Genomic DNA, 139047 nt, shown 5'->3' with positions numbered 1-139047 from the left:
GTGCCCATTGCTCCTTGGCCTGTCCCTGGGCACCACTGAGCAGAGTCTGGCCCCAGCCTGTTGCCTCCCACCCTGTAGCTATTGATCCATTGATCTGCCAAACCTCCATTCCCAGTGCTTCAGGGCACAGTGGCCTTGGCATTCTGGGGTCAGCCAGGAGCTGGGGAGCACTGCTGGAGCAGGGGATTAGGACAGATCAAGGACACAGCACAGTTATCCTCCACATCACCAGCTTCTGCATGTCCTCTGGGATGTGGCAGGGCAGCAAAGTGAGTTTTGCATCTGAAAATTACATTCCCTTCCCCCCCCAATTAATTATCAGTGGCACTGCTGAAGACATCATTCTGTGAAAGCAGTGTGCTGCCTGGTGCCACTCTCTAAGCTGGTTTGACACAGGATTTACAACACTCTGAAACCTTCAGCCCTGGAGGTGACACCCAGGCAGCACAGCTCACAACCAAGATTTCTCCCTCAAGAGATCTAAGCCTCTGGGGCTCTGAGCAACCTGCTCTCGTGTGAGGTGTCCCTGCCCATGGCAGGGGGGTTGGAACTGGATGATCTTTGAGGTCCCTTCCAACCCTGACACTTCTGTGATTAGAGCCAAAAGTCACAGGGAGGTAAAATCTGGCACTGAGCAGAGAGCAAACAGTGATCCTGGTCTCACACAGAGCTAAGCTGGTTGGCAAATTCTGCTCTTTGCAGGCAGGGATGAACTTCTCCCTCTGAGTCTAAGCTGTCTGCTGTGGCAGAGACCAGACCAGGAGCCATCCTTGTACTTCCTTTGAGCAGCTAAAAAGTTTTCCATCTAAAGGGCTCTGGTTGTTTCATCACCAATTGCAGCTGGCAAGTATCTCGAAGTACAGATAAATCTTCTTTTCCTACTCAAACTCCACATTAAAGGGATGAGCAGCTCCCTGGCCCACTGGTTTTTCACCTCAGTACACAAAAAGCCTCCCAGTGTTTGGGGTCTTGGCTCCCTCCAGCCCCAGGTTGCAGCCAGGCTGCTTGCAGGCAGCACACACTGCTTCAGCTGCTGTGAGCTGGCTTTAAACCACATGAAGGAAGCAATTCTTTACTGGGAGGCTGGTGAGACCCTGGCCCAGGTTGCCCAGAGGTGGGAGATGCCTGAAACCATTGCAGATGAGGTGGTTTCAGGCTCTGAGCAACCTGCTCCTCCTGCAGATGTCCCTGCTGACTGCAGGGGGCTGGACTGGAGGACCTTTGAAGGTCCCTTCCAACCCAAACTATTCTGAGGCTGTGGTGCCAGGAGACTCTGCCATGCTGGCTACAAGAAGTTAACTGCACACAGCAGCCCACAGCTGCTGCTGCTCGAGGGATGATCAGCTTCCAATCCACACACCACCAAGAACAGCTCCAGAACAGCTCCAGAGTGATGAACAACAACTCCCCAGGGACAAAGCAAAGGCTCCTCAAGCCCAGCAGCACAGCAGGCACTGGCTGGTGCCTGAGGAACCAGCACAAGAGGAGGCAAATGTGCAGAAGCCCTTCCTTGGGGCACAGCCAAACATACTGAACACAACCCAGCTCCCAGCCAGGAGGAGTTTGGTCTAAAGAAGGTAACACAACCCCCCTGAGAGTATCATTGACTTGGTTTATTTTGCACATCAGGCTTATAAATTACTCCCCTCAGGAGAAGATCTGCTGTGAAAGTGACCAGAGGAGGGGTAGCAGGCAGGCTGACTGATGAAGTGATTGTTCACAACCAAGTGCTCACAACTGGCCATGGGAGGAGGAGGGAAGCCACAACCAGACTCTGGAGTGGGCATTTCAAGGTCACCTCAAAGCAGGGTCTCAGCAGATGGAGGGCTCCAAACCACTCTCTACAGCAATACAATTCCTACAACAGACACAAAGCAGACATTAAATGGAGCTGCCTGCAAGGGGCCACAGCAGCCAACAGCTCAGGCAGGCTTCAAAAGCCTCCAGTGTCCAGGGCAGGAGTCCTGCTGGGCCCTTTGAGAGCAATCCCAAGCCAGCACAGAAGCAGCCTCCTTCTCTGTTCCTCTTTCCAGGTGATCCAAGCACAATGACACAGCAGAGCTCTTGCTTCAAAACACTGAGCACACACTGGGGACTCAGCAATGGATCCATGCTCCAGGCCAGACCATTTTAAGTAAAGAGAACCCTGACTAGGTCATTAGCAATAGGAAGTACCTGAAGGGGCTACAAGAAAGTCAAGAAGGGACTTTCTACATGGGCTGGGAGTGATAGGACAAGAGGGAATGGATTGAAGCTTTGAGCTGGGAGATTGAGACTGGAGATGAGGAAGAAATTTCTTGAGACTGAAGCTGAGGGTGAGGAGACACTGGAACAGGTTGCCCAGGGATGTCCCCTCCCTGGAGGTGTGCAAGGCCAGGCTGGATGAGGCCTTGAGCAAGCTGGACTGGTGGGAGGTGTCCCTGCCCACGGCAGGGGGTTGGAACTGGATGATCTTGAAGGTCCCTTCAAACCCAACCCATTTTGGATGTGATAAACAGAGTCTCCACCATGGCAAATCCCATCAACAAGAAAGAAACTCTGCGTTTCTTAGGCATAGTGGGATTTTGGAGACTGCACATTCCTGGATACAGTCAGATTGTGAAACCTCTCTATGATGTGACTCGAAAGAGAAACAGTTTCCAATGGGGTCCTGAGCAACAAGCAGCCTTTGACCAGCTCAAGCGAGAGGTAGTCCAAGCGATGGGTCTGGGACCTGTCCGAACTGGTCCAGACATTAAGAACATTCTGTACACGGCCACCAGTGACAATGGTCCAACCTGGTGCTTATGGCAAAGAGCTCCAGGGGAGACACGAGGACGTCCTCTTGGTTTCTGGGGTCGTGGCTACAGAGGCTCAGAGGCAAACTACACTCCAACAGAGAAAGAGATTTTAGCTGCTTATGAAGGAGTGAAAGCTGCTTCTGAAGTGATTGGAACTGAGTCACAACTTCTTCTAGCTCCTAGATTGCCAGTTCTGAATTGGATGTTCAAAGGCAAAGGTTCTTCACCACATCATGCAACAGATGCTACCTGGTCTAAGTGGATGGCTCTGATAACACAGAGAGCTCGAATGGGAAATCTCGAAAGGCCTGGTTTGGTGGAGGTGATCACAAACTGGCCAGAAGGCACAAGCTGTGCAAAACCTCCAGAGGAGAGAGTAGCTCGTGCTGAGGAAGCTCCTCCTTACAGTGATCTGTCTGATGATGAAAAGAGATATGCTTTGTTCACAGACGGTTCCTGTCGTCTTGTTGGGAACAAGCGGAGATGGAAATCTGCAGTGTGGAGCCCAACGCGCAGAGTTGCAGAAGCGAGAGATGGAGAAGGAGAATCCAGTCAATGTGCAGAGGTAAAAGCTGTCCAGCTAGCTCTTAACATAGCTGAACGTGAGAGATGGCCAAAGCTTTATCTCTACACCGACTCGTGGATGGTAGCCAATGCCTTGTGGGGTTGGCTGAAAGACTGGAAGAAGAATGGCTGGCAGAGCAAAGGAAAGCCAATCTGGGCTGCAGATCTGTGGCAAGACATTGCTGCTCGCATTGAGAGAATCCCAGTGAAAGTGAGACACATTGATGCTCACATTCCTAAGAGCAAAGCTACTGAGGAACAACAACACAACCATCAGGCAGATCTAGCTGCAAGAGTTTCCCAGGTGGACACAAACTCTGATCCTGATCCTGATCTTGACTGGAAACACAGACGTGAGCTGTTCTTAGCTCGGTGGGCCCATGACTCGTCAGGACATCAAGGCAGAGATGCAACCTACCGATGGGCTCGTGACAGATCCATTGACATTTCCATGGATGCTATCACACAAGTCATCCATGACTGTGACATTTGTGCTGCTATTAAGCAGGCAAAGCGGATCAAGCCCTTGTGGTACGGTGACCGATGGTCCAAGTACAAGTATGGTGAAGCCTGGCAGATTGACTCCATCACTCTACCTCGTTCTCCATCTGGTAAGCAGTATGTGCTGACTATGGTAGAGGCAAGCACTGGATGGCTGGAAACTTATCCAGTTCCTCATGCAACTGCACGTAACACCATTCTTGGCCTGGAGAGACAAATCCTGTGGAGACACGGAACTCCAGAGAGGATTGAGTCAGACAATGGAACTCACTTCAAGAACAATCTTGTAAAAAACTGGGCCAAAGAGCACGGCATTGAGTGGATATTCCACATTCCCTACTATGCACCAGCTGCAGGAAAGATCGAACGCTACAATGGTTTGCTGAAAACCACTCTCAAAGCCATGGGGGGTGGATCTTTGAAAAACTGGGAGAAACATTTAGCACAAGCAACCTGGTTGGTGAATAGTAGAGGTTCAGTGAATCGAGCTGGACCTGCCCAATCAGATTTGTTGCGAAAGGAGGAAGGTGATAGAGTTCCTGTTATCAGAGAAAAGAATCTGTTAGGCAAAACTGTTTGGGTATTTTCTCCTTCAGGAGAGGCCAAACCTGTCCGAGGGGTGGTTTCTGCTGAAGGTCCTGGTCACACCTATTGGGTGATGCAAGAAAATGGTGAAATTCAGTGTATTCCACAAAGAAATCTAACTTTGGCTGAGAGAGGTTAAATTCAGAGTGTTGCACAGATACAGCATCGCGCCCAAGAGGAGAGTCCATGAGATCTACGGTGCACGAACCCTGAGAGCCCTGAGTCACCTGAGAGTCCCTGTTCCTTCCTTCGCTCCATCTGCGAGGAAACAAGCTGTTTGCTGTTTTTCCTGTGATTTGACTCTTTTGAATCATCTACATCTGAGATAGCCGGAATGGACTATGGTCTTTATTCACCTATTGTTGTAGGTATTATTTTAAATTAGATAAATGGTAGTAGCAGTCAATGGAATTGTTTAGAAGGGGTGGACTGTGATGGTTTGAAACTGTCTTTTTAATTTTTCCTTGCAAAGTTCAGAACAGAGAAAGTGAAAGAATGTAAATAAGTCACTATTGGGTGTAAGAAAGCAAAATAACGATTGTTCTAAACACTTCCATTGGATAGATAGAAATGTTTAAGAACTATTACCCAAAACAAAGTAGGCACTCTGCACATTCTGCGTTCGGCAGTGGGGGCAGTTGCTGGGCTGTCTGGCTGCTGTTTCTTCTTCTCTTCTGGCTGAAGATAACACGTACTGACCTTGGCAGCTAAGTTAACAACTTTCTGCTTAACTAACTCTGCTTCTCTGTCCAGGGGGGTCTGGGGGGAAGCTCCTGGGAGAGAGAGAGGCCCCTTTGGGAGGGTCCCCTTGGGGGGAAGCAAAGGGAGATCGGTTGTGCTTTTCTGTTGATTGTATATATTTGTGAATGTTGTGAATTTTGTATATTTGTACATATTCATTGCATTTCATCTGCTTGTAAATACAGCTTTTCATTTGCTTCCAGACTGGGCTAGCCTGGTTATTGTCGGTGGGGGGGAATTTCAGCTCACACCGACACAGGTTACATTCAACCTGAGAAGGTTAAGGCAGAGTGCCAGCAGCACCTGCAGGGTTGGCAGGAGGTTGGAACTGGATGATCTTCAAGGTTCCTTCCAACTCAAGCATCCTCTAGGAATCTAGGAAGTGGCCTCAAGCTGCACAGGGGAGGTTAAGGTTGGCCATGAGGAACAATTTCTTCCCAAAAGGGTTGTCCAGGCCTGACTCAGGCTGCTCAGGGCAGTGGTGGAGTCCCCATCCCTGGGGGGGTTTTCCAAGCTGTGGAGATGTGGTGCTGAGGCCCATGGCTTAGTGGTGCTCTGGCAGTGCTGGGGTAATGATGATGATCTGAAAGGTGTCTCCCAATCAAAACAACTCTCTGCTTCTATGATTTAATTGCCTCTGCAGGCCTTGAGAGCTCTCCCACTGCCTTGTCTCTAAGCATTTGCAGTCACTCAGGATGCTGCAGGTGCAGCTGACTGCATGCAAAGTGTCTTTCACTCCTTGGTTGCAGGATGGATCCATGTGACACCTTTTGCAAATGGGGATGGATGGCACTGTGCCATTGCTTAACCTGCAACAAGAGTCCCTGCAAAGAGAGGCCTGGAGGAGTGCAGGCTCTGTGCTGACTCTGACCTCCAGGCTCACTGACTTCCCCATCAAATCCTCTTGCTTCAAGGCAGGTCTCTTACTTGAGCAACATTTCAATGTTCTGGTCAGAAGAAAAAAGTTTTGAGCTGCATTTAAGATTCCTCTGGACCTTTTCCCATCAGCATCCTTTAATACAAGCAAGAAGCTGCCTACCTCCCTTCCACCTCAGGCAAGGAACTTGGGAAGTTCTGCTTCTTACAGAAAGTCATTTGGTGGCCCACAGAAGGCATCCCCTGAGTGCTGCTCCAGCTTTGGGGCTGGTCAGTCTAAGATTCATCTCTCAAAGACAGTGGAAAAAAGGAGAAAAAAAAAGTCTTGAGAATGCCAAATTCCCAATGAATTTGTGGTACACAGTAACCACAACCAGCTCTGAACATCCAGCTTCCCTTTACTAACATTCACAAGGAACACAAAGGAGCCTGAACCTGTCCAGTCATGAGCTTGGAGCCATCCTGCTTGGGAAGAGAAGGCAACAGATCTCTTCAAAAGCTCCAAATTACCACAAAAAAAAAAAAAAAAACTTGATTTCAGTCCTCAAGCACCACATCACATTGTGAAAAATCCACTGCTTGAAAAATAACCATTTGAGAGATGTTCTTAGTAACAGTTCATCCTCCTGGCACTCTGTGAAGCCTCTCATTAAAAATATTCACTTAAAAAAATTCCAAACAATCCAACTGAGCAGTTCTGGTTTGAACCAAGGATAGGATTGTGTCCTGGACAAACAGGACACAAACACTGACCTTAGGAAGACTTTTGACACTGTCTCCCATGACATCCTAGTGAGCAAGCTCAGGAAGTGTGGGATGGAAGAGCAGAGAGTGAGAGGGATTAGGAACTGGTTACAAGATAGAGTTCAAAGAGTGGTGATCAATGGTGCCAGGTCCAGCTGGAGAGCTGTAACCAGTGGAGTCCCCCAGGGATCAGTGCTGGGTCCAGTGCTGTTCCAACATCTTCATCAATGACATTGATGAGGGGACAGACAGACAGACAGACAGAGTCTGCTCGGCAAATTTGCTGATGATACCAAACTGGGAGGCTTGGCTGAGACACCTGAAGGCTGTGAGGCCATTCAGAGGCTTGGACAGACTGAGAGCTGGGCACAGAGGAACCAACTGAGGCTCAACAAGGACAAGGGCAGAGTCCTGCAGCTGGGCAGGAAGAATAAACTGCAGCAGGACAGGTTGGGAGGGGATCTGCTGGAGAGCAGCCCCAAGGAGAGGGACCTGGGAGTGCTGGTGGACAAGAAGTTCTGCATGGGACAGCAATGTGCCCTGGGGGCCAAGAGGCCAATGGGATCCTGGGGTGCATTCAGAGTGTGGCCAGCAGATCCAGGGAGGTTCTCCTCCCCCTCTGCTCTGCCCTGCTGAGACCTCACCTGGAATATTGCCTCCAGTTCAGGGCTCCCCACTTCAAGAGGGACAGGGATCTTCTAGAGAAAGTTCAAGGGAGGGCTGCAAGGATGCTGAAGGGACTGGAGCACTGCCTGGTGAGGAGAGGCTGAGAGCCCTGGGGCTGCTTAGACTGGAGAGGAGAAGGCTGAGAGGGGATTTAATAAATGTTTATAAGTATCTGAGGGCTGGGGGTCAAGAGGGAGGGGACAGGGACAGGCTCTGCTCAGTTGCACTCTGTGATAGGACAAGGGGCAATGGATGGAAACCACAGCACAGGAGGTTCCATCTCAACATGAGGAGAATTTTTTCACTGTGAGGGTCACAGAGCCCTGGAGCAGGCTGCCCAGAGAGGTTGTGGAGTCTCCTCTAGAGACTTCCAAGAGCCATCTGGATGCATTCCTGTGCGACCTGTGCTGGACTCTATGGTCCTGCTCTGGCGGGGGGGGGGTGTGGACTGGAAGATCTCCAGAGGTCCTTTCCAACCCCTACCATCCTGTGACACATCAACTGTGACAGGAGTGCAAAGCCAGGAGATGCACAAACAGAACTTACCATTAGAGGGAAGCTTAATCTTCAGTTTTATACTTGCCACCGACGTAGGGAACATACTGAAGGATCAGCTTCCAGTCTGTGAACCATATCAAACCAGTAACACCTACCCCACCCCATGTGACGAGGGTGGGAGTCCTGAGGAAGAGACACACAGGAGCAGGTAAACACCAGGCACAGGCCACTCTGCAAGGCCTGGCAAACGCTCATGGCTAAAGGCACTCAAGAAGGTCATTTCAGTCCAGAGAAAAAGCTTGGCAGAAGCCTTGAACGAACCTCACATGCAGAGGGGTGTCCCAGGGAGGGCATTTTACAGGAAAAGGCTGACATGCTTTTATTTAACCAGGGAATTACCACGTTAGCAAAAGCCACACTTATCTGCTGAACGATTCAACTGCTCGGATGCTGGCCTGCAGAACTCTCCCTTACACGACCCTGCCGAGCAGCACCCGCTGGCGCTGTGACAAATATTTAAGCTCCGAAACGCTCTGAAGACAGCTCGAACAATCCGGAGGCCAAATCCAGCGCAGCAAAGCACCGCCAAGCAAATCAACCAACACAGCCCTCCCCTCCCAGCCGCTCGGCCACAGCCCTACCGCTGCTCCGCACCGGCGGGGCCGGCCCCGGCGCGGTCACGGATGGCACACGGAACACACAGCCGGGGAACAACGCTGAGGAGAACGGAAAGGGCTGGGGAAGGCCTTTAGGCTCCTTCAGTGCCGCGGCCCGCCCCGCACACCCAAGGCCCGCGGTGAAGGATCCCGGTAGTCGAACGGGCAGCCCCGGGCCGTGCCTCACCAGTTCTGGAGGAGCTGGACATAGCGCGGCCCCAGCAGCTTATTCAGCATCGCTCTGCCAGCGCCGCTCAAAGTCACCCCCGCTGCGCGCCGCCGCTCGAGGACCCCGCGGGCCGCGCGTGCGCGGGGCAGGGCTGCCCCAGGCGCTGCCTGTCCCGTGGCGCTGCCCGTCCCGCGGCGCTGCCTCTGCAGCGGTTCCCGTTCCCCCACGCGGGAGAGGGGACACAGCCCCGAGGGGACGGAGTGTCCCACAAGGGAGAGGGGACACAGCTCTGAGGGGATGGAGTGATCCACATGGAAGGGGGGACACAGGGAAGAGTGAACACAGCACCGAAGAGACGGAGTGTCCCACGCGGGAGAGGGGACACGGCCCCGAGGGCAGGGAGTGTCCCACACGGAGAGGGGACATGGACTTCGAGGGCATGGATTGTCCCCACGCAGGCCATGGGGCACGGACCCCAACGGGGCTGGCAATGTCCTTGCTCTCAGCTGGGTCAGTCTACCGCTCCATGCTGGAGCCAAGTGTCCCTTCCCAGGCAGCTTTCGCAGTGTCCACCAGTGCCCTGCCCGCCCTGCCCGGGGTTTCAAGTCAGGTTTTTCAGCAGCCCTCGATCCGCCAACACTTCCCCAGAGCTCCCCAGGCTCTGCTCCAAGCCAGCTCAGCCTCTTGGGAACCTGCATAAGGTCCTGGGGACGCCTGAGCCCGCAGCGATCGTCTGCCCCAGCCCTGGGGCTGCGCTGCCAGCGCCTCACGCAGAATCACACAGCATGGCAGGGGGCGGAAGGGACCTCTGGAGATCATCCAGTCCAACCCTCCTGCCAAGGCAGGGGTACCTAGAGAAGGTCACACAGGAACACATCCAGGTGGAGTTTGAAGGCCTCCAGAGATGCAGACTCCACCACCTCTCTGGGCAGCCTGCTCCTGGGCTCCACCACCCTTCAGTTGCAGAAGTTCCTCCTCATGTTCAGATGCAGCTTCTGATGGTCAGGTCTGTGTCTGTCACCCCTTGTCCTGAGCCTCAGGGCTGCCAGCACTCCCCTGCAGGACCTGTGCCCAGCAGCCACCCCAGCAGCTGTCACCTCTGCTGGTTGCTGAGAGCCAGCACTCAAAAGAGCAGAATTCCAGTTCCTGCTTTTCCTCACCAGGACACAGAAGACCATGGTGTGACTGACTCAAGAGCACATTTCCCTCTGTTCCAGTGTCTCGCTGCCCAGGTGCCAGCAGGGTCAGCTGGGTACTGAACCATGAGGGTTCTGGGTTCCTTCCTTTGAGCTGTTTCCCTGCTGCCCATGCTCCAGCTGGCACATGAAGGATGCAGGCAGGAGAGCCTGGTCTGCTCCTGCAGGAGTCAGAGCCTCTGCCACAGCCTCCATGGTACTGAGGGTATGGAGAGGCAAGAGAGCCTGGTGAACAGGAGCCAGATGGGGCTTGAATTCCTTAATGTCTGTGGTATCTTCATGAGTGGTCTGGATGAGGGCATCACAGGATCCTCAGTCAGCTGGCAGATGACACCAAACTGGGAGGGAATCTTCATCTGCTTGAGAGTAGAGAGGTTCTACAGAAGGATCTGGCCAGGCTGGATCCATGGCTGAGGTCAATGGGATGAGGTTCAACAAGGCCAAGGGCTGGGTCCTGCACCTGGGTCACAACAACCCCAGGAAGGCTCCAGGCTGGGGCAGAGTGGCTGGAAACTGCCCAGCAGAAAAGAACCTGGGGGTGCTGGGTGACAGCAGTGCCCAAGGGGGCAAGAAGGGCAGCAGCAGCCTGGCCTGGAGCAGCAATGGTGTGGGCAGCAGGAGCAGGGCAGGGATGGTGTCCCTGGATGGGCACTGGGGAGGCTCCACCTTAGATCCTGGGCTCAGTTTTGTGCTCTCACTCCCAGAAGGACATTGAGAGTCTGAAGCAGGACAGAGAAGGGCAACAAAGCTGGGGAAGGGTCTGGGGAACAGGGCTGGGGAGGAGCAGCTGAGGGAGCTGGGGGTGTTTGGTGTGGAGGAGGCTGAGGGAGACCTCACTGCTCTACAGCTCCTGAGAGGAGGCTGTGGGGGTTGGGCTTCTCTGCCCAGGATCAGGTGATAGGAGAGGAACTGGCCTGAAATTGTGCCAGGGGAGGGTTAGGTTGGACACAAGGAACAATTTCTTCCCCAAAAAGGTTGTCAAGGTCTGTCCCAGGCTGCCCAGGGCAGTGGTGGAGTCACCTTCCCTGGAGGGGTTTCAAGCCATGGAGATGTGGTGCTGAGGGCCATGGTTTAGCGGTGCCCTGGCAGTGCTGGGTTAAGGGTTGGACTAGATGATCTTAAAGGGCCTCTTCCAACCTAAACAATTCCATGATGCGCTGATTCCCTGGAGTTGTGCACACACAGGAGAGTCTCAGCTTTCACTGAGCAGTGAAAGTTTCCTAGATGCCAAAAAACATCAACAACAATAGCAAAATAACCCAAAATTTAAAAGATGATGGAGTCACTCCTGCTGATCTCCAGAGAAGCCTTGGGGCTGGGAAGGCCACACCTCTGCTATGAGGCCAGGCTGGGAGAGTTGGGGCTGTTCAGCCTGGAGAGGAGAAGGCTCCAGGGAGACCTCAGAGCAGCCTTCCAGTACCTGAAGGGGCTCCAGGAGAGCTGGGGAGGGACTTTGGACAAGGGCTGGAAGTGCCAGGATGAGGACAATGGCTTTGAGCTGGGAGAGGGGAGACTGAGAGTGGAGATGAGGAAGAAATTGTTGAGAGTGAGGGTGGGGAGAGACTGGCACAGGTTGCCCAGGGAGGCTGTGGCTGTCCCCTCCCTGGAGGTGTTCAAGGCCAGGCTGGATGAGGCCCTGAGCAAGCTGGGCTGGGGGGAGGTGTCCCTGCCCATGGCAGGGGCCTGGAACTGGATGGTCTTGAAGGTCCCTTCCAAGCCAAACCATTCTGTGACTCTATGACTTGTTCCAAACTCTGAAGCTCTGAATCTTTGTGGCCCAAGTGTTGATGCAGTTACAAATTGAGAGCTGCTCCAGCCGAGGAGTAATCAATGCTGAAGTTTTTCCTCCTCCACTTCTCTCCTCCTTCCAACCCAACCCAACCCAATCCAACCCAACCCAATCCAACCAAATCCAATCCAACCCAACCTAGTCCAATCCTACTGAACCCAATCCAATCCAACACAATCCAACCCAACCCTACCCAGTCCAATCCAACCCAACCCAACCTAGTCCAATCCTACTGAACCCAGCTCAATCCAATCCAATCCAACCCAACCCAACTCACCCCAATCCAATCCACTCCAATCCAATCCAATCCAACCCAACTCACCCCAATCCAATCCAATCCAATCCAATCCAATCCAATCCAACCCAATCCAATCCAACCAAATCCAATGCAACCCAACCCAACCCAACCAAACCCAACCCAACCCAACCCAACTTATGGATTTAGCAAACCCTTTGACTTACAATGGCAGGCTCACAACATCTGCAAGACAGAGATGAGGGAGGTGAGGGGATGGGACGGGAGGGTGGGAGGAGACTCAACCCCCCCCAAACCCCACAAAACCAACCCCCAAGAAAGTGCTATTGTTATAAAATGTCACATTTATTGCTACATTACTGTTATATACAGGACAGTTCTCAAAATCTACCTTTTAAAAAAGTTAGGATTATTTAAAAATTCCAAATAATCCAGCCAGCTGTTTTTGTCTCTTTTTTTTTTGTTTGTTTTTCTTTTTTTTTTGACACTTGTATAAAATTATTTTAAAAAAAGGAAAAAAACAAAACAAAACCAAAACCACAATAATTCCATTATCTTGAGGCACTCAGAAACACAATTTTTTTTTTTTATATCCCACAACTGTGATTCAGTTCAAAGGACAACTCAGTTCCCCCTCCCCCCCACTCCCAAATATTTTTTTTAATTTTTAAATTTTTTTTGTTTTTTCTTTTTTTCTTTCTTTTTGTTTTTCTTTGTTTTTTCTTTCTTTTTGTTTTTTTCTTTCTTTTTTCCCTTTATTTCTTTTTTTTTCTTTTTAAATTTTTTTTAAAATGTATTTTATTTTTTATTTATTTTTTTGTTGTTGTTTGCTTTTTTTTGCTGGGCTAGGCATATATATATATATATTTACTATATATATAGTTCAAAACTATAATGTGTATCTGATTTAAGAAGAGAAGGATTTCAGCCACTTTTTAAGTACATCTTGGATTTACAGGTAGGCAGCATAAACATCCAAAAAAAAAAAAAAAAAAAAAAAAGCAAGGGCCAGGGATGGGGTTTAAAGGCCAAAAAAAAAAAAACCCCAATCACCCCCAACTCCCACTCCCACCCCAAGAAAAACCCCAACAAAACCTTTCTATGGGGTTGAAAAATAAACCAAAGTCTGCAGGCATCTCCCCTCTGCTCTCCCCCTCCCCCATTCCCACCCCAATCCTACAAAAATAGATTGAAAGAGACCCCCCCCCCCAGTAATGCTTTGTGCCCCCCCCAGCTGGAGCTCTCTGCTGGAAATGAGTCATTGCCCACAGCCTGCTTGGGGTCACCCCTGCTCCGCTTCTGTGGGTGCCTCTTTCTCCTCTCCTCTCTCCCAGGGGCTTAACCACGGCTGGCAGGAGGGCAAAGGCTCCCTGCAGCTCCCCAGCAAGGCCTCACGTTGCAGGGTTTGCCCCCAGGGCTGGTGAGTTTCAAGGGGGTTGGGAAGATGTCTCACAGGGATGGAGGTGTCCCCAGCTTGCTGCTGCAGGAGCTGCCAGGGGAGCTCCATGGCTGCCCCCAGCACCCAGCACAGCCCGGGCTGGAGCACAAAGCCTTTGGCTCTCCTGCACTGCTGCCCACAAGGTGGAACTAGGCCTTGAGTCTTAGTCCCTCTCCTTCCCACGGGGTGGGGGCTTGGCTGGACCAGGGTGGGTACTGCAAGACCTGAGGAGCAAGAGGCAGAGAACCTCCACTGTGGAGGAGGGCTGCCCCTTGGCCCTGAGGGTGTATGCAGGATGGAGCCAGGAGGATGGGCAGAGACCACCTCCACGGGAGCCCTGCAGACAAAGGCACTGCAGCTGCTGGCTCTCCAAAGGGGTAAACTGCCCTCAACATCAAACCAGGACCCCCCCATGCCTGCCAGCAGGGCAGGGAGAGAGATCTGTGCCACACAACTGAGCTGCAGCAGCCACCTCCCAAACCCTCCCTCCTCTGCCCCAGCAGACAGGCAGTGGGTGGCACAGTTCTGCCCTGGGAGGAAACCCACGGTGGCTGGGCATGAAGGAAAGAGCCCAGAGGTGCTGGCTGGAGGCACTGCACAGTGCAGGAGGAAGGAAAAGACACTCTGAAGCTTGAGGAGGTTGAAGGAAGACCAGCCAAGCCAAGCCAAGCCTGAGAGCAGTCCAGAGGGGCAGGCAGCAAGGAGCTGGGACACAGCTTCTCCATTCAGGGGCACTGGGGGAGATGGTGCAAGATGAAGGATGCTGGCAGGGAGCCACCAAGCATCGAGCAGAAGGCACAGGAGGGTAAAGGGTGAATGGAGGAGCCCTAGGACAGGCCTTGCCCTCTCCAGTTCAGTGCTCAGCACCTGCAGCATGAGTTGGAAAGGCTGTTCCAGTGGTCTCAGCCCTTGCCTACCCCCCAGCTCCACGGCACAGGTCTCAAAATGCTTTTGGAGCTGCTGGAAGTGAAGCTGGACCCTGAGGGCAGCAGGGAGCAGGAACTCAGCAGCCATGAACAAGAGCAGAGGGAATGGGCTGGGCTGGGATCTGGAGAGCCCTGGGGAGAGGGGAGGGGGTTGCATAGGATTCAAGAGGGCAAAGACCTTGTGCAAGCTGTGGTATGGAGAACAGGTCTTGGCTATTGCTGGTGTCAAGCAGGAAGAGGGGAACCCAGCGGCCAGGGCTTGCTCCAGCTCAGCCAGCACTGCACCTCGGGGTGAGCACTTGGCCTGGCCCAGCTCCAGAACCACCTTGGCTTCATTCACCTCCTTTCTAAAACTCCAGCCAGGGGCTCACCAAAGCTGGAGCTGGTCCAGAGCCACCAGCACAAACACAGCAGGGAGGGCCTGGCACAGGCTCCACTGGCACTGACCTCAACGGCCCCCCCAGGGCAGAAGAGCTCAGGATATGAGGGGAGGGGATTGGGGGTGTCAAAAGCCTCCTGCTTCTCAAGGCACCCCCCAGCTGCTAAGATGGAGGATGAGCTGCAAGGTCCCAAGGCCCAAAGGCTCTGCTGGCTTCAGTGGGTACAAGGGTGAGACACAAAAGACCTTTGAGAGCAGCTTCTGCAGCCAACCTGAAGTTGCAGACTTCTGGGGAAGTCCCAGCCTGGCTCTGTCCCCTTGCTGCTCAACCACAGCCAGGCACCTCTAGGAAACCAGCTCAGCACATGGGCTGGGGGACAAAGCTGCTCACAGGTCGCAGCTGGGCAGGTTTCACATCACACTTCTGCAAATCTCTGCTGGGAAGAGCAAAACCCTAACAGCAAAGCAGCCAAGTCCCTGCTCCTGGAGTGGTGGTGCACAAAGTGACCAGCAGCAAGGTGACCCTGGTGCATGGATTTGCTCCCCACAGCCAGATGTGGGATCCTGGGGTGTCCACCTAACTCCACTGCCCTGATTCCTGCCTCCCCTGGCTCCCAGCCAGAGCTCAGTGCAGGCAGGAGGGGCACAGAGTGGGATGCAGATGTCCCAGGTCCTGTCTCTCCCACCCACAGCCCCCACAGGATACCACCAGTGCAAACTGTGAAAGCAGGGGAGCAGAGGAGCTGCTTGCAAAGAGCTGGAGCTGAACTGGAGCCAGGCACTTGCTGGGCTGTGAGGTCTGACTGGCAGCTCAGACGCAGGAGAGTGACTGCCAAGGCAGGGCTGAGCTGGAATTCTGCTGCCCAGGGTTGGGAGCAGGAGCAGGCAGCCACCAGCTCCCCTCCATGCAGCAAGGTGCTGGAGAGGCTGCAGCTGTTTTGCTCTGGGGCAGGTGAAGAGGGAGAAGAACCAAAAAGCTGCAAGTTTTCACTGTTAATAATTTCAGACACTCTCCAGCACCTGGCAGCCTGCAGCAGCTCTGGGCAGGATATGCAGGGGGCTGCTGAGGGGGAGGAAAGAGGAGAGGGGTCCCAGGGGCTGGGGGGCCTGAGGACTGCACCCCTACTACACAACAAATCTCCCATGGCAGCTGTCCCCACGGGACCTCAGCTCTGCTGCTCAGCTGTGATGCAGCTCAGCTGGAAGAGAGAACTCTGAACATGCAGCAAGCAGGAGGCAGCCTCTGCCCTGAGCTGCTGAAGGAAGATTTGGGGGGGAACTCTATGGCCCCCAGCGATGAGGGACATGCAGCCCAGGAGAACCCACACGTGCCAGGCTGAGAGAGGAAGCAGAGAACTGAAGGGCAGCCTGCAGCATGCCACCCATCTGTGACACCTCTCTGCACGACCACAGGAACAGGGACAGGCAGAGAAGTTTGGGGACAGAAGTGCTCTGGAAGATCCCAAAGCTAAATGGCAGCAGAGATGTGGGCTGGGGAGGGCGCAGCCCCCAGGACACCTGGAGATGAGTTTCACTGCCAGGCTGCTCTTGCAGGGGGCACTTTGGGGGCAGCCCCTGGCAGTGCTCCATGCTGGAAAAGGCTCTTTCCCTGGCAGGCTGCAGACACCACACTCACCCCGAGCCCAAGGCAGGGGCAAGCCAAAGTCATTTTCCCTGCTGCACTCTGCAGTTGCCCTCTCCACAGAGATGCCACCAAGGCTGTGTGGGGCTGGCACACAAAACACTCTGTGCCATCCAGGCACAGCACTCCCAGCTCCTGACACTGCACCTGCCTTGGCTGGAGGAGCCAAGACTTTCTCCAAACCCTGCCACTGGGAGTTCATGTCCCAGGAGCTTCAGCCAAGGAGGTTTTGCAGTCAAGGCAACAGCACCAAAACCACCGAGATGCAGCTGGAAAGCCTCATCTCTGCCTGGTGCTTGATGCTTTGGGGGTGATGGGAAAGGCTCTTTCTCACTAGGGGTCCCCCTGGGCTGCAGAACATCAGCCAGGACTTGGGAGGGCATTGGAGGAGTTCAGCAAAATTTTTGAGCAAAGAAATCTTCTCCACTTTCCAGTTTTGTTGTTTCTGGGTTTTTCTTCACTACCATCTCTTTTTCTGCCCCTGACTGCCACCTCATAGTCCTGTTGCAAAACCAGAGTGCTGGGGAAGCACTTCTTAGTTCATTTGTATGGTTTCAAGCTTGCCAGGGCTGGGACATTGCTCCATCCACCCACACTTTCCCACTCAGCGTCCTGGGGCAGTGGCACTGAGCCAGCAGAACACCCTGGGCAGCAAATGCCCAGCCTTGGCACTGACCCGAGGCAGGGCAGAAGCAGCAGCCTCTTGCAGGCTGCAAAAAGCAGCTGATGAGCTCCCAGTTCCTGCCCTGGGGCATGAGCTGGGGTTGCCAGAGCATCCAGCCCTGGCTGTGGGCTGCAGAGGGGCACTGCCCCCTCCCTGTGTGTTTTGCCACCCTCAGACTGAACTTGCTGCAGCTTCTGCAGAGCAATGCAGCCTGGCAGGATGCTTCAGGAAGACGAAGCTGCTGCTGCAAGGAAGGCTCCAGAGGTCAGGGCTGTCACACCAGGCAGAGGGGAGCCACATCCATCTCAGGCTGCTCAGTGCTGAAGCAGGCAGAGGAAACCAGAGGAGGGCAGAGTGGGGTACCCTGAGCAGCTAATTAGGCTGGAAGATGGCTGTGGGCACAGGCGAGGAGAAGACTTCCTGGGCTGCAGGGACCACAGCCACTGCCCTTTCCCAGCCCTCTCTGGGAACAGAGCTGGAAGCTGCTGTGCTCTCAGGTCTCACTCCACAGAAGTGATGGTGGCAGCAGTGGCGATGTGGGCAGGAAACGGCAGGAGCACCCAAAAGCCTCAGAGCTGTGCTTGGAGCCTGCAGAGCCCTGGGGCAGTGCTGGTGCCAAGGGCAGCAGGGAGAGGACTCATTCTGCTCCATGGCTCCTCTCTGAGATGCCAGAGGGGCTGAGCCCATGGTACCCAGCTGTAGGTAGGAGATGGGCAACCTCCTGAGCACTTCCAGATGGTTTTGTTGGAGCACAAAGGAGCACCAGGAGGTGATGCCAAAACCTGGGGCATGCTAGAAAGTGCCACAGGACCTGATGCTGGTGGCCAGTCCTTCCCTGTCCTGTGCCAAAGCAAGGCAGCTTCCCCAGGAGCACAGGCCAGAGGAGCAGAGAGAGCTGGACCCTGATGCTGGGGGGTCCTACACACTCACTGCCCCCATGGTCCCCCCAAGCCAGCACTCGTGTCCCATCGACTGCTCTCCTGGCTGGGCACTGCCAGGCAGATCTGGGCAGTGCCCAGCCCCAGTCCAAGAGCTTTACAGCCACTGCTGATTTGGGCTTTCACATGCCCCTGAGAGCTGACATCATCTGCCTGCAGAGCTGGGCAGAAGTGGGCACAGAATGTTTCAGGAGGGGAAGGAGAGGGAAAAAACAAGAACAAAATCCTGCTGGATGCTCTTCCATTGCCAGCTCTGGAGCCAGCTCTGCCACAGCTCAGTATTGCCCAGCACCTCTTTGCTTGCTTCCACACCTCTGGGGCACCCTGTGATGGGGCTGCTGGGGTCTTCCTCCTGCTGGAAGTGGTCTGGAGTAGCACTGGGAAGCACTCAGAGTGAAGGGATCCTTGGCCCAGCTTGGCTGCTGGAGCCCCTCATGCAGGACGGGTGCTCACTGCTCCCCTGCTTGGCAGCATGGAGCCCACATGCAGGTGCCAGTGGCTGCTCTGTGTCCCAGGGCTTGCCTCCAAGGATGCTCTGGAGAGATGACAGTGCGTGAAGCCGGGATGTGAAACCCTGTCCCCAGGCCTGCAGCAGCTTGCCCCTTGGTGGTGGTGGCTCCAGCGCGGAGAGGCTGCATGGAGCTGGGATCCTGCCTCTGGTGCTGGCTTGCTGAGGCTGAAGCAAGCACACGTTGGGTGGCTGCTCCCCTTCCTGCCACCACTGTCCATGGGTCCATCTACTGCTGCCTTGGCTCTGTCCACCTCTGCCTCTTCCCAGCCCTCCAGCTTTGTTCAGTTCCTCTTTGTTCAGTGCTGCCCTGGAAGCTCCTCCGGCAGCAGGCGCCGGGGTCGGACGCGTGGGCAAGAGGCACTTCCCTGTGCCCTGGGCCTTCCTCTGCCATCCACATGGCTGCTTTGTCACCACAGGAGCACCACAGTCCTCTTCCACTCCCCAAGGCCTGCTCTCTCCCATCACAGCCGTGGGGCACCTCCTCTCCCAGGCAGGACTGCAGGCTCTGGGGGAGGTGCAGCAGTAATGCAAATCTGCAGAGCCCCCGGATGGACCTTGGGCACCTCCCGGGAGGGAGCAGGAGCAGCTCTGAGGGACACTGCTGCTGCTGCAACTTTGCTGTTTGACTTCCTTTTCCCAAATCAGAAGTGGCCAAAGCAAAGAGCTGGTGAATTCAGCACAGGAGTTGAGTGTTTTGTTTTTTTTTTTACAATGGAAAGTACAAGCCAGGTGAGGAAGGAGCTCTCCTCCCTGTGGCTACATTCGCTTTTTAGTGGCTTTCTGAGCCCAATCTGAGAATTCCTCTCTTTATATCCAGTCTCTCTTAATACAATTTTAATATTCTGGTTGATCCTAAAGATGCAACAACTTTTAACTAGAGAAACAGCAGCAGAAAAAAGCATTGGGGTGGGGGAAGGAAGGAGAGGAGAGGGGAGGGGTACAAGACATTTTTTGTGTTTTTGTTTCTTTTTTATACAAAAAAAAAAAGAAAAAAATTTCCTTTTTGTCACTTACAAAACATATGCAAAAGAAGCTAAAAAACCCCCCCAAAACAACCCCAAAATAAACCCAAAAGGCATTTTGCTATTTGTTCTACATTAAAAAAAAAATCTCATAACTAACGTTCCTCTTTTTTTTTTTTTGTCTGGTTTTTTTCTTTTAGCTTTTTTAAAAAAAAAAAAAAAGGAAAAAAAAAACCCAAAGAAATATCTCAAGCTTAGGCACAATTTTTGCTGCTGGCTGCTTGTGAACAAGCCAAGAGAACACTCCCACCCCCCTAACTGAGTGATATGTATTGACTGTTCTGCACTTTATACTTAAGGCAATTTTTTTTCTTTTCTTTCTTTCTTTCTTTCTTTTCTTTTTTTTTTTTTGACCAGAAAAAAAAAAAAAAGGTTTTCTGTTGTTTTCTTTTTTTTTTTTTTGACTGCTTTCCACCCCCTTACGTCACGCCAGGATCTGTCCACCTTGTGTCAGTATTTTGCAGGACTACAGTTTATGGTTCCAGAAGCTTGCAGGTCACACCCAGGTTTTTTTTTTTTTTTTCTTCCTACAGATCTCTGTGTCCAGAGGAACAAAAAGATCTATTAAAAAACAAAAACAAAACCAAAAAGACTGAAGTGAGAGAAATTTAAATGAGAATGAAACTACTTCTTGTGGGCAGCTGCTGGGAGTGCTGCTGGGACTTGAAAAGCTGGAGGTGAGCTGGCACTGAGTGCTGCCAGCCCTGCCCCAGCCCTGTCACAGAATCACAGAATTGTCAGGGCTGGAAGGGACCTCAAGGATCAGCCAGTTCCAACCTCCCTGCCATGGGCAGGGACACTTTCCACTAGATCAGGTTGCTCAGAGCCACATCCAGCCTGGCCTTAAAAATTTCCGGGGATGAGACTTCCACCACCTCTTTGGGCAACCTGTGCCAGGGTCTTACCACCCTCATGGGGAAGAACTTCTTCTGTCTTAGGCTGATCCCCAGCAGTGTGGGCAGCAGGGGCAGGGAGGGAATTCTGCCCCTCTGCTGTGCTCTGCTCAGACCCCCCCCTGCAGTGCTGGGGCAGCTCTGGAGCCCTCAGCACAGCACAGACAGGGACCTGGTGCAGCAGGGCCAGAGGAGGCCACAGCAATGCTGGCAGGGCTGGAAGCCCTCTGCTGGGAGCCAGGCTGAGAGAGTTGGGCTTGGGCAGCCTGCAGAGGAGAAGGCTCCAGGGAGACCTTCTGGTGGCCTTGCAGTGCTTCAAGGGCTGAGCAGAAAGCTGGGGACAGACTTTGGAGCAGGGCCTGTTGGGACAGGACGAGGGAGGATGGTTTGGAACTGCAAGAGGGAGATTGAGAGTGGAGAGAAGGAAGAAATGTTTGACCCTGAGGGTGCTGAGAGCCTGTCCCAGGTTGCCCAGAGAGATGGGAGCTGCCCCATGGCTGGCACCACTGCAGGTCAGGTTGTTTGGGGCTGTGAGCTACCTGCTGTGGTTGGGGATGTCCCTGCTGGCTGCAGGGGTTGGACTGGATGAGCTTGGAAGGTCTCTTCCAACCCAAATCAGTTGCTGATTTAGTTCCAGTCCCTGAACTGAGACAGGAGACCATCCCTGCCTGAGTGGCTGGTGTGGAGGAGCTGCTGAGGATTGGCTCAGCCATGGTGTCCTTGGGGGAATTTTGTCTTCTGAGCATTTCTTTGCATTTCTGGCTCCTCCCGTAAGGGCACCAGGCAGAGGAGCCACTGGTTTCCAGCAGCCAGCTGGGGCAGGGAGGTGCAGAGCACCCTCCCTCTCGGCTCCAGGGCTGTGGGGCAGAGCTTTGGGTGTCCATGGATGAGCAAACTGTGTGGAGATGCTAGTCATTTACTGCAGGTCAATTAAACAGGTAAAGTAAATGAAGAAGGAGGTTGGCTGGTGCCAAAGGAGAGGTGCTGAGCAGCCAGAGCAGCAGTGGGGCTGGACCCGCAGCAGGGTGCTGGGAGAACAGGGTTGGGGATGGTACCTTTACATGTGTCCAACAGGGTTGTGGCCATCTCCTAGACCAGGATGTGAAGCTGAAAGTGTCATCTGGGGATCTCCTACCACTCCAGACACTTTCTCTTCTTCCCGACGCTTCAAGCAGGCTGCTTTAGGGTTCAGGTTGCGCTCTGGGCCAAAAACAGCAAGGGAAGGAGGGAGGGGGGAGAAGCAACCTCAGTCTGGGCAACAGTGGCAGCGTCCCAGAGTGACAGAGAGTGAGGACAGAGGCTGAGGACAGACAGAGACCATGCGAGGAGACAACCTGAGTGCAAGCTGCCCTTTGCAGTGGCTGTGGGAAGGTGGCTGGAGCCCTTCTGGAGCCGAGCCAAGGGAAACGCAGAGCCCCCAGCTGAGCACTGACTTTTCCAAAGCTGCTCCAATGGGATCAAGCTGCCCAATTCCCATTAAAGCATGAGGGCAGACTCACAAGAGAGCAGCCTCAAATCCACCCCGGGGCCAAGGCTTTGGCAAGCTCAGCTGCACCCAGGGCTGGCGACGCAGCCGCAGAAGCTGGCGGTGCAAGCAGGAGACGCAGCCGGGGATGGGGAGGGGGAGAGGGTGGAGGATGCAGAGAGACGTAGAGAGGGGTGGGGGAGAGGAAGGCCCCGAAATGCACCTGCCAGCTGGTACCATACCTCGTACTTGCTGCTCCAGGCCCAGAATGACCTGCACTGCTTGCTGCAGGATGATCAGTTTGGTCTGTGCTTTGTCCGTTTTTAAGTGCATCTGGCACATGCGTCCCAGCTCTTTAAAGGCCTCGTTAATGTCCCGCACGCGCACCCTCTCCCTGGCGTTATTGGCCATCCTCCTCTCCCGGTCCCTCAGATCTTTGTCCTCCAGTGACAAGGCCTCGTCTGTACTGCTGGGTTCATAGTACCACAGGGGTTAGTCAGGAGGGGGGGGTTGGCAGGGAGCTGTGTGTGTGTGGGGGTGGCTATCAGGTTGCCGTGCTGGGAGTGCTGCTGCTGCTGTCCGCTGCCAAGGGCTCCAACGAAAGCCAATCGCCTTGGGGTGCTGCCTGCTGAGCGGCCACGGGAAAAGGTGATGCCAGCATGGGGCTGGAAGGTGCTGCCAGGGATGGGGGTGGGCAGTGTGGATGCAGGATTCGTTCCCCGCCCTGCACACACCGACCCCCTCTCTGCAAAAATTTGCCTTTCTCTTCGTTTTCGGATGAAAATTTAAAGTTCAGCCATTGGTTGAGACTGGAGGTGAGGAAGAGATTCTTGAGAGTGAGGGTGGGGAGAGACTGGCACAGGTTGCCCAGGGAGGCTGTGGATGCCTCCGCCCTGGAGGTGGTTCAAGGCCAGGCTGGATGAGGCCTTGAGCAAGCTGGGCTGGTGGGAGGTGTCCCTGCCCATGGCAGGGGGTTGGAGCTGGACAGGCTTTAAGGTCCCTTCCAGCCCAACCCAGTCTGTGAATCTATGAAGCTATGAAAACCATCAGATTCATCCTCCCAGGAAAGACCTTTTGGCAGAAATCAAACTCCTCTTTGTAGGATTTCCTTCCAAAATCCCATCTGCAGCAAACCCCTCTCAGGGAGGGCTTTCTGGCAGCCTGGCCCAGCCACCCTGTTAGGGGCGGGGGCAGCACAGGTGGCATGAGCCAAGCACCCTGGCTGCTGCTGAGGGTCAGTTCGTATGCAGACACTGAATCCAGGTCTTAGAGCACAGCCACAAGAGCTCTGGAAGTTGGGGGGAATTTTCTTTTCCAAGCACAGTCAGGAGCTTTGGGAGAACCTCCATTGCTGGCAGCACCACAGGGGTGCCCAAAACAGGCAGGGAGAGGGGAAAGGCAGAGTTGTGCTGGCAGCATCTGAAACCGTGGCCTTGCCCGCAGCCCATCCCCTCCAAACCCAATTTAGGCTCCAGACGACCTTCTCCCCCAGAGCAAAAGTTCTTGCAGGAAAGACACCTATCTGAGGAGGGTCCTCAGGTGAGACCTGGCACTGGGACAGACTGTGGCCTTCAGCTCCAGGGGAGCCACGCAGGGAGAAGCCTTCACCGAAGAGGGGTCGCAGAGTCAGAGCCTTCCTGGGTGTGCTGGAGGAGTCTGGAGGGATTCCAGATGGTGCCCAACAGCATGGAAGGGGAGCAAGGGCTCCTCAGGTCTGTGTGGGACAGAGGGCTGCCCACTGTCCCTGCCTGCATCCTCTCCTCACTGCCTTGTCCCTGCTCGTGTCTCCTCACTGCCCCAGCTGGCACTGCCACCTTCTCTCCATGTGCCCAGGATGGACATGGGGCGTGCAACCACCCCAGCAGGAGCCCAGCTGGTTCCAATGCAGGTCAGCAGCTGTTGGTTCCTGGCTGGTGGCTCCCTGCAGCAAGGCCACATCTCCAGCAGCACCTTGCATGCTACATCTGGGCAGGAGGGAGACATTTCCCTGCCACCAGCAAGTGCTGCTGCTGCTGGTGGTTTGCTCATCCACATGGGGTCCTCCAGGTTCTAAAGACATGCAGTGCCTTGGCTGCCTTGTGCCCTGCTCAGAGCAGACACTGACCTGCCTGCCTGGCCCCTCACAACCCCTCTCAGTCTTCTCCTTTCTCTCTCTGCTGACAGCAGTGGGAGGATCCTGGCAGCCGCAGCTGGGCACGTGGGCACCTGATGGCCCCACTCCCACCGCAGCCCCCCAGTAGGGGAGGTAGAGTTTGGCTTCTCTCCTGCAGAGCAGCCCAAAGGCCAAACCCCTCAGCGGTGGACTCCCTGGCTGCCTGCACTCACTCCTGCTGCCAGCAGCTCGCTGGGGGCTGTGTTCCAGAAGGCTTTAAAAAGGGACAAGCGTGGGAGACCAAAGTGACCACAGTGCCAACTCTGCCTACAGCCCCTGTGCCCCTCCCCCAGCCCCTCGGCTCCTGCCTCCAGCCGCAAGCAGCAAGTACAAGGTAGAGAGTGGGACCACCGAGAGGTGACGGCTGGGGACTGTCTGTAGGAGATTGGAAAGAACAGAACCAAAAAAAAAAGAAAAAAAAAAAAAGAAAAAAACCAAAACAAAAACCTTGAAATAATAATAATAATAATTAAAAAAAATTAAAAAGGAAGGGGAAATTAAAAAAGAGACAGGAAAAAAATATACAATGTTATGAAAGGCAAAAAATTACAAACTGAAGAGAGGCACAAAGGACTCCAACATCAATGCAACAGCAGAGGCCAGCAGAGAGGAGCAGAGCCAGGCACAAACCACCGATGAGTTACAACAGCCTCTGCAGAGAGAAAGGGGTTAACCTGCCAGGCACCCCTGCAGAGAGAAAGGGATTAATCTGCCAGGCACTGGCCAGGGCAGCAGCAGGAGCATGCACTGGGGGATGCAGGAGCAAAGCAGCAAAGCCTCCGGAGTGGGAAGCCAAGCCCTGCGCCTCCCTTCCACCAGGACTCGAACCCTGGGGCCAGCACAGGTGGCTGAGATGGGCACACACCAGTGTGGGAAGGGATGCCCAGGTGATGGGGAGAGCCTACAGGTGCCCACCTGCAGCTCCAGGCTCTGCTAGAGATGCACAGCACTCCCACCTTGCAGCTGAGTTGGCACCAGCAGCAAGGGCAGGGCACCAGCAGCAAGGGCAGCTCAGCTCAGTGTCTCCATCCTGACGGCACTTTCATGCCTCTGGCAATGCCCAGGGGTTTTCCAGCTGTCTGCAAACCCAGGGGTGCAGTGGTGGGGACAGCACAGAGCCCTGTGCCAGGTGGGCAGAGAGGACAGGGCATCACTCGCTGCTGCAGCTGTGGGCAGAGGCAGGCTGAGTGATGGGAGCAGCCCTGGCAGAGGTGGCAGAGCTGGGCCTCCTGCGGGAGGTTTGCTGGTTTGGGTTGGTTTTATTCATTTTGCTCACAGGCTCACAGGATGTTAGGGGTTGGAAGGGACCTCCGAAGATCGTCGAGTCCAGAGCAGGGCCACAGAATCCAGCACAGGTTGCTGAGCAAAGCAGGGACGGCGCAGGTGCCCCCTCGGGGAGCAGCATGCAGCAGACGCAGTGGCAGTGGGGGACCAGAGAGAGAACAGCAGGGATGCAAAAAAGAGGGAGGGGGTGGGGGAGGGGAAAAAAAAAAACCAAACAAAAAGGAAACAAAACAAAACAAACCAAACCCAAAACAAAACAAACAGAAAAAAACAAACCAAACCGAAAAAAAAAAAAGGACATCACCAGCCTGGGGAACCCAAGGCTGGAGGGGAAGAAGAGAAGACAGTGCGAGGCACCACAGCACAACGGCACAGGAGACAGACAGACAGACAGCCCCGTGCCGACCAGGTACGTCAAATCATCACCACTCCGGGCCCCTGACTGACCTCGGACTTGTTGCTCCAGGTTCAGTATGACTGATACGGCCTGGTGGAGGATTAGCAGTTTGGTCTGCGGTTTTTCGCTGTTTAGGTGCAGCTGGCACATGCGTCCGAGCTCTTTAAAGGCCTCGTTGATGTCCCGGACCCGCAGGCGCTCGCGGGCATTATTGGCGACCCTCCTCTCTCTCTCTCTCTCGGCTTTTTGCTCTGGGGGAAGAAGATCGTCCTCCTCATCCTCATCTTGACTAATGGTTTAAAATAAGAACGAGACAGGGACATTCCTCGCGTGCACTCTCAGCACTGGGCAACTCACAGACAAAGCAACACAGGTTCACCACCACCCCCCCTGCCTGTGCCCCCCGCTGGGACGGTGCCAGTCCAGTGCCAGCCTGGTGCCAGCCCAGTGCCAGTCCAGTGGCAGCCAGGTGGCAGCCTGGTGCCAGCCTAATGCCAGTCCAGTGGCAGCCAGGTGGCAGTCTGGTGCCAGCCCAATGCCAGCCCAGTGCCAGCCAGGTGCCAGCTCGATGCCAGCCCAATGCCAGCCAGGTGCCAGCCCGGTGCCCGGCATGCAGACGCTGGGGGCACGCAGGGACACTGTAGAGAAGAGGTTAAGGATCTTCTTCTGCCTTGGTCTTGTGTTTGGTTTGGTTGTAAAGAGCAAAGGAAGAAAGCACAACAATGCGACTCAGGCCTGAGCTGGCTGCCCAGGTGTGTCCCAGGACGGCTCAGAGAAGGTGTGGGGCCAGCTCTGGTGTCCCAGGCTGGTGTTTAGGAAGTCACAGCCCTCTGGCTCTGGGGCAGGAGCAGGGCTGGTGCTGCCCCTCTGGGCACCATCACCCTGGCGAGGTCCCCGAGCCGGTGGCAAGGTTGCAGACAAGGACTCTACCTGATCCACTGCCACAGATTTGGGTGGGTAACAGAGGATACAGGATTCCAGAGCACAGTGGAGATGACCCAGAGAAGGGAGGAGGTCAAAACCTTCCCTGCTCCCACCAAGGGCAGCTGAGATCTTGGTCCTCTCCATGCACAGCCACAAGCAACACCGCAGGGGTCTGTGCCCTTAACATGCCACAAACGAGGGCGCAGCTCAAGTGAGTATGGTGCAAGCCCTCTGCTTTATGGGCATGGGCAAGCCCTGTGGCCACGGGCACAGGAGCCAGCAGGAGGGGGGCAGTGACTGTTCCCCAGCACTGCCAGCCGAGGAGAAGCAGCATGAGGGAGCCCAGGCTGTGCCACCTGGGTGTGAGGACACAGAAGGTTTCCACGGTGGGCAGGGGCTGGGGGTCTGTGCTGCAGGATGATCCCCAGGCCACACTGGGCTGAGCCCAGTGCCTGGTGGGTCCCCACAGCTGTGCCCCAGCCCCAAAGGCCCTCAGCTGGTAATGGAGTAAGTGAAGGGAGAGACCTGTTCAAAGAGCACCTTGTTCTGTTCCGGGAGGGCTTCAGCTCCTTCTTTTCCTCCTCTGAGTTATCTGCCACTGATGTGTTCTCCTCATCCTCCTTCTCTTCCCTCTTGATTTCGCTGGTGCCCGAGGAGACACTGCTTCTGCCCAGCCCCCCAGACAAGCCTGCTGAGGAAGCAGAGCCACACAAGGAGGTTGGAGTGGTCTGGACCATGTGGAGGGCTTGGGGGTCCATCACCACCAGCATGCAGCATCCTGGACTCATCCTGCACTGCTGGTCCACAGCAGGAGCTGCAGGGGTGCTGGCTCTGCCCCACCACTGCTCCCTGCTTTTCTCCCCCCAACTCCCAGACCCTCCAGAACCAGAGCCAGAATCAGAACCTGAGCCCAAGCTCCCTGAGCAGAGCAGGGCCTGTGGGCTCTGTGCACCCACAGCTAGCAGGAGGGGCAGGATCAGGCAAGTCAAGCCTCTGGAAAAGGCTGAGGGCATGAAGTGCACCACAGATGCCCTGCAAGGGCACCCATCACCCCTCCAGGCTGCTGCTGCTGCTCAGGGCTGGAGCTAAGGGGTGCCCTGGGTCCCCCCAAGCTGCCTTACCGCTGTATGTGTCCTGCTGCCTGCTGAGGTCAGGGAGTGAGCTGGGCTGGGACGGAAGTGAGACGTGGTTGTGGAGCATGCTGGGGTTGCTGGACAGCCCATCTTCGGGGTGACCTCCTCCCACCTACAGCAGAACAAGCAGAGCAAGCCTTGAGGAGGGGAAGTGTCACAGCTGGTGGCATGAGGACAGCACCCTGAGCACAGCCATTTGCCTTTCCTCACGTGCTTCCCCCCACCCACAGTGTGGGCATGCAGGAGGGGAGAGCCACCCTGCTCCAGCACCAGCTCTGCTCTGGGGACAGTGGTGGGGACATGGCTGAAAGCAGCTCTGTGCCATGAACATCAGCTGGACCAAGCAGAAAGCCCCAGCAGTGCCCCCTCACCATGGAAAAGCCTCTCCCTGCTGGCAAGGCTGGCACACTGGAGAGGACACCCTGCCTGGGCTGCATCAGGCACCAACACTTCTGCCACCTCCCCAGTGCCACCAGAGGAAGGCACATCCCAGCTGCGTGACCTTCACTCTGAAGGGCCTGGATGCCAGGGAGCCCTTCTGAGCCTGCACCCTAAAGACTGGGCAGAGACCTGGCTGCACAGAGCCAGCCCTGCAGCTGGTAGCAGCTGGCAGCAGAGTACACACAGAACTCCTGATGTGGCAGCAGGGTCTGGGGAAGGGAAGCACCGCTGGATCTCTAGAGACAGGAGATGCAGGCAACCAGCTCTGCCAAGGACATGCTTCTGTGACCGGCCTCAGGACAAGGAGGGACCCTGGTGACCCACCTGGAGCCTGAGCACCCACCAGTACCCTCTGTGTGCCATGGATGTGGTGCCTGCCCCAGGGGTTTGGAGCAGAGAAGTCCTGGTGATACCCTGCACCAGATCCCTCCTCTCCTCCCTGCATCCCCTGGGAACAGCTTGTAGCTGTGTTGAGGGATTTCCATCCATGTTGCAGGGAAAGAAGAACAGCTTCCAGCACCTCTGCCTGTCCCAGGAAGGGCAAGGAGTGAGCTGTGCCTGAGAGCCATCACTGAGCTGAGGATTCAACCCCCTGCACCTCACCAGGTCAAAGCTGTTGGCAGCTGACCCAAGCTGGACACTCCAGGCTACCCTCACACCAGAGGTAAAGTCCCTCTGGATAAAGGACCTGGACCTGCTGGAGAGGCTCCAAAGGAGGCCATGAAGATGATCAGAGGGCTGGAGAACCTCTGCTATGGGGACAGGCTGGGAAAGTTGGGGCTGTTCAGCCTGGAGAAGAGAAGACTCCAGGCAGACCTTAGAGCTGCATTTGAGTATCTGCAGGGAACCTCCAGGCAGGCTGGGGAGGGACTGTTCAGAAGGGGCTGTGGGGGTAGGCCAAGGGGCAGTGGTTTGAAACGGAGCAGAGCAGACTTAGGTTGGACGTCAGGAGGAAGTTCTACAGAGTGAGGGTGAGGAGACATTGGGACAGGCTGCCCAGGGGGGTGGTTGAGGCTCCAACCCTGGAGACATTCAAGGTCAGCCTTGCTGTGTCCCTGTGCAGCCTGCTCTGCCTGGAGGTGTCTCTGCAGGGGGGTTGCACAAGATGCCCTTGGAGGGTTCCTTCCAACCTGATGCATTCTGTGATTCTATGGAAGCCGGGGGGAGCACTGGGTCCCCAGCATGTCCCCACCAGCTGCCATGATGCTTCCACACTTACCAGGCTTGGGTGCCTGCTCCCCAGGGACATGACTGAGGCAGGGAAGGCCTGGCCCAGGCTGCCCACAGTGGCACTGTGAGCTGGTGCTGCGCCCAGCAGCCCATGCATGTCCCCGTGGTTGCTTGGCATGGCAGCGGTCTGGCCCACGGCGTGATTCCTCAGCACGTGGATGGCTTCATCCAACCTGTCTTCCATCTTGTTTTGCTGGAAGGACAGGACAGAGAGAGGTCTGTTAGTGCCTGCAGATCCAGCAGCCTGCTGCAGCTCTCCTCACTGAGGAATGGCTGGTGGCAGCTTGGGATTTGGCTACCAAGGCAGGGATGGGGAGAAATAACCTCCCCCCAAGTCAGGGCCATCTCTTAAAGGCAGAAGGGGTCAGGAAGGGGAGGCAGAAACCAGCCAGGAGTCTGCTGGGCTGGGTCATACCCACAGGGACGTGCAGGGGCTGTAAAGATGGGGAAGGAGCAAAGCTCTGGGCTCTGCCAGCAAAGTTCTGGGGGCCAGGAAGCAGAGTCCAGCTCTGCCCAGCTGCTTCCAACCAAAGGTCCATCAGTGACTGGGCATCCTCCTCGAGGGCCCAGAAGTCATGGGGCGAGGGCTTTGCCCCCAGGGGACAGGAGGGATGGCAGAGGACAGGAGAAAGCAGATCTGCAGCACTTACTAAGGTGTGGAGGCTCCCTTCGTAGCTGGGAGATAAGGCACCTTGTCCGCTCGCCCGCGACCACTGCGCCGTGCCTGCAACTAACGGAGACAGCTTGGCACCGGGTACGGCCGCCGCTAGGGGGCGCTGGAAGCTGCGGCACCGCGCTGGGAACCGGACACGGCGCTCTGCGTGGCACTGTATGGGCCACAACAGCACCGTATGGCACTGCCAGGGCAACCACCGCACCGTATGGCACTGTATGGGCCACAACAGCACCGTATGGCACTGCCAGGGCAACCACCGCACCGTATGGCACTGTATGGGCCACAACAGCACCGTATGGCACTGCCAGGGCAACCACCGCACCGTATGGCACTACCAGGGCAACCACTGCACTGTATGGCACTGTATGGGCCACAACAGCACCGTATGGCACTGCCAGGGCAACCACTGCACTGTATGGCACTGTATGGGCAACCACTGCACCGTATGGCACTGCCAGGGCAATCACTGCACCGTATGGCACTGCCAGGGCAACCACTGCACCGTGTGGCACTGTATGGGCCACCACCGCACCGTATGGCACTGCCAGGGCAACCACCACACCGTATGGCACTGTATGGGCAACCACTGCACCGTATGGCACTGCATGGGCAACCACTACACCGTATGGCACTGCATGGGCCACCAAGGCACCGTGTGGGCCATCACAGCACCGTATGGCACCATATGGGCAACCAAGGCACTGTATGGCACTGCTGGGGCACCACTGCACTGTATGGCACCGTATGGGCCACGAAGGCATTGCATGGCACTGTGGTAGCATACAGACCTTCACAGCACTGCATGAGCCACCACAGCACTGCATGGCACCACATGGGCCATCATGGCACTGCATGGCACCACAGAGCACTACAGACTCTCCCCTACCACCAAGGTACCACATGGCACCACACAGGCTTCCACAGCACCACAGTGGCCACTATAGCACCACATGGCACCACATGGGCCACCAAAGCACTGCATGGCACCACAGAGCACTACAGGCTCTCCTCTGCTCTACCTCATCAGGAAACTCTGCCCAGGCCTTCAGACCTGGTGAAGGTTTTAACCTTGCCCACCCTGGGCTGCCTGCCCCCACTCATGCTGTGCTCACCCCAAGCCCAGGGAGCTGCAGGCTTCTGGGTGTCTATGGCTCTGCACTCTGGCACCAACCAGCCTTTCACTGGGTACTGGGAATGGTTTTAACCATTTGGCTGCTTCCCAGTTCCCACTGTGCTCCTGCCACGGGAGAGCGCCAGGGACAAACTCTTCTGGCCTCTCTCTCTGTGACAGGAGCAGGTCTGGGGGGGTAGCAGGGACACTTTGACCACCTGTGGCAGTGCTGCAGCCTGGGCCAGGCTTGGTCTCTGGCAGAACCTCCTCCAAAAAAACATCTTCACATTTCCTTGTTCTTCCCCTCCACTCTCCTGCTTTTAGAAGCAAAGGGGATTGATTTGCTGAGGTTGCCCAAAGTGTCTCCAGTGTGGGCCTGGGGCTGCCCTCGGGGTACACTGCATTGTCTCTCCTGCACCCAAACCTGATGCCCCCCTTTGCAAGCAGAGGGATGGTGGCACCTACCTGCAAGCCCCTGAGGGGAGCCGACTGGTGTGGAGGGGTTTGAGGAGAAGTTATTGCTAGAGTGATCAGGGGAATAGATCTGCAGGGAGACAAAGAGGGGCATGGTCAGCACTGCCCACCCCTGCCACAGTCTCTCCCTCCCCAGCAGCAGTGAAGACCCCCCAATGGACCACCCTGTGGCATCTCCCTTCCCACAACCACACCTGGCATGAGGATCCAGCCCACCAGTGCCCCACAGCTCCTCCATGAGCCCCAGGGGCTCTGTCCCCAGTGCCATCACCCTGCAGGTACAACCTCTGCTCTTCAGGTCCCACCTCAGGGGGAAGTGAGAGCCCCAAGGAATTACAGCAGGGTGCAGGGCTGGCACCCCCCTGCCACCAAGCACAGCTCCTTGCACTGAGTGGGACAGGGGCAGCCCCAGGCTCTGACTGCCCTGTGGGACCAGTGCCCCTGGTTTGAACCAGCACATGCAGGGCCACAACTGGTGGGACCTCCAAGTCCTGCTGCAAGGGCCACGTAGGATCATCTTGTCAGACCAGGACCAGTGCCAGTACCAGCACCAGTACCAGTGCCAGGACCACTGCCAGTGCCAGTACCAGCCATAGAGCTGGCTCAGGGCCATGGGTCTGTGTGGCCACCAGGATGTCATGCTGCAGGTCCCCCAATTTGCACAGGGCCAGGACAGGATGGTGGCACACTGAGGGTGGCCAACCACCCCCTCAGGGGCTGATGTGACTTTGGGCTGCAATCATTCAACATGTCCATATTCCCTGTTGCCCAGGGAGTTCCTGTTACAGAGGGGAGGTCCAGGGAGGAGCTGGGAGAGGATGAAGGGTCTGCTGAAGCTCTTACTGAAGCTAGTGCCTTCCCGAGGGCATCTCCAGAGCTCCCAGCTGTGGTTCCTCTGTTACCTGCCGAGAGAGGACACAAACATCACTGCCAGGGCACCCTGCTGAAGCCTGCCCAGGTGCCCAGCAGCAATGACCTTGCTGTGTCCCTTCCTCAGGTGATAACTGCACACAGAGAATCCTAAGATTGTGTTGTTGTGAAAAGCCCTCTGAGATCACCCAGTCCAACCCCAACCCAGCCCCACCATGGCCACCAAACCATGGCCCCAGGTGCCATGGCCACAGGGGTCTAGAACACCTCCAGGGATGGGCACTCCACCACCTCCCTGGGCAGCCTGTGCCAAGCTCTGACCTCCAGCAAAGAAATTTTTCCTCCTCTCCAACCTAACCCTCCCCTGGCACAACTTCAGGCCATTTCCTCTCCTTCTGTCACCTGATCCTGGGGAGCAGAGCCCAACCCCCACCTCCCTGCAGCCTCCTCTCAGGGAGCTGGAGAGAGCAATGAGGTCTCCCTCAGCCTCCTCTTCTCCACACCAAACACCCCCAGCTCCCTCAGCTGCTCCTCCCCAGCCCTCTTCTTCAGACCCTTCCTCAGCTTTGTTGCCCTTTTATGGACCTTCTCCTTCCCCTCAATGTCCTTCTTGGAGTGAGAGACCCAAAATTGAACTCAAGATTTGAGCTTTGGCTTCACCCCTGCCCAGTCCAGAGGGACAATCCCTACTCTGCTCCTGCTGCCCACACCATTGCTGCTCCAGGCCAGGCTGCTGATGCCCTTCTTGGCCACCTGGGCTCATGGGTGACACACAAGGGACAAAAGGTGTCTGGGTACACTGGACACAGGTATCACAGCCTCAGGGGTTGGCACAAGACTGTGATTTTGCTGTGGAGCTCTGTGCATGGCAGCGGAGCGAGGGCCATGGGTACCTACCCATGATGGTGTCGGTGGCGCTGATCGGGGGCGTGTGGCTGGAGACGCCGTAGGGTGTGGAGGCCGAGGAGAAGCCAGACACAGAGGGCAGCCCCCCGTTCACCTCCCCTGAATGCAGCTGGTAGTTCTGGAGAGAGGGGAGAAGGGTCAGAGGGGCACTGCAAAGGCTGCCAGGCTCAGCAGCTGGGCTGCGATTCAGGTCCTCCTTGTTGGCAGCCACCCCAAGCTGACAGCTGCAGGACAAAGTGCCAGGGTGCCACTGGAGCCCCCCACAACAGCTACAGAACAAGGTGCAAGGGTGCCACTAGTGCCCCCCACAACAGCTATGGCATGAGGTGCCAGGGTGCCACTGGAGCCCCCCACAACAGCTATAGGACAAGGTACCAGGGTGCCACTGGTGCCCCCCACAACAGCTATGGCATGAGGTGCCAGGGTGCCACTGAAGCCCCCCACAAAAGCTACAGAACAAGGTGCCAGGGTGCCACTGAAGCCTCCCACAACAGCTACGAGAAGAGGTGCCAGGGTCCTAATGGAGTTCCCTGCAGCAGCTACCAAACAGGGTGCCAGGGGAGCCCCCCACAAGAGGTACAGGATGAGATGCCAGGGTGCCAGTGGAGCCCCCCAGAAGAGGTAGAGGAGAAGGTGCCAGGGGAGCCCCGTGGGCACACGTTACCATGCGTTCGTGCTGATGTAAACTGTTGAAGCCGCCAGACTGCGGGAGTGGGGAGGAGGAGCTGCCCAGCATGGCACCGTAACTCGACTGGCTCATGGCACCTGGTGAACTCCACAGGTCTGGCGAGTTATGGAGCCCATCTGGAAGGAAAAACAGAGCTGAGAGGGGCAGAGATGCCAGGGTGTGTCATGCAGCCCACACCAGGGCAAGCTCACCCGGGCTGGGGGTGCTGTGTCTGTCCCCACCGTGTCCTGCCCACACTGAGCATCACCTGCTGAGCACATTGGAGCCACCTCAGGGCTGCTTCCTGCCCTGTGCACCCCTGCCCCAGGCTCCATCCCTCCCCCAGGCTGTGCAGTTCCTCCCATCACCCCTAAGGGCTGGGCAGCCCTGCTCTGGTCAGCTTGAGGGACACCAGGGCTGTTTGTCACCCACCTGCCATGTAAAAGGCTCCGGGATACACAGTGCTGGGAGGCTTTGAGGGAGTATATCCAGCTGGATCCCTGCTGTAGTCATCACCTGAGTTGGATGGATACACCTGGGGGGCAGGAAAGGCATTGAAGAGCAGAGCTCAGCCACCCCACGGCCCCACAGTCTCCCCATGGCTCACCCCACCCCACGCAGCTTTCCTCTCGCTCATGGCAGCAGACGACAGAGTCGATCCCACAGCCAAGCTGGGGTGGGGGGAAGCGACGTGGCTCAGGTGGCAGCGGTGCCCACTGGCACAGCTCTGCTGGGCAGCAGGGCAGGGCACAGGGACGTCACAGAGACACACCCCAGCTGCCTTCCCGTAAGAGAGCAGGATCCCCACAGCCCCCTCCTGCAGAAGCTGCCGCTGCCAGCAGAAGTTTCAGCTCTCTGCTCCAGTTCCTTCTTCTGTGGTTATAACTTTTTCTGGGTAACCACAAAAACCATCACCTCTGCTGCTAACCCCATGGCCCAGGGCGGGCTGGGCACTGCAACAGGGACCACTGAGGCTCTGGGACCAGCTCATCCCCGTGCTGGAACAGCCACAGTGCAGCACAGCCCCAGCTCCAGCCCTTCACGGACACCCGAGGGGACACTGAGGCACAGGGGAGAAGTTGAGGGCTGAGCCCTCAGAAGGGATTGTCACAGAGGAGGGGACAGCCCTTGGCCAGCCCTCTGCAGCACCATTCAGCAATGTTCTTTACCAGCAGAATAAACAAAAGGCTTTTTTCACACCCCCCCTCTTTTATATCATCCAAAGCCATCATCCTAGGAAACCCTCACTGAGCATCACCCTGAGCTGGCACAAAAACATCCTTTGGGGGTTTGGGTTTTTGGTTTGGGGCTTTTTTTTGTTGTTGTTGTTGCTTAAAGCAGAAATTCAACACGCAAAGAAACTGAAATGCCACCCAAAATGACATGAGAACTGGGGTTGCAGCTTATTTTCAGCCCCATTGATTCATTCTGAAACCACCAGTCTCTCAGTTTTTGAAGCACAGAGCAGAGGAGGTGGCAGGGGGGGGCAGGCAGGCGCTGCCAGCTCTCTTTGGAAAGGAAACCTGCCCCCAGTTTCTCTTTCCCCAGCCAGCTCCTGCTCTTGACCTCCTGTTCTCACCCAGCAAGAAGGGATGAAATTGTTCTGTCTTGGAATTGCCCAGGACACCAAGGATTTCCCCTTTATTTTTTGGTGGGAGATAATAGAAAATAGAGGCTGCTATAGAAAAAAAAAAGCTCTGGAAAGCACTGCTGACCCCAGAGGAAGCTCCAGGAGAGCTGGGGAGGGACTTTAGACAAGGGCGTGCAGTGACAGGAGAGGAAAATGGCTTTGAGAGGGCAGATTGAGACTGGAGATGAGGAAGAAATTCTTGAGAGTGAGGGTGGGGAGAAACTGGCACAGGTTGCCCAGGGAGGCTGTGGCTGTGCCCTCCCTGGAGGTGTTCAAGGCCAGGCTGGATGAGGTCTTGAGCAAGCTGGGCTGGTGGGAGGTGTCCCTGCCCATGGCAGGGGGTGTTGATACTAGATGGTCATTCAGGTCCCTTCCAACCCAAACCAAGCTGTGATGATCTCTGGCAGCCCAGTTACAGAATCCCTGATTCCCAGCACGGAGGGGTTGGAAGGGACCTCTGGAGATCATCCAGTCCAAGCCCCTGCTCCAGCAGGGCACCCACAGCAGCTTGCCATGGGGCACAATGCCCAGGGGGGGTTGGAAACTCTCCATAAGGAGACTCCACAACCTCTCTGGGCAGCCTGCTCCAGGATTCCAGCACCCTCACACCAAACAAGTTTCTCCTCCTGTTCAGATGGAACCTCCTGGGGTCCAGTTCATGCCCATTGCCCCTTGTCCTGTCCCTGGGCACCACTGAGCAGAGTCTGGCCCCAGCCTCCTGTCCCCCACAAGTCTTTTAACTATTGATCAGCACTGAGAACATTCTGCTATCAATAAGCATGAGGTTTCTGCTTCCCTTGGAGCTGGGGGGGTTCAGAGCCTCGAGGGCAGCCCTTGATCAGCTCTTCAGCAGGACAAGGCAGAGCTGAAAGCAATTCCTGGGCATTGCTGCTATCGCCCAAGAGTGGGGAAGTGTGAAATAAAGAAAGGGGGAGGGAAAAAAAGGGATAAAATAAAGACAGGGAGGGAGGGAAAAGCCTGACAGACTCTGGCAGCTGCCCTGGGTGCCTGGCTCAGAAGAGAAAAATTCCCATCCCTTGGCCTTTTGTGTGGCATCACCGGGCACAGGGAGCCGCGCGTGAGCCGCGCGTGTGGCCGGGGAGAGCAGGGGAATGGAGGAGGCTGCGGAGAACAAGAATCCAGCAAATTGACTTTTCCTATAATTTGATTAAATAGCGGGAGCTGGGACAGGGAATCGAATGAAGCACGTCTAATAGCCCCACGCCATCTGCCAGGGGCTGGCACCTGGCCAGCGCGCCAGGCAGCTGTGCGGCAGCGAGCGGGCACGGGAGGGAGGAGGGGGGGTGGTGGTGCTGCTGCAGCATCCATTTAATAGAGCCAGAGTGAAAAGGAGGAGGGAAAAATAGCAGGGATGAGCCAGAGCAGGGCTGCAGAGCAGGGCGGGGAGTTTGCTGTGCTGTGTTTCCTATCTTGTTCGAGTGATAGGACAAGAGGAAATGGCCTCAGGTTGTGCCAGGGGAGGGTTAGGTTGGATGTGAGGAAAAATTTCTTCCCCCAAAGGGTTGGCAAGGCCTGGTCCAGGCTGCCCAGGACAGTGGTGGAGTTCCCATCCCTGGAGGGGTTTCAAAGCTGTGGACATGTGGTGGTGAAGGACAAGGGTTAGTGGTGCGCTGGCAGTGTTGGGTTAATGGTTGCACTTTACATTCTGAAAAGTCTGTTCTAACCAAAACAACGGGGACAGACCTTCAAAACAACAGGGACAGACCTTGGAGCAGAAGACAATAAGGGGTGATGGTTTGAAACTAAAAGATTCAGAGTGGAGAGAAGGGAGAAATTTTTCACACTGAGGTTGGTGAAAGTCTGTCCCAGGTTGCCCAGAGAGGTGGGAGCTGCCCCATCCCTGGCACCATTGCAGGTCAGGTTGTTCGGGGCTCTGTCCCTGCTGACTGCAGGGGGGCTGTACAAGATGACCTTTAAAGGTCCCTTCCCACCCAAACCAGTCTGTGATGCTACAATCCACCCTGCTCTGTCACTCCTATCCCCGTCTCCTGTTGGACCCCGGGGGGTGGGGGCACAGTGTGTGCAGGGTGCAGGTTTCATCCCAGGAGCAGCCCCAGCCCTTCCAAACCTTCCCTTTCCCCGCAGAGCACAGGGCAGGCTGTGCACAGCCACCTCTGCTCTTCCTCACATCCTCCAAGCGCGGAGCTGCGGAGCCCAGCCGCGCACAGAGCCGCGGCCAAGCCCCGCGGCCGCCGGCCAAGCGCCGCAGGAAGCTGTAAATCAGCGCCAGGTCCCTGCTCCCCAGCCCGGCCCCAACCCCCGCGCCGCCGGCGGCCTCGGGGACCTCCAGGTGAGGTCATTTCCTCCGGTGAAAAATTGCCAGCACGGCCAGAGAGCCTGAGCAGCCCCAGCGCTGGGATTCGAGGGGCTGCCTGGGCTTGGCCTGCGTTTTCGGTTGGTTTTTTTTTTTTATCTTCCCTGTTTTTCGTGCTTCAGGGATGAGCTGGGGTGGGACCTGAGGCAGCTCCAGGCGCAGCGGCCGGGCTGGGAACGCGACGGCTCCCGGCCCCTGCGCTGCGGCAGCTGCGTCCTGCAAGAGCTGCCTTTGGATCTGACAGAATCACAGAATCACAGAACTGTCAGGGTTGGAAGGGACCTCAAGGATCACCGGTTCCAACCCCCTGCCATGGGCAGGGACACCTCACACTAGATCAGGTTGCTCAGAGCCACATCCAGCCTGGCCTTAAAAACCTCCAGGGACGAGGCTTCCACCACCTCCCTGGGCAACCTGTGCCAGGGTCTCACCACCTTCAGGGGGAAGAACTTCTTCCTAACATCCAATCTGAATCTCCCCTCCTCTAGCTTGGATCCATTCCCCCCAGTCCCGTCACAGAATCATAGCATGGGAGGTGTTGGAAGGGACCTCTGGAGATCATCCAGTCCAATCCCCCTGCCAGAGCAGGGTCACCCAGGGCAGCTCACACAGGAACACATCCAGAGATGGAGACTTGACCACCTCTCTGGGCAGCCCTCTCCAGGGCTCTGCCACCCTGACAGCAAATGTTCCTCCTCATGTTCAGATGGAACTTCCTCTGTTCAACTCTATTCCTATTACTTATCCTGCTCTCTGGGGACCACTGAGAAGAGTCTGGCTCCATCTTCCTGCCCCCCACCCTTAGATATTTGTAAGCATTGTTCAGATCCCCTTCAGCCTCCTCCTCTCCAGGTGAACCACCCCCAGCTCTCAGCCTGTCCCCATGTCAGAGCTGTTCCAGTCCCCTCAGCATCTCAGCAGCCCTGCACTGGACTCTCCCCAGTAGTTCTTTGTCCTTCCTGACCTGGGGTGCCCAGAGCTTGGTATTATCTGGTAAAGCCACATGATGTGTGGTGGAGGCCTGGGGGTCTCACCCAGCCCTGGGTCCTTTGCCAGGGCGTAGCAGCCCACAGGGGAGCATGACACGAGTACTAACCCTGCTCTCCATGGCACCACAGAACAGTTATTGTTGGAAGAGAGCTTTAAGAACATCAAGTCCAACCCTTAGCTCAGCACTGCCAGCCACAGGGAGCCTCAAAGGGGCTCTGTGCAGCCCCAGCCCACATCACTGGCCCAGCCCAGCACCTTCTCTTCTACCAGGTGACAGAAGGAGAGGAAATGGCCTGAAATTGTGCCAGGGGAGGGTTAGGTTGGAGGTGAGGAAAAATTTCTTTGCTGGAGGAGTGGTCAGGGCTTGGCACAGGCTGCCAATTAGGGAGGTGCCATGCCTGGAGGTGTTCCAGAACCCTGTGGCCATGGCACTTGGGGCCATGGTTTGGTGGCCATGGTGGGGCTGGGTTGGTGTTGGACTGGGTGATCTCAGAAGGCTTTTCCAACCCAAACAATTCTCTGTTTCTCTATCACAAGAAATAACCTCAGAGTGGCTTCCAAGATAACCCCAGAGTGGCTTCCAAACTCAGGCACCTCCACACCCACCCACAGCCAGCACTGCTGCATCCCTGCCCATCATCACCTGCTGCATCCACCCTACCCCAGCAAGTGCCTCTCGTGCCTTTGGCAGGATCAGTCCAAATCAATATTCCAGCTGCTGACCTCTCCGAGTTTTCCGTGCAGCTAGGGAATTAGAGAGTAAAGCTCTTGATGTTAATCAGATGCTGATTAACCTATTTATTTTGCACGGGGTCCAGCCAGAACAGGGGGGCTGCTCCTGCTCCGCCAGGCAGGCAAGAAAGGGCCTTTGATCCGCTGCCTTTGAGGCCCCTGTGCTCCCTGTGCCGCCGCAACGCTGATTTCTCTCCCCAGGTGTGGAAGTTCAAAAACAAACCCAAGAAGCCCAGAGGTCACCCAGCAAAGGGAGGGCAGGGAAGGAGGCAGCCCCGGCCCCAACACCCAGCTCTGCGGTGAGGGCTGCGCAGGTGTCGGCTCAGACGGGAGGGAAGGGCTGAGCTCTGGCAAAGCTCAGCAGCTCTTCCTGTGGGAATTGGGGCCCCTCAGGGCACTGCCAGCCCCATGGGCAGGGGGGCCCCAGCACCTTTGAAATCTGAGGCCAATAAAGGGCCATTTGGTGGCAGTGATGTGTTCCCCACATGTCGGCTGAGCTTTAAAAGCTCCACGTTTCCCACAGAAACCTGACACAGAGGCATGGAGCAAACTCCCTGCTCAAACACAGGCCTGGAGCTGCTTTCTGCACCATGTGGGTCTGCATGGACTTGCACTCTGCAAGCTAAATCCAACAAGCCCTCGGTGCCTTCCTCTCCCTCCACCCTCCCACCAGCACCTCAGGGTCCATTTCTGTGGGCAGAGCCCAGCGTGGAGGTTACAGACTGAGCAGTGAGGGAACACCACAGCAGGAACTCTCTCCTACAGCTGCTCCCTGGGGAATGGAGCCCACTCCATAAGGCATTAGCATGGGCAGCAAGAGGCACAACAGGCTTGGTCAAGGACCCATCTCCAGCGCTGCCCCAGCCCCAGTTCAGCTCCCGGCAGGATGGAGCCTGCCCGTCCCCCCACAAGCACACAGAGGCTCCGGCCAGGAATGCAGCCTCGGCCAGACAGCTCCCCCAGTCCTGCAGGAACCCTCCAGCCTGCTCCAATTAGCTCTCCTGGAGATCCCATTACCTCTCACCACAAAGACACTGCTGGTTTATTCCCCCCAGCAGCCAGGGGAGCGTGGCTCACATAGTGCCGCAGCCCAGCCCTGGCAGCGCACACCTGGAGCAGCCCCAGCTGCCTGCCTGCCTCCAACTGCTTTGGTTTCCCTTCTGGAGTGAAATCTGATCCCACCCAATATTGCATTTCACTTGGGACATAATGTCAAACAGAGGAGAGCTGGTGAGGGCAGGAGGTGGTGGGTCTGGGTCTGGGTCTGGCCAGGGAGGTGCCACCAGCAGCTGCTCGTTGTCTCCATCAGTGCCTCAGCACCACAGTTCCACAGCACTTCCCTTGTCATAGAATCATAGAATGGGTTGGGTTGGAAGGGACCTTAAAGACCATCCAGTTCCAAACCTCCTGGCATGGGCAGGGACACCTCCCACCAGCCCAGCTTGCTCAAGGCCTCATCCAGCCTGGCCTGGAACACCTCCAGGCAGGAGGCAGCCATAGCCTCCCTGGGCAACCTGTGCCAGTCTCTCCCCACCCTCACTCTCAACAATTTCTTCCTCATCTCCACTCTCAATCTCCCCTCTCCCAGCTCAAAGCCATTGTCCCTTGTCCTGGCACTCCCAGCTCTTGTCCAAAGTCCCTCCCCAGATCTCCTGGAGCCCTCACTTCAGGTACTGGAAGGCTGCTCTGAGGTCTCCCTGGAGCCTTCTCTCTGAACAGCCCCAACTCTCCCAGCCTGGCCCCGCAGTGGAGGTGCTCCATCCCTCTGACCATCTTTCCTCCTACTTAGGAAGCCGTGGCTTGGAAAACCCTTCCCTGTCCTCTAAAATCCAAGCCTTCCAGGTTAGGGGTGCTTGGAGCATAGGGTCAAAAGCTCTCACAGCAAAGGGAGCAGGGATGGAGGAATGGGGTGGACACATCTGTGGGGAAAACATTCCTGCCACTTACCGAGGAGGGGAGTCCAGGAGGCACCTTCCGAACCTTCTTGGGCTGTCCATCTGGTTTGGAGAGAAGAGAGGACCTGAGTTTTGAAGGGTGTTAGTGTGGGGGGAAGCAACAAGTTACAGGTAAAAGCCTCCAAGGATGGAAGATGCAGGTACAGAGGGGGCTCGGGTCCCAAATGCCCTGTAGCCCATGGGGAACCATCAGTAGGGAAGGGAACCAGCCAAGGAACCATCAGCAGTGAAAATGTCTGAGGATGAACCTCTCCTCCTCGTCTCATCTGCACCATCTGACCCACAACCAGCTCACAGCTGGGCAGTCTCTCCCCAAACACCATAGCATGAGGTGCTCAGCACCCACAGGAGGGCTCTGCCCTCTGCCTGTTCTTTGGAAGAGACCAAGAAGCAAACTACTCCTTTGGGTAGCAGGGGGGATCAGTGGTGGAAACAACTGAACTTGAAGTAGGTTTGCAGAGAGAGGTTGCAGGAAGAGAACAAAGCCAGGGATGGGACTGGGTTCTCATCTGCTCCTTATACAGCATAATGCTTGGGCAAGGCTTGGGGCTGCAGGACCAATTCCCCTCCAGCCCATCCCCTCAGGACACAGTGTCCAGGGAGAAGGGAGGACACTGTTCAGGAAAACATCCCAAGGAGAGGCTCAAGGGGATTTTAAAAATGGTTATTTTTTAGCTCCTAACTAAGGCAAGCCCCAGCTGGGGTGCAGGATGCTAGCACAGCAAGTCTGCCACACCAGGGACTCTGCTGGAGGGCAGCTCAGGAGGAGAAATTCATCACAGAGTGACCTGATGGGAAAGAGTCATTTTGCAGGCTGACACCAGAAGCCAGCAGTGATTTCAAGTGGCAGTACCAAGGTGGATGTCTGTTGCTGGAAAGTGCTGGAGCCACTGGAAGGGTTCTGGTTTCATTTGGTGGGGAAAGCCCACAATAGCAGCACTCTGGAGAGTGAGGGAGGAACTATGACAAGAAACAGAAGTTCTGGAGAACTAGGGCTCGGCTTCACTCCACACCTAAGCTCACACATGAGCTCAGCCTTCATTCAAAGCAAAATGGCTTATTCCAAGGTAGATCCAAACATGGGTCTGGATCCAACTCCTGCTCTGGAACGCTGAAGCAGGCAGGTGGGCAGGGAGAGGTCCTGGAGCAAACACTGCTCGTTTGCAGGGCACAGCCTGGAGCTCACACTGCTTCTGAATGGCAGTCAGGGGCTCCAAGAAGCCCCTCAGCCATGAAAGCAGCCTCCAAGGCAGCCCAAAAGTTTTCCAGGAATGACTACTGGGATGTAGTGTGGCTGGAGGCATCTGTAGGAGAACCTCAAGCCTCTTGCTGCCTTCACCTAATCTGACACTTGCCAGACAGAAGGAAGTTTTCCAACCTCTCTTTTCAAACCCCTCTTTCACTCCTGAAAGCCAACCCAATGTGGGCACCCACCCAGCCAGCAGCCCCTGCAGTTGCTTGACCAAGCTGCAGGACAAGCCAGAGTGGTGGCACCCAAGGGTGGCAGGAAGCCACTTACCTATGTTGCTCTCAGCACCTCTCCTGCGAGGATTGTTGGGGTAAGAAAAATATTGGGAGCCTCCTTTCACCCCAGTTGGGGACAGGGTGCTGGGGCTGGCGATCCCCATCTCACTGGGCAGGAAAGCAGTCTGCAGAGAGAGAGATAGAAAAGCCCTCCTGTGTCATCAGGCTGGAAAAGCAGCACACTGCTGGGGCGGACGAGAGCTGCCTTCAGCTGCCTCACAGCAATTCAGCTGAGGAAAAAGTAAACAAGCCGAAGGAGGGACAAAAAAAGTCAATGTGGGGGTGGGGGAACCTAAGTGCAGGTAGAAAAGAGCCTTTCAAGCTGTGTTTTCTTGTGAGGAGCTTCCCTACAAACCCAGGACATCAAGCAGCAGATGCCATCGTGGGGACCATTGTGGTCCCATGCTTCCCTTGCTGCCCACGAGGCAGGTGGGTCTGGAAAGGCTCCAGAGAAGGAGACTCCACAAACTCTCTGGGCAGCTGCTCCAGGCCTCCAGCACCCTCACACCAAACAACTTTCTCCTCATGTTGAGGTGGAACTTGCTGTGAGTGAGTTTAGGTCCACTGCCCCTCATCCTATCCCTGGGTATCACTGCAAAGAGCCTGGCTGCATCCTCCTGACATCCTCATCCCGACAGGATGAGACCTGACAGCTGCTGAAGGCAAAGAGGAGGTGAGGGGCAGGGGGGGCTCATTCTGCAGTGTTCCTGCACTCAGGACCAAACTCTTCCCTTGCTGCTTCTGAGCTTTGATACCAAGGGACTATGGTTTGTGCTGTGCTCAGTGCTTTGGGGGGCACACACCTAATGGGCACAGTGCACCTCAAAGGGCACATCCACCCTGATGGCCTCCTGCTGCCACCCCCACGCCGCTGCTGGGGACCCACTCAGGGCAGAGGACAATGACGGCACTCACCCAGCAGCAAGCCCAGAAAGCCTCTTTGCCAGGGGTCTGGAAGGTTCTCACCTTTCTGTCCTAGCAGGAAAGGCTGAGAGCTGAGGTTGTTCAGCCTGGAGGAGAGAAGGCTCAGGGGAGACCTTCTCACCCAGGGCATGAAGGGTAGAGACTCCCTGTGTGCAAGGAGTGCCAGGAGAAGACAAGGGGGGATAGGGATGGTACTGCTGGGGAGATTCCCATGGGACTGTAGAGGAAAATGTTTCCCCATGAGCACAGCTGGGCACTGGAATCATCTCCCAAGTGGAGGATTCCCTGCCCTGGACAGTTAAAGCCTCAGCTTGGCAGGGTGCTGGGGCAGCTCCTTGCAGCTGCACTGACACCTGGAAAGATTGGACCAGATGATCCCTGGGGTCCCTTCCAAGCTGGCATCCTGGGACCCATCTGCCTGTGCCTCTCCCAGTCCCCTCTGGCTGTAAATCCCAGCCCAGGGTCTGGCACTGATGGTTTCCCTCCCAGCCCCAGCGTGGATGATGCTGAAACATCTCTGCTGGAGCTGTTTTCTTCCTGCTAATTTTATAAGGGCAGAGTCAAATCCCTCTTTCCAAAATGAGGAAACTCCTCCCTTGTGTCTATCCCAGCTGACCTTGGGCACAGAAGCAAGCAGGAGCCCAGGGTGCTGGCTGGCTCCTGGGATGGGCCAGCCCACTGGCATTGCCCCTGGCACCCCAGGAGAGAGGGAAATGCATTTGATGGCATTTCAGAGGGCTGGCAAAGGGCCTTGCAGTCCATCAAAGCTGAGTTTTGACCCAGCTCCTGAGGGCAGCAGGTTGAAATAAAAGAGGATTTCAGGCCTTGGAGGAACTGCAAAGAACAACTCAGTGCTTGAAAACTCCATCTCCTCCAGAAAGGGGTCAGGGAGGGAAAGAGGATCTGCTGTGTTCACAGCTGGTGGAATTCCTGCAATCTGTTCCACTGCTCAGGTTACCTCTGCACGGGGAGCACTCAGCACCGAGGGGCCAGGGCACAGCCCCTGCTGCTGCCTGCCTCCTCCAGCGGGCACCTCTGCAGGGGCACTGCCACTTAAAGGCCATTTCCCTTGAGAAAGGGATTTTCTGACCCTTCCCTCTCCATGGGGATGCCTCCAGAGGTTAAAGGAGGGGGGAGCCAAGGGCGTTGTGGTGTTGCCACATCCCTGGAGACATTCAAGATCAGCCTGGATGTGTCCCTGAGCAGCCTGCTCTAGCTGGAGGTGTCCCTGCTGCCTGCAGGGGGGTTGGACAGGATGCCCTTTGAGGGTCCCTTCCAACCCAATGCAATCTGTGGATCTGTGGAAGGTGCCCCCCTCCCCCCCCATGCAGGACATCAGCCTACAGACAATTTCCCAGTGCTTTTCAAAAAGCAACAAACCCCACACCGAGTCCCACCCCATCCCCCCCAAAAAACTGCAGCCAGAAGCAACAACTGCTGTGGGGGCCACGGCCAGCCCTGCTTGCAGGCCTCCCAGCACCCTGCACAAGAAGGGTTTTGTCTCCCCCTCCACATCAAGCAGGCTTGGGGCTCCTGCTCTGCCACCCGACCCACGCCTGCGCCGGGGCCTCTCCCAGCCCCCTCCCCCAGCACCATTTGCCCACCCTGTTTCTGTTACCTTATATCTCCCCCCTCCTCCAGCAACCTCCCCCCACCCCCAGCAAAAGCAGAACATTAAAAAGCAAGGCTTGGCACCTGGCCCATTTTTATTTTAGCAGCTTCAGTGGTAAATTAAATCCACTCTGGCACGGCCAGGCAGCACAGCTGCTCCAGCAAAAGGAAACATCCTCAGTTCAGAGAAGAGGAAATTATGACAAATTTGTGTAAAATTAAAACATGTAATATGTGTGTGTGTGGACATGGAGAAAAGCAAAACCTGCCCAGCCAAAAAAGCTGCTCCCTTGGAATAAAATGGTGGCACTGTTTCCCTGGGGCCAGGCTCGGGCACTGCCAGGGCAGGCACAGGACACATCAAAGCTGAGGTGCTTGCTCCTGCCCCAAATGCTATTTCTGGCTGCTGGTGGCAACAGCAGACATCATCTCAGGGCTGCTGGATTGGATTCCTGGGCTCTGATTTACCCCTGTGGTATTCCCCAGAGGAAGCAAGGAAGCACAGCCCTGGTCACACCAGAGGGGTTCAGGCAGGGTGAGCCAGGAGGGCTCTTGCTGCCAGAGCAGCTCTGCCATGTTGTGTCCAGAATCATGGAATGGGTGGGAAGGGACCTTTAAAGCTCACCTAGTCCCACCCCCTGCAGCCAGCAGGGACATCCCCAACCAGAGCAGGTTGCTCAGAGCCCCAAACAGCCTGACCTGCACTGGTGCCAGCCATGGGGCAGCTCCTACCCCTCTGGGCAGCCTGGGACAGGCTCTCAGCACCCTCAGGGTCAAACATTTCTCCCTTCTCTCCACTCTCAATCTCCCTCTTTTAGTTCAAACCATCTCCCCTTGTCCTGTCCCAACAGGTCTTGCTCCAAAGTCTGTCCCCAGCTTTCTGCTCAGCCCTTGAAGCACTGCAAGGCCACCAGAAGGTCTCCCTGGAGCCTTCTCCTCTGCAGGCTGCCCAAGCCCAACTCTCTCCACCTTGATTGTGGAAATGAGCATCTGCTGCAGAACCACTCCAAAACCAAAACACTGCCCAGCATCCTCTGAAGTGATGCTGCAACAGCACAGGAACCATCTGCTGGAGTGTTCCTCCCTTTAACTGCTGAGTGGGGGGACAGAGGGATGCAGGCTGGGGTGCAGGGTGAGCATGCAGAGCAGCAGACACCCTCAGGGCCAGCAGCTGGAGCTGAAGTTGCCTCTCAGAGCATTCCTCTGCCTGTGGCCACCGTGCCACAAGGAAAGGTCTTGCCTGGATCCGACTCCCTGAGACTCCCTTCGAGGTCAGATCTGATTAAACACAGATCAGCCAGACACAGGATTAGCAGCAGTAAAAGAGGTGAGTCTGGAGAGGTTTGGAGCAGTGAGAAGCTGCTGCAAGCCCATCCCTGAACTCTGCCAACTCCTCTGAGCCAGCACCAAGCATCTGTACAAACCCCCAGCGCTCCACAGCCATCTCTGAGCAGAGCTGAGGCTTTCCAGGGCTTGCTGTAGAGAGGTTGAGATGCAACCCCCCAGCTCCCTCTCCATTCCCAGGCTCTCACTCCCAGCAGCTTCCAGCCAGTACACAAAGCAAATGGTCCAAGTGGATCTCCTCCTTACCTGGTTGAGTCCTGGGATCCCTGCGTCTCTGCCGAACGTGGAGTAGGAGGCTCTGTCACTGCCCTTCCCTACAGCACAGAAAGGCAAACAGAAGGGTTGGGGTGAGGCAGGGAAGCTTTGTGTCTCCTCCTGAGTGTCCCACCAAGGTGGGGGCTGCCTCCTGCCCCAGCTGGCTGCTAACACAGGAGCCTGTGTGCACTGAGGGACAGCAGGGCTGGGCTGGGCCACAAGGAGCAAACACTGCAGCGAAGCAGGGAAGTGCCTGTGGCCATGGCAACTGGCAGTGCCAGACCCAAGCCAAAAAATCCCCCCAGACACATTAGTAAGAGGCAGCTGAACTTGGCAGAGGCACCAAGAGAGCAAACTGAAAGGCAGGCAGGGAGGGACCAGACCTGCTGGGCACTTTCCACACCACAGGAATGAGATCACAGCAGCCTGCAGAGCTGGGCTCCTGCTCCCCAGGGCACTGGCACTGAGTGTGGCCAGCAGGGCTAGGGAGGTTCTCCTCTCACTCTGCTCTGCCCTGCTGAGACCACACCTGGAATCCTGTGGCCAGTTCTAGGCTCCCCAAGTCAAGAGGAACAGGGATCTGCTGGAGAGAGTCCAGTGGAGGCTATGAGGATGCTGAAGGGACTGCAACATCTCTGCTGTGAAGAAAGGCTGAGAGCAGCCCTGGAGCTGGTTAGTCTGCAGAGGAGAAGGCTGAGAGGGATCTGATCAGTGTCTATAAATGTCTGAGGGGTGTCAGGATGAAGGTGCCAGGCTCTTTTTGGTGGTGCCCAGTGATAGGACACTGGGGACAAACTGGAACCCAGGAAGTGCCACCTCAGCATGAGGAGAAACTTGTTTGATATGAGGGTGCTGGAGGCCTGGAGCAGGCTGCCCAGAGAGGTTGTGGAGTCTCCTTCTCTGGAGACTTTCCAAACCCACCTGGATGTGTTCCTGGGTGACCCTGCTCTGGCAGTGGGGTTGGACTGGCTGATCTCCAGAGGTCCTTTCTAACCCTTAGCATTCTATGATTTTATGACTTCCTTCTTCCCCTGTCCTGCTGGAGATGCTGCTTCCCCAAACCCCACCTCTGAAGAGCAGGCACTCAACAGCAGAGCCTTTCCTTCCTTCCTTTCCAAGCCCCCTCCATCAGGTGCCATGGGGCAGGCTCCTCCTGGAGCTCCTGGCAGCAGCTGCAGGTGAGCTGAGCCCACGTGCCCAGGTGCTGCCAAGTGAACTTTAGCACCCAGCAAGGCTTTTATCAAACACCCAACCCCACTCTGCCCACATGCTGCTCAAGAGAGGGGTTTCAAGGGGAAAAAAAAAAGCAGGATCCCAGGGTGCACACTGAAATGGTTCCATCCTGAAAGGGCCTTACAGTCAGATTCTGTCCCTGGGGCAAGCAGCACCCATGAGTGCCAAGGGACATCCCTGGGGAAGGACCCCACTGCCAGGGCACCAGGGGTGGGGAGGGACTGGCACAGGCTGCCCAGGGAGGCTGTGGCTATCCCCTCCCTGGAGGTGTTCAAGGCCAGGCTGGATGAGGCCTTGAGCAAGCTGGGCTGGTGGGAGGTGTCCCTGGCCATGGCAGGGTGTTGGAACTGACTGAGCTTTGAAGTCCTTTCCAACCCAACCCATTCTATCAGCCTTTGAATCCCTGGGGGAAAGGACCCCAGGGCAGGAGAAAGGGAACAGTTCTGCACTGTGCAGAAGCACAGCAGCCTTGCTCTGGAGCTTCCCCTCCAGCCAAAGCAGAACCAAGCTCTTCTCATGTGGGGGTCAGGCACTTCTTCAGTAAAACAATGTGAAAAACTGCTCTGAAAATCCAAGAGGGATTTTCCCTTCTGTTCATTGTCACCAGGGAAAGGAGGCAGGGAAGGGAGAAACAGGAGATGATGATCAAAAATGCTGTGGGAGGCAGGGCTGCATGGCCCTGCTCCAGCAGTTGCCCCAAGCCACCTCAGGGGACTCTGCCCAGGACAAGGCTGGGAGGTGCTGGGCTCTGCCAGCCCCCACCCTGCCAAAGCCCTTCCCAAAAAGGGGCAACTGCAGCCTGCATTGGCACATAAAATGGGGAGCCACCAGCAAAGCCTGCTGAGACAGGGCTTAGGGCACTGGGGGACATCTGCATCTCTGCACCCTGTTAAGAGGTTTTGGGGAGCAGATCAAAAGGGGGGGTGGGGAGAGCAAAATTCCTCAAACCAGACCCTTGAAGCACAGAGAGAGAAATGGGGGTAGGAGGGCATCTGGTTTGTATCCTTAGCATGGAAACCTTAAGCTCAACCTAAAATTTCATAGAATGGTTTGGGCTGCAAGGGACCTTCAGTTCCAACCCCCTGCCGTGGGCAGGGACACCTCCCACCAGCCCAGCTTGCTCAAGGCCTCATCCAGCCTGGCCTTGAACACCTCCAGGCAGGAGGCAGCCACAGCCTCCCTGGGCAACCTGTGCCAGTCTCTCCCCATCCTCACTGGCAACAATTTCTTCCTCATCTCCATTCTCAGTCTCCCCTCTCCCAGCTCAAAGCTCATCCTGGCACTCCCAGCCCTTGTCCAAAGTTCCTCCCCAGCTCTCCTGGAGTCCCTTCAGGTACTGGAAGGCTGCTCTGAGGTCTCCCTGGAGCCTTCTCTTCTCCAGGCTGATCATCCAGAGATATCCACAACCAGAGTGGCTTCCCCACCACTATCACCCCCTGCTCCTGCGATGCCAGTGGCCACAGTGCTGCAGGCCAGCCCCTGCCACCCCTCACCCCTGCTGACAGCTGGAGGCTGCTGCTGCAGTTTGGCTTCAGAGGCTTAAATGTTAAGTAAACAAAGGTCAGGATGTCAGAGCAGGGATCTCCTAAATGACCTAATTTCTAAAAGAGCTTAGCAGCTCCACTGCCCTCAGCCCTGGCCACACAAAGAACTCAACAGGTTGTGGCACCAGGAGGGTGGCAGCAGCTCCTGCAGCAGAGGAAGCCCAGGGTGATGCCACAACACTTGATCTGGTCACCAACAGCCAGGCTGATACCAGCCTGCTGCTGCCAGCCATGGCTTGGGTGGTGGAGCCCAAGCCAAACACCTCTGCCCTCACCAGATTGCCTCAGAGACTGAACCACAGGGCTCTTGGCACAAAGGCAGGAAGATGTAGGACTGCAACCCAGTGCCAAGTGTGGACCAGGAAGGTTCTGCAGAAGGCTCTGGGCAGGCTGCATTGATGAGGTTCAACAAGGCCAAGCTGTTCAACAAGCCACCTGGGTCACAACAACCCCAGAAAGGCTCCAGGCTGGGGCAGAGTGGCTGGAAACTGCCCAGCAGAAAAGGCCCTGGGGGTGCTGGGTGGCAGCAGCTGGAGAGGAGCCAGCAGTGCCCAGGGGGGCAAGAAGGGCAGCAGCAGCCTGGGCTGGAGCAGCAATGGTGTGGGCAGCAGGAGCAGGGCAGGGATGGTGTCCCTGGATGGGCACTGGGGAGGCTCCACCTTAGATCCTGGGCTCAGTTTTGTGCCCTCACTCCCAGAAGGACATGGAGGGACTGGAACAGGTCCAGAGAAGGGCATCAAAGCTGGGGAAGGGTCTGGAAAAGAGGGCTGGGGAGGAGCAGCTGAGGGAGCTGGGGGTGTTCAGAGTGGAGAAGAGGAGGCTGAGGGAGACCTCATTGCTCTCTCCAGCTCCCTGAGAGAAGGCTGCAGGGAGGTGGGGGCTGGGCTCTGCTCCATAGGAACAAGTGATAGGGAAAGATGAGAAAGTCTCAAGGTGCCCCAGTGCAGGTTAGGTTGGACATGAGGAACAATTTCTTTCCCAAAAGGATTGTCAAGGCCTGACCCAGGCTGCCCAGGGCAGTGGTGCAGTCCCCATCCCTGGAGGGGTTTCAAAGCCATGGAGCTCTGGTGCTGAGGGCCATGGTTTGGTGGTGCCCTGGCAGTGCTGGGTTCAGGGTTGGGACTGAATGATCTGAAAGGTCTTCTCCAACCAATTTTGTGATTCTTCTACTTTCATGCCCACTCCCAGGGATGTGCTGCACACTTGGGGCAGCTGGAGTCTCTGGAATGGGGAAAATTGGGAAGGGAGAGGAGAGCCTTGGCCAGCCCCAGCCCCTGCACCCTCCTTCATCACCCCTTCAGAAGGGTCAAACCCAGCAAAAACCTCAGCAGGAGAAACTCTACATTTATCTGGCTGGGAAAACAAAGGCAGGAGGCAGAGCACCAGACTTGCAGACTGCTGGCTCTGGTGACTCCAGCCCACTGAGATAAAAGAAGTCCACAAGTTGGGCAAGAAGCAGCTGAAGCTGCCAGCAGAAGGTGCTGTGCTGTTTCTGCTGCCAGGAGGTGCCAGCCACACAAGGAGCTGGGATTTGCCTGAGTCACCTTCTCACAGCCACAGCCCTGGGGCACTGCCCAGCAGGAAGGGTGGGAAAGCACAGGGAGAGACCAGGGCAGGGGTTGGGACAGAGGCAGGGCTCACACCAGCAACGTCCCCAGATGCCACCTGGCTCCTGACTGAGTTACTGAAATCCTGCAGATGGGGGTTCAGGGATGGATCTCAGGGGGTAAAACTGCCCCAAACCAGAAGCTACTGGGAATAAATCCCTTAATGGGAAAGGGCTTCCCTTGGAATCCTCCCTTGGATCCACCTCTGCAATTCCGCCTGCAAAGGTGCAGCCTGGTGGAGGGCACCTTGAGCCAGGTGCATCCAAAACCCAGCTGGGAGCATTCAGCATTTCCAGCTCTGCCTGGCACTGTGTGTCCTGGCATCCCACTCCTGTCTTTGCCACCCCTCTACTGCTTCCCCTGCCCCCTGCCTGCCCACGCTGCCTCCTCCTGCTCAGCAAGCCATGTCCCAACCTCTCTGCTCTCCCCAGCATGTTCCCTCTTGCAGGATCAGGCTCTGCTGGGCTCAGACAGGGTCTCCCCGAGGCTTGCCTTCACCTCAGGCTTCTGCAGAGAAATCCTCCCCCTTCTCTCCCACATTTGCTCCTAGAGACAAGGTGGCAGAACCAAAGCTCCTCCTTCCCCAGGCTGCCACCAGCTCCAGCAGCAGGGTTTGGTCTCAGCACTCAGGACCATCTCATCCTAAGGGCTGGAGCAGCTCTGCTGTGAGGCCAGGCTGAGGGAGCTGGGGGTGTGCAGCCTGGAGAGGAGCAGGCTCCAAGGGGACCTCAGAGCTGCCTGCCAGAACCTGAAGGGGTCCCCCAGGAAGGCTGCAGAGAGACTTCTCCTGAGGGTGTCTGAGCCAGGCCAAGGGGGAATGGTTTGGAGCTGAGGCAGAGCAGGGTTAGAGTGGAGCTGAGGAAGAAGTTCTTTGGTGTGAGGGTGGTGAGACTCTGGCACAGGCTGCCCAGGGAGGCTGTGGCTGCCTCCTGCCTGGAGGTGTTCAAGGCCAGGCTGGATGAGGCCCTGAGCAGCTGAGTCCAGCTGAGAGGTGTCCCTGGGCATGGCAGGGGTTGGAGGAGATGAGCTCTGAGGTCCCTTCCAAGCCAAACCATTCAGTGATTCTATGACCTCCAGCACAGCAAACCAGCTTTAAGTAAACTTGGGGGTTTGCCACTTCTCTCCCCAAGCCTCACACCCAGACATGTAACAATAAATCAGGAACAGGGACTGAGCTGTCCAACAGTTCTGTGGGAGGTGCTGGCAGCACCCCACGCTCCTGCCAGCCCACAGGGAGTTCACACCAGAGGCTCCACATCAGGGAATCACAGAATGCTAAGGCTTGGAAGGGACCTCTGGAGGTCATCCAGTCCAAACCCCTGCTCCAGCAGGATCACCCAGGGCAGGTCACACAGGAACACATCCAGATGGGGCTTGGAAGTCTCCAGAGGACACTCCACAACCTCTCTGGGCAGCCTGCTCCAGGCCTCCAGCACCCTCACACCAAACAAGTTTCTCCTCATGTTGAGGTGGAACCTTCTGGGTTCCAGCTCATACCCAGTGCCCCTTGGCCTGTCACTGGGCAGCACTGAACAGAGCCTGGCCCTTTCTTGACACCCACCCTGCAGATATTTCAGAGTCATCTCCCCATCCTCACACTCCAAAACAGATCCCCCCCAGAGCATCCCATGGCCCCCAGCACTCTGACACAGCCACCCACTGTGTGCCAGCCCCCAGCCCCTCAGCAGTAATTCCATTAGAGTTACAGCGTGGGGAAAAAGGAGGAGGCAAAACCCAGCCAGGGATTAGATGAGAAGGGGGGAGAAAAAAAGCAATGTTGAAAAAGCAGGAGCAGCACCAAGCCCCATCCTGGGCAGATTAAAGCCATTGTCCAGGAAGAAGCCAATCCCCAGCAGCTCACAATGCAGACCAGATTAGGAGCAGCCCTCTGAAAGGAGCTAATTACTCCAATAATTACTAGACAGAATCTCTTCTGCCTTATCAGTTCCCTCCCTGGTTAAGCAGCCCCCACCCTGCCTACCCCCTGCTGCCCATGGTAAAAGAGGGGCAGATTGGTGATTTGGAATGGACAGAAAAGGGCTCCTCACCCTCTGGCATCAGCCCCTTTGCCACCCTGGTGTGTCCTGGCACCACCCTGTGCAGGCAAGGATGGTCCCTGTCACCTCTGTCTAGTCAAGGCTGGGACACTCAGACCTCATCAGGACACTCAGACCTCATCTGGGTGCTTGGAACCTGTCAGGACACTCAGACCTCATCTGGGTGCTCAGACCTCACCTGGATGCTCAGACCTCATCAGGACACTCAGACCTCATCTGGGTGCTCAGACATCATCTGGATGCTTGGACCTCGTCTGGACACTCAGACCTCATCTGGGTGCTCAGACCTCACCTGGATGCTCAGACCTCATCAGGACACTCAGACCTCACCTGGATGCTCAGACCTCATCAGGACACTCAGACCTCATCTGGGTGCTCAGACATCATCTGGATGCTTGGACCTCGTCTGGACACTCAGACCTCACCTGGGTGCTCAGACCCCATCTGGATGCTTGGACCTCATAAGGGTATTTGGACCTCATCTGGATGCTTGGAACTTGTCACTCAGATCTCATCTGGATGCTGAGACATCATACAGAGGCTTGGGCCTCATCAGGACACTCAGACCTCATCTGGGTGTTCAGACCCCATCCAGATGCCTGAACCTCACCAGGATATTTGGACCTCATCTGAGTGCTCCGACCTCATCCAGATGCTTGGACCTCATCAGAATACTCAAAACTCATCTGGATGCTCAGATTTTGACAGAACATCCCTCACCCAAGGAGTAGCACCAAGGACTTCAAGCTTGGAAGCATCTGGATGCTTGGACCTCACCAGGATATTTGGACCTCATCTGGATGCTCAGACCATTTCTGGATGCTCAGACCTCATCTGGATGCTTGGACCTCACTAGAGTACAGGGACCTCATCAGGACACTCAGACCTCATCAGGACACTCAGACTTGGACAGAACATCCATCAGCCAAGCAGCAGCATCAAGAGCTCCAAGCTTGGAAGCTCCAAGCAGGGAGTGGTGGAGCTCACTGCCCCCTGCTCATCAATCACTGACTCCCCAGCAGCCTGGGGTGGTTTTCACTCCAAGCCCCAAGGGGATTTCATCCAGGGACCGAAGTCCTCCTTTTCTTTTTTGGTTGAATTGGAGCTCCCCCTCCAGTGCAACACAGACCTCCCTGCTCCTCCTCCTGCACACCAGGGCTCCAAAACGATGTCAGCCTTCAGGGGCAGTTGAAGCCTCCACCCTCAAAGGCCATGACCTCTAACTTGAGTTGGCAGAAACTCCCCAGCCCATCAAAGGCTGCTGAGAGTGGAGTCTCCCTCCCATCTGCTGGATGCATGTGGAAAACACAGCCCAAGCCATCATGTTTTAGCAGCATTTCTCCAACCAGTGCTGGACTCCAGACCCTGGTGCCCAGCAACAGGCCAAGGGGCAATGGCTACAAACTGGAACCCAGAAGGTTCCATCTGAAGAGGAGGAGGAAGTTGTTTGGTGTGAGGGTGCTGGAGGCCTGGAGCAGGCTGCCCAGAGAGGTTGTGGAGTCTCCTTGTGTGGAGAGCTTCCAACCCCCCCTGGGCATTGTGCTCCTGGGCAAGCTGCTGTGGGTGCCCTGCTGTGGCAGGGGCTTGGATGATCTCCAGAGGTCTCTTCCAAGCCCCCCACGCTGGGATTCTCCAAAATGTTTCTTCAGCAGCTTCTGATCCTCCTTGAAGAAAGGGAGGAGCAGCCAGAAAGAGCTACAGATTCTGATTGTGGAGATGATGGTCTCATGCACCTTTTGCCTACCCAGCACCATGGGACATCTCCACCCTGAGCTGCTCCCCACAGTTTAAACCCCACCAGCAGCACTCCCCTGCCCCATTAGAAGATACTTGCTCAGCTCAATGTCCCTGGAAAGGACCTTGCTGGAAACCAAGACCTGGAAGCTGAAGCCACTCATCTCCAGGACTCACTTTTGCCTCCAGCTTTGGCACTGCTCTCACATTGCTGTCTGCCAAAGCTCTGGGATTTGTCCTGCTCTGCCTTCTCTACCTGGGCTGCATGCAGAGGAGTTTGTCCAGCAGATCCAGGGAGGTTCTCCTCCCCCTCTGCTCTGCCCTGCTGAGACCTCACCTGGAATATTGCATCCAGTTCTAGGCTCCCCAGTCCAGGATGGACAGAGCTCTACTTGAGAGAGTCTAAGGGAGGACTACAAGGATGCTGAAAGGGTCTGGAGCACTGCCTGGGGAGGAGAGGCTGAGAGCTCTGGGGCTGCTTAGTCTGGAGAGGAGAAGACTGAGAGGAGATCTGATCAATGTCTATCAATAGCTGAGGGCTGGGGGTCAAGAGGGAGGGGACAGGGACAGGCTCTGCTTGGTTGTGCCCTGGGATAGGACAAGGGGCAGTGGATGGGAACTCCAGCACAGGAGGTTCCACCTCAACAGGAGGAGGAACTTCTTCACAGAGCCCTGGAGCAGGCTGCCCAGAGGAGTTGTGGAGTCTCCTTCTCTGGAGCCTTCCCAGCCCCATCTGGATGTGTTCCTGTGTGACCTGTGCTGGATTCTATGGTCCTGCTCTGGCAGGGGGGGTTGGACTGGATGGTCTCTGGAGGTCCCTTCCAACCCCTAACATCCTGTGAGCCTGGGATCCTGTGATCCTCTTTCTCTCCCCATTTTGCCACTTGAAAAGTTTTCAGTCGCAGCTTGGTGAAGAGGAAGAGAAAATGCCACCCGTGGTCTTCCTCCAGTCCATCCTTCTCAGCACAGAGGCAAAACAAAACCTACTGCTGTGCTTTTGGCACCTGCTCCAGGAATTGATGCTTTCTAGTTTAACCACATTCAGTTTTAGGAACAAAAGTTGCCTTTGAAATGTGAGGACTCCCCACACCCTTTCCTGGCTGCTCTCTCCCAGCCTCCCCAGCTCCTCTTTTGCTGATGGAGCTCTGGGTGCTGCACCCAACCACCTGGGTCAGAGGCTGAGATCTTGCAGCCCCAGTGGGTATTGGAGCCTTGGGCATGGTGCATGGCCCCCATCCTGCCTTTCCCCACTGAGGGAGGTGGTGGAAGGCACCTTCAGGGGCAGAGGAGGCTGTGCTCCACGTGCTGGGGACCGGTCGGGCTCGCAGTGTGCCGGGGAGCGCCGTGGTGCTTGCCAAGGCCTGGGAGCCCTGGCTTTGAGAGGGAGCCAAAGGCATTCTCCCTGCACACATCAAAGGGGAACCCTCCTTCTTCCTCCCTGGGCAGCTCCTTCTCAGCTGGAAACTCTCAGGGCTGCCTTGGCCCCAGGTGTGGGATAGGTTGGGATGGGTCCCCCCCACGCACACCCCCAAGAAACCCTGGGGAGCTGCAGTGAGGCTCCTGCAGCTCTTCTGCTTTGCTTACATCCTCCTGGGGCAGAAAACGAGAAGGAATAACCACCCCTGCAGAGGGACAGGGGGGAGCTGCTCAGACACCCTCCTCCACACCTCTGCAGGACCCCAAGGGGCAATTCCACATCCTGTCCCCTGGCAGCAGAGGAGCAAAAGAGGGGAGCAGAGCTGTGAGTGAGCCACTTGCCCCGGACCCAAGCCTGGAGGAGCAGACGTGTGGCTGCTGCCTTCCCAGCACCACCCTGCTCCTCTCTTCTCCTTTCCAAGCAGCTCTGCAGGAGGAACCTCTGACCCTGGTGGGGATTTTCTGTTTCAAACACGATTCCCTCTTCTACCCCCACCCTGTCAAGCAGCAGCAAACCCCAGCAGCCACAGTGCCCTGCCCGACACTGCTCCCTCCACGCTCACCAGAGGGTTTTATCCACCACTGCGTGGGCAAAGGTGAGGAGGACTAACCCCAATTCTTGACCTAATGCCATTAGAGCTCTCTAAGCCCTTCAGCATGGATATTTTCTGCTCTTAATCTCTCCTCCTCCCTCGAGCAGGGAGAGGTAAGTGGGTGAACTGCTGCACGCATCCGGTCACGCAGGATCCCGGGAGCTGGCACAGCCCATGGGGCCAGGGCTGCATGGCACTCACCGCTCCCTGCCAGCTCCTCAGGTGACCAGGCTGCAGCTGAGGATGGAGGAGCCAAATGGGGCTGATGGAGCTCTACAGAACACAAGCAGAGTCCCCATACCCAACCAGAGCTCTCTGCAGAGCTCTTATCACCCTGGGACTGTGAAAGCAAAGCAGCCACGAGCCTGCTGCAAGACCTCAACCATCAGCTGTGCCTGAATCACAGAACCACAGCATGGCAGGGTTGGGAGGGACCTCTGGGGATCATCCAGTCCAACCCCTGCCTAGCCAGGGGCACCTACAGAAGGTCACACAGGAACACATCCAGGTGGGGTTTGAATGTCTCCAGAGATGGAGACTCCACCACCTCTCTGGGCAGCCTGCTCCAGGGCTCTGTCACCCTTCAGTTCCAGAAGTTCCTCCTCATGTTCAGATGCAACTTCTGAGGGCAAATTTGTGCCCATTGCCCCTTGTCCTGGCACTGGGCACCACTGAAGAAAGCCTGGTGCCACCCTCCTGACACCCACCCTTGGAGTATTGCTCAGCACTGATCAGATGCCCCTCAGGCTGCTCTTCTCCAGACTAAACAGCCTCAAATCTCACAGTCTTGAGGTAATTTCCTCTTGTCCTGTCCCTTGTTCCTTGGGAGCAGAGCCCAACCCCCACCTCCCTGCAGCCTCCTCTCAGGGAGCTGGAGAGAGCAATGAGGTCTCCCTCAGCCTCCTCTTCTCCACACCAAACACCCCCAGCTCCCTCAGCTGCTCCTCCCCAGCCCTCTTCTCCAGACCATTCCCCAGCTTTGTTGCCCTTCTCTGGGCCTGCTCCAGCCTCTCAATGTCCTTCTTGGAGTGAGGGGCCCAAAACTGAACCCAGTATTCACCATGTGGCCTCCCCAGTGCCAGTCCAGGGGCACCATCCCTGCCCTGCTCCTGCTGCCCACACCATTGATGCCCCAGGCCAGGCTGCTGCTGCCCTTCTTGCCCCCCTGGGCACTGCTGGCTCCTCTTCAGCTGGCTGTGGCCATGGGGAACAGCAAGGCTGGGCAGTGCCAACCCTCCCACCACCACATGCTGCTGGGTGTTAGATGCCCCCTGCTGTGCCCAGGTCCCCAGCAGTAGCTCAGGCACTCACCCACTAGTCCAGCTCCCAGGAATGGTGATGAAGTTAAGCTGTTGTGAGCCGGCAGGTCCCGGTGCTCGCCGTAGTGAGGGCCTTCACCATAGCTCTGCTGGAGCAACACAGGAGAGTTACCACCGGGCACCAGGGGCTGCCCAGCCAGATGCCAAGGCACAAGCTCAGACCCTCCCACAGCTGGAAGAGTCAAAGTCAAAGGCTCCTCGTGAAAAGGGCACAGCAAGGATCTGCTCTTTGCAGTGAGGGCAGCAGGGCCCTGCAGCCATGAGGCTATGGCACTGGGAAGAGATATCCCAGAATGGGTTGTGGTGGAAAGGACCTTCAAGACCATCCAGTTCCAAGCCCCTGCTACAGGCAGGGACACCTCCCACCAGCCCAGCTTGCTCAAGGCCTAATTCAGCCTGGCCTGGAACACCTCCCCTCCCTGGCAACCTGTGCCAGTCTCTCTCCACCCTCACTTTCAACAATTTTTTCCTCATCTCCACTCTCATTCTCCCCTCTCCCAGCTCAAAGCCATTCTCCCTCATCCTGGCACTCCCAGCCCTTGTCCAAAGTCCCTCCCCAGCTCTCCTGGAGTCCCTTCAGGTACTGGAAGGCTGCTCTGAGGTCTCCCTGAAGCCTTCTCTTCCCCAGGCTGAACAGCCCCAACTCTCCCAGCCTCTCCCACAGGGGAGGTTCTCCAGCCCTCTGATCCTATGGCACAAAGCAGGGACACACAGGGCGTTGGTCCCTTGCTGTCAGCTCCCTGGCAGCTTCTGCCATCACCCAGCAGCCCCAGACTGAGCTGAGGGGCCAAGGGGATATTGAGAAATGACACCATGGTGCCTGCTCCACTGACCCAAGGGGAAGGTGCCACTGCAAACCCAAATCCCACAACCCATAAAACCTGAGCAGCTGGCAGAAGAACTTCAGCTCCGGCCAGTTCAGGTCTTCTCTCTCCTCCTCTCCTCAGGCCCCAGTTCTGTGCTCTCACAGCCCTGATGCCTTCCTTACAAGATCCTTCTCCTGCTCTCCTTCCCCACCAAGAGCTCCTCAGTTGGCCAATGCAGCAGATTGCCCCCAGGGCAAGTCTGAGTTGTTCCCTCAGGCTCCTGAAGCTATGCATGGGGGGTGCCCACTAAGCTTTGCCCAAGGCACAGCCCATCAGGTGAGATCCCTCAAACCCACTGGGGACCTCTTCCAACCCATGGCCAGGAGCTGCCCTCTCTCCATGTCCAAAGGGAGGGCAGAGGCTGTGGGGAGTCCACATGGAGTGAGGGCCTAGGGGAGGGTTTTGGAGGAGAAGCCTTCTCCAGGGGGACCTCAAGGAAGGGAGAGAGACTGAGAGAGTTGGGGTTGTGCAGTCTGGAGAAGAGAAGGCTCCCAGGAGACCTTCTTGTGGCCTTCCAGGATCTTAAAGGGGCTACAAGAAAGCTGGGGAGGGACTTTTGAGGGTGTCAGGGAGTGATAGGACTGGGGGGGATGGAACAAAACTAGAAGTGAGGAGATTCAGATGGGATGTGAGGAAGAAATTCATCCCCATGAATTGAGACAGGTTGCCCAGGGAGGTGGTGGAAGCCTCATCCCTGGAGGTTTTTAAGGCCAGGCTGGAGGTGGCTGTGAGCAACCTGCTGTGGTGTGAGGTGTCCCTGCCCATGGCAGGGAGTTGGACTTGGCTGAGCCTTGAGGTCCCTTCCAGCCCTGACAGTTCTGTGATTCTATGAGATGGGGATGGGGAAAAGTCCTCTCCCTGCTGGGAGCCCTGTAGGGTTAACAGCACCAATATGGGGCCAGAAAAGCTGTTCAGGGTTGGCCCCAGGCTGGGCATGGCCATGTGTGGAGAGGCCATGGCAGAGCCCTGTTTGTTCTGGTTGCAGCTCTGGGTTTGTGCTTTGTCCTTACCCTGCCTTGGTCAAACGTGGAGCTGTTTTGATCTCCTGTTCCCCAGGAACCTGATCCTGGTCTTTCATCCAAACCTAGGGAAAAACAGGAAGAACAAAGGTTACTTTTGCTTTATCAGCAGAGCCTCAAAGGTGCTCACACCAAATTAACTCTTCCTTCTACAAACAAAGCAATATTTTCATTCATGAACCACTTCCACTTGGCCTGACCCACCTGACCCTCCCCCTCCTCACCTTCCCACTCCAGCTGGGAGTTTATTCCACAAACTTCAAAGCAAATCCCACCACAGCCTGGAAATGCTTCAAACCATGGGACAGTGGGAAGATGAGAAACAAGGGTTTGAACTCCCTTTATCCCAGAGATCATCCATGAACCAAGAGACCAGAGATTGATGGGGAAGAGGATGTTGGATTAAAAGCTTCATAGCATAGTGAGGTTGGAAGGGACCTCCAGAGATCATCCAATCCAAGCCCCTGCCAAAGCAGGGCACCCACAGCAGCTTGCCCAGGAGCACAATGCCCAGGGGGGTTGGAAGCTCTCTAGAGCAGACTCCACAACCTCTCTGGGCAGCCTGCTCCAGGCCTTCAGCACCCTCACACCAAACAACTTTCTCCTCCTGTCCAGATGGAACCTCCTGGGTTCCAGTTTGTGCCCTTTGCCCCTTGGCCTGTCCCTGGGCACCACCAAAAAGAGCCTGGCCTCTTCTTCTTCCTCCCCACCCCTCAGATATTTACAGACATTGATCAGATCTCCTCTCAGCCTTCTCCTCTCCAGACTAACCAGCCCCAGGGCTCTCAGCCTTTCCTCACCAGACTCCAGTCCCTTCATCATCCTCACAGCCTCTGTTGGACTCTCTCCAGCAGGTCTCTGTCTCTCCTGAACTGGTGAGCCCAGAACTGGACACAGTATTCCAGGTGTGGTCTCAGGAGGGCAGAGCAGAGTGGGAAGAGAACCTCCCTAGCCCTGCTGGCTACACTTTTCTTGCTGCAGCCCAGCAGCATCCAGCATCACCCTGTGCCACCCCTGTGCCAGTCACCAGGGGCTCTCTGGGGACTCCTCCACAGCAGCTCCTCCATCGATAGCAAAGTGCCAATAGGGCCTTACAGGAGACCCCAGAATGGCTCAGGTTGGAAGGGACCTCAGAGATCATCTCCTCCAACCTCCTGCCATGGGCAGGGACACCTCCACCAGACCACCTTGCCCAAGGCCTCATCCAAGATGGCCTTGAACATCTCCAGGCAGGAGGCAGCCACAGCCTCCCTGGGCAGCCTGTGCCAGAGTCTCACCACCCTCACACTGAAGAACTTCTTCCTCAGCTCCAGTCTAAACCTTCTCTCCCTCAGCTCCAAACCATTCCCCCTTGGCCTGGCTCAGACACCCTCAGGAGAAGTCTCTCTGCAGCCTTCCTGCAGGATCCCTTCAGGTCCTGGCAGGCAGCTCTGAGGTCCCCTTGGAGCCTCCTCCTCCTCTGCAGGCTGCACACCCCCAGCTCCCTCAGCCTGGCCTTCTAGCAGAGGTTCCTCTAGGATGTGCTGACAGCTCTGGTGACAGCTCTGGTGACAGCAGTGGTGACAGCAAAGCTGCAGGCTGGTGGCAGGGCCAGGGGTGTGTGTGGGAGCAGGGGCAGAGCTGGGGGGCAGCTTGCTGGAGCCCAGCTGATTATCATGGCACACACGCTGCCCGTCGGGCTCCCCCTGCTCCCCTCACTGTGCAGTTAACCAGAAACTTCTTTCAAATTACATCCTTCTATTCCTGTGCCTTTGTGTTAATCATTTCCCCAGAGAATTGGTGTTTAATTGCTGTCTGATTTGCATAATTATGCATATTAATCTCCACAGCTAATGAATATTCATATTTTCCTCTTCTCATTTAGATTTTGTTTTCTAATCAAAAATTTCCAATGTGATTACTGTGCAGAGCAGGGATAAGCCTCTAATAATACCTTGGATACTGGGGAGAATTGCTGCCAATTCTCCCACCTCCCACTTCCTAGAATAAACTTTTGCTTCACTGCTGCTTTTCCAAAGCAATTTTCAGCTGCACAGCCCTGCAAAGCCCAGCACTCAGCACCAGCCACAGCAGCTCCTGCCCTTCACTGTGCTTGCAGGGGACTTTTGAATGCTCCCCTGTGGTCAAGGAGAAGACAGGAGCAGGAACTGCAGTCTCAGACATCCTTGGCAGTTCTGGGCCCCGCACAGAATCCCTGCCTGGTGGGGGTGGGGAGGGATCTCTGAAGATGAGCAGAGGAAGGGCTGAGTGAGAGCTCTGGGGCTGTTGAGCCTGGAGAAGAACAGCCCCAGAGGGGATCTGAGCAATGCTCAGCAAGAGCTGAGTGTAGGAGGCTGGGGCCAGACACTTGTCAGTGGTGCCCAGGGCCAGGACACAGACTGGAAGCCAGGAGGTTCCACCTGAACAGGAGGAGAAACTTCTTTGCCCTGGAGCAGGCTGCCCAGAGAGGTTGTGGAGTCTCCTTCCCTGGAGAGCTTCCAACCCCCCCTGGGCATTGTGATCCTGGGCAGGCTGTGGGTGCACTGCTTGAGCAGGGGCTTGGACTGGCTGAGCTCCAGAGGTCCCCTCCAGCCCCTCCATGCTGGGATTCAGGGATTCTGTGAAGCCCAAAGCCCTTTTCCCCCTCCAGGCACCGGTGTTCATGTGGGCACCGAGTGCCACAGTGAAGCCAGGCGATAGAGCTCCCAGAAGGCAGCTCCCGGCTCTGGAGGTGTCCCCAGAGGCTCAGGTGCCTCCAAAGGTGCCCATGGCAGCAGACTGCAGTGGGAGCTGACTGCTGGCCAATGCCTGCTGAAAAAAAAGGTCTCACACCTTCCTTGAGCTGCAGTCAGCACCATGGAAGGTGCCGGCAAACATCTCCCGGCTTCAGCCCGCAGGTGCTTTAAGAATCCCGGGATTTCTGGGATGAAGCCAGGAAAAAAACAGACTGCCTGCTTTCCATTTCTGGCACCTGTCCTGCACTCAATGCCAGCCTGCCCTTCCCTCCCTTCCTATCCCAGTCAAGGATCTAAAATTTGGCAGCAAATGCCCTCCACCAAGCCCCCACCAGCAGGGCTCCGCTCCCCTCATGCCATCGAATGAAAGATGTTGTCACCAACAAACCTCCTCACACCTTCCCCACCCTGTGCCACTTGCTCTTGATACCCTTGAGCCCACTCTTCCCAGTGGGCACTGCCTGGCATCAAGCAGCCAGGTTCAACCCACATGGAGCAAGAGGAAGGAGCAGGAAAAGGCAAGGATGAGGAGGATGCTGCTCAGGCATCTCCATACTTGGGCTCTCTGCTAGTGCTCACCCAAAGGCACCCCAGCACCCTACCCTTCTGTCCCAGTGGATGGTTAGAAGAACCTTGGGACACTTGGTGCTGCTGGGCTGTCCTTGGTGAGACAGACCCCAGGGTGAGATGGAAATTCCAGGTGAGATGAGATCCTGCAGGCATCTCCCTCACCCTGGGCATGGCTGAGGGAGACCTCATTGCTCTCTACAGCTCCCTGAGAGGAGGCTGCAGAGAGGTGGGGGTTGGGCTCTGCTCCCTAGGATCAGGTGATAGAAGGAGAGGAAATGGCCTGAAATGTGCCAGGGGAGGGTTAGGTTGGAGAGAAGTAAAAATTTAATTGCTGGAGGAGTGGTCAGGGCTTGGCACAGGCTGCCCAGGGAGGTGGTGGAGTCCCCATCCCTGGAGAGGTTCCAGAACCCTGTGGCCATGGCACCTGGGGCCATGGTTTGATGCCCATGGTGGGGTTGGGTTGGGGTTGGACTGGGTGATCTGAGAGAGCTTTCCCAGCCCTAACAATTCTCTGATCCTATGAATTTCCTGTGCTCACACACACAGTCCTGGGCAACAAGATTGCCAAGGCAGCCCCCAGCCGAGCTGTGTCCCAGCTCAGGTGGCAGGGAGCTGAGCTACATTTGCACACAGCAGCTTCATCCTGGCACATCCCAGCTCCTGAGCACTTGGCTGCAGCAATTCCAATGCTCTTCAAGCACAGGGTGTGTGGAGCTCTGGACAGCCCAGGTGTGCTCACAGCTGCTGGGAGCCAACCTCCCATTAAAACAAACCCATTTGCCAACCACCCCAGCTAAGGCACACTTCCCAATTCAGACAAGCCCAAAAGAGGAGCAACCTCCTCTCTCCCTTAATACAGTTATTAAAAAGCCTACAGATTAATTGTGCATTTTAATAACCCTCAGCATGAATATTCATGGCACATTTCTTGCTCATGTTCTAATTAAAACACACTAATAGAATAAGATGTAGCTGTCAAGACAGGCTGCTGCTTTTTTTTTCTCCCCCCTCTCTCCCCTTACAATTTCTGTGCTGCAGCTCTGAGGAGCTGATAGACAAGAACCATCCTAAGCTCTCAGTGTGGATAAAAATAATTTGGCCATGTTTAGTCTCAGCTCAAAACCCCCAACCCCTTCACCTGCCAATGAGCTGCAGGAACAGGCTGCACGCAACCAGCCGGACACAGGGGGTCAGGAGGTTCCTCACCCTCACAGGTGCCTCAGCCAGAAGGAACAAAACCATCTTAAAACACAAAACTCTTCAGCCAAGAAAGGCTTTAAGGAAGGTGTGAGGTTTTCTGCCCCATCCCCACAGGCCAGCAGCCACTTATGGTCTCTCCTGTTCAGATCCTGGTTCTGTGGCTTCCAGCCCTTGCCCACCGGGCTCCTGGAGCTGAAAATGCCACAGCAAGAGATGCTGCTCTGTGTTCAGAGACTCACAGCATGGGTTGGGTTGGAAAGGACCTTGAAGATTGTCCAGTTCCAACCCCCTGCCATGGGCAGGGACACCTCCCACCAGCCCAGCTTGCTCAAGGCCTCATCCAGCCAGACCTTGAACACCTCCAAGGGGGAAGCAGCCACAGCCCCCCGGGGCAACCTGTGCCAGTCTCTCCCCACCCTCACTCTCAACAATTTCTTCCTCATCTCCACACTCAATCACCCCTCTCCCAGCTCAAAGCCATTCCAGCCCTTGTCCAAAGTCTCTCCCCAGCTTTCCTGCAGCCTCTTCATGTACTGGAAGGTTGCTCTAAGGTCTCCCTGGAGCGTTCTCCTCTCCAGGCTGCCCAAGCCCAACTCTCCCAGCCTGTCCCCATAGCAGAGGTTCTCCATCCCTCTGATCATCTTTGTGGCCTCCTCTCAACTCACTCCAGCAGCTCCAGGTCCTTCTTTTGGTGGGAGCACTGAGCCCCACAATCTGCCTGGCCCCTGAGCCAGCTGTGAGCCCCAAGGTGTTTTGTAGCCCTGAACCTCCTGATCCCAGCACAGCACTGGGACATGGCTTGGCAGGAAGCATGGCTTTGGTGCCAGCCCCTGCTCTGCCCACCCAGACTTGGCCAGGAAGAACACCCCAGTATTTGGCCTCTGCATTCAGGCCAAGGTCTTCCAGATCAAGCTCAATCCCTAATGATTCTTTAGTGAGCAAAGCTCCAGAGCTCTGCAGCCATCCCCCAGGACCAGGAGGTCATGCAGGGATGCAGAGCAGGACCTTTTCTTCCTGAGACCTCTCAGCCACCATTTGTGCTGCAAGATCCAAAGGTTTTGCTCTTAAATCCTGCACCAAGCAATGCCTGGAGGAGAACCATCCCTGCTGCAGAGCTGTGCTGGCCCAGCAGCCTCAAATGGCTCTAAGGCTGGGGACGGACTCTTCAGAAGGACCTGTGGTGAGGGGCAGTGATTTGAAGCTCAAGCAGAGGAGATTTACTTGGACATCAGGAGAAAGTTCTGCACCATGAGGGTGGGGAGACACTGGAACAGGTTGCTCAGGGAGGTGGTTGAGGTCCCATCCCTGGAGACATTCAAGATCAGATGTGCTGTGTCCCTGTGCAGCCTGCTCTGGCTGGAGGTGACCCTGCTGCCTGCAGGGGCTTGGACAATGCCCTTTCAGCATCCCTTCCAACCCAGTGCAAGCTGTGAAGCTGTGAAGGTGCCCAGCCCTTCGTGTCAGGAGGAGGATGCAGCGAGGGGACCCTCACAGCAGCCCCATGGGTGACAGTGGGGGACAGTGCTGGGGGTGCTGCCTGCTTGAGCTGGGGCTGAGCTGGGCTGAGCGCTTCCCTCCTCCAGGCCACCCCTGCCTCTGCAATCTGCCAGCATCCAAGTGCCCTCCCTAATCTGATCCCCAGCACCACCACTGGGCCAGGCTTTTTTTTATTTAAAGTCTATTAAAAATATTTAGGCCAAGCCCTTCATGTGGCTGGACAAGGTTTGGGAGCAGCTACAGCTGCCAGGGAGAACTCCTCAGGAACGAGCAACAGGACAAGAGGAAATGGCCTCGAGTTGCACCAGGGAGGTTTAGGTTGGACATGAGGAGCAATTTCTTCTCCTAAAGGCTTGCCCAGGGTGGTGGTGGAGTGCCCATTCCTGGAAGGACTGAAAAGCTGTGGAGATGTGGTGCTGAGGGATGAGGTTTAGGAGTGTCTTGGAAGTGCTGGGTTAAGGGTTAGACTCTGGAAGGTCTCTTCCAACCAAAACCATTCTGTGATTCTGTTCTAAGATCTTCTATCTTTAAGGCTCTGTGGACCACAAGGTGCCTGCAGCAAGGCTTTGAAAGTTGGGTGGCAAATCCAGCTTGGCAGGGCTGGAGCAGGACAAGGATGTGGTGGCAGCAGGGAACAAAAACCCTGCAGCCAGTAACCCACCACACTTGTGCTATGGAATCATGGAATGGTTTGGGTGGGAAGGGACCTTCAAAGCTCATCCAGTCCAGCCCCCTGCAGCCAGCAGGGACACACCCAACCAGAGTAGGTTGCTCAGAGCCCCAAACAACCTGACCTGCAGTGGTGCCAGGCATGGGGCAGTTCCCAGCTCTCTGGGCACCCTGGGTGAGTGTCTCATGAATCCACTTAACCCCTGCCAGCCACCAACCCACCCTGGGAGAAGCAGCGCAGCCCCTGATGGAGGTGGGATGGCAGAGCCACCAGGGCCACCATAATTTGATTTGAAACAGAGGTGACAGAAGGCTGCTTGATAAACACTTCCAAATTAAGCAGCTTTGTCTCCTAATCGCTCTGGCGATCAGCCCCACAGCAAAATCTCTGCTAAAAGGGATTTGAAATCAATAAAATTAGTCGACTAGTAATTAGCTTTAGTCCCAGGCAAACCAGCAGAGTTGTTTTTCCTGGCAGGAGTCAGCTCCCCAGACCCTCACACCAGGGCTGGGTGAAGGAAAAAAAACCTCTGCAGCACCCTGCAGGAAAGGGCCCTGGGTGCAGCAGAGCTCCTGCCAGGCTGCAGGGAGGGGCTGCAAGCAGCTCCTGTTTATTTACCAGCCCCATCCACCCCCGGTAGGAAAAAACAGCTGTGGATGGAAGGCAGCCTGGAGCTGTTTACAGGACGTGGATTGTGGAGGGGACTACACAATGTGAGCAACTTCCCCTTCCCGGAGCTCCATGAAACAATTCAACAACAACAACAACAACAACAACAAAGAGGGAAAAAAACAAAGCCCCCCCCAAATCCAACAGTGCCAAACACCTGGGGAGCAGCACAGGAGTCCCCCCTGCAGTGCCACCCTGGAGGACCTGGCATGTGGGGCAGATCTGGAGTCCTTGTCCCAGGCAGGGGAGCTCTGTTTCATCCCAAAGTGTGTCCAGCAGGAGCAGGGCAGGGATTGTGCCCCTGGACTGGGGCTGTGAGGCTGCACCTCGAATATTTGGGTCAGTTTTGGGTCCCCCACTTCAAGAAGAACACTAAGGGGCTGGAGCAGGTCCAGAGACAGGCTGCAAAGCTGGGGAAGGGTCTGGAGAAGAGGGCTGGGGAGGAGCAGCTGAGGGAGCTGAAGGTGTTGAGTGTGGAGAAGAGGAGGCTGAGGGAGACCTCATTGCTCTCTCCAGCTCCCTGAGAGGAGGCTGCAGGGAGGTGGGGGCTGGGCTCTGCTCCCTAGGAACAACTGATAGGACAAGAGGAAACAGCCTCAAGTTGCAGTGGGGGGCTTTAGATTGGACATGAGGAACAATTTCTTCCCCAGTAGGGTTGTCAAGCCTGGCCCAGGCTGCCCAGGGCAGAGGTGGAGTCCCCATCCCTGGAGGGGTTTCAAAGCTGTGGTGCTGAGGGCTACAGTTTGGTGGTGCCATGGCAGTGCTGGGGGAAGGGTTGGATCTGATGACCTCAAGGGTGTTTCCTAACCTAAATGATTCTGTGATCCCCTCCACTGCCTTTGATATGTGAGGCTGGAGCAGGGCTGGCTGGCCAAGCAAGGCTCAGCTTCTTTGCTGCCTGAAGAGACAGACTTTTGGTGGCTCTCACTGGAGCACAGGTGGCTTCATGCCTGCACCACCCAGCCCCTGCTGCTCTGCTGGTAGGGTTGGGTTGGAAGGGACCTTCAAGACCATCCAGCTCCAACCCCCTGCCATGGGCAGGGACACCTCCCACCAGCCCAGCCTTCAGGGCCTCATCCAGCCTGGCCTTGAACACCTCCAGGGAGGGGACATCCACAGCCTCCCTGGGCAACCTGTGCCAGTCTCTCCTCACCCTCTCTGTCAAGAATTTCTTCCTCATCTCCACTCTCCATCTCCCCTCTCCCAGCTCAAAGCCATTGTCCCTCATCCTGTCCCTCCCAGCCCTTGTCCAAAGTTCCTCCCCAGCTCTCCTGGAGCCCCTTCAGGTACTGGGAGGCTGCTCTGAGGTCTCCCTGCAGCCTTCTCTTCTCCAGGCTGAACAGCCTCAACTCTCCCAGCCTGTCCCCATAGCAGAGGTTCTCCAGCCTCTGATCATCTTTGTGGCCTCCTCTGGACTCACTCCAGCAGCTTTTGGTGGGAGCACTGAGCCCCACAATCTGCCTGGCCCCTGAGCCAGCTGTGAGCCCCAAGGTGTTTTGTAGCCCTGAACCTCCTGATCCCAGCACAGCACTGGGACATGGCCTGGCAGGGAGCATGGCTTTGGTGCCAGCCCCTGCTCTGCCCACCCAGAGCACTGGGTCCTGGCACTCTCAGCCCTGGTCAACAACCTTTCCCCAGCACTCCTGAAGCCCCTTCAGGTACTGCAAGGCTGCTCTAAGCTCTCCAAGCTCAGGCAGCTGAAGAAGGGACACACACAACTGCACAACCAGGTCACCTCAGAGCCTGCTAACACAGATCCCTAAGGATTTCTGGGGCAGACTCTGCCTCTTTCTCTCTCTGCTGATGAATGCACCTAGAATTCTGAGCCAAGGCACAGAGCACCCCACACCCCCACCCCAGGGAAGCTCTGCCTGCTGCCTCCCCCCTCCCCAAACGCCCACTCAGGGATAATTTTTCACATAAAAAAAGCTGATGCCACCACTTTGGTGATCATTAATTCCTCTGCTCAGCATCTGCTCTGGCATCTCCTGCACCATGTTCTGGTTCAGCAGTTTTTGCACAGTCCACACTCAGAGCTGGGCTTTGAGAAATGTTTGGGGCTAGGGGGAAAATGGGAGCAAGGAAAAAATGAGCCATTGCCTGTTGGCTTTGGATGAGGAATGAGTAAGGAGAGAAATGAGATCCACAGCCAACACCAAAAAAAAAAAAAAAAAACCCAACCAAAACCAAACAGAAAGAGGGGGGAAAGGGCCCAAAAGGTGCTTCAGTTACTGCTGCTCCTTTGGAAGAGGGTCTGGGAGATGATGCAGGTGGAGTTCCCAACTGAAGCTGTTGTCCCTGCTCCTGCTTCCCTCCAATGTCACAGCCCAGGGGTGCCTGCAACTGCTCTCAAAGGATGGGGCTGGCTCCAGGGTAGAGTTTTGGGGGGTTGCTGGAGTGACATCCCAGAAATGCACCAGAAGAGAAAACTAAGTGCTCAGAACAGGAGGGCTTGGGAAGGAAAACCCAACAGGCAAATGCAGGAAGATCCAGCACACAATCAGAGACACTGAGGCTGGAGCTCCAAGCTGATGGAGTCCCATTGCTAACTCAGCACTGCCAGGACACCACTAAACCCTGCCCCTGAGTGCCACATCTCCACTCACTTTGAACACTTCTAGGGACAGTGACTCCCCCACTGCCCTGGGTTGGAAGGGACCTTCAAGACCATCCAGTTCCAAGCCCCTGCCATGGGCAGGGACACCTCCACCAGCTCAGGTTGCTCAAGGCCTTGAAGACCTCCAGAGATGGGGCAGCCACAGCCTCCCTGGGTAACCTGTTCCAGTGTCTCCCTACCCTCACTGTCAAGATTTTCTCCCTAATCTCCAGTCTCAATCTGCTCTGGAAGAAGCTGGGTTGGGATTAGACATTAGGAAGAAACTCTTCCCCAGGAGGGCAGTGAGGGGAGACCTCAGAGCTGCATTTCAGTATGTGCAGAAGGGCTGTGGGGATAGGCCAAGGGACAATGATTTGGAACTGGAGCAGGGCAGAGTTAGGTTGGACATCAGGAGGAAGTTCTGCAGAGTGAGGGTGAGGAGACACTGGAACAGGTTGCCCAGGGAGGTGGTGGAGGCTCCATCTCTGGAGACATTCAGGATCAGCCTTGCTGTGTCCCTGTGCAGCCTGCTCTGGCTGGGGCTGTCCCTGCAGCCTGCAGGGGGGTTACACAAGATGCCCTTGGAGGCTTCCTTCCAACCCAATGCAATCTGTGGAGCTGTGAGGCATTGGACCAGGGTGTCCAAAGAGGTTCTCTCCTGGAGGCCAGGCCCAACTGGGCAGGATTTATTAAACCAATAAAAGTGAAGGTCTGGAGGCCATGGAGCCTCCCAAGCACAGGCAGGGAGCCTGCTCCCTCCAGTGCAAGGCACGGAGGGCAGGGATGGTTCCTACCTCCCAGCCCATGGAAAGCCAGCAAGATGCCACAGGGAGAAAGAAAACAAACCTGTGACGACAACCAGAGGGAAGAAAATAAACTTGAAAGCTCAAAACACTTCCCCCAGCTGTAAAAACAAAGGCTGAGCGATGACCAAACACCAGCACAAAGGAGCAGCATGAAAAGGGGACAGAGGAGAGCACAGAGCCTGACCAGGCTGTGCCTTCAACAGGTCACCAGCCTGAGGGGCAGTCCAACCATGTCCTCAGCCTCTCCAGGATGAACCTACCCAAGTCCCTTGTCCCCAGCCTCCACCCAAGGCCAGCAGCCCATCCACGCTCTACCAGAAGCAGGAAGCCAAGGAGGGTCTAAGGGACAAAAGTGCAGGGAACAGGACCAAGACAAACAGTGGTTTGAGTCAGAGCCATGGCAGGTGTCACACAAGTCCCTTCTCTGCCACCAGCTCGGATCAAGGTGGTGCTTTGGAGGAACAGCTCAGACGGCAATGGACACAGAGTGTGAGAACCACATTGGCACCCACCGGGCAGCCCTGTGCCCCACTGCACCATGGCACCACGCAGGGGTGCAGGGCCCAGGGAGGGTGGAAGGAGCAGAAGGGATTGCCCCAAGCTCTGGGGATGAGCCCACACTGGAGATGAGGAGGCTGCAGGGAGGTGGGGGTTGGGCTCTGCTCCCTAGGATCAGGGGATAGGAGAGGAAATGGCCTGAAATTGTGCCAGGGGAGGGTTAGGTTGGAGAGGAGGAAAATTTTTTTGCTGGAGGAGTGGTCAGGGCTTGGCACAGGCTGCCCAGGGAAGTAGTGGAGTCCCCATGCCTGGAGGTGTTCCAGAACTCTGTGGCCATGGCACTTGGTGGCCATGGTGGGGTTGGGTTGGGGTTGGACTGGATGAGCTCAGAAGGCTTTTCCAACCCAAACCATTCCATGCTTCCATGGTGCCAGCTGATGTCAAACCCAACCCTGCAGAAGAACAAGGAGGTGCCTCAGATCTGACTACTGTGGGACCTCTCTTTCATGGAGAGTACCCAGCAGTACCTCAGCCCTCCCTGAAATGCTTTGTGCCAGCAGGCTGAGGAACAGCCCCAAGCTGCACCTGAGGGCTGCCAAACCTCCCTGCAGAGAAACACAGCACTGGACAGCAGCCATGCCCCCTTGTCACCTCTCCAGCAAACCCTTCAACCCAACCCTCCCCTGAAGGCTGCCAGCATGCTGCTATTTCCAGGAGGGCAATTTCAGTGTTTAATTCTCTTAACTAAATGTTAAACACGGGGAGCCACGAGGAGCTACATCACTGACCTGACCAGCAGCCTCCTGCCACTCAGGAGCATCCAGCTTGAAGCCCACAAGAAACCTGCAACCTCAGCAAGTCTGAGGTGACACCAAGCTGTGTGGTGCTGGTGACAGTGCTGGAGGCAAGGGATCCAGCCAGAGGGACTTGGACAGGCTGCAGAGGTGGAACCAAGACAACCTCATGGAGTTCAGCAAGGCCAAGGGCAAGGTTCCTGCAGCTGGGTCAGGGCAACCCCAAGCACAAATCCAGCCTGGGTGAAGAGTGGTTGGAGAGCAGCCCTGAGGAGGAGGCCTTGGGGGTGTCAGTTGGGGACAAACTCCCCAGGAGCCAGCAATGGTCCCTGGCAGCCCAGCAGGCAGCTGAGTGCTGAGCTGCATCCAGAGCAGGGAGAGCAGCAGCACAGGGAGGGGATTCTGCCCTCTGCTCTGCTCTGCTCAGACCCCACCTGCAGCACTGCCTCCAGCTCTGGGTCCCCAGCACAAGAAGGACCTGGAGCTGCTGGAGAGGGGCCAGAGGAGGTCACAGAGATGATCAGAGAGCTGGAGAACCTCTGGTGTGGGGCCAGCCTGGGAGAGTTGGGGCTGTTCAGCCTGGAGAAGAGAAGGCTCCAGGGAGACCTCAGAGCAGCCTTCCAGTACCTGAAGAAGCTCCAGGAGAGCTGGGGAGGGACTTTGGACAAGGGCTGGGAGTGCCAGGATGAGGGAAGATGGCTGGGAGAGGGGAGACTGAGAGTGGAGATGAGGAAGAAATTGTTGCCAGTGAGGGTGGGGAGAGACTGGCACGGGTTGCTCAGGGAGGCTGTGGCTGTCCCCTCCCTGGAGGTGCTCAAGGCCAGGCTGGATGAGGCCTTGAGCAAGCTGGGCTGGGGGGAGGTGACCCTGCCCATGGCAGGGGGTTGGAGCTGCTTTGAGTTCCCTTCCAACCAAACCCATTCTATGATTCTATGAGTGCCTGCAGGATTTCTGAGTGCTTCTAGGACCAGCAACCTTGCAAGTGAGATGCCAGCCAAGGATGAAACCCAAAGGGTCAATTCCTGGTGTCTCAGGGGACCTGCAGCCCTTTTGGGCTGCAGGTCCCCTGAGACACCAGGAATTGACCCTTTGGGTTTCACAGCAATTGTGTGATTTGCATGGAATAGGCACACACAAGCCCCCTACACACTTCCCTCACCACCACAACCCTCCATTTCCTCCCTGATTTGCATCTTTCCAACTCCTGTTTCATTTGCAATGTAAAACCAAATTCCAGGCTGCCTGTCCTTGTGCTGGGCAGCAAAAATCTTCTACTTGTGTTCCAGAAAAACAACACATCCTAAAGTTTGCAAGAGAGAGAGAGATTTCAGATCACACACAGCTTGCTCAGGCTGCTTCCAGCCATGCAGACGTGAGCCCTGTCAGCCCCCCCAGCCCTGTGTCATGCTGCAAGCCAAAGGTAGGGAGGCCAAAGGTGGTTAAAAATTAGACAAATTAAAGACTGCATCCAAAAAAAATGGGGAAATTACGTGGGGCCAGGCACACACACACAGAGGAGTGCAGTGGGTAGTTGATCTCTAAGTCTTCTCTTAACAGAGAGAGAGAGAGAGATTCCAGAATCCCAGCATGGTGGGGATGGAAGGAACTTCTGGAGCTCATCCAGTTCAAGCCCCTGCTCCAGCAGGGCACCCACAGCAGCTTGCCCAGGAGCACAACCCCCAGGAGGGGTTGGAAGCTCTCCACACAAGGAGACTCCACAACCTCTCTGGGCAGCCTGCTCCAGGCCTCCAGCACCCTCACACCAAACAACTTTCTCCTCCTGCTCAGATGGAACCTCCTGGGGTCCAGTGTGTGTCCCTTGCCCCTTGGCCTGTCCCTGGGCACCACTGAGCAGAGTCTGGCCCCAGCCCTTGCCCCCCACAGCTCCTTTAGCTCTTGCTGAGCATTGCTCAGCTCCCCTCTGGGGTTGCTCTCCTCCAGGCTCTCAGCCCCAGGGCTCTCAGCCTTTGCTCCTCACAGAGCTGCTCCAGACCCCTCAGCATCTTCCTATCTCCCACTGAACTCTCTCCAGCAGTTCCCTGTTTCTCCTGAACTGGGGAGCCCAGAACTGGACCCAGGACTCCAGAGGTGGCCTCACCAGTGAGGAAGGAGAACCTCTCTGGACCTGCTGACCCACCCTGGCTAATGACTGCTGAGCTCCACTGCTGATGAGCAGCACTCACCCTGCAAACCTCCTCGGGCAAGGAGAAAAAACAGACCCCAAAGGGAAGAGGAAAGCTGAGTCAAAGCCACAGCCAGGAGTGTTCCTTGTGACCCAAAATGCCTCAGTCCTGCAGGGTGCTGAGCTGCCAAGAGGCAGCACAGGATGCCCCAGCCCGCACAGGATGGGGCCGTGGGGCTGGCTGGGGGAGCCAAGACGCTCTCCAGACGATGATTCAGCCCACAGGAAGGATCATCTCAGAAGAATTGTTCGACACAATGAGAAAAACTTTCCCAAACAAAGTGTTCCCAGCAGCACCTGCCTGCTGCCTCTCTCCCTGCCCCCATCCCTGCCTCCCTCCCTGCCCCCATCCCTGCCCCCCTCCCTGGCCAGGGCCGGGGCAAGCCCTCGGCTCCAGCTTTTGTTTGCAAGTAACTTGGAGCCCATGGTGGCTGCAGCAAAGGTTCCTCTTTGTGCCTCCTCCTTTCCCAAGCTGTGCAGCAGGCTCACAGCTGCCATCCCGAGCCTGGCAGCAAGCTGGTGGCAAGATAGAGGCTACCAAACACAGCCTGATGCCAAACTCACCACCCAGGGGTAGTCCCAGTGCTGACACTGCAGGGCTGCAAACGTCAGTAGGTATCAGAAAGTAATCACAGAATGGGTTGGGCTGGAAGTGACCTCAAAGACCATCCAGCTCCAACTCCCTGCCATAGTCAGGGACACCTCCCATCAGCCCAGGGTGCTCAAGGCCTCATCCAGCCTGGCCTTGAACACCTCCAGGGAGGAGGCAGCCACAACCTCCCTGGGCAACCTGTGCCAGTCTCTCCCCATCCTCACTGGAAAGAATTTCTCCCTAACGTCTCAGCTGAATCCAGCTCCTTCCAGTCTGAAGCAGTCACCCTTCGTCCTATCCCTCCAGGCCTTTGTCCAAAGTCCCTCCCCAGCTCTCCTGGAGCCCCTTCAGGTACTGGAAGGCTGCTCTAAGGTCTCCCTGAATCCTTCTCCTCTCCAGGCTGAACATCCACCCAAGCCAGGCTTCCCGAGGCACCCCTAAAGCAAACCCAGACCCCAGCAGGACACAAGGTGCAGAGTTTTGGGGTAACTGTCTGTCCAGCCAAGGACTTTGCCCTCCCAGGCACCCAATTCTTAAAGAATGTGGCCAACTCAAGCCAGCATGGAGAGATATTTACCTGAAGAACATCTTAAGGACAGATGTGACCTACTTAGAGCTCTGCCAAATATGTCTCTAATTGACTGTGCCATCGATTACTCCAACAGCCTCACCTGGGCTGTATTCCATCTACTTGCTCCTAGGAAGCACCATTTCCAGGACCCACAACTCCACCCTTCTGCAGCCCCAGCTTTCTGCTCAGCCCTTGAAGCACTGCAAGGCCACCAGAAGGTCTCCCTGGAGCCTTCTCCTCTGCAGGCTGCCCAAGCCCAACTCTCTCAGCCTGGCTCCCAGCAGAGGGCTTCCAGCCCTGCCAGCATTGCTGTGGCCTCCTCTGGCCCTGCTGCACCAGGTCCCTGTCTGTGCTGTGCTGAGGGCTCCAGAGCTGCCCCAGCACTGCAGGGGGGGTCTGAGCAGAGCACAGCAGAGGGGCAGAATCCCCTCCCTGCCCCTGCTGCCCACCCTGCTGGGGATCAGCCCAGGACAGGGCTGGGGCTGGGCTGGCAGTGCTCAGTGCTGGCTCAGCTCCAGCTTTGCACCCCCAGCATCCCCAAGTCCTTCTCCTCAGGGCTGCTCTCCAGCCCTTCATCCTCAGCCTGGATTGATATCAAGGATTGCCCCAACCCAGTTGCAGGACCTTGCACTTGGCCTTGTTGAACCTCCTGAGGCTCACTCAGGTGCATTTCCAAGCTGTATCATCAGCTTTGTTTTGAGGTCTGCAAAGGTTTATGGTGTAGATGGTGCAGAGCCCACCAGGCAAGGTCTTGTCAGACTCTTGGCCTCATTAGAAGTCAGTGATGGTTATATTGTGGTTTCAGGCTGTCAGCCAGGCTCCTAGACCATGCTTCTAATCACACCTTGGTCAGAGGACACCAAAAATATGCTCCAGCCCCTTGCACCTGGGTTCCTTCTGTCCTTCTCCTCAGGGCTGCTCTCCAGCCCTTCATCCCCAGCCTGGATTGCTAGCAGGGATTCCCACTGGCAAGGAGCTCCAAGCATGAGCAAGACATCAAGAAACTTCTCCAGCCCCTTGTACCTGGGTTCCCTCTGTCCATAAAAGCAGATCCCAGCAGGACATCAGCCCAAAGACTGGCACAGGGACCAGGCTGCAGGGGCTGGCCAGGGTTTTTTTAAGCATCTCCCCCTGGTTCAGTGTGGGGCAGCTCAAGGGAGGAGAGAACAGAGGGGACAGGAACAGGGAGTGGTACAGCTCCTGCCCCCTGCAGCATGGCTTCATCCCACATTCAGCAGTCATGGAGGTGCCATGTGAAGCATCCAGCCTGGATATGCCAGCCTCAGCAGATACCTACTCCTGGGCTCCTCCTGCACTGCAGCTTGCTTGGACAACGAGAACACTGCTGACCAAGTGGAGGAGGAGCTCATCCTTACCATCCCTTCACAGCAGGATGTGCTCAGGGAGCCCTCCCTCCATAAGCCCCACAGGGGTCCAGTGCTGCTGACCTTCACCTCAGCTCTCCCTGGGCAAACCTCCCAATGCCAGGGCTGAGGTGCCAGCAGATGGCACTCACCCTGCCACACAAGCTCCTCTCTTTTCTGGGACCAAACAACACTTCTTTCCTGCCTGCACATTGCAAACCATTTCCTGGGTGCAACTTCAGCATCGCTCAGTGCAGGAGCTGGTCCTGCTGGCTCTGATCTCTCATGCTGAGCAACAAAACAAGCCCTGGGAAGAACTCACTGCACATTTCCTAGGGAGCCTCACAAAGGTCTCGTGGAGGCAGCTTTGATTCTTCTGCCTGTTACAAGCACTAAGGAGCAAGAGCTCACTCACTGACATCCTTCACCCTTCCCTGGGCTTGCACAGAGCCATCCCTGGGCTTGTGGTGCTGCTGGGAAGGGTGGGGGCCAGGATGGCCAAACCCACACAAGTGTCCACACCACACCTGAGCCCTCTGAGTGCTCCTCACCTCAGCACTGTGTGCAGGCCAGAGGGACAAGCTGGGGACAAGGGACCTCTGGGATTCTTCCCCACAAGGGTGGTGAGGCACTGGAGCAGGTTGCCCAGCGAGATTGTGAAGGTCCCAAGCCTGGCAGTGTTCAAGGCCAGGCTGGATGGGGCCTGGAGCAACTTGGCTGGTGGGAGGTGTCCCTGCCCATGGCAGGGGGTTGGAACTAGATGATCTTCAAGGTTCCTTCCAACCCAAACCATTCTGTGATCTTGTCTGTGTCTCCTCCACAGGATCTTCTGCTTCCTGGTGCTGCTGTCTGGACAAGCAGCAACACTTCTCCTCCCCAGGACCAACATTTCCTCTGATAATTTGCTTAACCTTTGCTTTCTCTGAACTGCAAGAGGCTCAGAGGGCTTCTTTCCTCCGTGAGCAACGAGCTGCTCAGTGCCCAACTCATCCATGCAGAAGCTTTGGTTGTCCGAAAGGGCTTAAAACCTGGAGCTCCACAGTGTGTTGGGATGGTGAGAGCTGAGCCACACAGGGTGAGAAGCTGCTGCTCTGCAGCTGCATTCACAAACAAACCTTTGGAAGAAAACCACATCTGTGTAAAAATGGAGGGGAGAAGCCACTTCTAGCCTCAGTGCAACAAGGAAAAGCTGAAGGACCAAAGCCATCACTGCCTTCAGCACACAAAGCTCTGCCAGCAGCTCAAATCTCTGCTCTTGGGAGGACTCTGGGCCATGACATCCACAGATCAAGCTCCCTCCAGCTCCTTGCTGCACTGGGTTCATGAGGAGGCTCAAGGCACTGCAGCACTCCCTGCTCTGGAAGGGAAGGGCCCTTCTCAACCTGCAAGTTCTGGGGCTCACTGGACTTTCCAGAGCCTGCTGAGCATGTAAGAGAGCAGGAAACCAAACCAAAATCAGTTCCCCATTTGGAGCACAATGTGCCCCAGAAGCCCCCAAGATGGGGCAGGCCAGCATGGACAGGAAGAGGAAGATCTCAGGCTCAGCTGTTTGCAAAACCACAGCTCCACACCTCTGCCTTCCAGGGGATGTGAGAGCTTTGCTTGCTTCTGACGCTGTAGCAGAGGTCCTGACCTGCTGGTCAGAGGCTAGAGGGGACAACCACCTGGGGACAGCTGCTCCACTGGAGCCCCTCAACCCCAGACAGAACCAAAGGGACAACAAACCAGCTATAAACCACCCAGGTGCCCAGGATCCATCACACTCCAGAGTCAGGCTGCCCAGCTCCACCCCACGCTGCTCTGAGCAGCACAAGGAGCTCACATCTACCTCTGGTGACCTCTGGCACGGAGGTTTAGCTCTCTCATGGGAAGCTACTTCTGAGCTTGCAGAGTTTTGCCCATCCTGCCCCATTCCCCCTTATCTCAGCAGCATTCCAAAGCCTCAGCTGCTCCCTTGCATCCCAGGGGGAACCCTGTCCACGATGAAGCACTTCAGCAAGTCCACGTTGATTTAAAACTAGGAGGGGTCTGGTGCTGCCAGCAGAGCAGGGGCCCCTGGCCCTCCCTCATTTCAAAGCAGGCACCGTTTGCAGGGCTTCAGATCAACTATCTGGCTCCTCTGGAGTGAAACCCAGACACACAGCAGCCACCCCACTTAAAGCAAGACAGAGAGCTGGCCAAGGCTTCAGCTCCTTTCTAAGCCTGCTTGAAATGCAAACCACCTCACAAACCCCTAGCAGGGCAAGGAAGCCTGCACCCAGGTCACATCACCCACCCAGCTACAGCACTGAACCACCTCAGCTACTGCTTACAGCACGGGCACCACAGGTCACCACAGATCACCACGGGTCCCCAGGGGTCACCACAGGTCACCACCTCCCTCAGGAACCTCTCACTATGATCTGGAGCTGGCCTGCAGCTACATAACCAGCTCCTCTCCTCATGCCCAGCTCCACTCCTCGTGCCCAGCTCCACTCCTGGTACTCAACTCCTCTCCTCATGCCCAGCTCCACTCCTGGTACTCAACTCCCCTCCTCATGCCCAGCTCCTTTCCTCATGCCCAGCTCCACTCCTGGTACTCAACTCCTCTCCTCATGCTCCTCATGCCCAGCTCCTCTCCTCATGCCCAGCTCCTCTCCTCGTGCCCAGCTCCACTCCTGGTACCCAGCTTCCCTCACCCAGCTCCTCTCCTTGTCCCCAGCTCCTCTCCTCTCGCCAGCTCCTCTCCTCTCACCCAGCTCTTCTCCTGGTACCCAGCTCCTCTCCTTGTTCCCATCCCCTCTCCTTGTTCCCATCCCCTCTCCTTGTTCCCATCTCCTCTCCTTGTGCCCATCTCCTCTCCTTGTTCCCATCTCCTCTCCTTGTGCCCAGCTCCTCTCCTTGTGCCCAGCTCCTCTCCTTGTTCCCATCTCCTCTCCTTGTGCCCAGCTCCTCTCCTTGTGCCCAGCTCCTCTCCTGGTACCCAGCTCCTCTCCTTGTTCCCATCTCCTCTCCTTGTGCCCAGCTCCTCTCCTCTCACCCATCTCCTCTCCTTGTGCCCAGCTCCTCTCCTCTCACCCATCTCCTCTCCTTGTTCCCATCTCCTCTCCTTGTGCCCAGCTCCTCTCCTCTCACCCATCTCCTCTCCTTGTTCCCAGCTCTTCTCCTTGTTCCCAGCTCCTCTCCTTGTGCCCAGCTCCTCTCCTCTCACCCATTTCCTCTCCTTGTTCCCATCTCCTCTCCTTGTGCCCAGCTCCTCTCCTCTCACCCATCTCCTCTCCTCGTTCCCAGCTCCTCTCCTTGTTCCCAGCTCCTCTCCTTGTGCCCAGCTCCTCTCCTCTCACCCATTTCCTCTCCTTGTTCCCAGCTCCTCTCCTTGTGCCCATCTCCTCTCCTTGTTCCCAGCTCCTCTCCTTGTGCCCAGCTCCTCTCCTTGTTCCCATCTCCTCTCCTTGTGCCCAGCTCCTCTCCTTGTTCCCATCTCCTCTCCTTGTTCCCAGCTCCTCTCCTTGTTCCCATCTCCTCTCCTTGTGCCCAGCTCCTCTCCCGGCCGTGGCTGCCTTTCACAGCCTGCACGTCCCAGGGGCAGGCAGGAAGCAGCAGCAGTGGAGCTGCTCTTGCACATCTCACTCCTCAGACAGGATCCTGTGTCCTGGGGTAGCACTCAGCACCCTCTGCTCCTGCCCACAAGCACAACACAGACACTCAGGAGCGTGGGGAGGAGGAGAGGAGGGTTCCTGAAGCCCTCCAGCCTGGCACTGCAGCGCTCCTGCCTCCCAGTCCCTCAGGAGCACAACTCCCAACTCATCTGCTAAAAACTCCTCGTTCACTCCCACGCTCCTGCCCTCTGTCACAACGTTCCAGCCTCACCAGACGTCTGGCAGCGAGACCTACCCCAAAGCAGCTTGTTCTGGGATGCCATGTCCGCAGAGGAGCCCCCGCAGCCCTGTGCCGAGCGGTCCGAGCCCGCTGTGCTCCTCCCACGCCGCCCGGAGCTCCGGGGAGGAGCACAGCTCCCGGTTCCTCCGTCCCTGCCCACCCCTGCCTGCCTTTGTCTGGGGGACTCGAAAGGAGGTCACTCTGAGGACAGGAGAAGGCAGTTCCAAGGAAGCTAAGGAGGTTTCTGGAGTGCACTGAGCTTACCAGGGGGGTTGATGAGGAGAGCAGAGAGCAGGGCAGCAGCATCTCCTCCGGAGCAGGTTGGCTCCCAGGGACACAAAGATGCTGAGGGTAGTGGAACATCTCTGGTGGGGACAGGCTGAGAGAATTGGGGCTTTTTAGGCTAGGAAAGTGCAGCCTGAAGGGGGATCTTATCAATACTGAGCAATACTCCACGGCTGGGTGTCAGGAGGGTGGCACCAGGCTTTGTTCAGTGGTGCCCAGTGCCAGGACAAGGGGCAATAGGCACAAAGTTGCCCATCAGAAGTTGCATCTGAACATGAGGAGGAACTTCTGTGATTGAAGGGTGGTGGAGCCCTAGAGCAGGCTGCCCAGAGAGGTGGAGTCTCCATCTCTGGAGACATTCAAAACCTACCTGGATGTGTTCCTGTGTGACCTTCTCCAGGTGCCCCTGCCCTGGCAGAGGGGTTGGACTGGATGCTCTCCAGAGGTCCCTTCCAAACCAACCATCCTGTGATTGTGTGAGCCCTGGGCCAGCAGCTGGGCAATGGGAGCATGGACAAAATCTCCCCAGTGTGCCTTGGTCGTGCCCTGACCTCCAGATGTCCTCTCCTCAACACAAACCCTTCTAAAGGGCAGGGTGGGGGCTGAGCTGCAGCCCTGCTGCTTCCAAGGCTCCCAGGTCTGCAGCAGTGGCTCTGGAGCAGCTGTTTGCCCTCTGACAAAAGCCATCTCCACCCAGTCCTGCCCTGCTCCGTTGTGGGACACAGGACATTTCTCTGGCACAGCCTGGGCACTGCTCATTGTCTCCCTCTCCTTTATCTGCAGATCTCAAAGCACTTTATAAAAGTGAAACCTCAAAGCTTCTCTAGGGAACAAAACTGCTCCTTGCCATTGTAGGAGAGGGAGACGTGCCCAAAACCAGGGCAGAGCTGGCAATGCAGCAGCATAGCTGAGGCAGCCTCTCATGGCACAGAGTGGCACAGAGCATAGCAGTGATAGTGACAGGACAAGAGGGGATGGACTGAAGCTTGAGGAGGGCAGGTTGAGAATGGAGATGAGGAAGAAATTGTTAAGAGTGAGGGTGGGCAGAGATTGGCACAGGTTGCCCAGGGAGGCTGTGGATGTCCCCTCCCTGGAGGTGTTCAAGGCCAGGCTGGATGAGGCCTTGAGCAAGCTGGGCTGGTGGGAGGTGTCCCTGCCCATGGCAGGGGTTGGGACTGGATGAGCTTTGAGGTCCCTTCCAACCCAATCCATTCCATGAATCTATAAATCCCATGCCCAGCTACCAACCCATCCAGCTCCTCCAACAAGCACTTGTGCTCACCAGGTCCTTGCACACTGAAGCACAAAAAAAAGTCTTTACAACTGCTGATCCAAACCACAACCTCCCTCTAATCTTGCAGTTTTCTACTTTGGGGAAAAGAAAAAATAAAAAAGCTCCAGGGCTCCAGTTTCAGCTTTTTAGAAAATTATTTAAAGAAAACAGAAGAAAAACCCCACACTGCTTTCAAAAATACAAAGTGAGCTTGGGGAGAAGTGATATCCTCTGCTTCTGAGCTGAACCAAGAGGGCTGGAAGAGGCAGTGGGCTGTAGGACTTGCTCATGCTTGGAGCTGCTTGCCAGTGGCAATCCCTGCTAGCAATCCAGGCTGAGGATGAAGGGAGGAAGAGCAGCCCTGGGGAGAGGGACTTAGGGGTGCTGGGGGTGCAAAGCTGGAGCTGAGCCAGCACTGAGCACTGCCAGCCCAGCCCCAGCCCTGTCCTGGGCTGATCCCCAGCAGGGTGGGCAGCAGGGGCAAGGAGGGGATTCTGCCCCTCTGCTGTGCTCTGCTCAGACCCCCCCTGCAGTGCTGGGGCAGCTCTGGAGCCCTCAGCACAGACAGGGACCTGGTGGAGCAGGGCCAGAGGAGGCCACAGCAATGCTGGCAGGGCTGGAAGCCCTCTGCTGGGAGCCAGGCTGAGAGAGTTGGGCTTGGGCAGCCTGCAGAGGAGAAGGCTCCAGGGAGACCTTCTGGTGGCCTTGCAGTGCTTCAAGGGCTGAGCAGAAAGCTGGGGACAGACTTTGGAGCAGGACCTGTTGGGACAGGACAAGGGAGGATGGTTTGGAACTGCAAGAGGGAGATTGAGAGTGGGAGAAGGGAGAAATGTTTGACCCTGAGGGTGCTGAGAGCCTGACCCAGGCTGCCCAGAGAGGTGGGAGCTGCCCCATGGCTGGCACCACTGCAGGTCAGGCTGTGTGGGGCTGTGAGCAACCTGCTCTGGTTGGGGATGTCCCTGCTGGCTGCAGGGGGTTGGACTGGATGAGCTTTGAAGGTCCTTTCTAACCCAAACCAGTCTGGCATTCCATATCCTATGTGGCCCATGTCCTGCTCTCAGAGCTCCCAAGCTGCTGAGCTTTCCTGCTGCTGGCACAAGTTGGAATTCTTCACTGCCGTCCAGGCTCAGCTTTTGCCACTGCTCCCAGCAATCACACAGAGCTTTACTGGGGAGATCACAGCCTGTAGACTCCAGCTAGGGGAGGAAAGAATCAAGTGCTGGGCTGGGAAGGAGCCAGCAGAAGAGTGTCCCAGCCAGGGAAACAGCAGCTTGAAAACCTCAGAGGAACAAGAAGGAGCAGCAGCAGGAGGCACCCAGCAGCTGGCACAGGAATCCTCTTGCATGCAGGAGCTCCTGAAATCAACCTGCTGAGAAGGCTTTGGGACCAGCTCCTACATGAACCAAGCTAAGTACCTGCTCCAAAGAACCTCCAAATCTGACTGCAAGAAGCCTCCTTGAGAGGACTCCAGAAACTTGCTGTGAGCTCCTGGCTCTGGGCATCAGTACCCTGATGGGGCCTCAATTCCCAGGCCCTTCCCGGAGCATCATCTCTCCCCAGAGCTTGGGATCTCATCTCCAGTTCCTGACCCACACCCAGTGCTCTGCACCACAAGAAACCTGGAAAGCAGAACCAGCTCTGAAGAGCATGGAAAAAACCCACAGGCCAGAACTCAGTTCTCATTTTCCACTCCAAACTGGTCACCTCTGAGCAGCGTTTACAGGCCGGCGTCGATCCATTTGGATCAACTTCATGCTTCCCCGTGGAGCTTTCCTGGAAAGCCAGCACAGGGAGAGCAATACCTCCCTGCTGCCAGCCCTGAGAAGGGAGAGGCCAGGAGACAGGCCAGGAGACAGGCCAGGCCAGGCCATCACCAGCCCCTTCCACTGCTTCCCTGCAGCCCTGCTCAGGAAGCGTCCAGAGCCGGAGGGGCTCTGAGGCAGCTTTTACCCCCAGGGAGAGGACAAGCAGGGCTCTGGGAGGCATCTGGGCTAGAAACAGCAGCTCAAAAATAAATGAGCACTAAGTTTTGAGTTCTGAGCTAAAAGAAACCGAGAGGAGCTCTGCAGGATTGCTGCTGACCACAAGGCAGCAAAGGCTTCTTCCTCCTCAGCTGCTGCTCTGAGCCACACTCTCCTCAGGGGCTCCTCACTACATCCCTGCCCACAAGCAGCTAACGAAGGAAATGGGCACCAGTGAGGCTCCAGCTCAGAGCACCTCACTCAGCCTGATGAATTTGTCTAAACCAAAGCCAAAGTGAGAGTCTGATGCCCCAGTTTCAAGCAAGAAGCTCCAAAGTGGACCTGGGCTGCTTGGGTAAGGAGGAGTTGGGGATGGCTGCCATTGGGGTGCTGCTTTCTGGGTCTTGCTCCCCAAGGAAGCTCAACCTGCAGGTCCCTCCCAATGGTTTGCATCATCTGAGATGACCAAAGCATCCCCCTGCTCCTTCTCTGCATTTTGCACCCCTTAGAAACCCACTGGAAGAGGAAGAGCTCACTGAGAACAGTGATGGCTGCTGGGCCTTGCAGCATCAAGAGCGATTTAACTGCAGGCAGGAGGATAAAGAGGAGGAGGACAAGCAGCAGGAGAGCTCCAGGATGCAGGTGAACACTGTCCAGATGGGATGATGGTCACTGGCTAAGTGGCTGCTTGTGCCAGGACAGGAGCTCACAACCTCCTTCTACTGTGCCCACCAGTGCCACCTCCCAGGGCTGGATGTGCCATTCCCAGCAGTGTGGAAATGGCTTCTGTGTGCAAGCAGCCCAAAGCAGCCCAAGATGCAGCCCCAGGCTCAGCTGAGACCTTTGGATTGCCCCCAGCCAGCAGCTTCAGTGACAAAAAGGCTGATCTGGAGCACAAAGGTGCAGCCCTCTGCCCTGGTCCTCAGCACCCCTGAAACTGGCTCCAGGTGGTGAGAGCTGCTCATGCCAGGTAAGGTGCCCCAGAGCCCTCCTGGGGCACTGTTAGAGCAGGTCCAGAGGAGATCACAAGCATCATCCAAGGGCTGGAGCAGCTCTGCTGTGAGGCCAGGCTGAGGGAGCTGGGGGTGTGCAGCCTGAGAGGAGAAGGCTCCAGGGGCACCTCAGAGCTGCCTGCCAGGACCTGAAGGGATCCTGCAGGAAGGCTGCAGAGAGACTTCTCCTGAGGGTGTCTGAGCCAAGCTAAGGGGGAATGGTTTGGAGCTGAGGCAGAGCAGGGTTAGAGTGGAGCTGAGGAAGAAGTTCTTTGGTGTGAGGGTGGTGAGACTCTGGCACAGGCTGCCCAGGGAGGCTGTGGCTGCCTCCTGCCTGGAGGTGTGCAAGGCCAGGCTGGATGAGACCTTGAGCAACCTGGGGTGGTGGGAGGTGTCTGTGGCCATGGCAGGGGGGGTGGAGATGATGATCTCTGAGGTCCCTTCCAGTCTGAGCCATTCTGTGATTCTTCCTGGGAGGGTTTTCAGAGCTAGAGCAGCACCGGCAGTGGGATTGTCAGCAGCACAAATGCACAATCAGGAGGGGAAGATGTGAGGGGAAAGCATCCAACTGGTGAATATAATACTTGGAAGGAAAAACAGATTTTTACCAAAAAAAAAAAAAAAAAAAGAAAAGAAAAAAAAATAATAAAAAAAATAATGAGGGGGTGGTAAAAAACAAAACAAAACAAAACAAAAAAAACCCAACAAAACCCCTCCAATCTCAGGAAGTCATCTAAGTCATTCCTGCTCTTTGCTGAAACAATGGCCTGAGTTATAAATAATCCTGCTGGCTGCACAGCACAAACAGCAGGCAGGAGCAGGGCAACTGTGGGGCTGAGGGGCAGTGACTCACTGCCTGCCCACAGCATGGCCAAAGAAGGGCAAACACTGCTGCTGCAGGGGCTCTGCCCGGGCACAGGGGCTCTGCCTGGGCACAGGGGCTCTGCCTGGGCACAGGGACTCTGCCAGGGCACAGGGGCTCTGCCAGGGCACAGGGGCTCTGCCTGGGCACAGGGACTCTGCCAGGGCACAGGGACTCTGCCTGGGCACAGGGGCTCTGCCAGGGCACAGGGGCTCTGCCCGGGCACAGGGGCTCTGCTGGCCAGGGCCTCCCTGATGGGTGCTGGGAGGGGGAGAAGCAGCCTGGGGCTTGGGGAAGCCACCTGCAGAGCCCCCAGCCCTAGGGTACTTTTGGACACCAAACCTGCAGAGCCCCCAGCCCTGGGGTGCTTTTGGCTGTCTGCAGACAAAGCAAAGCCCCAGCCCGAGGCTGTGGGAGTGATGGTGAGAACATGCTGGGGTTGGGGATGAGAATGGGAAGCCACTGAGTGCACCACATCCTCCTCTGGGCAGAAGGGAAGTGGCCATTTTGAGGCAATTGGGCTGAGCTCTTCTCCAGATTGCTCCTCTGGAGCTTGCCAGGGAGCACAGGGATGAGCAAAGCCACACACCTGAGACGCTGGAGAAACCACCCCAGGGGAGGGATGGACTTGGAACTGCTGCAGTGGGTCCAGGAGGCCCCCAAGATGATCAGAGGGCTGGAGAACCTCCACTATGGAGCCAGGCTGGGAGAGTTGGGGCTGTTCAGCCTGGAGAGGAGAAGGCTGCAGGGAGACCTCAGAGCAACCTTCCAGTACCTGAAGGGGCTCCAGGAGAGCTGGGGAGGGACTTTGGACAAGGGCTGGGAATGCCAGGAGGAGGACAATGGCTTTGAGCTGGGAGAGGGGAGAATGAGAGTGGAGATGAGGAAGAAATTGTTGAGAGTGAGGGTGGGGAGAGACTGGCACAGGTTGCCCAGGGAGGCTGTGGCTGCCTCCTGCCTGGAGGTGTTCAAGGCCAGGCTGGATGAGGCCTTGAGCAAGCTGGGCTGGGGGAGGTGACCCTGCCCATGGCAGGGGGTTGGAACTGGATGGTCTTGAAGGTCCCTTCCAAGCCAACCCATTCTGTGAATCTGTGTGTGTGAGGGTCCCTGCGCCAGAGGCAACACTGGGGGATGGGGATGGCCCCTTTGGCCTGGCAGCTCTCATGAAGAAGACATCATCCATCTTTTTTGGGCCCCTAGGACAACCTCATGGTTGCTACAGGTCCAGGCTGACCACAGCAGGGAGCACAAAGTGCAGCAGCCCTCAGAGTTGGACCAGGGTGCTGCACATGGTAGCCAAGAAGCCCTCATGCCAGCAGTAACTGAGGAAGGGAAAGATCTTCCCAACTGGAGCCTTGGATAATTTGGAAGTGACATAAATTCTCCTCTGTCTGAAAAAAAAACAACCCAACAGAGTTTCCTGCCCTGTTATTCCATTCCCCAGGTCTGGAAATGCAATCAGATTGGTTCAGCTGCATCAACACAACAAAACCCCCAACACCAAACTGTCCTCAGGACTGAAACTGATCTCCAACAGGCCAAGAGAAAGGAGAACAAAAGTCAGGAACCTGTGGCAACCCCCTGCATGCACTGCGGCCAACCCAGCACCCAAGTGATCCTCCAAAGAGAGAGGCCCAGAGGCAGAGGACGTGAAACAATCAGGATGTGAAGTGATTTTGCAGGGCTTTTGTTGCCAGGTAGGTGAGGCAAGAGGTCACCAAGAGCCACGTGAGCAGGCTCAGCTCAGCAGCCTAACGCTGAGCTTGTCACACAGCTTCACCCTGGTTAAACCTCCCTCAGAGCAGGAGACAAATCCAGCCCCCAGCCAAGGGGAATGTCCTGGCAGCTCTGAGACAGGGTGGGAATGGCTCCAGCCCCAGCTCCTGGACCTGCTCTTCTCCCAGCAGCACTGAGACCACAGAATGGCTTTGGTTGGAGAAGCTCTTTCAGCTCACCCAGTCCAACCATCCTCTAACTCTGCCAAGGCTGGGGCTAAGCCATGGCCCTCAGCACCACATCTCTGCCCCTCTGAAATCCCTCCAGGGAGGGGGATTCCACCACCTCCCTGGGCAGCCTGAGCCAGGCCTTGAGAACCCTTTCAGTCAAGAAGTTTCTTCTAATGTCCAACCCAACCCTCCCCTGGTGGCTGTTGCCTCTCATCCTATCACTTGTTCCTTGGGAAAAGAGACCAACTCCCACCTGGCTCCAAGCTCCTTTAGGGAGTTGTAGAGAGCCAGAAGGTCTCCCCTGAGCCTCCTTTTCTCCAGGCTGAACAACCCCAGGTTCCTCAGATGCCATCACTCCTGACTTCCAGTGGCTGTGAAATGCTGGTAGAGAAGCCACAGCCACGGAGAAACCACATCCCAGTCAGGGGAGGGCTTTTGAGCTGCCACCACTCCAATGAGCTCACAATGAAAAGCCAAAGTGCTTCAGCCCCCAGCTGGGGCCAGTGGAGCTTCAGCAAAGCTCTACATGCCTGCAGACAATTTGTGGCATGGAGAAAACAATGCAAGAGCCTCCCCATGCTCCTGCCATGGAGGCACAGCCAGCTCTGAGCCTGTGTGCCTGGGCCATGGAGATGCCTTTGGAAAGAGAAGTTGCCTGCTGATGCCAAAGTGCTTTTGAAGTTAGAGAATCAGAGAACTGTTTGGGTTGGAAAAGGCCTCCAGGATCCTCCAGTCCAACACCAACCCAACCCCCAACCAAACCATGGCCCCGGGTGCCATGGCCACAGGGTTCTGGAACACCTCCAGCAATGGGGACTCCACCACCTCCCTGGGCAGCCTGTGCCAAGCCCTGACCACTCCTCCAGCAAAGAAACTTTCCCTAATCTCCAACCTAACCCTCCCCTGGCACAATTTCAGGCCATTTCCTCTTGTCCTATCATCTGATCCTAGGGCAAGGTAGTCAGCCCCCACCTCCCTGCAGCCTCCTCTCAGGGAGCTGCAGAGAGCACTGAGGTCTCCCTCAGCCTCCTCTTCTCCAGACCTACAAGGACAGAGCAGACACTGCTGGAACCCAGGGCATGGGGAGGCTCAGCAGCAGGCTCAGCCTTTGGGTCATGAGCAGAGGTACCATGGAGAAGGTGCTGCTGAGGAGTTAATTTAATCTCTCTCTTCTGGGGCAGAACCTCTGCTCTTCAGAGCACAGAGGGACAAGGACCCAGACAAACAAAGTTGACTTCATGTAGAAGGCACAGGTTGCCCAGGGAGGCTGTGGCTGTCCCCTCCCTGGAGGTGCTCAAGGCCAGGCTGGATGAGACCTTGAGCAAGCTGGGCTGGTGGCAGGTGTCCCTGCCCATGGCAGAGGGGTTGGAGCTGGATGAGCTTTGAGGTCCCTTCCAAGCCAAACCATTCTCTGAATCTATGAATTAAGGAACCTTGCTTTAGATTTTTAGTTTTAAAAGGGGAAAACCAAACAACCAGGAAGCCAAGCACAGGCTTGGGAGGCATCTCCACCTTCCCAGGCCTCTGGGGCCATTCATCACTGGGATGAAATCCAGCTTCACACTGAAATGCAGCTGGACTTTCAAATGCAAATCCAAGGAGAGGAGCAGCATATGGTGGAGGTCAGGAGGAATTTTTCCTAATTAAATGGCTGCTGCTTTGTGTGCCAATGGAAACAGGGCACTGCCCAGCCTCTGGGAGGAGACCACCTCACTTTCAAAGCACAAGGGGCACAGCACCTCCCCACTCCCCACAGAGTGGACACACACTCACCAACACAAGGGCCACCAAGATGATCAGAGGGTTGGAGCACCTCTGCTACAGGGACAGGACGAGGGAGCTGGGAGTGTGCAGCTTGCAGAAGAGAAGGCTCCAGGGAGACCTCAGAGCAGCCTTCCAGTACCTGAAGGAGCTACAGGAGAGCTGGGGAGGGACTTTGGACAAGGGCTGGGAGTGCCAGGATGAGGGACAATGGCTTTGAGCTGGGAGAGGGGAGATTGAGAGTGGAGATGAGGAAGAAATTGTTGAGAGTGAGGGTGGGGAGAGACTGGCACAGGTTGCCCAGGGAGGCTGTGGCTGTCCCCTCCCTGGAGGTGTTCAGGGCCTTGTGATAAGGGCTGGAAGTGCCAGGACAAGGGACAATAGTTTGAAATTAGAGCAGATTTAGATTGGATGTGAGGAACAAGTTCTGCACCATGAGGGTGGTCGAACGCTGGAACAGGTTGCCCAGGAGGTGTTTGAGGCCCCATCCCTGGAGATCACAGCATCACAGGATGTTAGGGGTTGGAAGGGACCTCCAGAGACCATCCAGTCCAACCCCCTGCCAGAGCAGGACCACAGAATCCAGCACAGGTCACACAGGAACACATCCAGATGGGGCTGGAAAGGCTCCAGAGAAGGAGACTCCACAACCTCTCTGGGCAGCCTGCTCCAGGGCTCTGTGACTCTCACAGTGAAGAAGTTCCTCCTCATGATGAAGTGGAACCTCCTGTGCTGGAGTTCCCATCCATTGCCCCTTGTCCTATCACAGTGCAACTGAGCAGAGCCTGTATGTGAGGTGAGGCTGGACAGGGCTCTGGGCAACCTGCTCTAGTGGAGGATGTCCCTGCTGACTGCAAGGGGGTTGGACTGGATGGCCTTGGGAGGTCCCTTCCAACCCAAACCATTCCATGATTCTATCAATGGGTTTTGCCATTGTCTCAACCAAGCCACCAGTCCACCCCTCCAGGTGTGCAGGATGAGGCAGAAAGGTAAGAGAGGTGACCAGCAACAGCAGTGTCCTCTAAGGCTTGCCCTGCAGGAGTTTGGCTGGGTCTGCTTCCAGGTCAGGGCCACAAGGGCTTGTCCCCTGGGGGGCAGGGCACACCTGGATACCACCACATCTGTCACCAAAGAGCACCATGATGGAGACTCAGGATGGGAAGACATTTATGAATGCTGACCAATGTGTAGAGGGTGGGGGGCAAGAGGCTGGGGCCAGACTCTGCTCAGTGGTGCCCAGGAACAGCCCAAGGGGCAATGGGCACAAACTGGACCCCAGGAGGTTGCATCTGAATATGAGGAGAAACTTCTGTACTGTGAGGGTGGCAGAGCCCTGGAGCAGGCTGCCCACAGAGGTGGTGGAGTCTCCTTCTCTACAGAGCTTCCAAAGCCACCTGCAGGATTGCCCAGGGCAGCTCACACAGGAACACATCCAGACAGGCCTTGGAAGTCTCCAGAGAAGGAGACTCCACCACCTCTCTGGGCAGCCTGCTCCAGGGCTCTGCCACCCTCACGGTACAGAAGTTCCTCCTCATATTCAGATGGAACTCCCTATGCTCAACTTTATGCCCATTGCCTCTTGCCCTGTCACTGGGGACCACTGAGAAGAGTCTGCCCCCAACTTCCTGCCAGCCACCCCTGAGATGTTTGTCAGCTGTGATGAGATCCCCCTCAGCCTTCTCCTCCTCCTCCCCAGCTCTCTCAGCCTGTCCCCATACCAGAGCTGTTCCAGTCAACTGTCCTTTGCCCACCTTGGTATGAAGGACACCCTGGGGTGCTGGAGGCTGCTCTTGCTCCCAGCCTCACCCCCAGCCAATCCAAGACAAAGCCTGGGCAGTTATTTTGGGTCTCTGTCTAACCACAGAGCCTCCCCTGCTAGAAAAAGCTTCTGCCACATTGCCTTCACCTCCCTCCTGCTGGTGACGCAGTCTCCAGCTAAATTTAGAGGGAGCTGCTGCCTGAGGTCCTTCTGGAAGTGGGGATGAGCTCCTTGGGGTCAGCAGGCAGATGGACAGAAGGCTTTTAGGTTTTCCTCCCTGTTGGCTTTGGAGCTGGGCTACCTGCAAAGTGAACTGGAGAATTCCTGAGGGAGGCTGATGTCCTGGAGGCCTCTTTCCCTCCTTTAGCAGGGGATGGAGGTGCTGTGGAGACATCCTCCCTCCAGAGACATCAATCACAGCAGCAAGAAGAGCACCAAAAGAGCCACCACAAACATTCTCAGAAGCTGAGTCAGGAAGTCTGCACTCCCAGGTCAGTTTCTTTTCTCTTCTGATGTTTCTTCATAGCTGTTTCCACCCAGGACAAATCCAGAATCTCTACAACCAGATGGCAAAATTGCCACCCTGTGTCCTACCCCCAGCCAAGGCTGAAGTGGCTTCAGGACAGCAAAGACATAAAGACCACAGCAGCTCCTGTCTGAAAAGGACAGACCCTGGGGAGCCACAGGCACAGAGTCATGGAATGCACAGGCTTGGAAGGGACCCTCAAAGGTGATCCTGTCCAACCCCCCTGCAGTCAGCAGGGACATCCCCAAGGAGACCAAGCTGCTCAGAGCCCCATCGAGCCTGACCTTGGATGTCTCCAGGGATGAGGCCTCCACCACCTCCCTCAGCAACCTGTTTCAGGGTCTCACCACCCTTGCATGAATCTTGGCAATGAATCCCAGCATGGAGGGGTTGGAAGGGACCTCTGGGGATCACCCAGGCCAAGCCCCATGCTCCAGCAGGGCACCCCCAGCAGCTTGCCCAGGAGGACAATGGCCAGGAGGGTTTGGAAAGTCTCCAGAGAAGGAGACTCCACAACCTCTCTGGGCAGCCTGCCCCAGGCCTCCAGCACTCTCATATCAAACAACTTTCTCCTCCTGTTGAGATAGAACCTCCTGGGTTCCAGCTTCTCCCCATTGCTCCCTGTCCTATCACAGGGCACCACCCAAAAGAGCCTGGCCCCAGCCTCTTGCCCCCCACCCCTCAGGTATTTACAGACACTGATCAAATCCCCTCTCAGCCTTCTCTTCTCCAGACTGAACTCCCAGGGCTCTCAGCCTTTCTTCACAGGACTTCTTCAGGGCTCCCTGAGGGCTGGGGGTGACACCACTCATGATGCCCCTTGGAGATGGAACCTCCTGGCTGCAGCTTCTCCCCTTTTCCCCTTGTCCTGTCACTGGGCACCACTGACAAGAGTCTGGCCCCTTCCTCTTGTCCCCCCCAGGCCCTTTGGCTCTTGCTCAGCACTGAGGAGCTCCCCACTGCCCAGCTGTTTGAATTTTGCCCAGCCCCTGGCTGTGGCAGCAGCTTCCACTTTGGCTGGGGAGGTTGGCCTGGTCCCACCTCCCCCAGAGAGCACTGCTGAGGCCCAAGTCCCCTCAGGTTCTCCTCCCCCTCTACCTGGTGAGGCCATAGCTGGAATATTGTGCCCAGCTCTGGGCTCCTCAGTTCAAGAAAGACAGAGATCTGCTGGAGAAAGTCCAACAAAGGGCTACGAGGATGATGAAGGACTGGAGCTGCCTGGTGAGGAGAGGCTGAGAGCCCTGGGGCTGCTTAGTCTGGAGAGGAGAAGACACAGAGGGGATCTGATCAATGTCTATCAATAGCTGAGGGCTGGGGGTCAAGAGGGAGGGGACAGGGACAGGCTCTGCTCAGTTGTGCCCTGGGATAGGACAAGGGGCAGTGGATATAAACCACAGCACAGGAGGTTCCACCTCAACATGAGGAGGAACTTCTTCACTGGGAGGGGCACAGAGCCCTGGAGCAGGCTGCCCAGAGAGGTTGTGGAGTCTCCTTCTCTGGAGCCTTCCCAGACCCATCTGGATGTGTTCCTGTGTGACCTGTGCTGGATCCTATGGTCCTGCTCTGGCAGAGGGTTGGACTCGATGGTCTTCAGAGTTCCCTTCCAACCCCTAACATCCTGTGAGCCTGGGTCCCAGCCCAGCTCACAGCTGCTGGCAGAAGCCAGGGATGTGCCACTGCTGCCAGGCACCCACACTCTGGTGCCAGGAGAGCTCTGTGCCCAGCTTGCCTCAGGTGATCTCCTCGGCTCAGCGCTGGCTGTGCCCGCTCCATGCTGCCTCTCACGCTGCATTTCATGCCTCATTTGGCAACAAAATTAATTAAACTTGCAGTCAGCACTGAAGCACTGCAGCACCTTCCCTCCCTCGCTGCCAGGGATAACTCAATTTGTTGAAGCTAATTTGCTAATCAAGGCTTGCAAAGTATTTGGGGACCTTATGGCACAAGGGTCTCAGCAGCCAGATGTGCTCCTGGATGGTTCCCTCCTCTCTGGGCCAGCAGGGCCACAGGCATCAACTGCCTGACAACAGCCTGCCTGCAGCCAGCCCCTGCATGAACTCAGCTCTCCTGGAATGCAAACCCTCCCCCAGCAGTGCTGCTCACCAACCTGCCTGCTGTCCCACCACCACCTCAGCTGAGGGTGCTTCACAGCCACCCAGCTGCCCCCCAGCTGCCCCCCAGCTGGGAAGCGTCACAGCACCAGGTCACTGCCCATCCTCACCTGCCAAGGGAACCAGGTTCACAGAACCAGAGAATCTGTGAATCCCAGCTCCATGATGGGGGTTGGAAGGGACCTCTGGAGATCATCCACTCCAAGCCCCCTGCTCCAGCAGGGCACCCACAGCAGCTTGCCATGGGGCACAATGCCCAGGGGGGGTTGGAAACTCCAGAGAAGGAGACTCCACAACCTCTCTGGGCAGCCTGCTCCAGGCCTCCCAGCACCCTCACACCAAACAACTTTCTCCTCTTGTTGGTGTGGAACCTCCTGGGGTCCAGTTTGTGCCCCTTGCCCCTTGGCCTGTCCCTGGGCACCATTGAGCAAAGTCTGGCCCCAGCATCTTGCCCCCCACCCTTTAGCTCTTGCTGAGCATTGCTCAGATCCCCTCTGGGGCTGCTCTCCTCCAGGCTCTCAGCCTTTGCTCCTCACAGAGCTGCTCCAGGCCCCTCAGCACTTTTCCAGCCTTCACTGGACTCTCTCCAGAAGTTCCCTGTCTCTTCTGAACTGGGGAGCCCAGAACTGGACCCAGGACTCCAGAGGTGGCCTCACCAGGGAAGAGCAGAGGGGCAGAAGAACCTCCCCTGACTTGCCAGCCACACTTCATGCACCCCAGGAACCTGTTGACTTTCTTGGCCACGAGGGCACATTGCTGGCTCATGGGCAACTTTTTGTCCCCCAGCATTCCCAGGTCCTTCTCTGTGGAGCTGCTTCCCAGCAGGTCCCCCCTCACCTGTACTGGTGCAGGAGGTTGTTCCTCCCTAGGTGCAGGACCCTACACTTGGCCTTGTTGAACACAAGAAACTGGGCTGGTGGCCTTAAGATGTGCCAGGGAAACCCCAGCAGGCAGTCCTACCACTGGCCTTGCCATACAGGGACAGGTGACCACTGCTCCTCACTGGAGCTGCTTCTGGGATCTCTCAGCTATTTGGAGATGCTGGGAGAGGGCAAAACAGCCAAAACTTACAAGGGCTGGGAATCTGAGAGGCAGATGTAGATGAGGGCTTGTAGTGCTAGGACAAGGGGCAAAGGCTTTGAGCTGGGAGAGGGGAGATTGAGAGTGGAGAGGAGGAAGAAATTGTTGAGAGAGGCTGGGGAAAGACTGGCACAGGTTGCCCAGGGAGGCTGTGGCTGCCTCCTCCCTGGAGGTGTTCAAGGCCAGGCTGGGTGAGACCTTGAGCAAGCTGGGCTGGTGGGAGGTGTCCCTGCCCATGGCAGGGGGTTGGAGCTGGATGAGCTTTGAGGTCCCTTCCAACCCAACCCATTCTGTGAATCTCTGTGGGCAACCCAGCTGAGACATCAGCCTTGGCCCCACTGCTGGGCAGCCCTCTGTGCCCTGGGGAGATCTCTGGGCAGCTGCCAGCAGGTGGGAGGGTGAAGCCTGCACTGCTGCACCTGGAGCAGGCAGAACAGGCTGAGCAGAAGTGGGGAGAGCCTCGAAGGGGAGCAAGCAACAAGACAAAGGAGAAAGCAGCAGCAGCGGCGCGTGGCTGAGCTTCACCTGCACCCAGAGCCCTGCTCCGTGCCGGACAGGCTCCGGGCTCCCGGCAGTGCCTCCTGCCTTTTGGGGCTCTTTAGGCTGGAGAAGAGCAGCCTGGGGGGCATCTGATCAGTGCTGAGCAATGCTTCAAGGGTGGGTGTCAGGAGGGTGGCACCAGGCTTTCTTCAGTGGTGCCCAGTGCCAGGGCAAAGGGCACAAACTTGCCCTCAGAAGTTGCATCTGAACATGAGGAGGAACTTCTGGAACTGAAGGGTGACAGAGCCCTGGAGCAGGCTGCCCAGAGAGGTGGTGGAGTCTCCATCTATGGAGACATTCAAACCCCACCTGGACGTGTCCTGTGTGACCCTTTCTAGGTGCCCCTGGCTAGGCAGGGGTTGGACTGGATGATCCCCAGAGGTCCCTCCCAACCCTGCCATGCTGTGGTTCTGCCCCCAGGGCAGGTTTTCAGTTGATGCAGGCAGAGCATCTCCACTCCTGCCCTTAGCAAGTCCTGCCAGGCTGCTGCCAACAGGCAGAACTGCTTAGGTTAGACAATCAGCTCCATCAGCACCATCTGGGAGGGGATATGGTGTTGGCCCAGAGGGCTTCACCTGCCTACCAAATTCAGCTGATAGACTCTTCTCATGCTCTTGGATCTGTATCTCAGTGCCCAGAGACGCTCCCAACTTCACCCTCATGACTACAGGCTGTCACATTTCATAGAATCAGAATGTGTTGGGGTGGAAGGGACCTTAAAGCTCATTCCAACCCCCAGCCACGGGCAGGGACACCTCCCACCAACCCAGGCTGCTCAAGGCCTCATCCAGCCTGGCCTTGAACAGGGCCAGGGCCTCCCCAGGGAGGGGGCAGCCACAGCCTCCCTGGGCAACCTGTGCCAGGCTCTCCCCAGCCTCACTGGAAAGAACTTCTTCCTACTCTCCACTCTCAAACTCCCCTCTCCCAGCTCCAAGCCATTGTCCCTCATCCTGGCACTCCCAGCCCTTGTCCAAAATCCCTCCCCAGCTCTCCTGAAGCCCTTCAGGTACTGGAAGGCTGCTCTGAGGTCTCCCTGGAGCTTTCTCTTCTCAGCCCCAGTTCTCCCAGTCTGTCCCCACAGCAGAGGTTCTGCAGCCCCCTGATTATCTCTGTGGCTTCCTCTGGACCCCCTTCAACAGCATTTCCAGGTCCTTCTTGTGCTGGGTGCTCCTTCTTCTAGCTGAAGTAGTGGATCACCATCATCATCCTACTCAATAAAACCATTACCCAGCTAGGTTCAGAGCCTGCTCTTGGGTTAGAGGAGCACCCAAAATGTCACCTTTAGCAGTGATTTTGGGTGCTGACCAGCGGAGAAGATGCCTTTATAGCATCCTTCAGCTGATTTAAGGATGGAGAGCATAGTGCCAGGCTTGAGGTGCGGTCCTGCAAAGCAAGAGCAGAGCCACAGGCATTAAATGGAGCCCCTCAGGACCCCCATTTCTTGCTCAAACCACAAATCATCATAACTCCAATCTGAGCTTCACTGCTCAGGGCCATCAACAGTGGGGGTGGACTGGGCAGTGAGTGGTGACACGAGGGACACGTGCTAGAGTAGGGCACCCCACAGAGCATGCAGAATGTGAAATGAGCAGCAGCCAGGGCCAGCAGCAACGCCTGCCAGAGCTGCTGGGCCCCTTCCAAAGCCATCTCTGCCCTTTGGAAAGGGCACAACAAGGCCTCAAGCTGGGATGCTGAGCCAAGGACTCACCAACTCGTGCCACTGGTGTAGTCCTGTGTGAGCAGAAGCTGAGGGGGGCTGAGGCAGAGCCAAACCCCAAGCATGCTGACCTCCAGAAACCCATCTGTGATGAGAGCCTGGCCCTTGGGATTGAGAAGGCAGCAGCAGAACAAGGCAATAACATCAGATGTGGTCAATACACAACCAGCTCCTCTTACTGAAGGAAAAGCAGGAGCCTGAGCTTGCACACAGTCAGTCTGCTGAAAACACCAAATTGGGTGGCAGTGTTGATCTGCTGGAGGGTAGAACGGCTCTGCAGTGGGACCTGGCCAGGCTGGCTCCATGGGCTGAGGTCAGCCGAATGAGCTTTAACAAGGCCAAGGGCTGGGTCCAGCACTTGGGTCACAACAACCCCAGGAAGGCTCCAGGCTGGGGCAGAGTGGCTGCAAACTGCCCAGCAGAAAAGGCCCTGGGGGTGCTGGGTGACAGCAGCTGGAGCTGAGCCAGCAGTGCCCAGGGGGGCAAGAAGGGCAGCAGCAGCCTGGCCTGGAGCAGCAATGGTGTGGGCAGCAGGAGCAGGGCAGGGATGGTGCCCCTGGATGGGCACTGGGGAGGCTGCACCTCAAATCCTCTACAAGGTCTGTGTCAAATCTGCAGTTTTCAAATAAAAGCTCTCAATGCAGCTTCAGCTCCCTGCCACTTCTGACACTCCCTGTGCTCTTTCCTCTCAAGTCCAGCCTGGAGGACTCACTGCTCCCTGGGTTGGAAGGGGGAAAAAACCACCAGAAACACACACAAAAAGAAGCCCCTAGCCCCCTTCCTGTGAAATGTGCACCCCTTCAGCCCTCGAGCCTAAGCACATCCCAAGACACAGACTGGGTCACATTTCCTAGAACCACAGATTCAGCTTGGTTGGAAGAGACCTTTAAGATCTTAGAGCCCAGTCCTTAACCCATCACATGGCCCTCAGCACCACACCTCCATGGCTCTGAAACCCCTCCAGGGATGGGGACTCCACCACTGCCCTGGGCAGCCTGGCCCAGGCCGTGACAACCCTTTCAGGGAATAATTTGTTCCTCATGTCCAACCTAAACCTCTCCTAGCACAACTTGAGGCTGTTTTGTCTCATCCTGTCACTTGTGAGAACCTCCCTGCAGCCTCCTCTCAGGGAACTGGAGAGAGCAATGAGGTCTCCCTCAGCCTCCTCTTCTCCATACTAAACACCCCCAGCTTCCTCAGCTGCTCCTCCCCAGCCCTGTTCTCCAGACCCTCAGTATCCTTCTTGGAGTGAGGGACCCATATTTGCCTCTCCCCAGCTGCTAGAGAAGCACTGAGCTGCTGTCAGAGGATCCCCACTGCCCCAACAGCTCAGCTGCCCTTTTCCTGCCTTTCCCAGGCTCACTCCTTGCATGTCCCCCAGACTCCAGCCCTGTTCCTGCTGGGACACCCTCGCTCTCAGCCTTGCTCTCAGCCTCGCCCTCAGCTTTGCCCAAGAATTCAAGGGTAGAAAAAAACAAATTTGAAGAGAGGCAACAGAGAAAGAGAGAGAGGAGAAGGGCTTCATGATCCATCCTCACTGCCAAGGTGCAGGAGAAGCAGCTGCCCAGGTGGGGAAGCTCTGGGAGCAGGAATATGCACCCCAGGACATGAGGATCAGAGCTGGAACCAGAGAGTGACACTGGATTAGGGACAGAGGCATGAAGATCTCTCCCTGCCATTTGTTCCCCCACCCTTGCCATTTCCTGCCACTCCCTGCCCCCAGCTCTCAGCCTCTCCAAGCCCTTTTCTTCCCAGCCCTGCTCTCTGTATCCTGGTTAACGGGAAAAACAGGGAGCAGAAAGGGGAGAGGAAGGAGAGCAGGAGCTTCCCGAAGGCAGGCACACAGAGCTGCTGTGGAGCACACCTGACTAGCACGTGGGAGCCCAACGCCACTGAAAGTCCTCCAGGCTCTGCTGCTGGGAAGCTTGAGGTGGCAGCACCCTGGGTGTTGCCCTGCAGCACCCTCCCACACCCCAGGAGCAGGAATGGAAACGCTCCAGGGGTGCAAGGAGCAGCAGGGAGCTGCAGGGATTGTCTGCTTCCAAGGCTGCCATCCCTCACGGGTTTGCAAGCCTGACTTGGCTATACTAAAGCTGATTCTTTAACTTTGATAATGGCCAAAAAGTCATTTTTACATGGAAAGAATCCTAGAATGGCTCAGGTAGGAAGGGACCTCAGAGGTCATCTCTTCTACCCCCCCTGCCATGAGCAGGGATATCTCCCAATTAGACTTGGGTTGCTCAGGGCCTCATCCAGCCTGGCCCTGAACACCTCCAGGGAGAAGCAGCCACAGCCTCCCTGGGCAGCCTGTGCCAGAGTCTCACCACCCTCACACTGAGGAACTTCTCCCTCAGCTCCACTCTAACCCTGCTCTGCCTCAGCTCCAAACCATTCCCCCTTGGCCTGGCTCTAGACACCCTCATGAGAAGTCTCTCTGCAGCCTTCCTGTAGGATCCCTTCAGGTACTGGAAGGCAGCTCTGAGGTGCCCCTGGAGCCTTCTCCAGGCTGAAGACCCCCAGCTCCCTCAGCCTGGCCTCACAGCAGAGCTGCTCCAGCCCTTGGACCTTGGAATCATGGAATGGTTTAGATTGAAAGGGACTTCCAAAGGTCATCCAGTTCAACTCCCCTGCAGCGAGCAGGGGCATCCTCCACATCCTTGTGGCCTCTTCTGGACTCGCTCCACCAGCTCTGTGTCCTTCTTATGCTGAGGACACCAGACTGGGTGCACTATTGGATGTGGGGGTCTGACAAGCACCTTGTTCTGCTTTAGCTCTTCAGTTGTGGTGGCTCTGTGTGCAGTGCCAGCCCTGCAAGCCCCACGCTGTGGGCACTCACACAGCCCTGGCACGAGCAGGGGGCAGGCAGCCTGAGGACCCTTCCTCGGCGCAGCTCCTCAAGATCAAGTCCCATATTGTGCACCTCATGTCTGCCTTTCAGCATCTATCAAAATAGCAAGCCAAGCCCATCACTCCCACCTCAGCAGGAGCAGAACATGTGGGAAGGAGAGGAGAACGTGAGACATCCTTGCTAATAAAAGCTCCTCCTTTCCTCACTGCCATGCGGCAGAGCAGCCGGAGCCTGACAGCGCGGCAAGGCTGCGCCCAGCTCTGCACAGCCCTGGCCTCCAGCAGCTGAAAGGCTCTTTTCCAACCTAAACCATTCCACAACCCTAAATTAGATGAGTCTGCTGCAAACTGGAGAAGAGAAGGCTCCAGGGAGACCATAGAGCAGCCTTCTAGTACCTGAAGGGAGCTTTGGACAAAGGTTTGGAGTGCCAGGGCAAGGGGTGATGGCTTGAGGCTGGAAGAGGCTTCAAGATGAGACATTGGGAAGAAATTCTTTGCCATGAGGGTGGTAAGGCACTGGAACAGGTTGCCCAGAAAGGTTGTGGATGTCCCCTCCCTGGAGACGTTCAAGGCCAGGCTGGATGAGGCCTTGAGCACCCTGGGCTGGTGGGAGGTGTCCCTGCCCATGGCAGGGGGTTGGAACTGGATGATCTTGAAGGTCCCTTCCAACCCAAACCATTCTGTGATCCTATGCATTAAGGAACCTTGCTTTAGATTTTTTATTGTAAAAATGAAAACAACAACAACAACAACAACAAAAACCAACCCAAACCCACCAGAGAGCCAAACTCATGCTGGGGAGGCAAAGGGGAACAGAGCTGTGGAGCAGACACCACACTCCTGGCCAGGCCTCCAGACCTTCCCCTCACCCAACCTGGGGAGCTTCTTCGTGCACACACAAAAGAATTAAATCTTCAAACAGCTCACCCATAGCACCAATTAAAGAGACAACCTCATCTCTCAGAGAATTTATTACTCTCAGTGCTGTTGCCACAGGTATCCAAGTTTGAAGGCTGTTTAAAGCAGCTTTCAAAGGGGGTTTGGACTCACCTCCCTCCAGGGAGAATGCTCTGGCTTTGTTCAGGCGACTGGAACTCAACATTTGCTACATGCACCAGCTTGTAGCTCTTTGAAAGCCTCCCTGCTCAGCCAGCTTCAGATGTCTTTTATGAACTAGCCCTGATCAAAGCAATTCCCTAAACAATGAGCCTCATCTCATCACCTCGCCAGCAAAAAAAGCGTTGAACAGATTTTGGGGGTGGAAATCACAGCACGGACCTGGAGGGGTCTAAACACACCTAAGAGATCATCACAGAATGGGTTGGGTTGGAAGAGACCTTCAAGATCATCCAGTTCCAACCCCCTTGCCATGGGCAAGGACACCTCCCACCAGTCAGGTTGCTCAAGGCCTCATCCAACCTGGCCTTGAACACTTCCAGCCTTGGAACCATCACAACCTCCCTTGACAACCTGTTCCAGTGTCTCACCACCCTCAAGGGGAAGAATTTCTTCCTAATGTCTCATCTAAATCCAGCTTCTTCCAGTATGAAGCCATCACCTCTCATCCTGTCACTCCATGCTTTTCCAAAAGATCCCTCCCCAGCTCTCCTGGAGTCTCTTCAGGTACTGCAAGGCCACCAGAAGGTCTCCCTGGAGCCTTCTCCTCTGCAGGCTGCCCAAGCCCAACTCTCTCAGCCTGGCTCCCAGCAGAGGGCTTCCAGCCCTGCCAGCATTGCTGTGGCCTCCTCTGGCCCTGCTGCACCAGGTCCCTGTCTGTGCTGTGCTGAGGGCTCCAGAGCTGCCCCAGCACTGCAGGGGAGGTCTCAGCAGAGCACAGCAGAGGGGCAGAATCCCCTCCCTGCCCCTGCTGCCCACCCTGCTGGGGATCAGCCCAGGACAGGGCTGGGGCTGGGCTGGCAGCAGTTGGTGCTGGCTCAGCTCCAGCTTTGCACCCCAAGCACCCTCAAGACCTTCCCCCCAGGGATGAGAGCTGCAGATCCAAGCAAGGGAGCTCCCACAAGCACAAAGCAGAAAGGAAAAGGCACTAATGGGGATTTCACTCAAAAAGGGAGGAAAACCAAAAAGTGATTCTTTTCCAGCAGAGCTTTTCTTTGTCACAAGCAGAATCATCTGTCTGGGGGACACTGCTTGGGCTCCTGTTTCAGCAGGACACAGACCTGGCATTGCAGAGCAGCTCTGAGGCAACAGGGAGGTGCTTCCACCCTCTCCTTATTAACCATGGATGCAAAGCACTGCTCATGAGCTGCTCCAGGAGGTAGAATCAAGGCTCATTTAGCTTGGAGAAGACCTTTAAGATCATAGAGTCCAACTTCTAACCCAGCACTGCCAGGGCACCACTAAACCATGGCCCTCAGCACCACATCTCCATGGCTTTGAAACCCCTCCAGGGATGAGGACTCCACCACCACCCTTTTGGGGAAGAAATTGTTCCTCATGTCCAACCTAAACCTCCCCTGGGGCAGCTTGAGGCTCTTCCATCTTGTTGCTTGTTACCTGGCAGAAGAGACCAACCCACACGTGGCTCCAAGCTCCTTTCAGGGAGATGTAGAGAGCAGTGAGGTCTCTCCTCAGCCTCCTCTTCTCCACACTAAACAACCCCAGGTCCCTCAGCTGCTCCTCACAAGACCTGTGCTCTGGAACCTCAACTCAATGTCCTTATTGGATTGAGAGGTCCAAAAATGACACAACCTTTTGCCTTGGGTTTATTTCCCTGCTCTGCTGAAGGGCACAGCCAGCACAGCCTGACCCAGCCAAGAACTCAAGGTGAGACCCCCATGGTCTCCAGGGAGACCTAACAGCAGCCTGCCAGTACCTGAAGGGGCTACAAGAAGGCTGCAGAAGGACTGTTCCCAAAGGCCTGCAGGGACAGGACGAGAGGCAGTGGTTTGAAATGAGAGCAGAGCAGATTTAGATTGGATGTGAGGAACAAGTTCTGCACCAGGAGGCTGCTGGAACACTACAACAGGTTGCCCAGAGAGGTGGTTGAGGCCCCGTCCCTGGAGATTTTCAAGGTGAGGCTCAACAGGGCTCTGAGCAACCTGCTCTAGTTGCAGACATCCCTGCTGCCTGCAGGGGGTTGGCCTGGATGACCTTTGGAAGTCCCTTCCAACCCAAACCATTCTCTGATTCTACAACAGCCCTGGCATTGCCCCATGCCACAGTGCCACCACCACAGCCTACGCTGCAAGGGAGACAATGAAACTTGTCAGCCTCCTGCCACCCCTGCAGCCTCCATGTCAATTACCAACGGTTCCCTCCATCTGAAATTTCACAGGAGCCCTTCCCTGCTAGAGGCAGAGTTTAATGAAGCTCGCTGGGAGGCAGCTCCTTGCTGATCAGATTAGTCATTTACGAACTATGACATGGAGGTGGAGGGGGGAGGGATGGAGGATGGAGGACAGGGCTTGAAATGTTTTTTTTGCTACTGCAAAGAATCAACAAAAGAGTTTGGGGAGGGGATGACAAAGGCAGAGCCTGGCAAGGACAAGGAGCAGAGCCTAGCGTCCCCCCCCTGCCCCAGCAGCAAGCGCCGCGGCTGGCGCTGGCAAACACCAGTTGCAGCACAAAGCCCCAGGAAGCCAAACTTCCCCGTGGTGACCTATATGTGCTATAAATGCTGCAGCCACGGGCTGCCTGACGTCAGCTCCAGCCTAGTGGCAATTGTTGGCTTACTCCTTGCCAAGAAAAGGCAAAGCGGAGGTGCTGAATTGTCCATGCGGCAGGGGAGCTAAACCAGTTCCTCCCCCGGTGCATTTAAGGACAGAAAAGGAGGGAAACAGTGGCAGAGCTTAAAATAAAAGCAGGAGACAAATATATAAAGGCAAAAAGGCTCTCAGAGCTGGAAGGTTTGCTTTAACACTTTGAATTTTGCTGGCCTTGGGAGAGGGAATTGTGTTCCTCTTCAGGAAGAGGCCACGGCAGGAGGCAGTGGCTTGGCCAGCGCAGATATCAGCTGAGATTCACAGGAGGCATTGGGTTGGAAGGGACCCTCAAAGGGCATCTTGCAGGCAGCAGGGACATCTCCAACCACAGCAGGCTGCCCAGGGCCACAGCAAATCTGATCTGGAATGTCTTCAGGGATGGAGCCTCAACCACCTCTCTGGGCAACCTGTTCCAGTATCTCCTCACCCCCACTCTGCAGAACTTCCTCCTGATGTCCAACCTAACTCTGCCCTGCTCCAGTTTCAAACCATTGCCCCTCATCATTTTCTCAGTGTGATTTTCTAGCAGCACTGTTTCAAAGGCCTCTTGCTCCCTTACTGACCAGCTGGACATCAAGAGCTGCTGCATTTCTGTGTCTGAAGAGGACCTACAGGAAGGCTGAGCAAAGACTGCTTCCAAGGTGACAGGATGAGGGGCAATGGTTGGAAATGGAAGGTTAGGGTTGGACTTGATGAGATCATCCAACTAAAATAATTATCTGATTTTATGAATTCACATGGCCAAAATCATAAAATCATAGAACCACAGAACTGTTGAAAACCTTTGATATCAAAGTGGCCTTCCAGTATCTGGAGGGGGCTCCAGGAGAGCTGGGGAGGGACTTTGGACAAGGGCTGGGAGTGACAGGACCAGGTGCAATGGCTTTGAGCTGGGAGAGGGGAGACTGAGACAGGAGATGAAGAAGAAATTATTGAGAGTTAGGGTGGAGAGAGACTGGCACAGGCTGCCCAAGGAGGTTGTGGATGTCCCCTCCCTGGAGGTGTTTAAGGCCAGGTTGGATGAGGCCTTGAGCAAGCTGGGCTGGTGGGAGGTGTTCCTGCCCATGGCAGGGGGTTGGAACTGGATGGTCTCTAAAGTCCCTTCCAACCCAACCCATTCCATGACTCTATGATCACCAAGTCCAACCTCTCACCTAGAGCTCAGTGCCACCTCTGCTGCTAAGCCACTGCCACTAAACCACATCCCTCAGCACCACATCCACACCAATTTTTGTGACACATGAGACCATCAGTTTATTACCTTGGGGTTGCCACAACAACCCTCACTGATGAGATCCTGGCACTGTGGTGCACATCACCCAGCCAAGACTCAAGGGCACTGGAGTCTCATTATGCTTTCCAGGCTGAGGGATGGATGCCTTCCAGATGCAGGGAAGTGCTGCACCATCTTTGTCAGGGGTGTGGGACATCAATTGAACAAGAGTCTGACACACATGAGGCACACTAAGGATGCAGCCCAGTTCTTCCTGCAAGGCAAGAAGATTTAGGGATCTAATCTCCAGGTGCAGATCACAGCATGGCTGCACAGCCCTCAGCAAGTCAGGCTTCCCAGATCCAAGGACCATCTGCTCTTCACCCTCTGACCACCCCGGGGGCTGGTGAGGATTCAACTTCAAATCAAAGTGTGCTGGCAGGCTGGGGATGCCTTTGGGAGTAGACTAGAGACTGACCACGCTTTGCTCTTACTGAGTGAATGAAGCTCAACCAATGCCAACAAACTATGAAACCAATCACTAGGCACTGTTTAGGACTTAGCTTAAGACACTTTGGGTCCTTCTGGGACAGACTTTGGAGCAAGGCCTGTTGGGAGAGGACAAGGGGAGATGGTTTGAAACCAAAAGAAGAAAATTCAGACTGGAATGATAGACAAGGCTGATACTTGGCATTTTGGGTCCAGAGGAGGCCACAGCAATGCTGCAGGGCTGGAAGCCCTCTGCTGGGAGCCAGGCTGAGAGAGTTGGGCTTGGGCAGCCTGCAGAGGAGAAGGCTCCAGGGAGACCTTCTGGTGGCCTTGAAGGGCTGAGCAGAAAGCTGGGGACAGACTTTGGAGCAGGGCCTGTTGGGACAGGACAAGGGCAGATGGTTTGAAGCCAAAAGAGGAAGATTCAGACTGGTGAGAAAGAGAAATGTTTGACCCTGAGGGTGCTGAGAGCCTATCCCAGGTTGCCCAGAGGGGTGAGAGCTGTCCCATGGCTGGCACCAGTGCATGTCAGGCTGTTTGGAGCTCTGAGCAACCTGCTCTGGTTGGGGATGTCCCTGCTGACTGCAGGGGTTTGGACTGGATGAGCTTTAAAGGTCCTTTCCCACCCATCCCATCTTGTGACTCTCTAACAGGCCTTATCCACCCCCCTGCATGGCACAGCAGCCAGAACTTCACTGCAGTCATTCACCAGCACAAACCCATCTCCAAACGTTCAGGACCAGAAATAAGTCACAAAACCAACAAACAAACAAAACTTGTCCCCAGCTCTCTAAAGGTGAGGCCAAGGACGACTACCCAACGGATAACTTTGTTGCAAGAGCAAAACACTTGGCCTAAACCAAGCCCCAGAGCTGCATTTCAAAGCCAAGATGCCCATGGCAGGGGTGAAAGAGCCACCAGAGAGACCTGGAGAGCAGCAGTTGTGCAACTGCCTTCAGTTGTATAACATCAGCCCTCTGTTTTCATCAACTGCTCAGAGCCAGACTCAGACAGCAGCAGCCCAGAGGAAGGGTGGTGTCAACATTACCTTTCACTCACCCGAGAGAAAAGGAGGAGGAGGAGGAGGAGGAGGAGGAGGAGGAAGGGGCAGAGGTTCTCTGTCGTTTGTGCTGCTGCAGAGCCAAGCGGAGGGGGTCCGGCCACGCACCGCACAGCCCTGCTCCCAGCCTCTCCTGGCTGGCCAGCACCACAGACCCTGCAGCCAAGCAGCCTCTGAGAGGAAACTGGGAGCTGCTCCACTGCTCTCCTCTGGCCAGCGTGTCCTTTATGGATGACTTTAACAGCAGGAGTCACACAGGGGAACGCTGACTGCAGAGAGCAGCTTCCATCTGGCTCAACCCGAGAGCTGTCTCCCCCTCAAATTTCCTCCAGCACCCACTCACCAGCTTCCCTCCCTGTGAAAATGTCTGCTCAAAACCATCTTGACACGCAGCTAAGCAGCCCCATCTGAAAGCTGCACAATTTCCCTGCCTCAAAATGGCAGGAGCAGGGCAGAGCACACCACTCCCACCCCAGGGCAGCAGGTTTCCCCCCACAGGAGCTGCCCCACAGCACTGTGGCATCAATATTGTTACCCAGAAATCCCACCACAGGCTCTGGGATGCTTCCCAGTGCCAGGGCACAGCCATTCCACATGGCCAGGAGTTTCTCTGGACAGCTCAGGGCAGGGAAGGTCAAGTTTTAACCATTCTCAAGGCATCAGCATGTTCCAGCAAGAAGGGCAAATGAACTCAACCTCCTGCATGCCAGGGGCTGCGGCCAGCCGGGCACGGAGCGGCTTCCCTGGGCATCAAAAGCCTGGCAGGGCACCACGCCATGCCCAGCTGGGGAATTCTCCACTCCAGCCTCAAATGCCCCAGCACCACATCTCCCAGACAGACACCCAACACCAGGTGCCCTCCAGCCAGGCTCCTATCACTGCCAATCGCCAACCTGCTCCTCCTGCAGGTCCCCACGGCCCTTTGATGTCAGATGGGCAGAGATGTGGCCACTCAGCGTGTCTGGGGAGTGGGACCAGCTGCTGGCTTTGAGGGCAAGGTGGGACAGGCAACAGCACCCCAAAACCGCAGCCAGGTTCAGCTCTGAGTCTGCTGAAAGAGCTCCAGCCATGCTTGCTGCCTGCCGGCCTGCAAACCAGGAGGGCTTTGCAAAGGTCCTGCTGGGAACACAAAGATCCCAGCCAGGGAGCTGCTGGAGGGGCTGAGTGGAGAAAACTGCACCAGAGCCTCCATGTGGGACAGCTGAGCCTCAGGAACTAATCACCACCACCAGGACTTCTCAGTGACCCACAGCAGAAGTCTCCCAGTGCCTGCAGACAAGCATCCACCTAAGCAGCAGCTTAGCATTGCCTTCAGCTCTCAGACTGCTGCAGACAGACAACAACCTGCAGCTTCTTCACTGGACACTCATCAGCAAGAGCAGCTTTGCCCACCCAGAGACACATGGAGAAAATCATCCAGAGCAATCACAGCAGGCCAGCACCAAACACATAGAGAACACACAAATACAGAACCCCCCACCCTGGGTCCCTGGGAGCAAACACAAATTTATTGCCAGAAACATTGATGGTGCTAAGGAAAAAAAATAAATAATAAGAAATGAAGATGACAGTACCTGATCCTCCAAACTGAGTGCTTGCTAGGGTCGTGGGTCTGTTTTTTCCATTAGCCACTGGCAGGGGAAACATCTAGAAAAACAAGAAGATGAGAGAGAAAGGAAAGGAGAAGAGATTTGAGTGCGTTGGTTTTGCTGGGCTGCTGCTAAAGGGGGCAGGTGGGGCAGGCGTGGGGGAGGAAAGGGGGGAAGAGCAGCACTTGACTGATGCAAAAACCTTTCCTCCCCTTCTGTCCCTGCTCCTTAGATCAGCTGCAGGAGGGGCAGGAGCAGTGCAGCTGGGATGCAGGCACATTCCTACGTGCAGAGACTTCTTCTGTGTACACAGCCTGGCTGCTTCCCTAGGTGCAGCTGAAAGGCAGCCAAGGAGCAGCGTTGCTGTGGTCAAACCCAAGAGTTTCTGCCCTCAGTTATTCACCAAGGATCAGACTTGAGGGTGCCCGTGGAGGAAGGTTGACTCCATTCATAAAAAGCTATCTTATCAATGCTTGCAAATATCTGGGGGCCTGGGGGGGGGGGCAGGAAGGTGGGGCCAGACTCTGCTCAGTGGTCCCCAGTGACAGGACAAGAGGCAATGGGCACAAACTTGACCATAAGAAGTTCCATCTAAAGATGAGGAGGAACCTCTGTACTGTGAGAGGGCAGAGCTGTGGAGCAGGAAGCCCGGAAAGGTTGTGGAGTCTCTACCTCTGGAGCTTTTCAAGGCCTGCCTGGATGTGTTCCTGTGGGAACTGCCCTGGGTGACCCTGCTCTGGCAGGGTTTTGGACTGGATGGTCTCCAGAGGTCCCTTCCAGCCCCCACCATACTGGGATTCTGTGAAAATTACAACACCCCCAGAGCTCCTTGTACCCCACAACACCCACAGAAAGCCAGGCCTCATCCTGTGTCTCCCAGCACCCTGCAGTGCCTGGGAAGGACAAGGGCTGCCTGTGGGCTCTGGCTGGCATGGGCAGAGGTGGTTCAGCCACACACTTGAGTAATGCCTGACCTTGGTGCAAGGAGCCTCACACCAGCTATGGGAGGGAAGAAGCCTCCATAAAACCAGAGAGTTGTTTGGGTTGGAAAAGTCCTCCCAGATCATCTAGGATCATCAACCAGCAACCCAACCCTACCATGGGCACCAAACCATGGCCCCAAGTGCCATGGCCACCGCGTTCTTGAACACCTCCAGCAATGGGGACTCCACCACCTCCTTGGGCAGCCTGTGCCAATCCCTGACCACTCTACTCTGGCAACAAAGAAATTTTTCCTCCTCTCCAACCTAACCCTCCCCTGGCACAATTTCAGGACATTTCCTCTTGTCCTATCATCTGATCCTAGGGAGCAGAGTCCAACCCCCACCTCACTGCAACCTCCTCTCAGTGGGGGTTGTAGAGAGCAATGAGGTCTCCCCTCAGCCTCCTCTTCTCCAGCCTCACCCAAAACTCAGCTCTGGCAGTGCCATCACCTAACACAGCCCTGGGATGATGGGGGAGCAGCAGCACCAGGGCCAAAGGCACTGAACCCCCTGCTTAGAAAGATTCCAACATTCTTCTGTTTGGATCATCCTGGCTGCTTGTTTGCTGTACTGCTGCAGCTTTGGTATCCCAACTAATCTTCTGCTGGCAGAAAGCTTCCTCCAAAACACTGCAAACCTCCTCAGCTAACTTGTATAAATATTGTTAATCTAAGTTGGGAGGGTTTCAGGAGCTGTTATTTAAAATTTTATATGCACCTGCATGCAGCAGGCACCAAAGGAAAGGAAAAAAAAAAAAGCCAACAACCAACAACTCTAATTCTTCTCCACACAAATGAAGCTGCAGCCAATAAAACAACTGGTGGGAAAAGGCTGAGTGAATTAACATTTTAATATCCTTTTTACTACTCAGCTCGAGATACTTTCACCACCAAGTCATTTGAATTTTTATTATTTTTAGCTTTGCAACGTCTGAGCAACTCCTTCCCCCCCCTCCAAAAAAAAGAAAAAAAAAAAAAAGAAAGAAAGAAAAAAAAAAGTTTAATGCTTTGAAGATTTAAACAATGTAATGGCAGCAGCAGAGCCTAGAGAAAGGCTGCAGTTTCATGCCCTGACATAGCTGATGTCTGGCTGTGGTCAGAAACATTCCTTTGTACAAAACCCTCTGCCCAGCTTTGTTTTCACAAAGGCTGGGGAGGAAAAAACAAAACAAAACAACACAACAACAACAACCTGACAGTTAAATGTGGTAGAGATGCAAAGGGAGCAGTTAAGGAACCCAAAGTGCCACACAAACAAAGCACACAGGTTTGGGATGGATGCACAGCCTGCCTGTGCCAGGGCTCTGCACTCACATCCAGGTGTGGAGAGCATCTCAGTGCACAGCAGCCAGCCTGCAGCCACCTGGCCTCACCCTCAGCCATCCTGGCAGGAGGCTGCAGTCAGCTGGGGGTTGGTCTCTTCTCCCCAGGATCAGTTGATGGAAGGAAACACTGGCACAGGTTGCCCAGGGAGGTGGTGGAAGCCTCAGCCCTGGAGGTTTTTAAGGCCAGGCTGGATGTGGCTGTGAGCAACCTGATCTAGGGTGAGGTGTCCCTGCCCATGGCAGGGGGTTGGAACTGGATGATCCTTGAGGTCCTTCCAGCCCTGACAATTCTATGATTCTAGGAAATGGCCTAAAATTGTGCCAGGAAAGGTTCAGGTTGGAGGTGAGGAAAATTTCTTTGCTGGAGGAGTGGTCAGGGCTTGGCACAGGCTGCCCAGGGAGATGGAGGAGTCCCCATCCCTGGAGGTGTTCCAGAACTGTGTGGCCATGGCACTTGGGGCCATGGTTTGGGGGCCATGGTGGGGTTGGGTTGCTGATTGAATCTGATGATCTTAGGAGGCTTTTCCAACCCAAACAATTCTCTGATCCTGATCAATTTTATGATTTCTGGAACTGGCTGTCCAGGGAGGCTGTGGATGCCTCCTCCCTGGGGGTGCTCAAGGCCAGGCTGAATGAGCCCTTGAGCAGCCTGGGCTAGTTGAGAGGTGTCTCTGCCTGTGGTGAGGAGGTTGGAGTCGATGAGCTCCGAGGTCTCTTCCAACCAAAGCCATTCCATAGAATGACCACCCCTCATTGCCTACACCCTGGCACTGCTAGGGTGCTCCTGTTGCAACCCTCCATGAGGCTGCTCCCAGAATCACAGAACATCTTGGGTTGGAAGAGACCTTCCAGAGCATCTAGTCCCATTTTCAACCCAGCACTGCAAGGTCACCACTGAACCATGGTCCTAAGCACCAGGTCCACACACTGTTTAAAAACCTCCAGGGATGGTGACTCCACCACAGCCCTGGCCAGACCATTCCAATCTTTGAGAACCCTGCCAGTGAAGAAATATTTCCTGATATGCAGCCTGAACCTCTTCTGGGGTGGGCTCCAGAGTCACTTGGGGTGGCCCAGCAGCTCCCCCATCCAATGGGCCTTGTTTCTTCAGGCAGTGGGGCTGGGAAATACTACCACCAAACCCTCACAACATCAAAGACTTGCAGCCTCCTTGTCTCTGCACAGCTACAGGTTTTTCCTGCCCCCTCTCCTGTTGTGGTCTGCAAAGATCTCTAAAATCACTAAAAATGGACTTTACCTGGTGGATCCCATTTGGCCTGTGCCCACTCCCTCCCCTCTTAAGGTAGGAAAGAGGATTAAGTGGCTACAAACTCCCTTTCCAAGGTAGGGAAGAGGATTCAGTGGTGCCAAACCCCCACTTCCAAGGTAAGGAAGAGGATTAAGTGGTGCCAAACCCCTCTTCCAAGGTAGGAAAGAGGATTCAGTGGTGCCAAACCCCTCTTCCAAGGTAGGGAAGAGGATTCAGTGGTGCCAAACCCCTCTTCCAAGGTAGGGAAGAGGATTCAGTGGTGCCAAACCCCCCTTCCAAGGGAGGGAAGAGGATTCAGTGGTACCAAACCCCTCTTCCAAGGTAGGGAAGAGGATTCAGTGGTGCCAAACCCCTCTTCCAAGGTAGGGAAGAGGATTCAGTGGTGCCAAACCCCCCTTCCAAGGTAGGGAAGAGGATTAAGTGGTGCCAAACCCCCTTTCCAAGCAGGCAAGATTTCTGCCTGTGTGAGCAGGAAGGGCTGGGATGTGCTCATGGTATTGAGCAGCACAAAAAAAAAAAAAAAACAAACAAGGCAACAACCACCCCCACAAAAGCCCTGCTGGCTCTTTTTCAGCAGCACTTCTTCTTCATACTTTGCTGATGCTGAAAACCCCCCAAGGTCTGAGTGGCAAGTGCAGGTGGAGCAAATGAGCAGATTTCTTCCATTGTGCAACCAGAGCTTTCAACTTCTGCAGAAGAGCTGCTGTGGTGTTCCCCCCCACACCCTCTACCACCGGCAATCCCCAGCACGCCCCCGCACCCGGGGGATGCCCTCTTGCCCTCCCCACCTCCCTGCCTGCTACCAGAGAGGCTTCAAGACTGATGCAACACCTTCCTGCACTCCCTCCCCAAGGGCCTGAGGAGTCACAGACCCCTTTTCCACCCCGAGGCAGGTGGGGATGTCAGAGCAGGGTGATGCCAGCATGGGAGGGGGGGATCCCTGGGTCACCCCTGGCCTCAGTACCAGGGTTTGTCTCTTCTCACTTGTCAGCTCCAGGAAGTGTTTTGGGTTTTTTTGTCTTCTGCCAGTTTGTTTTTCCACCGTGGTGTGGGCTGAGGCTGGCTGGGTGCTGCCTGCAGAAGCCCAACACCAGTCATAGGTGAAGTGCTGGCTGCCTTCGCTGGCCTGTGCCAGGCAAAGTTCAGCCACCCACTGCCAATTTCCTTTCTGCTTTTAAATGCTGCTTTCAAAATAAGTGGGCAGGGAGGCAGGAGGCGAACCAGAGCTGCCACATACCCTGGGGAGGGACCCAGGCATGGGGCAAGGACCCAAGCAGAAGCATCTGAGGAATTGCCATTGGGTCATTCCCTGGCTTTTGTTGGGTTTGAATCATGTAGATGTAAAGGGTTATGTCAAACTCTCCCCCCTGCCCCCCATCTTAAGCTGCTGTCTTTGGTTTCTCAAGCCCTACCTCCAGCCTGCCCAGCAGCTGACCACAACTTCTGCATACCCTCCTATCTCAATTTCCACTCCTCCCAAAGAATTTCTTCTCCCAGGTTAAAAGATGCAAATCCAGGGCATGGGAAGATCCAAACACCCTCAGCCACCACCGTGGAGGCTCCAGATAAGAGACCTCATACTGCCACCAGCCAGCTTGTAAGCAAGAAGGGGAATTTGCCAGACACAAGGAACAGCAATCAAGCAGCATTTCATTTATTGTGGACCTCTAGCAGTGCATCAGTGTTTTCAAATTAAATAGCTGTTTTCACTTCCTCCACTCTCCCACCTCATGAACTCCAGGCTGAACTCAAAACCTGAAGTCTATTTTGCAGCGTGGAAAGTATCCAGCTGCTAATTCAGGGAGAAGAGGGAATTCAGCTCAATATCCATTGCCAGCGGGATATTTCATACGTGTTCATTTAAGACTAAACCCTCCTCACTACAGCCCCAAATGTCCACTGTGGCCTGAAGTCAAACTTTACAACTGCTTCACTCTAAACAAAAGCAAAAGTTTTATCAGGAGAAACCAGGAGCTGTGCCTTGGCCGGAGCAGGGCACAGGGCGCAGCTTCAGCATCCCCCAGCACATCAGAAGCAGCAGCAGTGAGGACAGGAGGATTGTGCTCCAGCCCTGCTTGCTGGAAACCCTCTGGTTTTCAGCCCCTGCTCGCTGGGAGCAGTTTGGTTTCCACCCCCTGCTCGCTGGCTGGAGCCGCCAGGGCTGGCGTGCAAGGAGAGCAGCCACTCGCTGAGGCAGATCCGATCTGACTGCTCAAGCCTCTGCCCACTCTGCAACGACTCACAGAGCTAGAAACCCACCCTGACAAGCAGCAGCCCCGCAGCATATGGTTAATACTCTGCTAATAATCATGGCTGTTAACAGCATTTCACTTCTGCCAGAGCCCTGGGCTGGCACGCAGCCGCCTGCCTCTATCTAGCTTGGCAGGCGTGCTCTGCGGCACGGACAGGTCCCCAGCCCCGAAGCCTGCTCCAGCCCAGCTCTCCCAGTGCTCTCCCAGCATCCCAGACTGATGAGGACACCCTCACAGCACCTCCCCACCACACACCACTGCAGGGCTGGGACACCTCCCGGGACACCCACAGCAGTTCTGGGCATCTCTGGATGGCACAGACCAAGGGCAGCTCCACAGACTGGCTGGGTTGGGTTGGGTTGGAAGGGACCTTAAAGGTCATCTAGTTCCAGCCCCCTGCCAGGGGCAGGAACACTTCCCACCAGTCCAGGTTGCTCAAGGCCTTGAACACCTCCAGGGAAGGGGCATCCACAACCTCCCTGGGCAACCTGTTCCAGTCTCTCCCCACCCTCACTCTCAACAATTTCTTCCTCATCTCCAGTCTCAATCTGCCCTCCTCAAGCTTCAATCCATTCCCTCTCATCCTATCACAACAAGCCTGTGCCCACGGGGCTGAGCTACCAGGCCAGGGGATAACACACCAAAACCCAAGCCTAAGAAATGGGCTAAGCCAGCAACTGGGCTCTACGGGCAGGATTCATTTTCCAAAGCTCTCCTCTGGATCTGCAAGGCCTGGAGTCCTGCCAGGAAGCAGTGGTGAGAGCAGCTTACAAATTACCTGCACTTTGGGGCAATTATTAAAGACAATTTGTTCCAAGGTAGAGGGAAGCAAGCATGCTGCCATGCACAGCCCAAACCAGCCCTCAGACAGCAGAGCTGGGGTGGGCTCTGCTCCTCACCTGCACCTTGCAGACCCCTCTGATTTCAACCCTTGCAAACCCCTCTGATTTCCACCCCTTTCATTCCCTGTGCCACTGCAAACTACACTGGCACAAAGCCTCGGGCAAGCACCTGGCAGCTCAGGAACTACACAATGCCTTTATTTATTGAAGGGCTGGAAGGCCAATTTAGATCATCTCACACCACCCTGCCTTCTACTGACCCCACAAGCACCCCTCTGACCATCTAACTCAGTTAGAGCCAGGCCTGAAACTCCACTCAGTGCCCAGCAAGACACAGCACTGAGCTGGACCCCACAGACTGCAGGGGTTGATATTTCCCCAGAAAAAAAGTAATAAAAATCCTGATCTAAAGGAAATGGTTTCAGATGCTCAGAATCTCTCACTTCCAGATCCTCTCCTGGAGAGTATTACTGGAGCAGAGCTTCACTCACAGATTGCATTGGGTTGGAAGGGGACCCTCAAAGGGCATCTTAAACAACCCCCTGCAGTGAGCCCCCTCCAACTAAATCAGCCTGCCTGGGGCCAGCTTGAGTCTGACCTTGAATGTCTACAGGGATGGGACCTCAACCACCTCCCTGGGCAACCTCTTCCAGTGTCTCCCCAACCCTCACTGTGCAGAACTTCCTCCTGATGTCCAACCAAAACCTTCCCTGCTCCAGCTTCAAACCATTGCCCCTCGGCCTATCCCCACAGGCCCTTCTGAATATCCCCTCCCCAGCCTTCCTGTAGGCCCCCTACAGATACTGAAATACAGCTCTCCATATTCAAAGAAAAACAGAAATACACTTGGAAGAGGGAGGTCAAACTGTCTGCAGGGGAGAGCAAGGCAAGAGCAACCCAAGGAGCAGCCTCTTCGACAGCCCCACACTGGGCACCACAAGCTTGTCATGCCAGGGTGAAGCCCAGCTACTAGCTAGGAAGGGAAGCTTCCCATGGTAGCCACTGATCCTTCAGCAGGGCTGTGAATATTCCCTTTATGCAAACTCAGAGCAGGGTGTGTGTGTGTGCAGAGAGGAGGGTTTGTGAAACAGCTCTGGCTCAAATCCAGGCTGCGTCGGAGCCCAACTCATCCTGGAGGGAACATCTTCCAGTCCCTGGCAAATGACATCTGCAGGCCCTGACCCTGCTGCATGCAGCCACCCTTGCTACTGCTGCTCATGGAGCCTTACCCAAACCATAGAACCTGATCATTCCCAGGGCTACACCAGGGTAAAAGTGTTGGAACTGAACCCAAACTCATCCATTTAGGTGCAGACTAATCTCCACGGACAGAGACAGTGGTGTAGAGAGGGAAGAGGTCACGACCCCTCCAGGGAACACAACTCTGAGCATGCAAATAAGGGTTTTTAAATCTCTAAGCAGAGAGTGGGAGTTGATTTTTATCCAAAGGGGGAGAAAAAAGCAAAGCAGGAGCCCTGCAGCCCTGGCCAGGGAGCAGACTTTGGGTTACTGGCCCAAAGCGCAGTTCCAAACCAGGCACTCCGGGGTTCAGGAGATGGAAATCTCCAGGACTGCTGCCCACCCACAGGACCTCTGAGATGACAGAAGGACAAACTGCCACAGCACTGCTCCCCAGCAAGCCCTGAACATAGCCCTGGGTTGAAACCCTTCAGTTCCTCTCCCAATCAGGCTGCTGTGGAAACACATCACTGGCAAAATTACTGTCAATAACAGAACCAGCTGGCCAGCACAAGCATGAAACTGGGAGAACTGGTGCAGAATTGCTCGTGGGGACTGAGAGACCCTACCACCAACTGCCCCACAGCACAGAGCCCTGCAGAGGACTGGTTTTATCCCCAGCAGCACAAAAATATTCATTTCCCATCACTAAACCTTAGCACTCGGGTACACAAAGTCGGATGAGCCTCAGCACTTCCCACAGGCCTAACAGGCATCAGTGGGTGCCCCCAGTTCTGCCACCAACTTCCCCACTCTACTCCTTTCTTCTCCAGGGGGCAAGAAAATCAACCTAGAGAGGCCATGGGCTGGGTGACCTGGGACAGCCCAGAGCCACAGCAGTGCCACTCGTGGTTATTCCTCCTCACAGAGGTGTTTGGGTTTTGGTTTGTTTTTTTTTTTTTTTTTTTCTATCTTCACAGCAGTTTTCTTATCTAGAAAGCAAGACACAGACTCTGAGGGCCCTGCGGGTGAAGCACACAGCAGAGGAACCCAACAGCAAGTCACTTGCTTCTGAACACAAAGTCTCCCCTCCACAAGTCACCTGCCCACGACAGCCAGCACTGGGGCAGCAACCTGCCAGGGGCTAAACTTCACTCTGCCACAACCAGAAGGGACCTCTCTTGCCACCCCGAGCTCTGCACACCCTTCAGGAGGAAATCTTAGGTCCTGGTTCTTTGAAAATAAACAGCTCCTAAAGGCAGCTGAAGGTTTCCAGGATACAAAAGAGCAGAGTGTGTGGAATACAAGTGTCCAACTGCTGCAAAAATAATGTGCTGGAGAGCTTGGATACATTTCAAACTGTGACAAAATAACCTGTGGGAGCAAAAGTTTAATGGTCTGTAGCTGGGGAAGAGGAGAAGAAGAAAAAAAAAAAGCCTGGTTAATCGGCTACTGAAGTTACAGCTTTCAGACACTCACCCAGCCCACGGCACAGACAGCATTTAAACAGAGGACACTCAGAATCCTTTACGTATCCCGTTCGAAAAACAAGCCCCAACCCACCTCTCTGTGCTCCTGATGCAAGGTTTTGGGGTTTTTTGGGGGGGGAGAGGAAGGGATGAGGAGGGAGAGGAAAGGCTGAAGCATGGGTTTAACTTGAAAGTAAACAAGTTGCAGCACATGTGCACAGGCACACACAAACAGGGCACATCTGAAACCCATCACGTCCAATTTACAGGCTCCCATTTCCTCCCTTCTGCAGCTCCAAAACACCGCACACAGGCACAGCCCCGGGGCCTTTAAAGCCCCCCGGCAGCGCTCTCTTACCATACTGAAGTCCAGCAGGTCACTGAGCTCTTTGTCTGTCCCAACTGCAGCCATTCTCTGCTGCTGCTGATTCATACTCCCACAGACTCAACAGTGGCAGCCCTAGAGAAAGCGAGGGGGAGGGGAGGGAGGGAGAGAGAGAGAGAGCAAGAGAGAGAGATTTTAATGACTAGAGCAAACTACCCACCCCATTGATGAATATTTTAAAAAGACAGAGCCAGGGAGAAAAGGGGCAAGGGAAGAAAAAAACCAAATATCCCCAGCACGTCTCCAGCAGCCAAATCCTGGGCTCAGAGAGCACACTCAGAGTCCTCACATAGCACCCAGAGGCAGGAACAAGCACTCTATTGACCAGGCACACACTTGTATGTTAGTTTTTTGCTGCCAATTCCACTAGTTCAGGCCAATTCTGTTCCTGGCGTGTGGCAAATGAAGGGGAAAAGAAAAAAAAAATAGGGGAGAGGAAAAAAACAAAAAAGTCAACTCATTTATCAAAGGGTTCAGGCAAGTTATCACTCAGGCGCTTGTCTGGCTTGGCTCACCCCCTTCTCCTTCCCCCACACTCCTCCCTGCAGGAGCCTCTCTTGTCCTTGTCTAGTTTTGTTTAAAAGGAGAAAAAAAAAAAGGAAAAAAAAAAAAAGAAGTCTGATCTTAGGCCTCTTTCCTTCGGGTTGCTGAGCACCTGCAGCTGCGTTTTCAGGGGGTGAGTTTGGGGGATGCCCAAGCCAGGCTGCAGTCAGTGAGAAGCGAACTTCACTGCTCACAAGAAAAAAAAATATAAAAGGGGATTGGAAACAAAACCAAAGCGAAAAACAAAACAAAACAAAAAAAAAAAAAAAAGAAGAGAAAAAAAAGAAAACCACCACACCAAAAAACAACCAAACTGTTTGCAAAGTGTTTTGCAAAAATAAAGCCCTCCAGGGCAACTTTGCAAGACAGGTAAATATTATTCTTCCTATTTTTTTTTTCTTTTACGAAGAGATTGATTTTTTTTTTTTTTTTTTTTGGCCAGCTTGCTAGGATAGAAAAATATTTCTTTGGAAGGGAGGAAGAGAGGCCTGGGAGGAGATAAAAAGATTCCCTTTTTTTTTTTTTTTCCCTTCATTTGGCCTTTTTTTTTTTTTAGGCACTCATTCATGGTTACAAAGGGCAGCTGGCCAATAAATTTAACTCATTAATCATAAGGCTTAAAAAAAAAAAGAAAGAGAAAACTCCACACCATCCACAGAGTTTGGAGGAGGCAGGGCTCAGGCTTCAGCCACCACATTTCAATGAAGTTTTGCATTAACAAAAAAAAAAAAAAAAAAAAAAAAAAAAAGGCTAAAATCAGCCCAATGTGTAAAATCCTTCAGCACAAGAAAAAATACAGCCAGGAGATATTTTTTTGGTTTTTTTTTGGGGGGAGTTTTAGTCTTTTTTGGTCTTCAAAAAGCTTTTTCTTTAAGTGTCACCCATGCAGCTGGGCAGTATTTTAAACGCAACTTTACCAAGCTCCTGCTTTGGCCGCCCCAGTGGTGTCAGGGGAAATGAGATCGTCCCTGTTCGAGCCCTGTACCCCCGAGGAAGGGGGGACTGAAGCATCACTCCAGCAGCGCCCTCCCCCAAGCCCCAGCAGTTCCCCCAGACCCCGGCAGCCCTGCCAAGCTCTCGGACAACTTCAACAATACACATTCCCCACCCCAAATTCACTCCGGCCTTTTATTTTTATCCCTCTCTCCCCTATTTTTAACTCCAACCCAGGGAAGCAGCGCCCGGACCGGGCCCGGGACGCGCTTTACTCCCCCCCGGCAGCACAAAGGCCGGGCAGAACTTGACCCGGCAGGCACAGGGGGCGGCCGGGGGGGCGCCGGCGCTGCCGGGCTAACGCGCAGCAGATGTCCGTTCTCCCCCCGTCCCGCTCGGGTTTCCTCAGCGGGGCCCTGCGGCAGCACCTTCTCGCCTCGGACAAAGGCTCGGCCGCCCCGAGCTGCTCCCGCTCCCGGATCCCTCAACTCCAGGCGCGGCCTGAGCAGCCCGGGACACGCCGCGGGCCCAGCCAGGCCGGTCCGGTCCCAAGGGGGCCCGCTCGGGCCGGACCGGACCGCAGCGGGTCCGACCGAGCCGCACCAGGCCCAAGTGGTCCCAGCCGGGCCGGGCCTCGCTCGCCCGCCCCTTGCCAGGCCTGGGGTCCCAAGGGGAGGGGGATAGTGCTAAGTGGGCAGCACCCCCACGCTGCGGGAAGGGGACGAAGCGGGTCGCTGCCCCCCAGGCCGCTCCCCCGTGCCGTAAGAAAGGGATCTCGGGGGCTCCCCCCGCGCCGAGAGGAGGAGGAGGCCGAAACGAGCCCCCGCGGGCCTCCTCCCTGCCGTGGGTGGAAGCGGGCAGCCCCCACGCCGCGGGGGGAGGCCGGAGCAGTCTCCCCCGCTCCGCCAAGTCCCCCAACTTTTGCAGACCGGTGCCGCGACCCAAGAGCAGGGACGAGGAATCCCCGGGGGCGGATACATCCCGGCCCAAGGGTGGCGGAGCGGGTGTGTGTAGGAAGGGGGTGCCCGGCTGAAGTTTGCAGCAGGACGGGGAACCGGCTCCCGCCCTCCCGGGGATGGAGGGAAGCGCGAACCGCCCGCAAGCGTGGGGACCCCCCCAGCACGGCCCGTTCGCTGCCCGCCCACCCACTCCCCACCTCCCCCGGCCCAGACAAACTTTGCCGAGAGCCGACGGCGCGGGGGGGACAATGGAACCGAGCCCCGTCCCGGGGCAGCGCCGGTGGAGGGAGGAAGCGGGCGGGCAGTCGATGCCCTGCAGCTGGAGCACCGGCGAGGGGAAGGGGAACGCGTCCGTATTTTTCATTATTTTATTTGTTTTTATTATAATTATGATGATTTTTTTTTTTACCTGTTCCGGGGCAGGCGCGCACCCCAGGCGGGGGGAGGGGAAGCGCATGAAGATCCCGCGAATACCAGGGCGGGCAGCGAGTACCGGGCACCGGGCGGCGGCCGCGGCGCCCAGGGCCGGCGGGCGGCGGCGGCGCCTATTGTTCTCGCGCCGCCGGCGGATACAATGTAACGAAGCGGCGCGATCGCCCCGCACCGGGCGGCGCGTGCGCCTCGGCCCGCCCCCGCCTCCGCCTCCCGCTGCCTCCTCCTCCTACTCCTCCGCCCGCCCCGCAGCTTAGCACTGCTGCTGCTGGTACGGCCGCGGCCGCTCCGCCTCCTCTTCCTGCCGGCCCCGCCGCTGCTGCTGCTGCGCCCACCGGCCTCGCTGCCTCCGCATGGTCCCCCCGCAGCGGCAGCGGCTGAGACGCGGCGCCCCCCGCTTCCCCCGCCTCACCCCGCTCACGCCTCCCGGGCTCCCGCCCCCTGCGTGCTGCAGCGCCTTCCCTTCCCACAAACAGTCACGGTTGTATCCATCCGCCCGCCCGCATAAGCAGCAGGTGGTGGGGACAGCGCTGCGCCCCACGCACGTCGTGCTGCTGTGAGGAGAAGTGCAGCAGCTGCTGAGTGACGGGGAGGGGCCGACGTGGCGGAGCGGGCAAGGGACTGCGGGGGGGGCACCCCTCGAAGGGGGAACTATGTTTTCTAGCGGAGGGGGACGACAACGGGATTCTGAGCAAACCGTACCGACACGGGAGCTCCGCGCGATGGACTGATAAAGCCACAGGGCGCCATCCAACAGCAAGGCTTCGCGGCTCTGAGTGGCAAGTGCTAGAGCCAATCAGAATGCGTCTTGTGCGGGTTCCCGCCCACCGAGCGCGGGGGGCGTGGCGGAGGCCGGGGGCGGCCGCGGCTGCTGGTTCACGTCGCCGCCTGCAGCTCCCCCCACGCCTGGCTGGTGGGGCCCCCGCCGGGGTCGGGCGGCTAGCGCCGGGTGGGCATTTCTACGAAGGCCGGCGGCGTTCCGGGAGTGAGCTCCCCCCACCTCGGTAGCTTCCTCCTGGCCTCTTCCGTCTCTCGCCGAGGCGTTGCTTTACCCAGTGCTAGAAAAGCCCCGGAGGGACCAGCCCTGGCTCTTCATAGGAGCCGCGGCCTGGCCCTGTCGCCCCCTCGGGATGTCCCGGGTTCCACTGGCCGTGCTAGGGGAATCGATCAGGGCAGCCCAACCGCCCCTGGACCAGACCCACCGGTGCGGAGAGAGCTGTACGAGGCCTGCGGGCAGTGGTGCCTGTGCTGCCCACACCGGCCCCTGGCATCCCCGGCTGGTTTTGTGGTGCAGAGTCCTTCGCATCTTCCCGCCTGTTCCTCCGTCCGGTTCAACCCCGCAGCTGGGTGCGGGCACTTAGAAGCCGGGCGGCAGGAGCTTTGTATCAAAGGTGCCGACTGGGCAGCGCTGGAATCCTGTGTAACAGTGCCCTGTGCCTGCCCAGTTCAGTTCAGGTGAGGGAGGCTGCTGCTGGGTGGAGTATTCCCCAGAATCCCAGCGTGGTGGGGTTGGAAGGGAGCTCTGGAGATCATCCAAGTCTAATCCTGCTGAAGCAGGGCACCCACAGCAGCTTGCCTAGGAGCACAATGCCCAGGGGGGGTCTGGAAAGTCTCCAGAGAAGGAGACTCCACAACCTCTCTGGGCAGCCTGCTCCAGGCCTCCAGCACCCTCACACCAAACAACTTTCTCCTCCTGTTCAGATGGAATCTCCTGTATTCCCGTTTGTGCCATTTACCCCTTGGCCTGGCCCTGGGCACCACTGAGCAGAGTCTGGCCCCAGCCTCTTGCCCCCCACAGCTCCTTTGTCTCTTGCTGAGCATTGCTCAGCTCCCCTCTGGGGCTGTTCTCCTCCAGGCTCTCAGCCCCAGGGCTCTCAGCCTTTGCTCCTCACAATGCTGCTCCAGACCCCTCCAGACCCCTCAGCAGCTTTGGATCCTCCATTTCTGTGGTGCCCAGGCAGCTGCTTCACCATGGCGTACACTTGCTTGGTGCCTCTTTAAAATGCCACCTGGGGAGGAGGGAGTCAGGGGGATCCCTGAACTCTCCTCACCCCAGCGCTGCTCACACCACAGTGGAGAGCTGATGCTTTGTGTCCAGCTCAATCGATCCAGGCAGGTGCAAAAGCAGATACAGAAGCCTGTGGGTGCTGAGGGGTTAGCTCAGCTCAGCAAGTCCACAGCAGTGCCTGTCAGGGGGATCTGTTTGGATCTGGGCTGTTGTCCAGGCGCTTTCCCTGGCAAAGGCCTGCGGCTGCTGCCCTGCCAGGTCATCTTCAGAGCCCTCGGTCAGCCAGGCTGCTTTCGTTTTCACTTCGCCTGACCCCTGCTGCAGCAGGGTCCTGGACCAGCTGTCACTGGGACCTCGGGGCCGCCTGGCTTTCTTTTTTAAAGCGGAAAGAATTGCCTGCATTTAACCGGGGTCGGTGACCAAAGTCATCTTCTGTCATCGGGGATGGATCTTCCCAGTGCTGAGATGGCCTCCAGCCCCTCTGGGCAAGGCTGGGGGTGTGTGAGCTGGCAGCGAGCTGCTGGTTGTGGTTGTGATCCGAGGAGTGGGAAGGGGACACCACCAGCCACCACTGACACACAGCCATCTGTGCCACTCCCACAGCAGCAGCCTCCCCCAGAGATGGCATTCAGCTGCCCTGGGCACATCCAGCTCTGGTCCTGGGTGTGGTGCCAGGGGCTGCTCATCACCCTCAGCCCTGGGTGAGGAGTCTGGCTGGGGAGCTTGGGCTGGGAGTGGGAAGTTGGGCAAAGCACAGATGGAGCTGGCCACTGCCTGGGAATCAGTGCAGGGCTGAGCCCTGGGCTAATGGGGTGGCAGGGAGGCAGCCCCCTGCCCGTGCTCTGCACTCCCCCTGCTCCTCCTCCCCAAGCACTGCCTTTGAGCTGGCACTCTGTACAAAGAGGCTCCTGCATTTTCTTCATGTCTGATAGTTCCTCAGGCTGCTGTCACTCTGCAGCACCCCAAACCCAGCTCCTTCTCCCCACAATGAATCATAGAATCAGAGAATGGTTTGGGTTGGGAAAGGCCTCCAAGCTCATCCAGTCCAACCCCCACCATGGCCACCAAACCATGGCCCCAAGTACCATGGCCATACGATTCTGGAACAGCTCCAGGGATGGGCACTCTACCACCTCCCTGGGCAGCCTGTGCCAAACCCTGACCACTCTGACAGCAAAGACATTTTTTCTTATCTCCATCCTGAACCTCCCCTGGCACAATTTCAGGCTGTTTCCTCTCCTGTCACCTGAGACTAGGGAGCAGAGCCCAACCCCCACCTAGCTCCAACCTCCTCTCAGGGAGCTGTAGAGAGCAATGAGGTCTCCCTCAGCCTCCTCTTCTCCACACTAAACACCCCCAGGTCCCTCAGCTGCTCCTCCCCAGACCCAGATCTGTTCTCCAGACCCTTCCCCAGCTTTGTTGCCCATAAAGCACAGAGCCACCATCACCACCCCTCTTCCACCACTCCCCTGCTGCCTTCTGCTCTTGGGGATGACAAGGAGAAGATGAAACAGTTCCCTAACACAATTATATTCTAATTTTGCCTGCATGGCTATAATTTCCCTGTCAAAAAAATGGTGATTAAACCCTAGAGCTGAGCTGTCCTGCTGCTGGTGGAGAGCCATGGTGGGCAGGAGTTGGTGTGAGCCTCGACAGCTTTCCCTGGACATCTGAGAGCCAGGACAGTGCAGGGTGAAAGTGGTGAGGAGATTCCCCTGCTCTGAGCTGTTTCAGTCACTGTGCATCTTTGTGTGTGTTGGAAATAGAGTTTGAAAATAGAGTGTGAAGGCTTCTCCTTCCTGGTGGCAGCAGTGTGGCAAGAAGCATGTCCCCAAGGCTGCCTGTGGGGAACTTGGGAGGCAGAAAACTCCTCACCATCATCTCTATTTCTTGAAGCTCTGAAGTTGCAGTTCACAGCAGGGCTCCCCCAGTTCCCTATTTCAGGCTATTTCAGTGTAGGGCAGGAGGAAGAAGAAGGGATGGGTGGGGAGATCCACAGAGGGGTACCACAGGGACACTGTGATAACCAGGACACTGGAGAGGCTCAAGTGAATTTACCTTGAGCTGTGCTGGAGCCTGCAGGCTCCAGAGCAACCTCGCTGAGCCCTGAGCACCTCGTGATGGGAGATGCAGGCCAGCCCCAGCCCCTTACCCCTGTGGCACAGCATAAAAACACAGCAGTGCTGCATGGGCAGCATCTTGAGTTCTCTTTTAGTCCATCCCCTGAACCTCTGGCATGGGGCCAGCAACTTTCATCATTGTCACACCTGGTGGTGCTATTAAATGGAGCTGAGGCTCTATCAGTCCCACAACACCAAGAGCTGTGGCTGAAATCAAACAGTTTCACAATGGCTCCTGCAACCTTCAGAGCTGGTGATGCTGGATGCCCAGAGCAGGCACCAGCTGAAGGAGGGCACAGAGACCTTCCCCACAGGCAGGTTATCCCCTTGGGCTCAGCTCCTGGCCAAGCCTTGCTGGAAAGAGAAGCCACCCATGTAATGCTCCCTCACTGGAGGAAGTGACCCTGTTAGAAAAGCATTTGCTACCTTTGAGAAGAACTTTGTGGCCCTGGAAGCTGGTGGTGAGCCTGGCTGTGCTGGCAGGGCCAGAGAGCCAATCTGCCCTCCAGGCTTCCAGTGAAGACTTCCAGCAAAGAGCCTCCAGCTCCACCTGTGCTGGGTTTGCCATTGCCCCACCTAACTCTGGGTGCAGTTTTGTGCCCTCACTCCAGAAAGGACATTGAGAGGCTGGAGCAGGTCCAGAGAAGGGCAACAAAGCTGGGGAACGGTCTGGAGAACAGATCTGGGTCTGGGAAGGAGCAGCTGAGGGAGCTAGGGGGATTTAGTGTGAAAAAGAGGAGGCTGAGGGAGACCTCATTGCTCTCTACAGCTCCCTGAGAGGAGGCTGCAGGGAGGTGAGGGTTGGGCTCTGCTCCCTAGGATCAGGTGATAGAAGAAGAGGAAACAGCCTGAAGTTGTGCCAGGGGAGGGTTAGGTTGGAGGTGAGGAACAATTTCTTTGCTGTCAGAGTGGTCAGGGCTTGGCACAGGCTGCCCAGGGAGGTGGTGGAGTCCCCATTGCTGGAGGTGTTCCAGACCCCTGTGGCCATGGCACTTGGGGCCATGGTTTGGTGGCCATGGTGGGGTTGGGTTGGATATCCTGGAGAGCTTTTCCAACCCAAACAATTCTCTGGTTCTATGACATGAGTCCTTTCATTGCTGCATGTAGCACAGCCAATGTCCCTCAACTTTGCTTCCAGGGCTGCTCCCTGTCCCCTTCCCAGGGTCCCAGCCCTGGTCCCTAAGCTCCAGCAGCTCCAGCTCTGGGTCCATGCAATGTGGTGCCCAATGGCTGTCTCATGGACAGCCCTGGAAAATGCAGGGGAGTGAACGATTGTCCAAACAAATCCCACTGGAGCTTCATCAACTGATCTTCTGGGGTGCATTCAGAAGAGTGTGGCCAGCAGGGCAAGGGAGGTTCTGTTGCTGTAGTGGCCCTGGTGAGGCCACGGCTGAAATTCTGGCTCCAGTTCTGGGCTCCCCAGTTCCATAGAGACAGAGAACTACTGGAGGGAATCCAGTGGAGGCTGCAAAGATGCTGAGGGGCCTGGAGCAGCATTGTGAGGAGCAAAGGCTGAGAGCCCTGGGGCTGAGAGCCTGGAGGAGAGCAGCCCCAGAGGGGAGCTGAGCAATGCTCAGCAAGAGCTAAAGGAGCTGTGGGGGGCAAGAGGCTGGGGCCAGACTCTGCTCAGTGGTGCCAAGGGACAGGCCAAGGGGCAAAGGGCACAAACTGGCACCCAGGAGGTTCCATCTGAGCAGGAGGAGAAAGTTGTTTGGTGTGAGGGTGCTGGAGGCCTGGAGCAGGCTGCCCAGAGAGGTTGTGGAGTCTCCTTGTGTGGAGAGCTTCCAACCCCCCCTGGGCATTGTGCTCTTGGGCAAGCTGCTGTGGGTGCCCTGCTGGAGCAGGGGGCTTGGACTGGATGATCTCCAGAGCTCTCTTCCCAACCCCCCATGCTGGGGTTGGGGCATATGGCAGTGGTGTGTCAGATCCATGCCAGCATTCCTGGGCAGGGGAGCCCTGAACAAGTTGGAAACTTTGCAGCAGAAACCTGCCAGAGCTGGTGGAGGGGGAGCTGCTTTATGTCCCAGCCTCCTTCCCAGAGCCAAAAACCAGCCAGGCCATTTAATTTCTCCCCCAGGAGGTGCAGTGTCCATCACTGTCTGTAGGGAAAATGCTGCTGGTGCAGAGGAAAAGTCTTCAACCTGGATCAGGATGGATGAGACTTGCTCAAAAGCAGCTTCAGCGCAGGTGGTTCAAATTCTGAGCCCCAGCCCTGGCCTGCTCCTGTCCTAATGTCATCTCCCAGCAGTTTTGGAGGGTGTGGGAAAGGCTCACTGTGGTTCTTGGCCAGGAGAGCCTGGAAGTGCTGGGCTGGTCCAGCCCAAGTATTGCAGCAATGCCTGGGGGAGGCTCCGGCCGCAGTAGGGGCTGCAGGACACCAGCCACTGCCACTTCCCAGGGAGCTTCCCACCCCCTCCTGCAAAACTCAAAATGAATGAAAGTTCAGGTCAGGGCTGGGCAACCAAACAGGCTTCAAAACAAAGACACTGGAGCAAAATCCCCATTTCCCTGGAATTTCCTTCGAGCTTTCCAAGGCGTGATGTGGTTCCCTGGGTAGGCTGCTGGGCCCTGTCCTCCTCTGGGAGCTGGGCTCCTGCCCTCTGTTAATGACTGAGGACACCATGTGACAGCCACCAGGGCCATGAGGGACCTGACACCTGGTCAGAGGAGGTGGATGGGCTGAAGCCACCCAGCAAGGCTGGTGGCTGCACAAAGTCCCTCTCTGGTCCCCTAATGGCAGCAGCCTGAGGAGGTCCCCTCAGCATGGGGGACAGCAAAGGACAGGACCAGGGAGCATCTCCCACCCCGAGCCGAGGTCTGGGGGTGCTGTCCTGTCCCTGGGCTCTCCCTCAGTTCCAGTTTCAGGGAGCTAAAACAGCCCAGGAGGTGCAGAACGTTGCCCATCACCGTGGTGGAGTCTCCTGCAGGTGTCTGTCCCCAGAGCCACCAGGACTGTGTGTGGGCAGGCTCAGGCCACCTCCCTGGAAGCTCGGGCTGAGGGGGCTGGGTGGGGGCTGGGTGGGGGCTGGAGGCTTGGGGCTGGATCCCGGGGACTTTAAGGAGCGAGCTGGAGCTCGGCTTTGCATTTAGTCACAGTGTGAGTCAGACATTCCAGCCCTGGCTGCCCAAATGCCTCAGCTCTGACTTCTGATTTCCCACTGCAGCCTCCGAGGGTTTTTTTTGGTGGTTTTGTTGTTGTGGTTTTGGTTGTTTTTTGGTTGTTTTGTTTGGTTTGGGTTTTGGTGGTGTTTTTTTTTTTTTTTTCCCCTTCTCTTTCTCTTTCTCCTCTTTTCCTTCCCTTTCTTGCCTTTCCACTCTGGTAGCTCCATTTCAAAGGCAGGGCAGGCTCCCATGGGATCAGGTTTGGTACCGGGCATGGGGCAGCCACGATGCTGCTGGAGGGAAGGGGCAGAGAGGTGGCTGTGGATGGACATCCTGGAGAGTAGCAGTGAGGAGCTGCTGGGGGGGGTTAACCCCTGCCAGAAAGCACAGTCCTGGATGGGGTTAAGCCAGGGAGCCCCCAACATCCCTCCAGCAATCTGGGGGAGGGGATAGATGGGGGTGGCAGGAGCCCTGCTGACGGCACTGACAGCTTTTGGCTACCCCAGGGCAGGGCCAAACTTGGAGAGGGGAAAGATGGGGAGGAAACAGGGGGGGAGCCTTCCAGGAAAAGCCCAGCAGACCCATCTGCTCTGCTCTGCTGCAGGGGCTGTGCCAGGCTTCTGCAGGTTTATTTGTCCTCAGCCAAACACCAGGTCCTGATTTGCAATGGTTTGAACCCAAACAGACCTGGAGCTCAACCAGCAGAGAGCAGGGAGCTGCCTCCCCCCTGTCCCCACCTCAGCACCCAGAGCTAGGTCCAGCTCAGGCGTCTGGGGCTGCTGGACCCCTGAGCTGGGGCTGGGAGCTGGAGAAGTGCTGCAGATTTGGAGAGGCAGGGGGGTTGTGTTTGGTTTCCTGCATGATGTGTTCCACATGGTGTTGCATCACACACAGCTGGTGCCTGGCTTCAGCCAGGACCCTTCCAACAAGTGGCCTGGGCTGGAAATGGGCCTTTAATTATTATTTATGGGCAACAACAGCACCGGGGAGAGCAAAAAGGCCTCCAAAGCCTTTTTTTAAAGTTTCTTTCTGCTTTTTAAAACCAGCCCATAGCTCCCAGTGCAGCCACTTTGTTCCCAGCTCCCTCCCACTGCTCTCCCAGCTCTCAGATCTCTCCCAGCTCTCTCCCAGTGCTCTTCCAGTTCTCTTCCAGCTCTCCCAGCTCTCTTCCTACTCTCTCCCAGTTCTATCTCTCTCCCAACTCTTTCCCAGTTATCTCCCAGTCCTCTCCCAGCTCTCTTCCAGATCTCTCTCATTTCCCTTCCAGTTCTCTCCTATCTCTCTCCCAGCTCTCTCCTAGCTCTCATCCAACTCTCTCCCAGTTCTCTCCCAGCTCTCTTCCAACTCTTTCTCAGTTATCTCTCAGTTCTCTCCCATCTCTCTTCCAGATCTCTCATTTCCCTTCCGGTTATCTCCCAGCTCTCTTCCAGTTCTCTCCTATCTTTCTCCCAGCTCTCTCCTAGCTCTCACCCAACTCTCTCCCAGTTATGTTCCAGCTCTCTTCCAACTCTTTCTCAGTTATCTCTCAGTTCTCTCCCAGCTCTCTCCCAGTCTGAACAATGCTGCACCAGCCCAGCTGCCATGGGGATGAGCTCTCAGTGAGGGCAGGCTTTGCCTTGTGCTCTCCAAGCAGCTCAGCCAGTGGCGACCCTTTGGCCACACTGTCCCCCTCTCCTCTGAGAGTGTCTCCTCCTTCCTGGCCACCCCCTGCAGCATCCAAAGCAGAGCTGGGCTCACTCTGGCTCCAACCACCCCACAGAAGGTGCTGCTGGTCCCTGATGCTTCCTCCACCAAAGGATGAGTGCATGGCACCAGCAGCTCCTTCAAAGCTTTGTGATCTTCACTCATTGTTAGAATTCTTTGCTGGTTATGACCTTCAGCATCTCCCATGGCACAATCTGGAGCTGCATGATGGAGCCAAGTTCAGCCCTGCCTGCTGGGGCTGCCCCATGGGGACTGACCCCCAGCAAAGCAGTGGGAGACATTGCTGGCAGTGAGGGCTCCCCTTCCTTTACCTGTTTTGCTCTTTTTCTTCCAGCTGTGGGGACAGAACTAATGCCAGAAGTGTGATCCCCCTCCTTACCTTCACAGGATCCCTGAATCCCAGCATGGTGGGGGTGGGAAGGGACCTCTGGAGCTCATCCAGTCCAGCCCTCCTGCTAAAGCAGGGCACCCACAGCAGCTTGCCCAGGATCACAGGTGACAGCCCCCAGGTGACAAACTCTCTGGCCACCTCCTGCCACTGCCATACTGCTTCCCTCCCTCATTTCATACTTCCCACCCCATCATCTGCAACCCCCTGGGTGCTGCTGGGACCCCTGGGAAGCAGGAGGATGTGCAGCACACTCCAACCCCATGGGGTCTCCCAGGACTCAGGGAAAGTTGTCCCCAAATTGCACTGTTTTGATGACTTGGTTGGGAAGAAATCCCAGCTTGGGCACTCCATGTGGAGAGTGCTCTTCATCCCCCTGGATATGGTTCCCATGGCACAGCAGAACCTGGGAATGCTTTTGAGGGGTGCAATCCTGCCTGGGGGACTTGGAAAAGCTGTCTTAAAATCGACCAAAAAATGGCGTGGGATCATGAGGGAGCCCTCAACGGCTGGGTGAGGCAACGTGGTGTCCCCAGCCCCAGGGGGGTGTCCCCACCGCTGGAGCGCCAGCCCAGGATAGCATCCGCCCACGAACAGGAAACCCTCTGAAGGTGTTCATCGGGCGGGGGGAGGGGAGGGGCGCTGGGGAATCTCCTCTGAATGGAAAGAAAGAACACCCCCGCACCCAGAGAGCAGCTCAGCACCTCCTCCAAGCGGGGATCTCTCGGGATGCCCTTGCTGGGCTGCCCCAGGGGTGAAGGTTGCTGCCGGCTGAGGCGGCTCATGGGTGGGAGAAGGTTAAAAGAGGTTGGGGTGGGAGATCCTGGTGAGTAAAGGCTGAAGGGAGCCTGGTCCCCGGCTGGGCAGGCAGCTCCAGCACAGGCAGGAGGCTCTGGGGAAGGGGGATGGGGAGAGGGGGAGGGAGAAGAGAGAAGGAGAAGAAAGGAAGAGAGACGAGGAAAGGAAATAGCTGTCACTGGAGCTGGGTGCGGGGCAGGGGACAAGGACAGGAGCCTTGCCCATAGGTGCTGGCCAGGATGACAAACAGGGGTGCCCAGCACCTCTTCAATGGCTGAAACCAGCAGGATCTGAGGACAGTTGTCAAACCTGAGGGTAAATGTTGCCCATGGACAAGCAGGGTGGTAGCACCCATCTGAAGGGCTGCCAGTGTCCCCCCAGCACTGGGAAGGTGCCCTCCACCCACTCCAAAGGTCCCAGTGAGGAAGGGACAGGAGATGGCAGGCTCAGCCTGGCTGAGCTGGGGGCTTGAACGCTGCTGGGGTGTGAGGGTGCTTTTATCAGGGCACTTTTCCAACTTCTCCAGGCTGAACAGCTAAATAAATACATCCTGATGGTGGTGAGGCTCAGAACGCTGCCATCTGCAAACGTGCCCTGAAGTGGAGCTGCTGTGAGCATCAGGGCATTGGGAAGTGCAGTGGCCTCTGCCTTTGCTGTGGGTGAAGAAGGGGCCATGGGCAGAGCCTTTCTGGGAGCAGCCAGGGGATTCCCCTTCCCTGCCCAGATCTCCTCACTTAGCAGGTTTCATGACACCATGTCAAGTTTCAGCATCCTCTGAGGACTAACAGAAACCACCTGGGTGAGCTGAGTCCCTGCTCCAGGCTCCTTCCCCCACCGTGGGGCAGGCTCATGGGAGAGGATGGCCAGATCCTGGTGACAAGGTGGGCTCAAGCCTCCTCTCCACCAAAATGAGGGTTTGCAGTGGGTCCCTCCTCACCTCTGTTTGCCATCCTCCTCCTTGTGCCTCAGACTAGGGCGTGATTTGGGCACCACCTCCCTGCTGCCCTGTCCAGCCCCACCAGCATGGGGAAGATGCACTTTGGCTCCATTCTCTTCTCTACTGCCCCAGTCCTTGACCTCTCCATCTGTGCCATCACCTCATCCTGCTGCCTGTGGCTGGGGCATGGATGGAAGGTGAAATCTCCCCCAAAACCTGACCTCAGGCACAGGAGCAACCTGAGTGTGAGCAGGCTCCTAAACCCCAACCCAGTCCTTGGGAGACTGCTGCTGAGTGACCTAAACTCACAGATCAGCTGCCAGCAAGAGGCTGAGACCTGGAGGTGGTTCTCCTGGAAGGACATACAAGGCCTGATTGCCTTGTCCCAGAGGATGGGGACAAGGGGAAGGGCTGTTCAGAAGGGCCTGTGGGGATAGGCTGAGGGCCAGTGGTTTGGAACTGGAGCAGGGCAGGTTTAGGTTGGACATCAGGAGGAAGTTTGGCAGAGTAAGGGTAGGGAGAGACTGGAACAGGTTGAGGCTCCATCCCTGAAGACACTCAAAACCAGAACGGGTGTGGCCCTGGGCAGCCTGGCCTAGTTGAAGGTCTCCCTGCTGCCTGCAGGGAGGTTGACCTTTGAGGGTCCCTTCCACCCTGATGCATTCCATAATTCTCTGATGCTGGAGCCAAAATTCTCTCCCCACCTCCACCCCTTTCCCATGGGAAGTGCCAGGCACAGGGATGCCGTAGCTCTGCCAGCTCTTGCCCATGCTTTGCCATGGCTGCAGGTGCCTCTCCACTGTGTCCTCCCAGCCAGCCTGGCCGTGGCACTGCTTCTCTTCCTCTTCCCAGGGCTGCTGCCGTGCTGCATGGGTGGGGACCCAGCCGCACCGGCACCGCGATGGAATCAGACACCGGCACTCGGGGAGCTCCGGCACGGCTGAGAGCAAGGAGCAGCAGAAGCTGCTGGGAGGACTGAGATGCCAGTGGAGGGTCTGGGGATCTTTGTTGGCCTAGGGACAGGCAGAGGGGAGCAGAGCATCCTTCCCTGGGCTGTGCCCTGTCTGCACCGGCATGGCAGAGACTGCTGCTGGGGGGTATCACTGGGGGACGTCCCCATGGGGGGAGCAGCAATACTCCTCCAGCCCAGCCATGGCTGCCTGTTCTGCAGCTGAAGCTGCTGAGTCCCTTCCGGGTGTTTTGCAGGGTGCTCCCCCTCCCCACATCTGCAGATGTGAGAGGCCTTTGGGGGTTGAGGGCACAGAGGAGAGATGGAACCCACCCAAGGATGGGTGAAGGGATGCAGACGGAAGAGGCTGAAGAGGTGCCCAGCCCTGGCTATGTGCAAGGACACAGCAGCAAAAGCCACGTCCCCTGTGCCCCGACCCTGGCCAGCAGGCTGCAGGGGGATTTGGCAGTGTGGGGGATGAGAGGGGCTGTGGGCACCCCCGGACTGGCTTTTGGGCCGTGCCCGAGGGCTGTGGGACAGTTAAGGGGGAGCAGGCTGCTGTAACTGGCCTCGGCCAGCTGAGTGCTTAGCAGCCCTGCCAAAGGGACACCTGATGCCCCCCGTCGCACTCTGTCCCCCCAACCCTGTGTCCCCGCAGGGCCCTGCCACCCCCAGCCCCGCCGCGGGGAGCCCTGGTGGGAGGTGGGCAGGGGGGGAGGGCGCAGGAAGCCAGATTAACGGCAGCCAGTCGTGAAATCTAGGGCAGCCCCATCTGTCAGGCGTCTCCCAGCCCAATCCGCCTGCGAAGCCTCCCCCAGCATCGCCCCCACCTCCTGCAGCCCCTCCCCACCGCGCTCCCAGCGAACCCGCATCCGGGGGGGGGGCTGTGGGGAGCATCCTCGGGGGGAGGGGGGTGAGAGAGTGAGGTGGCAAAGGAGCTTTACACCCCTGTTAACCCCTGGTTATGCCTTTTGTTCCTGCAGGAAGCCCCCAGCCTGGGCTCCTGGCTCCCCTCCAGCCCAGTTTTTGGACACCCGAAGGCTTTCCCTTCGTTTGAGGTCTCCAGAAAGCTGCAGGTCAGGGAGTCAGGAGGCTTCATGACAGTTGTGTTTAAAATCAGGAGCTTAAGGGAGGGGAGAAAAGGACATTTGGAGAGAAGAAAGGGCAGGGAGGTGACTCTGGAGAGAAGGAAGGGCAGGGAGGTGACTCTGGAGAGAAGAAAGGGCAGGAAGGTGACTCTGGAGAGAAGGAAGGGCAGGGAGGTGACTCTGGAGAGAAGGAAGGGCAGAGAGGTGACTCTGGAGAGAAGGAAGGGCAGAGAGGTGACTCTGGAGAGAAGGAAGGGCAGGGAGGTGACTCTGGCTGCACAGCAGCAGGCTCTGAACCACCCATGCCCCAGAAGTGACCCTGATGAGGGCAGCAGCTTGGCCTAGAGACCTCCTGAGGTCCCTCCCAGCAGGGATGATTCTGTGCTTCCATCCACCATGGACCTAGCCTAGGATGTGAGAGAAACCATGCAGGTTCCTGGTGACCATGGAAGTCAACCAGAAAGTGTGGTCAGACGACCTGGGTCTTGCTTGTCCTGCTGCAGGCATGGCTGATCAGGTGCAGGCTGCTGGGTGCTGTGTGGCCAAGGCCCAGCTCCGTGGTGCCTGCCCAGCCCAGCTTTGGAAGGCTGCTCTCAGAGCTTTCAGTGACTGTTGGCACTGGAGCAGTGTGCCAGCTCTGCCAGCCCAGGGGTGTCACCAGCAGGACCATGGGGCTGGGGCACAGAGGAACAGGGGTGGCAGGAGGAGGCTGGGAGGCAGGGCCATGCCCTGGCAGCTGAGCCCCACACCAGCCACACACCCTCTCCACTGAGAGGGGAAGCCTCAACACCTTGCTTGAGCTGTGAGAGAGAAAAAATCGCTGGCTGCCCAAGAACGGGACAGTAGCTTCAGTACCTGAAGGGCCTCCAGGAGAGCTGGGGAGGGACTTTGGACAAGGGCTGGGAGTGCCAGGATGAGGACAATGGCCTTGAGCTGGGAGAGGGGAGACTGAGAGTGGAGATGAGGAAGAAATTGTTGAGAGTGAGGGTGGGGAGAGACTGGCACAGGTTGCCCAGGGAGGCTGTGGCTGTCCCCTCTCTGAAGGTGTTCAGGGCCAGGCTGGATGAGGCCTTGAGCACGCTGGGCTGGTGGGAGGTGTCCCTGCCCATGGCAGGGGGTTGGAACTGGATGATCTTGAAGGTCCCTCCCAACCCAACCCCTTCCTTGAATCTATGAAAGAAGCTGCCCCCATCCCACAAAGAGCCCTGCTCAGATACCAGGCAGCAAGTGGCTTGGAAGCCTCCAGCCCTGCCACCAGCCCTGCTCAATGCCCAGTGCTTGGCAGGAGAGCTGGCTGGAAGGGCACAAATCTGTCTGCCATGGAAGCCCTGCTCTGGGTGTGTGTTTGTGTAACCTGGGGCTGCAGGGGCACGCTCAGAGCCTGGGCTTGCAGTGACCTCAGTTTAACTTGGCAGCTGCCAGACTGCTCTTATCTTATCTCTGCATCGAGCTCTGCTCACAGCTCAGCAAGTGCCAAGGGCTCAGCTTCCCCTGCTCCTGCTGCTGCCAGCAGGGGCACCCCCAGCGTGTGGCACGGTCCCCGGGTGCCCCTCAGCCATGGGGGGACACCAACTGCCCCACAGCTTTCCCTGCCTTAAACCACGGGAACAGGGAGGGCTCCCATCCCCACGTCCCTCCTCCAACCTCCAGCATCCTGGGAAGGGGAGGCTGAGATCAAAGGATCAGGGAATCACAGACTGGTTTGGGTGGGAAGAGACCTTGGAAGGTCTCTTGGGCAGGGACTGGCTAGAAAGCAGCCGTGAGGAGAGGGACTTGGGGGTGCTGCGGGATGAGAAGCTGACCAGGAGCTGTCAGTGTGCACTTGCAGCCCAGAGAGCCAAGCAGAGCCTGGGCTGCATCAAGAGAAGTGTGGCCAGCAGGGCAAGGGAGGGGATTCTCCCCCTCTGCTCAGCTCTGGTGAGACCCCACCTGGAGTACTGCATCCAGTTCTGGAGCCTCTGTTACAAGAGGGATCTGGAGATGCTGGAAGGTGTCCAGAGAAGGGCCATGAGGATGAGCAGAGGGCTGGAGCTGCTCTGCTATGAGGACAGACTGAGAGAGTTGGGGTTGTGCAGTCTGCAGAAGAGAAGGCTCTGAGGAGACCTTCTTGTGGCCTTCCAGGATCTGAAGGGGGCTACAAGAAACCTGGGGAGGGACTTTTTAGGATATCAGGGAGTGACAGGACTGGGGGGAATGGAATAAAGCTGGAAGTGGGGAGATTCAGACTGGACATGAGGAAGAAGTTCTTCCCAATGAGAGTGGTGAGAGCCTGGAATGGGTTGTCCAGGGAGGTGGTTGAGGCTCCATCCCTGGAGGTGTTTGCAGCCAGGCTGGATGAGGCTCTGGCCAGCCTGATCCAGTGTGAGGTGTCCCTGGGCATGGCAGGGGGGTTGGAACTGGATGAGCCTTGTGCTCCCTTCCAACCCTGACTGATTCTATCATTCTATGATTCTAAGGTGGTAGGTCCCATCCAGCAGAGTCCTCTCTGCTCCTAGAGCTATAACCATTGTGTGGCATCCAGGCTGGACCAATCCTGAGCAGCTCCTCCACACCCACAGTGTAGCTGAGCAGTGATGCTCTCCTGCCCCAGTTCACAGACTGGAGCTGAACCATAGAGCCACAGGCTCATGGAGTGGTTTGGGTGGGAAGAGACCTTTCAGGCTCACCCAGTCCAAGCCCCTGCAGTCAGCAGGGACACCTCGAACCAGAGCAGGTTGCTCACAGCCCCAGACAACCTGACCTGCAGTGGTGCCAGCCATGGGGCAGCTCCCATCTCTCTGGGCAGCCTGGGTCAGGCTCTCAGCACCCTCAGGGTCAAACATTTCTTCCTTCTCTCCACTCTCAATCTCCCTCTTGCAGTTCCAAACCATCTCCCCTTGTCCTGTCCCAACAGGCCCTGCTCCAAAGTCTGTCCCCAGCTTTCTGCTCAGCCCTTGAAGCACTGCAAGGCCACCAGAAGGTCTCCCTGGAGCCTTCTCCTCTGCAGGCTGCCCAAGCCCAACTCTCTCAGCCTGGCTCCCAGCAGAGGGCTTCCAGCCCTGCCAGCATTGCTGTGGCCTCCTTTGGACCCAAGATACCAAGTACCACCCTCATCTCTCTTTCCATGAATGGTGAAGCTATAACCAGCTGCCCTCAAGGTCTGGAGGTGCCCAGGGCAGCTGGGATGCTCAGGGCTGTGGAGCAGAGCCTAATGTTTATCTCCAGTCCCTGCTTTCCACACACACTGACAAAATAAAGCACCAAATGCAAAAGGCTTCACCTGCTGCAGCCTGCTGCTGGCTCTGGGGGTGTCACCCTGATCTATAACTTGCCTTTTCCCCTTTCCTGGTGGTTTATAAACCCAAATACTGGCAGGTTTTATTCCCCAGAACAGGGGAAGGAGACAGCGATGTGGAGCTCAGGAAGGGAACCTCTGAGCTCCTTGCCCTGCAATGTGCCCCCCAGGGGCTGTGCAGGGAGGATGGGGGGTGGGGGTGTTGGGGGGGTTCATTGGACTTTAGAGGTGACAGTTGCCATCCTTGGGGTGCAGCTGGAGCTGGACAGGAGGTTGTGCCCACCCAGCCCCCTGCCTCTGCTGCCTCTGTGGTTTGCTTACCTGCCCCAGGGCCCCCGGGGTGGCAGCAGAAGGCAGGATGTCACCTCAAACCTCAAGAGGAGCTGCTGCTGAGGGGGAGGGTGGATGGGATGCCAGGGGGGGATTTGCCAGCCACCAAATATAAACATGGGTGCTCCTCTCTCAACGGTCCTCTTCCGCAGCCTCCCAGCCTCGCTGGGGCCCCTGTGGCTCTTGTGTGCCCTGGGAACAGGGAATGGCCCTCCTGCCCCATGAGCTCCTGGGGGAATGGGGACATCCCTTTGCCAGGGCTGTGCTGGAATCCTGGTGTGATGGTGACTGAGGGAGATGCCCTAATGCTCTCAGAGGTCCTTCTTGGGGTGCTGGCATGAGGGTGTCCCCTCCTCTTGAGGCCAGTATAGTGCCCTGAGCCCTCAACCCCCTCCAAACACCATGAGATGGATTTGGTAGCTTGGAGACCCTGTGACCCACCAAGCTCATAGGGGAGGGTAAGGGTCTGTCCTCAGGGCTAGGAGAGTATATGTGGTACTCTACCCTCAGCCCACTCCATTACTGGGCTCCTCAAGACCAAATCTGGCTTCAATTTCTTGGCCAACACCACCATAAACTCCTTTTGCTCATCTGTCACCCACACAGCCCTCC

At 56.2% G+C, this 139047-nt stretch overlaps 2 protein-coding genes across 5 annotated transcripts in view; both read right to left on the bottom strand.

The window, feature by feature from the left end:
- LOC128978395 (cytochrome b-c1 complex subunit 10) overlaps positions 1-8891 on the bottom strand; it is a 10354-nt gene extending 1463 nt beyond the window's left edge. Inside the window, exons 1-3 of one of the 2 annotated variants that reach the window (XM_054396291.1) lie at positions 8799-8891; positions 8004-8138; positions 1602-1858 (exon numbers count right to left, since the gene is read on the bottom strand). In XM_054396291.1, the coding sequence (XP_054252266.1) occupies positions 8018-8138; positions 8799-8848 (171 nt within the window). In that variant the 5' untranslated portion in view covers positions 8849-8891 and the 3' untranslated portion in view covers positions 1602-1858; positions 8004-8017. Of the gene's footprint in view, positions 1-1601; positions 1859-8003; positions 8139-8798 lie in introns of those variants that run through there. The other variant, XM_054396292.1, reaches the window with a different exon arrangement.
- Positions 8892-19964: 11073 nt separating this feature from the next.
- Positions 19965-121733, bottom strand: TCF3 (transcription factor 3). 3 transcript variants are annotated; one of them, XM_054396258.1, is made up of 20 exons: positions 121715-121733; positions 118844-118945; positions 109152-109224; positions 60844-60917; positions 58960-59056; positions 47456-47523; positions 43326-43455; positions 41799-41848; positions 34597-34699; positions 34162-34301; positions 33489-33615; positions 32565-32623; positions 31713-31791; positions 30111-30190; positions 29450-29653; positions 27778-27901; positions 27197-27344; positions 22142-22368; positions 21490-21634; positions 19965-20102 (listed from the first exon to the last, which is right to left on the bottom strand). In XM_054396258.1, the coding sequence occupies exons 2-19, from the start codon at positions 118916-118918 to the stop codon at positions 21492-21494; spliced, it is 2001 nt and encodes a 666-aa protein (XP_054252233.1). In that variant the 5' UTR covers positions 118919-118945; positions 121715-121733; the 3' UTR covers positions 19965-20102; positions 21490-21491. The 3 variants fall into 3 exon arrangements, with proteins under 3 accessions (XP_054252233.1, XP_054252236.1, XP_054252235.1); XM_054396261.1 differs by having other exon boundaries at positions 22142-22365; XM_054396260.1 differs by having other exon boundaries at positions 58960-59053.
- Between the last annotated feature and the right edge of the window lie 17314 nt (positions 121734-139047).

The sequence above is a fragment of the Indicator indicator genome, chromosome 36 (genome assembly GCF_027791375.1).
Source record: "Indicator indicator isolate 239-I01 chromosome 36, UM_Iind_1.1, whole genome shotgun sequence".
NCBI lineage: Eukaryota > Metazoa > Chordata > Aves > Piciformes > Indicatoridae > Indicator > Indicator indicator.
The sequence above is the reverse complement of the archived record's forward strand: the minus strand, read 5'-3'. Positions and strand labels throughout refer to the sequence as shown.

Excerpts from the sequence above, each read along its gene's own strand:
- TCF3 (XM_054396258.1), bottom strand. The coding sequence starts at position 118,918 with ATGAATCAGCAGCAGCAGAGAATGGCTGCAGTTGGGACAGACAAAGAG. Across the intron at positions 30,191-31,712 it reads CTCCCCTCAGGGGCTTGCAG|TTGCAGGCACGGCGCAGTGG; the intron begins GTAGGTGCCACC and ends TGTCTCCGTTAG. Across the intron at positions 22,369-27,196 it reads CCCTCCCGGAACAGAACAAG|CAGTACAGACGAGGCCTTGT; the intron begins GTGCTCTTTGAA and ends CTATGAACCCAG.